Here is a 121,896-nt window from a genome sequence, read left to right as displayed (position 1 = left end):
GGAGCTCTATCCCCAAGAAGGTCACAGTATGGCTAAGACCCACACAAGGCAATAGAAAATGCCACTGTGATATGACAGGAGCGAGGAGAACGAGAAAGCCTCGTGCACAGTGCTTTCCAGGCAACGGGAAGATGGATGGGGGGGAGGGGGGGCAGGGAAGGCTTGGCAAAACAGCGCCGATATGGTGATTAAGCACTAGTCATGGTTACGTTTTCACGGAATGAATGATTGGAAGATTCTGCTTACTGCTCTAGGAGAAGTCTCTGGGGGCAGGATGGGATGAGCTGAAGGCCACTCACTTTGCAGTTCAGAATAGACCATTGGAAGACTCTTTCATTAAATTCCTCCTGGGCTCCTGGGCCTGAGATTCTAGGGCATTTCATTCCCTTTAGGATAAGAGAAATCAGGCTTTAGACAGAGATCAGCAGACCAGGAGACCAGCATGTCCGCTGGAGGGTCTTTGGTTCTAATGGTCCCTGAGTGAGTGAATTCCTGTGTAACCCAAGGAAAGCTCCTTAACCACAGGCAGCTATGCCGGCTTCCTGTTTGGAAAAGAAGTGATAAGCAATGAGACTTCCTCTCCTATGGCCAAAGGACTTGAAAATTGGGCTGCTGTGCTGGGCCTCTGCTTGGTGTGAGGGAAACAGTAATGCTTTGTTGAGCGTGCTTAAAATGGCAGTGTGAAGAATGACTTTGGAATGACTGAGATTTATGGGAGATAAAAATTACAAAATGTCCTAGCTTGATTTACGTTGAGGGAAAAGGCAAAAAGCCGCCTAGAAGGCAATACTTTCAAAAGATGAAAATTAAGTCATATAGTAAAAACATAACAAATTTAGATGTGCACACACACAGAGATAAGATGTAGACACAAGTTAATACAGGAGAAATTAATGTCTTCCATCTGACAAAGAGAACTTCTTTCAAAATTCTACCAAGCTATTGGATACCCAACAAGTAAGAAACAGAAATCTGCATCAATTCTAGATATGGTCAAGATTTCTTTCTAATCAGAGCTAAAAGTCATCTCAGGTGGACGGGGGTCTGAGAAGTGCCTTACCATTAAGGTCGCCCTTATTCCTCAGAGTTAGAGTTAAAAGAAAAAAAAAATCTAGGTCTCTTGAGTAAGAGCATAGTCCAGGAGCGGAGGCTGTGTCAGGCAGAGAACATTCCGCTGCAGTGAGCTGGTATGTTACTCCACTTCTTCCTTTCCTTGACTTCCTGTCCCTCTCACATCCAGAAGAGCCTAATTTGAGACACTGGGAGATCAGAGCTTGTGCAAAAGCCTTATTCTTCATTCCTGAAAGAAGGGAGAGAAATTTCATTACTTTGAGAAAAACAAAATGTATTCAAAGTGTGTGCCCGCTGCTTGAAAACACAGCATGTCTGCTCGTGGGCAAAACGGTAATTGACATTGTTTTAACCCTGCTCCAGGACAAGTACTCCCCTAAGCGTTTTGCATGCATCGTCTCTCTCTCTCTCTCTGCGCAGCTCATGATTTAAGGCTGATGCAGCGATTATTCTCATTTTACAGATGAAAAAAACTGAGGTATAGAAAAGTTAAGTGACTGATCTAGTCACAAGGGATGCTTGATGCCCAACACACACACACACACACACACACACACACACCCGCCCTCTAAGACCATAAATGACAAAAGAAGAATTTGATCCCATGTCCTGGTGACGCTAGAGCCTGTGCCATTAACCATTAGCGAGGTGGGTTTTCAGATGGGGATGATTTTGTCCCCCAGAGGGCGGAAGAGAGGGGGATATTTGGCAATGCCTGGAGACATTTTTGGTTGTCACATCTAAGTGGGTGCCTTTCTCTCACAAGCTCTGCAGGAAAACAGGAGCAGAAGAACCTAGAAAAGAAAAAAAAAAAGGCTGCAAAAAAAGAAAAGAAAAGGCTGAGAATAGAGTGGGGAACACCAGGCAATTCTCCACACTGGTGAACATCAATTGCAGGGGAAGAATCAACTAGAATTGCTCAGACAAAAGAACAGAGAGTACAGAACACATAAGGGAGAGCATCCCCATTAGGCTCAGGAACAGAGTACTTCGGGACATTTCACTGAAGGACAGATGGCCAATACTACCCCAGGCTCCGATTCAGATAACCTCTTTACAAGCATTTCCTATTAAGCCCCATTAAGCACCTTATGCCTCAGCAAATACTGCAGAAGACAGCGCTGTGTCAAGGGTTTCTGCAGGCAGCTCTTAGAGTTTAAATCCTGGCTCCTTCCCTTTCCACTTGTGAGAATTGGGGCAAATTACTAAACCTCCCTAAGTCTCAGTAACCCCACCTAATGAAATGGGGATGGTGAATTAAAAACAGTACCAATCTCACAGCGTTGTGTGGAGATCACAGAAGCTACTGTATGCAGCCAGATCTTGCTCCTGTAAGTTCTCAATAAATGTTGGCAGACACTGATAAAAAACCAAAGGGACAAAGGTCACCAATTCTTTTTTTTTTTTTTTTTTTTTGAGAGAGAGAGAGCAGCGGGGCTCACCCAAAGCAGGGCTCAAGCTTACCCAATGTGGGGCTTGAACTCACAAACCGTGAGATTATGACCTGAGCCAAAGTCAGATGCTTAGCGACTGAGCCACCCAGGTGCCGCTATCTGCCATCCTTCTCCCATTCCTCCCTCAAGGACAGAATCTGTCTATTCTAATAACACTTTTTTCCTCTTTAAGACCCTTCTTTCTCTACACTCTCATAGCACTTTGTCTGGATTCTTTCATTTAATATAACAAACACATCTAGTACTCACTATGTACCTATTGACTGTGTTAAGTGCTTTAAATTTTAACTCATTCCTCACAACAATCCTTGGGGGATGTATTAATATCACCCCCATTTTACAGATGGGAGAAGAGTCAGGGAATTAAGGGAGTTAAGTAACTTGTACAAGAGAGTTAAGCACTAAATGGCAGAGCTGGGTTTGAACCCCAGCTTTACATTCTGAACCATTATTCCTCTGTCATGCCCCTTAAAATGATGGATCTTGGATTTTGGGTTTTTTTTTTAATGTTTATTTATTTTTGAGAGAGAAAGAGACAGAGTATGAGCTGGGGAGGAGCAGAGAGAGAGGGACACAATCCAAAGCAGGCTCCAGGCTCTAAACTACCTGCACAGAGCCCAATGTGGGGCTTGAACCCACGAACCGTGAGATCATGACCTGAACTGAAGTCAGATGCTTAACCAACTGAGCCACCAAGGCGCCCCAGGATTTTGGTTTCTTATAATTTTTACTCAATGTTCCCCCTGAATACATGTAAAGTTCTTTGGGAGGAGGGCCTGTATGATCCACTGAATATATGCTTACTGACTGATTAAAATCACATTGCTAATTAAAAAATTTTTTAATGTTTATTTATTTTTGAAAGAGAAAGAGACAGAGTGCAAGTAGGGGAGGGGCAGAGAGAAACGGAGACACAGAATCCCAAGCAGGCTCCAGGCTCTGAGCTGATAGCACAGAGCCCAACTCGGGGCCCAAACCCACAAACCGTGAGATCATGACCTGAGCCCAAGCCAGACGCTTAACCACTTAGCTTAACCACTTAACCGACTGAGCCACCCAGGCTAATTGCTAATTGATGCAAAGTCATCCAACACAGAAGGCTCTACCTGGGACCTAAGTAGGAAAGGAAATGCACTATTCCAAAAGCTAAGATGGCCGTGGGGCAGGGAGAATGCAGAAACCACACTCAGATGAATGGCCGCAGGAGGACGGGTGAAATGGACAGGAGGTAGTGTTATCTTTAAGCCCAAACAGGCCCCACCCAAAGAGATAGTACTAACTAAAGCTTCTAAATTTTAAAACTGAAACCAAGATGAATAAGCCAAATCATGAGGGAACTCCACTCTGCTCTGTTGTTTTGTCTGCATCACGGTGAAGTTTAGTTATGAACCAAACTGCCGATGTGTGGAAACTAAACTACATGTGCGTCAAATAGGAGAGAGACGTGTCCTTCCAGATGCTGGAGAAAAGGAGAGGTGGACAGCAAAGGACCATGGGTCTAAGGAACATGGAAAGAGAATGCTACCCCTTGCCTTGTCTTTGCCTCCGCATCCCCCCACCCGCCCCCCGCTTTGCCAGCTCACAGACTGGCTGGTCAGGTGTGGGATGGTCCCACCTCTGCTTCCAAGCAGCTGCGTGACTTTAGGAAGGTCCCTCCATCTCTAAAATCTCAGTTTTCATGTCTCCAAGACCAGTGCTCTAACCTCTGAGCTATGGGGGCCTGTTTTTACAGTGTCTACAAAATCATGGGGCTAAAAACATGGAAAGAGGCTAAGTGTCCATCAACGGATGAATGGATCAAGAAGATGTGGTTTATATACACAATGGAATACTACATGGCAATGAGAAAGAATGAAATCTGGCCTGTGTAGCAACATGGATGGAACTCGAGGGTGTTATGCTGAGCGAAATAAGTCAGGCAGAGAAGGACAGCTACCATATGTTCGCACGTATAGGAGGATTAGGAGGAACTTAACGGAGGACCGTGGGGGAGAAGAAGGGGAAAAATAGTGGAGGAGAGGGAGGGAGGCAAACCATGTGAGACTCTTGAATACTGAGAACAAACTGAGGGCAGATGGGGTGGGGGGGAGGGGAAGGGGGTGATGGGCATGGAGGAGGGCACTTGTGGGGATGAGCACTGGGTGTTATATGGAAACCAGCTTGACAATAAACTATTTTTAAAAAATTAAAAAATTTTAAAAAATTAAAAAAATGTTTTTGAAAAAAATCATGGGGCTAGACTACAGCATCATTTTTGTATTTGTTGTTAGTCCCTATTTCTTCTTCTTTTTTAAGTTGAGGTAGGGGTCCCTGGGAGGCTCAGTCGGTTAAGCTTCAGTCCGACCTCGGCTCAGGTCACAGTCTCACCAGTTTGTGGGTTCGAGCCCCCCTTCCCCAACTCGCGTGCTCGTGTTCTTTCTAAATAAATAAATAATTAATTTAAATAAATTGAGGGTAAAATTCACACGATATAGAATGAACCAACTTTAAAGTGTATGATCCAGTGATACTAAGAACATTCACTACGTTGTGCAATCACCACGTCTGTGTAGTTCCAAAACATTTTCGTCACCCCATAAGAAAACCCTGTTCCCATTGAGCAGTCACTGCCCTTACCTCCTCCTCCCAGCTCTTGGCAATTGCCAATTTGCTTTCAGTTTCTATGGATTTACTGGTTTTACGTATTTCATTTGAAAGGAATCATACATCTGGCCTTTTGGGTCTGGCTTCTTTTACTCAGCATAGTGCTTTTTTTATTTCATCCATATTACAGTAGGTATCAATCCTTCATTCCTTTGTATGGATGAATAATATCCCATTATAGACTACAGTATGATTTTGAGCTCCAACAGTTTGATCCCCTTTCCTTTTCAAACATCTGTTCATAAACACATTATGAGCACCAATTGAAGAGAAGGCAGGTACTAAGGGTAAATAACTTGGGGCACCTGGATGGATTCAGGTAAGCCTCTGACTCTTGGTTTCGGCTCACGTCATGATCTCATGGTTCATGGGTTCAAACCTCACACTGGGCTCTGTGTTGAGCATGGAGCTTGCTTCGGATTCTCTCTCCCTCTCTCTCCGCCCCTCCCCTGCTCACTCTATCTCTCTCTCAAAATAAATAAATATTTTTTTTTTAATAAGGGGAAATAGTTGAGAGATTTGTAACCCTTGGCTTCTTTTTTTAATTGGAGTATGACATTTAAAAGTGCCCATTAAAGTACCCAAGTGTACAGTTTCATGAATGCTTACAAAGTAAATACAACTATTAACTTTAAGCTGGTTCAACAGATAATATATACTCACACCCCATTCCTGTCTTCTCATTACCCTCCCCCAATTCTCTTTTCCTCAAGGTACCACCATTCTGACTTCAAACACTAAGCGTTTGCTTTTCCTGTTTTTGAACTTCAGGTAAAGGGAACCACAGCTTGTCAATTTTTTTTACATCTGGCTTTTTTCACTCAGTATTATGTTTGCGAGACTCTTGCACTGTGTCGTATGTCACTGAAGTACCTTCATTCTCATTGTTGTACAGTGTTAATAATATCCCAGTCTACTTATCCATTCTATGCTTGGTGGACACTCGTGTAGTTTTATCTCTGTGCCATTATAATAGTGTTGGTATGAACATTCTAGCTTATGTGTTTCGATAAACTGATGTTCACACATCTTCTGGGCATATGCCTCGGACTGAAATTATTTGAGTCATATATTCAGCTTTACTAAATACTGACACAGAATTTTCCAAAATGATCAGACCTGTTTTGATTCTCATCTTTTGCTTCTAAGATAATCTTTTCCAAAGCATGGGGCTGCTACCCGCTGCTATAGTAGTGTTGCATAAAAGGGATTTATGTGAGGAGCAAAATAAATAACATCAAGTTCTCAAGTGAGAAAATTATTTCCTGTTTAATGCTCTTTAAGTCCTTCTGATTACATAAAGAAAATCCCATGTGATGCCAGGATGTTGCTAGCCACCTCTCTGTATCTGTTACAAAAAGTTTCAGACTCTCAGCAGGCAACTGTATCTACTTGATATTTAATAACATATTGTTTTAATGTATTTATTTTAATTACTTTCTACTTACAGCAAGAGGTAAAGTTTTCTCATTTTAGTTATTTAACATTTTCTTTCAAATAAATTCATTTAAGGGGTGCCTGGGTGGCTCAGCTGGTTAAATGTCTGACTCTTGATCTCAGCTCAGGTCCTGATCCACTGTCATGAGTTCAAGCCCTGTGTTGGGCTCTGAGCTTTGCGTGAAGCCTACTTAAAATAAAAATAATAATACATTCACTTAAGTTTTTCAAAAGTGAGTCAACTTAAAAATAGTAAAGGATAGGCAGATGATATGCAGTTTCAAGGAACTAAATTGGTGGTGGAATGACTCCTATGTGGAAAATACCCACTTAGAGCCTGCATTTACCAGAAGGCCTCGATGTGATTTTTATGGGCATTTGATGAGCTTGCCTCAAAGTAGGAGGCTGGGGTGCCTGGGTGGCTCAGTAGGTTAAGTGTCCGACTTCGGCTCAGGTCATGATCTCACAGTTCATGGGTTCGAGCTCCGCATCAGGCTCTGTGGGGACAGCTAGCTCAGAGCCTGGAGCCTGTTTCTGATTCTGTGTCTCCCTCTCTCTCTGTCTGACCCTCCCCTGCTCACACAGTCTCTCTCTCTCTCTCAGAAGTAAACAAAACATTAAAAAATTAAAAAACAAAAAAACAAAGTACCAGGCTCACCACTGAGCACTTGGCTTTACTAATCGACAGAAGACAAATTTTAAATTTGTTCCAATTCTAATTTGGGAAAGAGAGGCCAAAATGGAAGTCCATACACCATCACAAAGGTCTGCAGAACACCAAAAACTTGATGTGTCTGACCTGCTTGGCTTATTAATGGACAAAAATTGCACTGAAATTATTTCACTTCATGCAGAAGTCAGAAGGCTCTATCTTATGCCTAACCAGGAAGAAGGACCTTTTGCAGAACCGATAGAAACAGTCATCCACACAGGTTAATAATAAAAATCAGTAGCAAACATGAAACTAAATATCTAGTTCCCCACCTGGATTAGTCCTTTTTAGGTTGGGGCCACAATTAGAGACAAAGTGTTGCTTTCTCCAGCATTCAGCTACTCAGAAGCCCCAACAGGAATCTTCTCAGAACTAGTGCAAAGGCACCCAACAGGCAAGTTGAGGAAGGAAAGGCAGGAAGGACCTTTCCACCCCAGCTCCGGCCCAGGCCCCGCCCCTCCGCCTAGGCCCCGCCCCTCCGAGGCCCCGCCCACTGCCCCGCCTCCTCCGCTTCCCAGTCGGCTCCGCGAGTCCCGCGCGCGCTGGAGATGGCGGCCACGGTGGGAAGGTTTCTCCGGGCTTCGGTGAGTGGCTGCAGACAGGGGACAGGCGCGGAGACACTGCAGTGGCACCGAGAACGTACTTCTCGGGCAGGATCCTGCTCCCTGGTCTGGGGGCTTTTCGGCCTTCTTGGAGGGCACCAGCGGGTAACGGACCCCGAGGCCTCTTCTGTGGGGAAAACGCCTGCGCAGAATCGCCCTCCCCGTAGCCTCCTCCTAGCGGTCCCCTTTTCTAATCCTTCTCGCTCAGGAGTCGCGGCTCCCCCAGCCGCTTTCCACCTGAGCACCTGGTCCTGGAGGCAGGCGACCTGGGCTCTGTTCCCTGTTCTGTAGCCTACTCTGTGACCTTGGACTGACTTTCCGAACCTCAGTTTACTACCCTTACCGTAAGATAGAGAGTGATGCCTACGTCAGGGAGTTGCTGGGAGCATCCACTAAATGCTGGATGGAAACGAGAGTGGTAAAGTACCAACTGCCAAAGTGCAAAAGGCGCTTCCTTCCTCCCAGCTCAGGTCTGTCCCCAGGTTTTCCAGGCAAAGCATTTTGGTACCCACCCTCCCCTTTCTGCTGGCGGGGGTTCAATGCAGGCTCTTTCTTCCTGAGTCATGCTAGACACTGTAGTTGAGCACGCAGTTCCCTTGAGCCCTGTACAATCTTTCCGTGGGCTGAACTTTGCTTGTTTGCTTATCTTCGAGGCCTTGTGTTTTCTGGGAAAACCTTGACATGGTAGAACTTGCTTAGCAGATTGTGCTGGTAAAGAGTGTAAATACTCAGGGCATGGCCAAGTCCCCTTGGTTTTTGAACGCTCTATATTCTTAAGAGCATAGAGTCTTTACGGTCTTATAATTCCCCTCTGCCTTGCAGTTAAAAATTTAATTGCCTCGCAATTAAAAATAAAAGTTATGTATATTTAAGATATACAGCATGATGATATATATAATGAAATGATTACTGCAGTCAAACTAACATATCCCTTCACATAATTCTCTTTTTGGTGTGTGATAAGTGCACCTGAAATCTCTCTCAGCAAATTCCCAGCATTCAATATACTCTTAAGTATAGTCATCATACCCTTATGTTGGATCTCTAGACTTATTCATGCTACATAACTGCTACTTTGTACCCTTTTACCAACATCTCCCCATTCTCCTCTTGCAGTCTTGAAAGGAGAAGGGAATGTTAAGAACATGGAGATTCCGGGGTGCCAGGGTGGTTCAGTCAGTTAAGCTACGACTCTTGGTTTCAGCTAAGGTCGTGATCTCACAGTTCGTGAGTTCCAGCCCTGCACTGGGCTCTGCACTAACGGTGTGGAGCCTGCTTGGGATTCCCTCTCTCTCTCTCTCTCTCTCTCTCTCTCTCTCTCTCTCTCCCTGCTCCTCCCCTGCTCATTCTCACTCTGTCTCAAAAAAAAAACAAAAACAAAAACACACACACACACACACGACATTGAGATTCAATCTATGCTCTTAGAGTTTGGGGTTTGGTATTTGGTTCACAGGAACAGGGATAGCTGAGCCCACCAATGGCCTGATGCCCTTTCAGCAGGGCCAGCCTTCAGCTACCATTCTGGGACTACTTCCTAATATAAAGTGTTTCTCTTTCCAGGTTGCCCGACATGTGAGTGCTATTCCTTGGGGCATTTCTGCCTCTGAAGCCCTTCCACCTGCTGCTTCCCGAAGAACATGCTTGACAAATGTATTGTGGTCTGGTTCTGCCCAAGCAAAATTCGCTTTTAGCACCAGTAAGTGTTAATGCCGTGGTTTGACCCAGGAATGAAAACAGGAATCCGCATCTCAGACAGGGGCTCTGAAACCCTGGCTATGCATTAGGCTCACTTGGGGAGTTTTTGAAAACCCACCACTGCCCCAGTCCCACTATAGACAAGTTAAGTCAATCTCTGAGGTGTGAGAGTAGGACATCATTTTTTTTTAATGGAAATATAGTTGATAATAACATTATTAGTTTCAGGTGTACAATATAGTGATTCAAGATTTATATACATTAGGTGGTAATCACCATGATAAATCTAGCTACTGTCTGTCATCAAAATTGTTACAGATTATTAACTGTATTCACTGTGCTGTGTTGTGCATTGCCACCCCACCCCCATCTGTCTGTCTGTAACTGGAAATTCCTACCTTTTAATCCCCTTATCAGTATATTTTAAAAGCTCACCCAAGTGATTCTAATGTCCAGTCGAGATTGAGAATTACTGAGGCACACAGCCCATGTGTCACATTACATTTTTGGTCATCAGAGGTTTTAATCCTCTGTTGAGGAACATGGGGGTCGGGGGGACTCAGATACGTCTGGGTGTTGCTGTGCGTAAGGGGATGAGAGGTAACTGGAAGTGGCCAACGCCTGTTGGAATCTAAATCGAGGCTTTTGGAGTCAGACCTGTGTGTGGGCCCAGTTGGCCACGTTAGAGCATGGACTCCTCCAGGACCTGAGTGAAACATGGCTACTTCTTGAGATTTACACTCCCATTTTCTAGAATGTGGGCTTTGCTAAGATGAGCCTCAGATAATGAGTGGTGTTTGAAGATACCTCCTTGAAATTTGTCCTGCCTTTTAAAAAGCATGTGTAACATGTAATAGTTTGAGAGATGTACTTCAGCAAAGCCTTTGCTAATTTTACTACCCTGGAGCGTTAGAAAAAAATACTAGTAATTTGATGCCCCGCATATAAAACTTTCCTTGTCCCCTGTCCCAAGCGCACTCCAGCCCAGGTATTTTGACACTTTGCCCCAAGTTGCCAGAGGAAGCAAGTCCTTTCTAGTTCTGACCCATCTCTTGCACACTTTCCTTCTCTCCTGTCCTCTCAGGCGCAGCCCTCCTGTCCATCTCTCACTGAGATAACTGAAACCCCCTCCTACCCCCAGTCTCCCTTCCCCCAGCTCCCCCTCCTCTTTCCTTCCCTGCCAGACCAACCCTCCCAATAGCTGACTCATCTTCCATCTCCTGCTGGTAAACCTCCAGTGAGGACTCTCTTCTTTTTTAAGAACAAACTCTACCTAGCCTGATATCTCGGGGCCGTCATAGCCTGGCCTTTAGCCGTTCTTGCTTTGTCTCTCACACTTCCTTCCCCACATACCTGCTCTCTCTGTTTTTTTGTTTTTTTTTTTTTTTAGTTTTGTTTACTGTTCTTTATTTTTGAGAGAGAGAGAGAGCCTGAGAGAGCAAGAGCGCAAACGGGGGAGGGACAGAGAGGGAGACAGAATCCCAAGCAGGCTCCAGGCTCTGAGCTGTCAGCACAGAGCCCGATGCGGGGCTCCAGCTCACAAACCATGAGATCACGATCTGAGCTGAAGTTGGACGCTTCACCGACTAAGCCACCCAGGCGCCCCTGCTCTCTCTGTTCTAATCAAACTGTGCCACGGCTGTTCCCACACTTGCTCTGTTCCCTCCATGCCATTTGCCTTGTCCCACGTGGCTTTGGCAAAATCCAAACCATATTTAGAATCCATGTCTAGGCTCTTGTCTTCCTCAATTCTATCTTAATGCCATCCCTACTGGCTTCTGGTATCATCTTTCTAATCTTTTTAGTTCCCATGGTACTTTGAATTGGTGTACAATGTGTACGCAAGGTTGGGGGGGAGTTACCTAAGATGTACAGTTGAACTGAACCTTTTGATTTATACTCCTAATTAATTACCATGAGAGATTTGAATACAAAGAGGTGCGTCATTTAGCAGATGATGAACTGTACGTGCGTGTGGCTTCCTTCAGGTTCCACACACCATGCTCCTGCCGTCACCCAACACGCGCCCTATTTTAAGGGCACCGCCGTTGTCAATGGAGAGTTCAAAGACCTAAGCCTTGATGACTTTAAGGGGAAATATTTGGTGCTTTTCTTCTACCCTTTGGACTTGTAAGTGTAATTTCTGTGATGCCTTAATGTCGTTCTGAGAGCAGGCAAAGATCCCAGCTTCACCCTGACATTTCCTATCTCTTCTGGTCAAGGGAGGGGTTCTTCGGGTCGTTTATCATTGGCGACTGTGCAGAGTACAGCTTGCAGCTGCAGCTAATCTGATACCCATGGCATTCTTGTTAGTGGGGAAGGGTTTTGATGGCGCTGTTTTGTGTACTCGGAGCAGTGGTTTCTGTAAGCCATGCTGTCTAGAAGGAAGCTGTCCCTGGCCTGGAGGAAAATGAGGAAAAGAAAGATAATAATGAAATGAGTTTTCCCATAAAGTTCTTTATTTAATTTTTTTCTTTGTTCTTAGAATATGCCTCTTTTCCCCTACCCACCCTCATTCTTTGATATTCTTTTTTTTTTTTAATGTTTATTTGAGAGAGGGAGGGAGAGAGAGAGAGTACACGCGCATGCAGGCGGATGAGGGGCAGACAGGCAGCAGAGGATCCGAGGCAGGCTCTGTGCTGACAGCACAGAGCCCAGTGAGGGGCTCAGACTCACAAACCATGATATGACCTGAGCCAGAGTCAGCTGCTTACCTGACTGAGCCACCCAGGCATCCCTTTTGATCATGATTCTTAGCTAGAAAGGGGAGTCCATCGAAGGTGGTTAGCCATTGTTGCCTTTTTCACCTTTAAGCAGGTTGAACTAGTCTTTAGACTACCTATCGTTTAATTTTTAAATCCTCGTTTTTAAATTCTCTGATGGGAATTTCTGCCCTTTTCTCCTAGCACCTTTGTGTGTCCTACAGAAATTGTTGCTTTTAGTGACAAAGCCAAGGAGTTTCACGATGTGAACTGTGAAGTTGTTGCGGTTTCGGTGGATTCGCACTTCACCCATCTCGCCTGGATAAACACACCGAGGAAGGTATAACCTCCGTTACCCTACCTTTGCTGTCAGGATCCTGAAAACTGAAAAGATCCCATGAAAGACTAGCCTAGAAGTTGTTAGAGCACGATTAGTTTGAAATGGGCGTTTATAGGTCCTAAGCTACTGGCAGATTTTGTTAAACTCTGTCCACACCTCCCTCCACGTTGCCTGGATTTACTGCCCACTACACGTGTGTTTTCTAGGGGACAGACAGTAACGGAGCAGCCTCAGCAGGGCAGGGGTGGGGCTGGCCGGGCTTGGCTGCCTCCTCTCTCACCCTTACCTTGTACATCCCATGTACCCCGCCTGGCTTGTGGGACAGTGGTTGGTAATTTCACCCTTTTGCATGATCATTGTTCCTGCCTAAAAACTTGCTTGGGAGAATAAAAATTTCTAGCTATGTTCATGGACTATCAATACCAAATTATTCAAAAAGTCTTTGTATTACTCTTCCATTTTTATGCTACAGAAATTAATCTTCAAGTAAGAGAATGCTTCAAGGGTTAGAAAAAGAAAGGTTTACAGTGTTAGCTGGGTTTCAGTCATGCCTCTGTCCCTTTCTAGTTGTGACCTGAAACAAGTTACTTAACCTTTGTGTGCCTCAAGTTTCCTCACCTGTAAGAAGACGATGATCGTGGTACCTACTCCAGGATGGTTGTGGGGAGGAAGTGAGTTAACAGGAAGAGCTTAGAGCAGCACTCGGCCCGCTGTCGGTGCTCAGTGGCTGCTCCCTCCTGTCATTCTTTTTTTTTTTTTTTTTTATAGTTTATTTATTTTTGAGACAGAGACAGAGCATGAGTGGTGTAGGGGCAGAGAGAGAGGGAGACACAGAATCCGAAACAGGCTCCAGGCTCTGAGCTAGCTGTCAGCACAGAGCCTGATGTGGGGCTCGAACCCACAAACCGTGAGATCATGACCTGAGCTGAAGTCGGACATTTAACCAACTGAGCCACCCAGGTGCCCCTGCCTGCTGCCATTCTTGTTGGGCTCAGACATCACGTTACCTGGCGGGGAACAGTGAGACCATGTCACAACCAGTCGTGTTTGCATTTTTATTAGAATGGTGGTTTGGGCCACATGAACATCGCACTCTTGTCAGATTTGACTAAACAGATTTCCCGAGACTACGCCGTGCTGCTGGAAGGCCCTGGTGTTGCTCTGAGGTAAGATGCTGTTCCTTATGAACTTAAACTTGTTTTTCATGTTTAGCATCATCTCACTTCTTGAGGAATTTGTAGAGACCTCGGTAAAGCATTGGGAAGACCAGAAAGCCTCCACTCACCTTAGCCTCCTGTGAGTGCCGATGAGTGCCTGCTGCGAGGGTTGGCAGAGGCCTTCAGAATGGTCACACTGCCGCACTTGCTCTAACCACCTGGGAGCCGCTTTCTTGGGGGGAGGGCGGCCCACTCCTGGCATGTTTGGGGAAGGGGAGACCAGCAGCTCATAGTAGTCAGGAAGCTGGCATTGGGATGAGATCTTGTTCAAGCCCCTGAGTCAGACTAGAGTTTGAATTTTGCTTTTTAACTCAGCTACTTGTTTAACAGCTGTAGGAGTTGGGGCAAGTTAATGTCACCTTTCTGAGTCCCAGTTTTCCTATCGCTGAACTGAAAATGTACCTACCGGGTTGGTTGGGGGGACTAAATAAGGGGAGGCAGCCCGAGTTTGCAGCACAGGGTCTGGTAGCTTTGAAGACCCCTGTCCCAGAATGTCATTTCTGTCCTCATTCATTCAGTGATTAGAGCTTGATTCCTTTGAGTGTTGAAGCTTTCTGTCTCTAACAGTCTTATGTGTGGACACAGCCTTCCCTTCCGAGCGGGGGATAAGCACTTAGGCCTTAGAATGGCATCTTGATGGCCACTGAGTGAAGGGGGGGTTGGGCAGAACTTTACCTCCAGGAAGCAGATGAGGACCTCACTGGATGCACCTTGCAGTGTTGCTGGGGCCGGTTTGTCCTGCTCACCTGCTCTGTCTTGTCACCTCACTCTTCTCTGGCCCACTTTCCTTTTGGGTTATACCTGGAATTTCAGTTCTCCACCTTGGAGCTTGGGCCTTTTTTATACTCCAGGCAGAATCTCTCTTGCTTTATTAAACTAAAGCCTGGCTTTGGCAAAGTTGGCAAGGGAGGGGAAAGAGAGCGCTGGCACTTTCCTCCCGGGGCCCCTTCGCTGTAGGGTCGTGCTAGCGTTGCCCTTCCTTCCCTGCCGGTTCCGCCATTAGGATTGACAAGGGAGAGTAACCGAGTCTGGTTTGTGAGATGAGGCTTTCTTTCTGGAGTCTGTGGGCCCTTCTCGGGCATTCACCAGGACCCCATAAAGCCTCACAGCCTAGACGCCCAAGAGCTGGGCCACGGAGGAAGAAGCACCCTTTTACCTTTCTTTTTTCTCTTACTTGCTTTTTCCCTGCACGCTTAACACTTGGAGTGCCACTCCCTTTTAAGATGGACTGTTAAAACCTGTGGTTTAAACATACCTGCATATGTCATAGTAACATCGAGACTCGTACAGAAGATGAGCATGGACCTTGGTTTTCCCTTTTAGATTTCTGCCGCCTAGACTTAAGACTGGTAAATTCTTTCTGCAAAGATTTCCCCTGGGGTTTTCCACCATTTACCCAAGAATTCACTCATTTCATAAGTATTTACTGAACATAGATAAAATACTTCTCTCTCTTTTCCTTTTTTTTTTTTTTTAATATTTTTATTTCAAGGAGAGAGAGAGACAGCGTGAGCAGGGGAGGGTCAGAGAGAGAGGAAGACACAGACTCTGAAACAGGCTCCAGGCTCTGAGCTGGCAGTCAGCACAGAGCCAGACGCGGGGCTCGAACTCACGAGCCGCGAGATCATGGCCTAAGCGAAAGTTGGACGCTAAACCGACTAAGCCACCCAGGCGCCCCTCTCTCTTTTCCCTTTTGCCTGTGGTTTCTTGCCAAGGTTTGACACAGCAGCTCAAAGAACACCCCGTATCACTAATAAGTGAAAGAAGTCTTTGCTCTCTGGGGCTTTTAATTAACTAATTAATTAATTTTTAATTTCTTTAATGTTTACTTATTTTGAGAGAGAGAGAGAGACAGAGCATGAACAGAGAGAGAGGGAGACACAGAATCTGAAGCAGGCTTCAGGCTCTGAGCTGTCAGCACAGAGCCTAATGCGGAACTTGAATTCACAAACCGTGAGATCATGACCTGAGCCGAAGTCAGACGCTTAACTGACTGAGCCACCCAGGCGCCCCTCTCTGGGACTTTCAGATTCTCTGTGACAGTCCAGTCACATTTGTAATTGTGACCACCTGCTTTCCATGCTGTCCTGGTCCAGTCGTACCTTTGTTAAAGCATCTCATCAATAAGAGATGATCCGCTTTCTATATAACAATGAAAACGCCACGGTTAAGCATATGATTGAATTTAATAAATGCTTTATTGATGAGAATTAAAGACAAAAATGGGTAGAAGTTAACTTTCTAGTTCTCTCTAGCACATTCTGCTGAAATACTAATGAGAATAAATTCTGATGCAGAGGTCTCTTCATAATTGACCCCAATGGAATCATCAGGCATTTGAGTGTCAATGATCTCCCCGTGGGCCGAAGCGTGGAAGAGACCCTCCGCTTGGTGAAGGCGTTCCAATTTGTGGAAACCCATGGAGAAGTCTGCCCAGCAAACTGGACCCCGGATTCTCCTACAATCAAGCCACATCCAACTGCTTCCAGAAAATACTTCGAGAAGGTAAACCAGTAGATCATCCACCCCGTGTACCTGCAGCTCCTCCCATCAGAAAAGAATCACAGTTGGAACTCATCTATTAGCATTTCAAAGATGATTATTTATAGAAGAGAAAAAACCAATTATGTTTGTATTCATAAATAATACTCAGTGTTTTCCTTTTGTAACATTGGCTAAGGCTTTTACATGTACTCACACAGAGCGTCCTTTATTGGTAACCTGTTGGTAGCTAGCTAGTTTATAGAATTTGCTAGTTCACCTATTCCTTGGATTGTGTCTTCAATGGGAAGAGTAAATCCTCTTCTCTCTCAGCCTTACTTGAACCTCTGTGTGCAGTGGAGAAGTCTAACAAGCTCCGAAAGTTTCTGATCAAGGGTCCTGAAATTTTCTTCTTGGATTTCTTTGTACTAAACTGAATTCTCTTTTCAAGTAACAAAGATCATAGTTTGAAGGTGTTAACATCAACAGACTGCTTTAATTCTTGCAGTGGATGTATGTGTACTTGAAACAAATCTCAATGTTTTTTAAAAAAAAACACGGTGACAAACGACTTAAGTGATCATGCATGTTTCTCATCTCTGAGATTAAAAGTTACTTTATTTGTTAGCTGACATAGTGTCCACAAATATTCTAGACATTGATTGTCCGTAACTATAAAGGGTGTTTGTTGAATCCAGGAATTGCATTTGAAATCATTATAATCCTTTTCTGAAGTGCTCAATGTAAAGTACATAATAAACATATTTAAAAATATTTGCATGTTTAACACCATTAATTATTGGTTCAGTTTATGTTGTAAGGCTCTAGGTTTTCTTCTGATTAGATCAGCAAACATTTATGGAGCATTTAGCTCAGGGCCCCCAAATATGAATAAGATGCTGGCTCTGTATGCAAGGAACCTGAGTTAGGGCAAGAGAGATTTGGAAGCTTCTATTCATATTTCAGTAAATCCTGGGTGCTTGTTTTGGAGGCACAAGAATGAACCAAAAAAGACAACCCCCTTCCTTCATGCAGCTATGTTCCAGAGAGGGAAACCCAATAAGTATAATAAAAATACATAGAATGTTTGAAAGATAAATAAAGTGGGTCAGGGGGCTAGAGCAGAAAATTGAGATTATTGTAGATAGGGTCGTCAGGAAGGCCTTAAGGCCTTAAAGTCAACATCCAGGTCTGTTTTCTCATCTGTAAAATGAGGGCAATAATTATCCTATTGGGGTTTTGATGAGGATCAAGTGAGATAAAACATGTAGAAAATTAAGTTAGGGGGATAAGAGGTGATGGACAAAGAGTTTGGCAAGTGCAAAAGGCCTGAGGCAAGAGCAGGCGTGGAATGGGTGAAGAATCTAAGGGGCCATGAGACTGCAGTGGTGAAGGAGGAGAATAGTCATGGGGAGCCCGGAGTGCGTTGTGGACAAACTAAGGACTTTGGATTCTCTTCTAGGGATTTAGAAGGTCTCTTCTAAGGTTCTGACTGACCAGAATCCCAGCAAGTTGTTCTAGGAGGATCACTCTGGCTCCTTTGTTAAGACTAGACTGTAAGGGTCCAGGGAAGAGACGCTGAGAGCCAGCAGAATACGGGTGTGCTGAATGCTACGGCACAGTACGCAGCGGGTGCGTTCCTGGGGCACAAGGGGGCACTGACAAGGGGGACCTTACCCCACCATGGGCGTGGGGACGGACTTCCTGGAAAACGAGATGAACCCTTGATGTTATTGAAAAGTGAGCCAGGTGAGCTGAGCAAAAGGGGCCCAAATTCACATCTGCCTGTAGAAAACCTTAAGCTTTCATGTCCCTGGAGGGGAACGCAAGACAAGGCAAGGGACAGAGGAGGCCAGCTGGCTGTTAAAGGTCCAAACTGAGCTTTTCCTATGGATTCTGTGTCATGTTAGGGTTCTTACATGTTTCGTCCCATTTGGTCCACAACAAAACGTTAAAATGGGTACAATTATTGTCCTCATTTTACAGATGAGTAAAGAGACCCATTTATATTGACTTCACCAATGCCATCCAAAGTTAGCAGTTCTCGGGGCGCCTGGGTGGCTTAGTCGGTTAAGCGTCCGACTTTCGCTTAGGTCATGATCTCGCGGTTCGTGGGTTCGTGCCCCACGTCGGGCTCTGTGCTGACTGCCAGCTCAGAGCCTGGAGCCTGCTTCAGATTCTGTGTCTCCCTCTCTCTCTGACCCTCCCCTGCTCATGCTGTCTCTCTCTCTCTCTCCTAGAAATAAATAAAACATTTAAAAAAAAATATTACAAAGTTAGCAGTTCTCCACCCTAGACCCCTGAAGACCTCTGAACTCCCTCAACATTCAGGAACACACATTCAACAAACACAGGTAACCCTCACACACCCCAGTGCGGGGCCAGCACCCCAGGGGAGGCAGCAGCAGGAGGAAGGCAGGTGCATTTCTTCTCTGCAGCCAGACCCTACTTGATCTGGTATTCAGAGGAAGGAACTGAATCTGCCCCGGTGCTGGAGAAAAAGTTGGGAGATTGCACTGCAGGCGGTGTGCCTTTCACCGGCAGGAGCAGGGCCCCACACTTAGAAGGGCCCTGGGCCTGGTTTGATGCTCGGGACGTTGACTTTTTGAAACTCTCACTCTTTTTCAAATGGGGGGTGCCACACTCAAATTTCACCGTGAAAAGTAAGTAGCCAACCCTGACTATCCCCAGTGCCCTGTACGCTGAACTTTAAGGGCAATTAAAGATTTTCCACAGTAATGTCCAAAAGTTTGGCGCACCTGTCATCCGAGTAAGATTCAGGTTCTTCTCAGTAGGTACTGTGAGGCGGGGAGGGGGCGGTCCATAGGTGACCCCTCCAACCTGGAAGCGGTCCAGCTACCCTAAAGGGAGGGTAAGCTTGGGAAGACTTGGTCTGTGGGAGGATGGGCAGGTGCGGGGGATAGGAAGCGCACGGGGACCCGGGGCGGCGTGGAGGCGTGGGATCTGGGACGCTGGCGCGTGGTGACAGCGGGCAGCGGGAACACCCGGCGCCCCGGGCTCTGGCCCTGGCGCGCGGCGACGCGGAGCAGCGGGCGAGCCTGGAACCGGGCGGCGGGAACCGGGGACGCGCGCGCGCCCGGGGCGGGGCACGCCGCCTGGCTCCTCCTCCGCGCCTGGCCGGGTGGCGGCGGTCTCCCTCCACCACGCAGGTCCCAGGGAGAGGAGCAGAGGAGCAGGAAACGCCGGGGCCGGGCGGCTCGCCGGGAGCAGCAGCGCGGCCCCGCATGGAGCCCAACGTGCGCTTCTGGATGACCCAACGCCAAGTACGGCCCGGGCCCGGCGCGGCTGGGGGCGGGGAGGTCCTGGGCCGAGTGAAGTCGCTGGCTGGAGTCGCCGCCGGCTGGCCCGATGACCTTGGGCAGGCCACGTGGTCGCACCAGCCGCCTTCCCACCGCAGACCCCGGGAGGGGACGAAAGGGAAACCGAAGCCTGCGGGAGGCCGACAGCCGGGGCTGTCACCGCGTGCCACCGCGACCCCAGGCCTGGCTAGCGAGGGTCGCCACAAGGTCACTTTACCCATCGTCCTGAGGAGTCAGGCCCCGCCTTGCAGGAGTCTGCCCTCTGCTTCCTAAGCTGTTGTTGAGCATCAGCTTGGAGAGAAACAGGTGCTCCCAGGACCCCCCCCACCCCACCCCTTCCTAACCTTCTAGGCTCAGCCACTCCGATGACACAAGGTCTGTGGGCAGCCGTGGACAGGGAGTAGCGTGGGCCCCGCCTCCCGGCGGTGACTGGGTGGCGCTGTCCAATAGAAACACGATGGAAGCCATATAGGTCATTAAAAATTTTCTAGCAGCCACATTCCAAAGGGTAACAAGAAGCAACAGAAATTAATTTTAACAGTATAGTGTATTTAGCCCAACAAATACAAAATATTAACATTTCAACACGTAATCAACGTAAAAATTATTGAGATATTTATAACCTTTTTTTACATCTTTGAAATCTGGTGTATATTTTAACACATAGACCATCTCAGTTTGGCCTGGCCGTATTTCAGAGCCACATGGGGCTAACTGGACAGTACAATTTTAGGGTGTTCTCTTTCAGCCTTACCGGAAGGAGGGCCTAGCCTGGTTTTCTTAAGTGGGGAAGTTGAAAAGGGACAGGGAACTCAAGCTTTCCTGGCAGAGCCAGGACTGGAAGGCAAAACCATTGCAAAGTTGGTGGGGTTGGGGGGGTGGGAGCCAATCATGCTTCCTCTGCCCACATGTGAACGGAGCTGCCTTTATTGAGGCCTAGCTGGGGTGACGCGTTCTTTATGACTCCAGTTTAGAGTCTTAGAACAATGATAAGAGAGTAAAGAAAAAGCTGAGAACTTTCTAGATAATTGGTTGGAGGTCATTTGTGTGATGTGAACATAGATAGGCCCATTTGACCCCAGAGTCTGAGCTTTTAACCCTCGAGAGTAATTTGATATTGGAGTAGTTAAGAGCACATGCTGCTGGATTTGGGCCTGGCCGGGTTTTCCTGAGTCCGTGATGAGCTTTACCTCACCCGGAAAATGGGGGCATTACAGGAATTGCAGTTAGAGTCTCTGTTAGGGTCACAAAACTTATGTTCACCAAAAAAAACAAAAAACAAAAAACCGAACTTATGTTCACCGTTACGATTACCATATATCTTTTTTTTTTCCTGCCACCATGAACCTCTCCGGTGCTCCTCTCCCTCTCCAGTCTTTTATTCAGAGATTTGTTCAGTGGACTGAATTATTGGATCCTACAAATTTGGTCATTTCAATTGTGAGTATTTCCTTGTTTTCTGAGATAATGCCCTTCACATCTTATTCTGAAACGGGAAGACTGTGTGTCCCTTTTGAAAGCAGTGGAAACAGAATCTTTGCATATTATCATGTGTTTCTTCCTTCAGAACGAGCTTGTTAGATTGGAAGGTGGGTAAGCAAATGACAGGTCATTCCAAGCTCTGGGCCAGCTGCTGGCGGTTCAAAAGGGATCAAAACAATCATCCCTGGTCATGGAGGACAGACTGGCAGAGGTGGTCACAGACCTTGACCTAGGGTTCTAAGGGAGGGGGAAGGCCAGAGGAAGGGGGCAGACAGGGAAGGTCAGATAGAAGGGACTGTAAGCAAAGCCCAGGGGAGGGAGCAGCTAGTCGGGTCAGTGCTGCAGCTTAAACAGGCAGTTCCTGAAGGGCCTTGTGTGTTATTCAGATGAGAGGAGTTTGCATTTAGCCTACAGGGTCAGGTGGTGAGGCTGTGTTTCAGAAGGTCTCTTTGGTAGCCTTGTGGCAAGGGATCATGGGGACCAGACTGTAGGTGAGGTGAGCTGTTCAGGGAATGGCTCAGCTGTCCCAGTAGAAGACCAGCATCTGAACCATGTGTGGCTTTGGGCTGAAGAGGAGGAGGTCCACAGGACACTCCCATCCTTGCACTCAAGATGTTCCATGCAGCCTTGTTTATTTATTTTTATGTTTATTATTTTCATTTTGTTAATGTTTTATTTATTTTTGAGGGAGAGAGGGAGACGGAGTGTGAGCGGGGGAGGGGCAGCGGGAGAGGGAGACAGACTCCAAAGCAGGCTCCAGACTCTGAGCTGTCAGCACAGAGCCGGACACGAGGTTCGTGAGATCGTGACCTGCGCTGAAGTCGAACACTTAACCAGCCAATCAACCCAGGCGCCCCACAGCCTATTTGTAATAGAGAAAAACAACCTGAATGCTCATCAGTAGGGAAACAGAGAAATATAATGTGGCCTATTCATACGGTGGAATACTAATAGACGTTGAAAGTGATGATCTAGTTATCGACGTATAATATTATACGTGGAAACGCAAAGAATATGATGTTAAAGGGAAAACATCTACGATGTTAAGTGGAGAAAGCAAGATGCATACAGGACAACATTTATGCAGATTACAATATAAAGAACCAATACAGCATCTTTGTTTATGGATACATGTATTCATATTCGTAGAAGTATAAAAAAGTGGACTGGAAGTTAGTACCTTGAACTCATAATAGTGGTTCTCTCTGATAGAACAGGGAGACATGAGATTGCGGGCAATGGCTTTTTGGGGGAAAAGAAAAAACAAGAAAAATTGGAAACAAATATAACCGAAAGTTTACAGTTGTTAACTCTGGGGGAGGGGATTGGGAGTGTGACTCTCGAAGGCAAGCAGATGATGGTGGCATTCACAGAGACAGCTGACATCAGAACGGGGAGGGAGGTGGCAGTACTGGTGGCTTGAGCTGCTGAAGCTGTCTGGGAGGCTGGAAGCTCTGGATCTGAGTGACACACGGGACTGTCCTCACGGATACTCTAAGGGAGTAGAGAACCTTGTCAGTGTGTCGCACTGAAATCAGATGTGAAGGAGCCTGTCTATCGATTGTTAGATAAATCTCGACAATGCTGAGAGCATGGCTTGATTATTTCTCCTTCTGATTATAGGAAAAAATAGAAAAATCAAGGCAACTATTGTTAACAAATGAAGATGCGTCCCTACGTGACTTGGAGGACCGAAGGGTATGTCTCCTGTGCCTGGTTCAAGGTTGGATGTGGTTGCCTTCAAGAGATTCTGCTTTGCGTGGTCTGAAATCAGGTGGCGTCTTGTCATAGTAAACACTGCCCAGGGGATCCGCTTTTTTAAAACTGGATTGGGTTTTTTTTTTTTCTTAATGTAGTTAGGATTCATTCTTGTAAACCAGATTGCTAGCAGAAGGAACTAGTATTAGGAGAAAAAAACATAGGGCTCCTCCTGTGCCCAGATATTAGTGGGGATTCTCTGTGGCTGATCCCTGGAGTCCCATAGCAAACTCCAGGATTCAGGCAGGCGTCTGAAGACAGAATCTATTTCCCAGTAGAGGCAGTGGTCCAGGTCAGGATTACACTCCTGCCCAACGACCTTGCAGCAGATGGAGCTTTCCAGAGCCCACAGACATCAGTCCCGTGAGAAAAGCTCACATATTTAGTTAGGGGTGTGTGTGTGTGTGTGTGTGTTTTAATGGACGTGATACGGCCTCTGGGCTCACAGCCTGACTCAGATGCAGGTGCCTTGGCTAATGGCATGGCGTGTCACCTTGCCTGCTTTTCTCTGGGCCAGGGGCAGGCTAGATTCAGGGACTTACCTGAAGGATAAGGTGTTGGCCTTGAGTCCTCTCCAAGCTAAGAGATTCAGGACTTTTTAATGTTCTGGCTGTTTTCTTTCTGTGAATCATCTCATTACTTATTGTTAGTTCATTTGTTTGATTCATTAGACTCATTTATTTTGGCTTTTATTTATTTTTTTTGATGTTTATTTATTTTTGAGGGAGAGAAAGACAGAGTGTGAGAGGGGGAGGAATAGATAGACAGAGATGGAGACACAGAATCTGAAGCAGGCTCCAGGCTCTGAGCTGTCAGCACAGAGCCCGACGTGGGGCTCGAACTCAGGAACCACGAGATCATGACCTGAGCGGAAGTCGGATACTTACCCCACTGACCCACCCAGGCGCCCCTGATTCATCTATTTTGATTTATTCTGTCCATGTGGCATTGAACAGTTCTGGCCTCCACTCCCTAAAAGGCAGAGTAAAGGCGGCCTCAGAAATGAGACTGGAGAGATTTTTTTTTTCTTTTTCCCTGCCAATTCACCTTTAAAAGCTATTGCTTGTTTTTTCTTTTCTCTTTTTAGGTACAAGAAGCTTGGAAGAGAAGTCTTGTAAGTTTCAGCCCCTTGCTAATTTCTAGCCTGCTGCAATAACAAAACCAAGCATCAGACTGACCCTTGTGTTTGCTCTTGTGAAGTCAACAGTGCATCCTGACACCAGCAAACTGATCCCGGTTCCTTTTCGACCTGCAGGTGAGTGGATTCTAATTTTCACAAGTGGGTTGAGAAACCATGATTTGTAACAGTTAAAAAAAAAAACTCTGCCTTATTTTTTTCTTTCCTAGAAGCATTTCCGACACTGAGTCTGGAAACCACAGCTTAAAAAGGATGTTTGAAGGGTCTAGGGGTTGATAGTGGAGAAGAGCAGGTTCGGGGCCCAGAGCTGCGTCCAGTGCTGTGGAAAGATCGGGAAGGTTGGGGGTGAGGGCACAGGCCTGGGTCTGAAACCTGCTTTGCTCTGTCATCTGCTATGAAACGAAGCCCATCATTTTACTGATGATGGTTCTAGAACTGGTAACTCATAAGTGTTTTGGATTCCATGTAGTATCTATCCTCTCTCTCATATCTTGACTATGATGAGGGGAATAAAACCCATGATCATACAGGGCCCTTTTAACCATAAATTCTGTTATAAACAATTCAGACTATAGTTAAATAAGTTATTAAAATGAATGAGGTAAATCCTACATGCTGTTGTGGAAGAGTGGGTCTCCAGGAACTAGCGTTAACGGGAAAAAAGACAAAATACAAAACAGTATATAGTCATCCTGTTAGTATGAATAAGTGCCGTGAGCGTGAGAGAGCACGAGCGAATGTGGGAGTTTGCATCTCGCGAGGGAAGTGCATTCTTGTCTCTCCTTTTAATGCTTCGCTTCTGACACCAGATGTACAGGCTTTTCCTACAGCCTTCAATTCTGTGACACCAGCCAGGGAGCCTGCAGTTTTTTTTTTTTTTTTTTAATGTTTATTTATTTTTGAGAGAGAGAACGAGCAGGGGAAGGGCAGAGAGAGAGAGAGAGAGGAGAATCCCAAGCAGTAGCCCCTTCTTACGACTTGTCTTCTCCTGAGTTTTTTATAATTCTAACAGGTTGTCTGTACTGTCAGAGCTATCAGCACAGAGCCTGACACGGGGCTCAAACTCACCAACTGTGAGATCATGACTTGAGCCAAAATCAAGAATCAGACGCTCAATGTACTGAGCCACCCAGGTGCCTGCAGTTTTAAGTCAGTTCCGACACTGTGGACCTGGAGACCACGACAGACCCCACAGGTTAAGGGCCCAGACCCACGAGACCACCCGCACCTCAGAGGCCAACTGAAAGGCCAGGTTCTCACCTGTGCTTCTGACCAACCTGCGGTAAACTGGAGGTTCCCACGCGCAGTTCCCGGGGTTTGAAATTACTAGAATGGCTCACAGAGCTCAGGAAGACCGTTTCCTTACTAGATTAGCTGTTTATTACGAAAGGCTACAGCTCGGGAACAGATGGAAGACATGCTCCAGGCAAGGTGGGCTGGGGAGGAGAGAGCTTCCGCACCCTCCCCAGGCCTCTCTGTGCCAGCACCCGCTGGGCCCTGTGGCTAGCCCCGCCTCCAGCCCCTTGCCCCTCCCCGGAGGTGGAGGTAAGTCCAACCTCACTGCACGCCCGCTGGTTCCCCTGGCAACCAGCCCCTTCTTGGGGGCCTTTCCAAAGTCACCATATTAACATAAACTCAGGTGAGTGGGACAGGGGCTCGTTGGGAGTAAAAAAAAAAAAAAAGACACTCATTTCTCCTTCACTGCTGTTCTCTTTGAGGAAACCCAAGGGTATTACCGTCTCTGTGCTAAGAACAGGGACGAAGAGTAAATCCAGATGTCTTATTATAAATGACCGTATCACAGGGGCGCCTGGGTGGCTCAGTCAGTTAAGCATCCGACTTCGGCTCAGGTCATGAGCTCATGGTTAGTGGGTTTGAGGCCCCCCCCCATTCTGGCTCTGTGCTGACAGCTCAGAGCCTGGAGCCTGCTTTGGATTCTGTGTCACTCCTCTGTCTCTGCCCCTCCCCAGCTCATGCTCTATCTCTCAGTAATAAATGAATGTTAAAAAAAATATTTTTTTAAATAAATAAATGACCGAATCACAGATGTGCTAAGTTGGTGCGGAAGGTCGCACAGGTGCGGATTCACAGCGCTTGCCCTGAGTGAGAGGGCCTGGGAAGGCGGAAGGGCACCTCGTTAGATCCTTGGGTGCTGTGCTGATTGACGTACTTGCCATATGCACATAGTTATTAGGAAAAATGAAAGCATGGGCAAAGGCTGTCCTTTGGTGTCTGTGCCTTCAGAGCGCGGGAGCGGAGGTTCTCGGTGGGCGCGCCCCTTCCTGGCCTCCTGTCTCCGCCTGCCGCCAAGGCTGCTGCAGTCACTGACCCTCTTCTCTTCCTTCGCCAGCTCTCCTGCCTTTCACAGCACCCATGGTGAGTCAGCTGAGACCCCGGGTTTGGGAAGATGTCCACTCATCTCCTAACCTCCCCGGTTCATGTTCGCCAGCCCTGGAGCCCTGTCCCGCCACTGCCTGGTGGTTGTGGATCGCCTGACCCTTGTCTGCTATTCTTGTATTTTCACCCTGCACACACACTCCCCCCCCACGTATCCAGTCGGGCATCTGGGCCCCTTGAAGGTTCCCGTGTCACAAGGTCGTCCTTTCTTTGGATGCCTACTGTGCTCAGAGCACTGCAAGGTGGATGACATGCTCCCTGCTGCAAGCGCACATGAGTGTCCATGACCTTCTCTCCCTTACTCCCCCCCCAATACAGGCCCTCTCCTGGGACCTGGCATTGCCCCTCCCCACCCCCCAGCGAGGCTGTCCCACCTTGACTCTCACAAGGTGCTTTCACAAAGTGACAGCATTCCGCCGTCACTTCTCCCACACCTGTCCTGTGTCTGCACCCGCTGGCAAGTGCATACTTCTCAGCTGCTCTGCTGCAATGCCCGTCGTGGAGGCAAGGACCCCTGTGCGATTCCCGGGTGTCCTCAGTGTCCCGTAGGCGTCCCCCACTGCCCGGTAGCCTCCTGCATCTGCACCCTCCCCCCTTGTCCCAGCTCCTGGGGGGCTCATTTCTGCATCCCCTGCCCCGGGAAGTTCTTTGCCTCGGCGGCTCTACAAAACACTTAATACTTTGCTTTATTTTCTTAAAAGCTCTTTTTGTCGATGCTGTCAGTGAAAAGTCTGAAGTCCCTGATTTTACCCCAGGTAACAACTGTTTCAATTTCATGATGACTGAATTCTTTTGTGCTCGAAACCAAGGTGTGATCGGCTTGCCTCCGTCTCTCTGCAGGTTTCCTTCTATACCTACATTACGGGGTTCAACATCATCAATGGAAACGCAAGTTATGTGAGTATTCCGAGGCCCAGGGGATATGCAGTTCTGTGTTACTTCTTTTGGAGTTTTGTTTGTTTGTTTTAATTATCCTTCCAGGGTAAAACTGTGGTATTTGCTAAGTATGTACTTTTGTTTTTTCCTTAGAATCGTCGCCCACATGAGAGTCTATTACTAGGGACAGGAGTAATTGCTTCTTCATCCTTTTTTGGAGTGGGTATTTTAAAAATCTGTCACATCTTATTTATTCCTCAGGACGAAACAACATATTCTGAATGACAAATTTATGTTTCAACTCAAACTATTTTTTTTAATTTTCATTTTTTAATTCAAAAAAATTTTTTTTAGAGAGAGAGAGAGAGCGTGTGCCAGCAGGGTAGGGGCAGAGAGAGAGGGAGAGAGAATCCCAAGCAGGCTCCGTGCTCAACATGGAGCCCGGCATGGGGCTCGATCCTGTGGCCCTGGGATCATGACCTGAGCCGAAATCGAGTCGGACACCCAACCGACTGAGCCACCCGGGCACCTCCTCAATTCAAACAACTTAGAAAGTATGACTAAGACATAAGAAAGGAAATGGTCACCTGTAATCCTGCCCCCCCACCCCCCAAATAAGCATACGGGTATCTCAAGTTTCTAGGCATAAACTCAGTACTCTTACCTTTTAAAAAAATTTATTTAGGCTAGATAAACATGTTGTACACATCGTATATTGCTTTGGATGTCAGGGTACTGTGATGGTTAAAAATGCAGATGCTAGGGGCGCCTGGGTGGCTTAGTCGGTTGAGCGTCCAACTTTCGCTTGGGTCATGATCTCGCAGTTCGTGGGTTCGAGCCCCGCGTCGGGCTCTGTGCTGACTGCCAGCTCAGAGCCTGGAGCCTGTTTCAGTCTGTGACTCCCTCTCTCTCTGACCCTCCCCTGCTCACGCTGTCTCTCTCTCTATCCTAGAAATAAATAAAAATATTTAAAAAAAAAAAAATGCAGATGCTAGAGTCAGATAAGCCTGGGTTGGTATCCTGGCTCCAATTCTTAGTAGCTCAGTGATACTGTACAAGTTATGTAACCTCCCTAAGCCTCCGTGTGTTCCGCTGATGATCAGAAGAACACCTCAGCGTCGCATGAATCAAAAAAACACACGGGGAGCATTTGCAATGGCCTGACCTGGGCCAGGAACTAGGCTGTTGAGTATGTTCCGGGGATTTTTTGGCCCCAGGCAATAATGATTTTTCTCTCTTGTTTTCCTAGTTACTCCCTCGTTTGCTCCAGATGCGACTGAATAACACGTTATTGAAAAAAGCCCTTCCCGTCATCATTCTGAGTAAGCAGGAAGCGTGCAGTCTTTGTGGTCTTTGAGCCTTCCTTCGTCTTTGAGGACAGCCAGCTCCCTTGGCCACATTGTGACTGATGACAGCTTCTGTTTGTAGCTTTCCGGGCCCCCCCCCCAGCCCGGGCCAAATTAGGTCCTTGGTTTGAGGCGACACTTGCTCTGTAGGTATCCTCTCCATTGTCAAAAGATGAACACAAATTACATTTTCAAGGGTGTGCAAGCCCTGTGAGTGTATTATTTCACTCAATCCTGACAAAAAAAGGATGGGTAGCTGTATCGTTAGTCCATTTATAGAAGAGGAGGCTGAGGCCTCTTCTTCTTTTTTTTTTTTTTTAATTTTTTAAAATGTTTTATTTACTTCTGAGAGAGAGAAAGACAGAGACAGAGACAGTGTGTGCAGGGGAGGGTCGGAGAGAATCAGAAGCAGGCTCCAGGCTCTGAGCTGGCTGTCAGCACAGCCCAATGTGGAGAGACAGAGACAGAGACAGTGTGAGCAGGGGAGGGTCAGAGAGAATCGGAAGCAGGCTCCAGGCTCTGAGCTAGCTGTCAGCACAGAGCCTGACGCGGGGCTCGAACCCATGAACCATGAGATCATGACCTGAGCCGAAGTCAGACGCTTAACCGACTGAGCCACCCAGGCGCCCCTGGGTCCTCTTCTTACAGAAGGAGAGGAACATTAAGTAACTGTCCTGGGGTCACACAGGGAGTAGGTGGCAGTATAGGGGACCCCAGCCTGGTGGGCAGACTCCAGTGGGAGCAACGGAGACATTAAGCGTTTTAAGTGCCAGCCTGCAGATTCCCTAGTTCACACTCCATATTTGACTCTGGAAATCCTACTAACGGTTTGAAGAGTTGATGGAATGATGTCAGCGGTAAAATTTGGGGAAATGTCATAGAAACCTGATCAGACCAGCTAAAGCAAAGAAGGGGGGTGTATTTCAAGGAGCCCGGGGTTTCTCCTGGAATCCTCCTGGGGAGCTGGGCCGGACTTTCAGGGGTGCTGAAACCCGGTGCCGGCTCATGGGCAGGACCCACGACTGGGAAGCCAGCATTTCTGTCCCAGCTCCACCGCCCCAGGACAGAGCTGGGCTGGCCAGGTGACCGCCTGAGGGCAGGGGAGCATAGCCATCAGAGAAGGAGGCTCGACACCAGAAAAGGTGTTCTTCACTGGACCAAACTCACCCTCTGCTATGCATTGTCCTCTCTACGTCCACAGCCTACATCAGTGCCATGAATGTTGTTGCAGCCCGAAGTCTTGAGCCCATTCGAGGGATTGAAGTCATGGACAAGGAAGGCAATGTCATGGGCTATTCCAGAAAAGCCGGCGCAAAGGTAAGGGACACAATGGAGCCTTAGCTGGTTTGCCTCTTGGGTGGATGATTGAGTTTGCTATTTGAGAAACAGAAACTGGTACCCAAGCCCTATCTCCCTTTCACCTTTCCCAATCATGTTTTCCCTCTTGCAGACAGCGGTTCTCCATCGTGCACTGTGAGGTTTACAATAATGTTTCCATTTTGCATCACTGATGTGCAATTAGTCTGGATTCTCCAGAGAAACAGAACCAGTAGTGTGTGTGTGTGTGTGTGTGTGTGTGTGTGTGTGTGTGTGTGTGTGTATGTATGTATTTTAAGTAACAGGCTGATTCCATTGTAGGGCTCATAGGTTGGTCAAGTGTAGACCAGATCGACAGGCTGGAAACCAGGGAGCCGGTGCTGTGGTCTTGAGGCAGAATTTCTTCTTTGGGGGGCACCTGGGTGGCTCAGTTGGTTAAGCCTCCGACTTCAGCCTAAATTTAAGCAGTTATACAGCTATCCCCGTAGTCTAGAGCATTCTCATCGTAAAAATCTCCCTTGTGCCCATTGAGTCAGTCTCTTCTCCCACCCTGGGCCCCAGAGAAACACTGATCTGCTTTATGTCTTCATGGTTTTGTCTTTAAGAAATCTCACGGGGGGCGCCTGGGTGGCTTAGTCGGTTAAGCGTCCGACTTTCGCTTAGGTCATGATCTCGCGGTTCGTGGGTTCGGGCCCCGCGTCGGGCTCTGTGCTGACTGCCAGCTCAGAGCCTGGAGCCTGCTTCAGTCTGTGACTCCCTCTCTCTCTGACCCTCCCCTGCTCACGCTGTCTCTCTCTCTCTCTCTCTCCTAGAAAAAAAATAAAAAAAAAAAAAAAAAAAAAAGAAGAAGAAATCTCGCGGATATTTGGGTTGTGTCCAGTTTGGGGCTGTCATGCATAAGGCTGCTCTCAACTTTTGCTCCAGTCCTTATGTAGAGGGACACCTGTCTGCATCTGCCTTCAGGGGCTCCCTTTACCTGCAGGGCGTTAGGGCTGCCGCGAATGGTTTGCTCAGAAGAATGAGAGCAGGTGTCTTTTATTTTTAAGAGCCAGAGTGAGCAAACCTGGGGGAGAGGGACAGACAGGAAGAGGGAGAGGGAGAATCCCAAGCAGGCTCCACGCTCAGTCCAGAGCCCAACGTGGGGCTCGATCCCACGACCCTGGGATCATGACCCCAGCTGAAATAGAGTCAGTATGCCCAACCGATTGAGCATTCCCTCTCCCCCCCCACCATGCCCTGAGAGCAAGTGTTTAATCCATGAGCTGCTCCTTGGCTCCTCATGCCCTCCAGGTGCCGTGTGAGGCTCCGCACAGCCATGCCCTTGGCCTTAGCCTCCCTTCCCCCAGGAGCCAGGAGCTCTCAGCCTCCCAGGGGAGGCAGCCTCAGGCCCAGCTGTCAGGGTGTCTAGTCTGTCTGTCCAGGAGGAGCTTCATTTTTGCATGAAGGCCAACTTATGGTAAAAGATTGAAGGTCTGCTTTAAAAAAAAAGAAAAAGAAAAAAAGAAAAAAAATTTACTGGGGCGCCTGGGTGGCTCAGTCGGTTGAGGTTTGATTTTGGCTCAGGTCATGATCCCAGAATCGTGGGATCGAGCCTGCATGAGGCTCTGAGCTGAGCATGAAGCCTGCTTACGATTCTCTTTCTTTCTCTCTCTCTCTCTCTCCCCCTCTCTCCCTCTCTCCCTCTGCCCCTGTCCTTCCCCCTTGTGCATGTGTGCACACTCTTTCTCTCTAAAAAAAAAAAAAGAATAGTGTCTGCAACTGTGCGTAAGCATAAGCATTCTTTCAACATTTCCTTGTCACCAGAAGGTTTATTTTCTTTGGCTAAAATTTCAGAAACTACGCAACCAGCAATATCTGATCGTAACCGGGCACCTTTGACCAGGTTTCAGGGGCCAACCCGTGTTGTTTCCCCTTGCCTGGGCTTGGAAGGCACTCAGCTGCCAAGTGCAACACGTCTCCCAGTGCCCTCAGTATGGGTGTCTGGTTCACAGTGTCCTCCCCTGGCACACAAGCAGAGAGGGGCTGACCTCGCCCCCGCTGACGTCGAAACACACCACACTCAGCAGCTGCTTTTCTCTTCCCGAAGTTGAGCAGTTTTATTTTCTTTTCCTGAAAGTTTATTTTAAGCGCCACCCGTCCTCGGCCTCTCTGTCCCTGCGGGGGAATCGGATGAGATGGGCATCTGTTTGGGAAGCAGAGAGCAGGGCTGCTGGGCACGGGCGGGGACCCCAGAAGGCTGGCTGTAGGCATGTCCTGGGAAGCCAGAAGTGGAAGAGACGGGGTTGGGAGGGGACAGTGGCGTGCGTGCCAGTTCATCTTGTGCAGAGCAATGCTGTCCGCGGAGCCGTGCCTCACCCGGGGCTGGGGTTCTGACGTTAACGTGCAAGTGTCATCCATAGTCGGAATTTCCCTGGAAAGTCTCTTATGTTGCCCTGGAGTCCACATGACTTGGTGCATGTGTAACCCATGCAGTAAATAACATGTTTAAATGTTCGACAAATAGAGTGGTGTAGATCATAGAAAAGATGACAAAATGTTATCAACAGTACCTACATGTCTGTGCACACCTAAGTACACAAGCAGAAGGTGGGTGTGTGCAGGTGGATCCGAGCCTGGCACGTGTGCGTGGGATGCCAGGCCAGTGCCCTCTGAGCTGGACTTCTGGAAGGTTCCTCCACTCGAGGGGGGAGGGATGTCTGGGCTGCTGCTTGGATCAGGAGGCCTGTGGGTTGTGCTGGATTGCGAGGAAATCGTGCAGTGGTCCTCGGGGGCAAATCCAGCATTTCCGCCAAGGGGCCTGCCCTTTGGTTCTAGGTGACGGTTTTTCTGTAAGCTGCCTTTGCTCGTACTTTGGGTGGAGTCAGCGGGAGGTAAATCCCGTCTCCAGTAGCTCCTGCGCCCACCCTGGCAGCCCTCCCGCTGCGCGCTAGTGGGGCTGCCTCCACCTGAGAAAGGAGAGCTGCCGAAGAATCCCTGGAAATGGTCCCGTGCCCTGTGCTAAGCTGCTTCCTTTCTGTTTCCGCTAGGCCGTTAAAGATACAGCGACGTCCAGAATAATGCTGTTTGGGACCTCCGCCTTTATCCCTGAAGTCTTCTCCCACTTTTTTGTAAGGTAAGAGGCACACTCCCCTCCCCGGGAAGGGACAGATATTCAACACTGAAAATCCTTACAGAACTCGTCAAACACCGAGCCTGGTGGGAGGGATGGGAAGAAGTTTCTTTGGTCACCCTCCTGCTACGCTCTGTTCATCACAGTTAGGACAGTAGGCTTGATTTGGGGCACGCATGGAAATCCAGCATTGCCCGTTCCTTAAGCCTGGAATCTCGCCCAGGCCCCGTCCTCAGCTACCTGTGTGCATCCTGAGGAGGGATAGAAACACAGCAAACCCCAGCAGAGGCAGGGAGTGTCTTCTGCTCAGTTCACAAACCCCTGGGGGAGGACTCAGTTGGCCCATGTGGGGTCACCTGAACCGATCCTGTGTCCAGCGCGGTGAGAGAGAAAGCCTTTGTTAGGACAGCATAGGGAGTGTGTTTTCTAATTTTTTTTTAACTTTTTAATTTATTTCTGAGAGAGAGAGAGACAGCGTGAGCAGGGGAGGGTCAGAGAGAGAGGGAGACAGAATCTGAAGCAGGCTCCAGGCTCTGAGCTGTCAGCACAGAGCCCGATGTGGGGCTCGAACCCACGAACTGTGAGATCATGACCTGAGCCAAAGTTGGACGCTTAACCGATTGAGCTACCCAGCCGCCCCAAGGAGTGTATTTTCTAGAAGTAGCAGCATGCTGCTCAGAGCCAAGTGTTACCTCCCATGGGCCACCGGCCGGATGGCTATGGAGATTTCTGCTGGCCCAGGCTCTTTGCAAACCAGTCTGGCTGGGTCAGAGCTGGGCTTCCTGTGAAAGCTGGGGCCCTCCGGTCTGTCCCTTGAAGCCCGCTAGTGACACAAGCGACCTGGGGGCGTTCATTTCCCAGTGGGCCCTCACAGCCATGATAGTATCCGACCTGGCGTGACCTCGGTGGCTCTTCTGACTCAGCCCTTTTATTCTGCAAGGGAAAGAACCCAGGCTTAGACAGGGAAGGTGACTTGCCCAAGGCCATGCCGTCTATCAGTGGCAGGACCGCAGCTGGACCCAGGCCCCTGGATCTCTGACTCCCAGGCTGGGTCAGAATGTCACATGCCTGCCAGCAGAGCCCAGCATCTAAGATCTGGTCTCTCACTCTGGAGGCTTGGGATTTCGGATGATAACTTAACTGGTCGGTGGCTGTGTCCTTGTTTGTGCAAAAGGGGGCGATGGTAATACAAACTTCTAAGGGGTGTTGGGGATCAGATGGCCAAGTGCCTGGGAAGTGCTTAACCCCAGGCCTGACATACAGGGAGTACTCCATCCGTGCAGCTGCTGGTATCGCTTGTTTGCTGGCGAGTGGGAACCACGGTGTGGGCCTGGCCAGCTGCACGCAAGACCATTAGAGCGGGGGGGGGGGGGCCAGCCTCTAAATAAATGCCCAGTAACCTTGTCTCTTACAGGACCCAGTTTTTCCGGCAATATCCGTGGTCATTATGGACCTTCAAGCTGTCTTGTACTGTGTTAGCAATGGGATTGATGGTGCCAGTTTCTTTTAGTCTGTACCCACAGATTGAACGGGTGAGTGCTCCCTGCTCAAGTTTCTCTCAAAATGAAAAAACAAACCTTTTTCGTCTCCTTGTTGTAAGAGAAAGATGAATAATTCTAAGAAACCTTCAGAAGTTTACAAACGTATAAAAATAATGTTATTCAATCCCACACCCCAGATCACTTGTACAATTTTAGATTCTGGTTTTCTTAGCGATAAATCAGAAGCGTTTTTCTGGGACATTTAAAAAACCTTTGAGATTTGTCAGGTACCTCATAATATTCCACAGTGATGCCTCAGCCGATGGAACTTTCTGCGATGATGGAAACGTGTAACGTGTGCCGATCCAGTGTCTGCTTGCCACATCTAGTGGTGGAGCACTTGTTGTGTGGCTAATGTGACTGAGAGACTGAATTCTTTTTTTTTTTTTTTTTATGTTTGTATTCATTTCTGAGAGAGAGAGAGAGACAGCGTGAGCCGAGGAGGGGCAGAGAGAGAGGGAGACACAGAATCCGACGCAAGCTCCAGGCTCTGAGCTGTCAACACAGAGCCCGACGCGGGGCTCGAACCCACGGACCGTGAGATCATGACCTGAGCCAAAGTCGGACACTTAACTGACTGAGCCACCCAGGCACCCCTGAATCCTTCTTTTTTAATGTTTACTTATTTTTGAGAGAGAGAGAGACACAGTGTGAGCGGGGAAGGGGCAGAGAGAGAGGGAGATGCAGAATCCAAAGCAGGCTCCAGGCTCTGAGCTGTCAGTGCAGAGCCTGACACGGGGCTTGAACTCACAAGCTGTGAGATCATGACCTGAGCCACATTCGGACCCTTAATCGAGGGAGACACCCAGGCGCCCCTGAATTTTTAATTTAATGTATTTTAAGCACTCACATGCAGACAGTGGCTTCTTCTGTAAACTAGGATGTATTACAATTAATGATGAGTTCGACTACCTGGATTCAAATTCCCAGCTCCTCCATGACCTTGGTCAGTTTGTTTAAATTCTGTGAGATTCAGTTTCCATATCCATTAAAGAGAATTGAAGGTAGTAGTATCTCTACAAAGGGCTGTTGCTGCCACCAAGGACATTGTTGATGTCACAGCTATTGGCAATTCCTGGCGTTTCTTAGCCAAAAATTTCAAATGTTTGTTTCTGTCACTGAAGTTGAAAATTGGTGATGTCTCCAAAGGCATCTAAATTTATGGAATGAGCTTGTTCAAAACCCAGATTTAGGTTCAGAGAATCATTAGTTGAGGCAACTTTGCCATCACATAACATAGAAACTTTAGATCCTCTTAGTTGCTATACTCACTCCCAGGGTGGCCAGGGACGGGGTGGGGCGGGCAGCTTCTCATGAAAATCAAATGTTAGAAAGTATTTTTAATCCTCACAGGCCCACCCAAAACATGTGGTTTATTATAATGAGATTGTAATAAAAGTGAACCTTTTGCAAATAATTACTTCTGATTGCACTGGTACTCGGAGGGAAGGAGACGGCTTCTCTGCAGGTTGGGTCATTCACAGAAGTCCTTACATCTTGAGGGGGTTCCCACTCTCTGCTGCCATGCCGTGCCTTCCTCCTGGGTTCTTGTCATTCCACAAACAGTGATGAGGCCCTCTCCTGCCAGACTGGCTGGGTGCTGGGGTCAGCAGCGAGTAGATGGGGTCCTGCCCTCCAGTAGCTATGAAAAAGCAATGACATGTGGCCACTTGGGCCATTGATTGGGGAAATAGAAGAGGGAGCCGCAGAGCCCAGGAGTCCTGACTGGCCGAGGGTGGGGGTGTCGTGCTTTAAGAGGTACAAGGGAAGGAGTTTCTTTAGAGCTCCCTTCGCTGCCACGGGGGAATCAGAATCTGGAATCAGCAAATTGTTAGGTAAGCAGGTCTCTTTCCAGTCTGTCGTGTACACATCATTGTGGGTTGTGGAATTGAGTTTTCCAATGTTTGGAGTAACTTGGTTCTTCACTCTGTGATGATACCATTTTAGCCTCAGCTAGTGGCTGCTTTCGATGTCCTCAAGGGTACGAGGGTGTCCTTCTTACGGGAAGGCTGGGTCCGGGACAGCCTGTCAGAGGTCAGGACCGGAGGCGATCCTCTCCCCCTTGGCTGCCGCCTTTCTTGCTGGCCTTCTTGAGCCAGGCGGCCACTAGACTTAAAGTTCCAGGGCAGAATGGATGTGCTCGGGTCCGCGGGCCAGTGAGGGGGAGACTCCCACATGCAGCTGACTGTAGACACAGTGGGACCGCGGTGGAAGGCTGTCACATATAGGGCAATGGCCAGTGTTGGTACGGCCAGGGGCTGGGGGCACGGCTTGTACACAGGCCCGGGGTGAGCTCTGGTGTGGTCCACCTTGGGCACTCTGGTCCCACTTGGCTAGAGTGTGAGGGAAGGGACCACAGGGTGTTCCGCACCCCGTAAGTGTGGCTTCTGTTTATCCAGCACCTCCTGTGTCCTGGGGACTATGCCAGGTAGCTAGTCTCTTGTCTTTAAGACAGATTTTCAAGGCAGTTTGTGTTCCCACTTTACAGACAGGAGCCTGGGGCTCTGGGGAAACAGGAAATCCCCCTGTAGGTTATTTGGCTCTGGAGAGGCGGGGCCGGGGGCGGGGGGATCTCACCAGCCCCTCATGGTGATAGAACTTTATACGGAGGCCATGAGGGAGATGTTTCAAGGCAGGAGTGGCTTAGTCAGGCTGCATTATAGAGATATCACTCTTTGGATGCCACAGTGTAGATGGGGGTGCATCCTGGAGGCTGGGAAGACAGCTAGGGGGCTGTGGAAGCATTCTGGCCAGAGGTGACGGGGGCTCGGAGTAGGTCAAGGGTAGTAGATTAGAGAGAAATACTTGAATTGGACAGGTTAGAACTTGTGAGCATTCAGATTGAGTGCAAAAGTAAAGAGAAAGGGATCCAAGGGGACACCCAGATTTCTGGCTTAGGTGTGACTCCAATAGACAGGACAGAGGGAAGAAAGGGCTCTGTGTCAACCAGGATTGCATCTGGGCACCTGGGTGGCTCAGTCGGTTGACTGATTCTTGGTTTCAGCTCAGGTCATGATCGCTCAGGTTCATGAGATAGAACTCGGGTGCTCTGTGCTGGCAGCGCGGAGCCTGCTTGGGATTCTCTCTCTCCCTCTCCCTCTCTCCTCCTTCCCTGCTCATGCTGTCTCAAAATAAGTAAATAAGCTTAAAAATTAAAAAAAATTAGAATTACATTCGGTTGTAAATGAGATCCAAAATAACAGCCTGAACAAGGTAGAAGTTTATTTCTCATTCACGTAAAATGTGTCATGACCCTAGGAAGGCGCCCACACGAGTTGTGTTTTTCCAGTGTCTTTTCCAATAAAGGCTCAGCTTTATTCAGTCTTTATTCACGCAAAGTGAATCATGATTATAAAAGCAAGTTCAGGGTTCCAAACCTGGTGACATTTCCCCATGTGATTAAACTCGGCTTCTTACACAGCACATGGAGCAGAACATAGTACAAGCCACTTAACAAACAAGGTAACAGAAAGGTGCAGAAGTTAACGAACCAAACGCGAAGTCAGCCTGTGGGCGCGCAGTTGAGATAAGGCCGCGGCCCAGTCGGGGTCACCCCTTGGCACTTACTGCTCATTATGTTCAAGCCATGAAGGATCTCAGTTGTGGTCCGAGATCAATCCGGCAGTGCCTTCGGCGGCAGCTACTTTTTAGGTGGTCATAGAGGGGTCACATCGGAAGAGTCTGATGGTTTGCTGCAAAAATCCACCCTTTGTAAAGGGCCCCTGCAGAGCTCCGCTGGTTTGGCTTGTTATCAGTGTGGGGTATCAGCGGATGCTGGTCCCGGCGACAATCTCGTACCTGCAGTACCTGCAGTACCTCCGGCTACTTGTGTCATTGCTTGACACAAGTCCCTGCTTGACGTGAGAGGCTCCATTTTGCCCTCTACCGTGAGGCGGCCAGGCCAGTAGGGAAGCTGTGTGTCATCAAGTCCTCAGGGATCTAATTCCTTCCAGCTCAGCCCGCCACCATTCCAAGGGTTTGGCCCCATCGTCAAGGTACCAGATGGTACCTTTCTCATTCCACTTGGCCACGTGCCACTTTCACTTCCATCACGTTGGCCAGAAGTTAGTCACGTGGCCAAGCCTTATTGTAAGGGCAGCTGGGAAATGAGGTCTTTATTCTGGACATGTTTAAGATTCTGCTTCTGTGGAAGAGAACAGATGGGGCAGGTGGCACGAAGGGTAATGGGTCACATATGGAAACAACTGTTACCTACTAGGAAGTAAATACGACCAAAAGGCTATGGCGAGATTAGGGAAAGAAGAGAATTGCCGGCTGATCCAGGAAGGCTGCATGGAAGAGGTATGCTTTGGACATGGATGGCTTTGAACAGGCAGAGATGGGGGAGGAAAGAGGGCGTTCCAGGCGGGGGTATAGGAGAGCTAGGAGTCCCGTGTAGCTGGCCACATGTCGCTGAGTGTGAGTGGCAAGATCTTGGTGCCAGATAGCAGGGCCTGTGTGGCCAGGCCGAGGAAGCAGGCTCCACTCTTAAGGCATCAGTGGGTCATGCAAGGCTTGAAGGGGCGGGGCCCTCAGAGGCCAGAGTAGAGGCAGGAAATGTCCATCTCCCCTCCTGAGCCTCTCCCCACCAACCCTCAAGCAAGCCTTGGCATTTGCTAGACCATGAAAATACCTTGTTGGTCCAAGATGGGCCCGGAGGTGGCTGAATGGTGGTCCCCAGCTGTGGGTGCCCTGCCTTCTATTTTTTTCTTTATAATTTTTTTTAGCATTTATTCAGTTTTGACAGACAGAGAATGAGTGGGGAAGGGGCAGAGAGAGGGAGACACAGAATCTGAAACAGGCTCTGAGCCATCAGCACAGAGCCCGATTTGGGACTTGAACCCACAAACTGTGAGATCACGACCTGAGCTGAAGTCGGATGCTTAACCGACTGAGCCCCCCCAGGCGCCCCAGGCGCCCTGCCTTCTTGCCTGGCCCCTGCCCAGGACCAACACATCTTCTCAGACACATCGCAGGCTGCAGCAACCTTCAGGTCTGGAAACCCCATGACCTTGACAGGGAAGCTTGTGCCCTGCAAAACCTCTTTTCCACTAAGCTGGTACTTCTGCCACCTTGTCAGACTAGAACCGTGGCTGCGTATTGGGGTTGGGGGGTGTTCATTTTGTTAGGTGTGATGACAGCAGAGTAGTTACGTAACACTGAATATCCTTTGGAATTTCATACAGAAGTATCTGTAGGTAAATTGACAGGTCTGAGAATTGCCTTCCCGTACTCCAGAAAATACCCCCAAATTGGGATCAGAGATGCTGCCTGAAAGAAGATTGGCAGATTGTTACTAATGCTGAGTGACGAGTAGATGAGGGTTCATTATATTCTTTCTGCATGTGTTTATATTTGAAATTCCCCATAACGGTATTCAAGAAGTTCTGGGTTTTGTTTTTGGTTTTGGTTTTGGTTTTTTTTTTGCTATCGATCAGACATCACTGAAAAAGTTGGACTGGGAAACAGATGCGTTCTGCAATTTTTTTTTTTTTTTAACTTGGCTCTTGGGGCGCCTGGGTGGCTCAGTCGGTTGAGCGCCCAACTTCGGCTCAGGTCATGATCTCACAGTTCGTGAGTTTGAGCCCCGTGTCATGCTCTGTGCTGACAGCTCAGAGCCTGGAGCCTGCTTCCGATTCTGTGTCTCCCTCTCTCTCTGCCCCTCCCCCACTTGTGCTCTGTCTCTCTCAAAATAAGTAAATAAATAGATAACAAACAAACACATTAAAACTTGGCTTTTAAGGTAAGAAAAGTTTCTAATATTAAATATTAAGAATTTAACTTTGTTTTTCAGATACAGTGCAGTAATCTTGAAAAGGAAATTCAGTCTGCAACAGAAGAAACAGAGCTCTTCTTTAACAGAGGGGTATAGGGATGAGTTTTCGGTGAATTTCTTCTGTTCCTGCTTGGACACCTTCGTCTCTGCTTGAGGTGTGAGTTCCGAGAACTCTGCCAGAGGTCTGGAGCCGAGGGGTCTGTGTCCCTGGGATGGCCTACAATTAATTACACAGGCCAACACCCCTTCCAGGCTGGTGCCCAGGGTTTCCAGCCTGGATGAAAGAAGAGAAACCAAGAGGCTGTCTTGTGTGTCCACCCCCATGGGGTTGCTGAGGGGATGGGTGATAAGGATTCGATTTTCTAGGTGTTTGTTCAGCAGCCTCTGAAGGGATAGTGTGAAATTACTAATAAACTTATTGAAAGTTGAGTATTTGAGAAAATAAAGGAAACGAAAATAAAGGAAAATGGACCCTCATGCCCAGGGCCCAGGCATTAAGTTGACGGCCTACCTCAAGGTAGACGGGAGCCTCTGGGGGCACTGAAGGCCGCCCCAGAGCAATCCTCCTCCCCTGCTCAGCTTACTCCCATTTTGGACGGCTGGAAATCTCTGCTCCTGGGCCGTCCACCTCCCCTCTCCTCACTGGCGAATGACCCTGCCTCCTCCCTCACAGTGAAAACGAGGCTGTGGACAGACAATGACTCTGCGGACCTCTCTCCACCCACGCCCAGCCTTCCCGCCTCCTCCCAAGGTCAGCCGTGGGCCTGGGCGGCCCCTCCAGTCTGATTTCCTCAGGGCCTTCCTGCCCCATAGCCTCCCTGCCTCGGCTCCAGCCTCCTCCCTCCTTCCCAGAAGTGGGGGGTGGGGGGAGACTCCTGGAGTCACCAGCCTCATTAGAATAGCTAAGGTCAGTTCTGAGCCACATTTTTTCAAGGACGGTCTCTCCTCACTCTGCTAGAAGAGCTCTTCACCCCACCTGAACGCTGACTGCCACTCTGCGGGGCGCTCAGACTCAGCGCGGGGCTTGCTCCCCTGAGCAGTAGGCCCCCATCCTGCTGGCCCCTGTACCCCACCACTCAGAGACCCACTTGAGACCATCTTTTCCTCCCCATCTCAGGAAATGGCACTGCCATTGACACAGTAGCATCACCCAAGGTCACTGGCATCACCCACTCTCCTCCCTGCCCTCAACCCCATTCAACAGCTGAGCCCAAAGGGGACAGGTGCCACCACCTGCCCAGTCCAACAGCATCCCCTGCTGGCATTATTCTATCTCCGCTGGCTCCTCTGATCCCGGCCTCAGCCTGCTCTGATAAACACCTGTGTGAAAGCCTTCACTGGCTTCCGGGTGCATCAGGTTCAAGTCCAAATTCCTTACCAGGCAGGCAAGAGCCTTTACCTTATTCGTCTCCTGACACTCCTTTTCCTCACTTTGGACCATACCCTGTTCCTCATATGGGCTGCAGTCTTTCCTTGCTGGACCTTCATATCAGCTGTTCCCTGCTCCAGATTAACTCTTGCTTATGCATCAGGCCTCACTTGGACATCAATCACTCCCTCCAGGGAGCCCTCCAGGATACACAGTTCTGAATTAGGTGCCCCTTCTATGTGCTTCCATAGCACTCATACTGTATCTAGCGCTGGCCATGCCACAGTGGAATAGCCTCTTTGCTGACTCTGAGCCCCCGTAGACTTCAGGCCTTGAGAGCAAGAAGTATGCGCCGTGCACGAAGGGAAGCCTCAGGGTACAACACAATGCACTGGCAGAGTAGGCACTGAAACCCCTGCATGCTGGAGGTGAATGTTTCCATCACACCCTGCCCCAAATCACTGAAGATCTCTGGCTTTCAGTGTTCCCTGGGCCAGAATGATGGTTATCTTCAAATTTGGTTAAAAGGGGTTCACAACACCCGAAAAGAACAAAAGTCAGTTTAAGAAGCCTGCCAGATACCTCGCACACGAAGCAAGATTAAAGAACAAAACAAAGGGCCCAGATGACACCTGTTAGTTAGCCACTAACAGAGGACACAGTAGAAATGCAAGGCATCTTTTCAAAGGGGAAGACACAAGTATCAGCTCTAGAAGTGGGGGATGGGGAAGGGCAAGGGCGGAGAGAGCGGGGGGCGGGGGGGGGCAACCCAGGAGCTGAGCCCCATAACTTTGAGATAGGTCCTGTAATAACTCCCCAGCACATCTGCATTGATCATTTGTTTGGAGTGGGGAGCATTAAAGAAAGAGGGCACAATTCTCCATCTGCCTAAAACTTTGCTGGGTATCAAAATATTTTCCTTTATTTCTGCATCATAAATCCATAACTTTAACAAATTTGACCATTAGCTGATATAGTAATATCAAAAAAAAATGGAGATAAAGACCTTCATGTTCGTTTCCATAAAGTGCAGCTTTAATTTTCAATTGTTTGCCTAAGTAAACAGCATCTCATTCCAGATCCCTCCTGCCCCCACCCAAGGAGGAAGGGGAAAAGGCTATTTTTTATTTTTACTCAACAGATGTCTAACACAAAGAATAAATGATCTAATAAAGGGAAGATTTTTTTGCAAATGTTTTTCTGGGTAAGGTTTCTAAGGACAACAGTAGTGAGTGTAAAATAACTTTTCGTAATTAATACGAATACATATGATAAAATAACAAATACATAATTTAGACCTCCGTGCTTATTTTGCAACTTTTAGGTCTCTAATTACAGAAAAGGTACATAAGCTGAACAAGAATACCTTCCAGTGTGGCCAAATTACTTCCACTGAAGTTGAAGACACTCTCTGGTCTTAGCCTTTGTAATTATATAAAGTTGCTGTTTCATTCATATCCAAAATGGGTTTATTCTGCTCTATCATATAAGGACTGGCATCTTTTTCAAAAGAACATTGCTAGCAACAGGGTTAATAGTGAGTACTGATGGCCTAAGTTTGCCAAGTGCTTGCTTTTGCGACAATATAAATACGGATTATTAAAGTTGTCTACGCAAGTATAAAATCTATGCAAAATCCTCATCACATAGGCAAAAATGTTCAAAGGCCAAGAAAAAGAATTATTTTCTTTTACAAGAAAGTGCAACTGCAGGATCTTTTTTGAATGATCTTCTAGACAGTTTTGCAGAAATCTTAGTAGTTTGGCTCAGAAAGTAGAGTTCCTCATGAGGAATAAAAGTTCTTCCTAGAAGAATACAAAGCAAAATTTCAGGCAGCTTTCTGGAAGTAAACCATTCGTTTGTGGCTACGCAATGGGACAAGTAGAACTGATAATGAAGGCTTTCGGGTTTGCTGTGATTTGCACTAGAACTTGGCAGAGCTTTTGTTCTCTTACTCCGGGACCCCATGTCGTAGCTAATGCCATAGACGGTAGTTACAGCACTTGGTCCGACCCTGACAGCAGGCATGAATCTGACCAAGAGGACATCGGAGGTGTTTTCATATGCGTTTTAGGGCTTTTTCAGGTCAAATCTCAACATTTTCACATAAATCATTAAAAATAGAACATTTTCTTTGCTATTTTCGGTATTTTACATAGTTAGTGGATAATCATGGTGAGAGAGCTTTCTAGCATTCACCAGGGATACGGTGTCACACAGTCAGATTTTTAACATTTGCTCGGCTGCTGCTAGATGGTAAAGGAAGTTTTCCGTTGCTGGTGGAAATCGTCTTTGCTTTAGTGCCTCAAAATTGAGAACTAGCTTTTCTCCATCACCAGAAACTTCTGAGAATGGTTCCAGGTGGGTGAAGATTTCTCTTGTTTTTAGAGAAATGTCCTGTAATGGAACAAGAAAATATGTCCTAAGTCGACATTAAAAAAAATATGAATTTTTGTTGTAGCTGGAGAGAATTCTTTCCGCTAATTTTTATCAAACTATAAATTAGGAAAAATGAAACATACTTAAAACAACCTAGAAAAACCAACATCGTGTTTTTGCCATTTTAGCCATGTTTAAGTGTACAATTCAGCGGCATCAAGTACATTCAGTGCTTTATGACTCCTACCCACTCCCAGAACTTCTTCATCATCCCAAACTGAAAGCTTGTACCCATTAAACAATAACTCCCCATCCCCATCTCCAACACCTGGTAACCACCAGTCTACCTTTTGCTTCTATGAATTTGCCTCCACTCTAGGTACCTCCTATAAGTGAAATCACACAATACTTGTCCTTTTGTGTCTGGCTTATTTCGCTTAGCATAATGTTTTCAAGGTTCATCCATGCCATAGCACATGTTAGAACGTCATTGTCTTTTAAAGCTCAGTAATATTCCACCATCTGTACCTACCACGTTTCATTTATCCATTCATCTACTAATGGACGTTTGGGTCATTTTTACCTTTTGGCTGTTATTTATAGAGCTGCTGTGAACCTGAGTGCACAATTGTTTATCTGAGTCCCTATTTTCAATTCTTTCTGAAATATACCCAGTAGAACTGCTGGATCTACGGTAATCCTATGTCGAATTTTTAAGGAACTCTGCTCTTGTTTTTAGAACGAATCTCCCCCCAAAGTCCTCTTTACCTGGAATAAGTAACCCAGCACCTGCCACATGGGCTTTATTCCTCTTTCCTGATAGTCCTTTGCGTGGCTGATAACTCACCAGAGCTCATATTAAAAGTCATGTCTTTTTCCTGGTTTGCTGACATCATTAATTCAAATATTTTCACATCTGTATAAGATGCCAGGCACATTCATCATACGTTATATCCAGTCACCTGTGTATCACTTTCAGTTCATGAAAAACACAGTAACACAAAACTCAGATTTACATAGTTAACCAACATTGTAAAGAGTCAACAAATGTTGAGGGAGGGATGGATGGGCAGTGATGATCCACAGGGTAGGAAGGAGAGTCTCAGCTCTTGGGACAAGCCCCGCCCACTCTTCCTGGCCTGAGCTGCTGGGCCACAAGCACTGAGCAAAAAGAACAGCGCTCCTGGTGGGTCCCTGTCAAACCTGTGGCTCCTTTTAACCTTTAGCTCACGCTTCCCCTCAGAGAGCTGTCTAACCTTTTCTCTAATATCTGTACCTTGACCTTTTGTTTCCATCACAGCTTTCATTTCTCAGGGCTCACAACAATCTGGCATTTCTTTGTTGTTTTTTTTTAAGTTTATTTATTTACTTTGAGAGAGAGAGAAAGAGAGCATGACCTGGGGAGGGGAAGAAGGAGAGGGGAGAGAGAATCCTAAGAAGGCCATGCGCCATCAGCAGAGTCCGACGCGGGGCTCGAACTCACAAACCATGAGACCGTGACCTGAACTGAAATCAAGGGTCAGACACTTAACTGACTGAGCCACCCAGGTGCCCTTATTTTCTATTCATCTACTCCAATATAGGCCAGGAAGGCAGGGGACTCTGCTCCCCACTGCAGCTCCACTGCCCCCTGCCTCACATTTAGTCAGTGCTCAATAAATATTTTCCAGGTAAATGAATGAATAAATGGAGAAAAGAACCAGGTCTAACCAGGCGAGTAGGGCCTGCTTACCTGAGGCTCCCCCCCCACGAGGTGGCACAGGTAGAGACAGTGGGAGACAATCCCTCCAGGCCTCTGGTCCCCATGGGATGACACAAAGGTCTAGATGAGCCAGGGCCTGGGAGAGGCCAGGGCAGAAGTGCATCCCGGAGAAGAGGAAGGAGCTGGGAACAGGCACCACGAAAACAGGCAGCAGAGGAGAAAGGAGCAGCAGGCTGTGCAGAGGAGGGGCTTTGTCACCGCACGGAGAGGCTTGAATAAACTCTTTGGCCATCCCAGCGGGGCACGGGGAGAGCGGAGGTCCACACAAACGCTCTGGTCAGCTGGCCAGGCAGACCCTACAGGGGCGCTGGCCCTGCAGGGTGCGACCACGGAGGCTGCTGACTCTGGCGGGGATCTGATTAATGCCTGCTTACTCATGTTCTGGACACAGAAGCGAGATGAAGACGCTCTCTCTAGGTTCCCTGCTCAGCAGCAACGGGCTCTTTAAAATCTGTTCCTACATGAAAATTCTGCTGGGAGCACAGAATGCATTGTTCAGAAGAGCATTCCAGACCACATGGGGGTCACATTCAGCCCCCTGCACATATCTGTCCCGGACCTGACAACTACTCGGCTGTGGTGGGCCCCCACCGGCTCCTCTCACCAGGGCCATCCTGCAGACCCTCGCGAGAGCGGCTGCCCACCGGCTTCTCCCGGCCCCCTGCGCTCTGGGCAGCTCTGCCACTCGCTGCCCGGCAGGACTCTCAGTAAGTTGGAGACTGAGGAGTTACCTGTATAACTTGGCTGTCTGATTTCTCCGGGTCTTCTGCAGACTGAACAATTAGCTGACCGATTTCTTTGTGCAGTTTGCCCATCGTCATGGCCTCTGGTGAGATCAAGAAGATGTGACGTGAATATTTAGAAGTTTATATAACAAAAACCATGCCACCTACTTGAAAATGTAAACCATCATACACAGGAAATTTTCAAAACAACCGACAACCCCCCCACATTTCCACCTTAGTACTGAACACAGACATGATGACGTGCTAGGAGGTACAGAAAAATCACGATTTGTATGTTCAAAATAAAAACATGCCAATGCCAAACCATGTTTCTCCTTCATACCTACCTGAAAAGAATTTTTGTTTTTCTTCCTAGACAAAACCTAATGACAACTACTGACCACAAGTAAGTTGTGATTTTAAGCCCAAGCATGACTTTCCTATGGAGGTGTGTACAGTTAAGAATTCAAGTATAAGTCAGACGCCTGTGTGGCTTAGTTGGTTAAGAGTCTGACTTTGGCTTAGGTCATGATTTCATGTTCATGAGTTTGAGGCCTGAGTCTGGTTCTGTGCTGACAGCTCAGAACCTGGAGCCTGCTTCAGATTCTGTGTCTCCCTCTCTCTCTGCCCCTTCCCTGCTCTCTCTCTCTCAAAAATAAATAAACATTAAAAAAAATTCAAGCAGAACTTTCTGGTGGGGATCTTGTGGAAGCAGAGCTTCCTGTCAGTTCTGCAGAAGCTGGCTGAACATTCAAGTGTGTGAAGACCCTCAGAATGAGCAAAGGAAGCAACCTAAGTCACGTGAATTACATACATTGCTACTTTCCTCCAGCAAGAAGGCGAACAAATATTTCTGTTTGTCACATTGAGGGACAAACTCCATTTGAATGGTGCTGATTGAGATGGAGCTCCTCTGATAGAAGGCAGCAGGAGATGGCCACCCTTTCTGGTGCTAATGCTTCAGCAATGTAAGTGGCCCTGGCCACAGCTAGCATCCTGTCACTCTGGCTTTACAAAAGGCAATACTCAGCTCCATTCCCTTTTTGACACATCGTTCAAAAAGATTTTCCATACAGGATCATGTTCAGTCCTTGTGCAATGATAAATTTCTAGTGGAACCTTTTATCATTTGCTGTCCTGTAAGAGGTGGAGCCTTCTTCCTCTCTCTTAAGTGTGGACTGGACTTAATGGCTTCCTTCTAACAAACAGAATTTGGAGGAACTGGTATACGACTTCTGAGACCGGGTCATAAAAGGCACTGTGGTCTGTCTCTTGGATCACTTACTCTTGGGGAAGCCAGCTGTCATGTCATGAGAATACTCAAGCTGCCCTACAGAGAAGCCCACATGGTGAGGCCTCCTGCTAAAAGTTAACTTAGAAGTTGAGCCTTTGGATGACTGCAGCCTTGGTAATATATTCTAAATGTTTAGTTATTTTTGAGAGGGAGAGTGAGCGTGAGCAGGAGAGGGGCAGAGAGAGAGGGAGATACAGAATCCAAAGCAGGGTCCAGGCTCTGAGCTGTCAGCACAGAGACCAACGTGAGGCTTGAACCTACTAACCGTGAGATCATGACCTGAGCTGGAGTTGGACACTTAACTGACTGAGCCACCCAGGTGCCCCAATATTTGCTGTTTTAAGCTACCAGGTTTAGAAGTGATTTGTTATGCAGCAATAGATAACTAAGACAGCTTGTTTAAGCAGAAAAGTTGAGAAACAAGATAGAGACACTATCATATTAGGGCACCTGGTGGCTCAGTCGGTTAAGTGTTCACTCTTGGTCTCAGTTCAGGTCATATCTCAAAGGTTCATATGATGGAGCCCCGTGTCGGGCTCTGTGCTGGCTGCATGGAGATCGCTTGGGATTCTCTTTCTCCTTCTCTCTGCCCCACCCCTGCTCACACTTGCTCTCTCTCATAATAAATAAATAAACATTAAAAAAAAAAAAAGATACTGTACAGCATAAGCACCCAGAATGTACTACTAACATGGCTGCACCGGTAAGAATAAATGCCGTGTCCCAGACACAAAAAATCCCTCCGGTTTCAGCACAGCAGACTAAGCAGGCCCTTGAATACCAGGGTTAGAGCATCAGCCTGAAAATACACCTGCTTCAGGTGGGCGGGAGGATGGGCAAACCAGGTCAAGGGGGTTATGAGTACACTTCTCTTGATCAGCAGCAAGTAACATGTGAAGTGCTGAACACTGTACCGACCACCTGAAACATAACCCTGTTATATTAACTACACTGGGATTGAAACTTTTTCAACAAATTAATTTTAAAAAGCATAACTGCTTGGCTTACGTTTCGTATCAACGACAGAAGAGAGAACTAACCTTTCGCAAGTGGGGCAATGGTAATCTCACGATCTGCCAGATTCACAAACACGTCATAGAGGTCTGATCTGTTGCTCACCTCCAAGTCCACAAAGCCGGCAATGTAACCTGTGTGACAGAGAGGGCTGACAATACTGCAATGGGAACAAGTCCTATTGTGAACAGATAAAAAAAGAATGGACTCTAAAAGCTCACCAGTTGCTTTCCTTCATTGCTTTATTCAGGGGACATCAGCTGTACCCTCTGCCAATACTAAAGACTCATTATTGTCAGTTGCCTGAAGAAACGCTTACAATTCAAACTGTCCCAAAAACTAGATTTTAGTGTCAAGGAAGAAGGCATTTACTTTTCAGTTCCTGCTATCCAGGTCAAGAATGACAGCCGACGGGCGCCTGGGGGACTCAGTCGGTGGAGCATCCGACTTCTTCGGCTCAGGTCATGATCTCACGGGTTCATGAGTTCAAGCCCCGCATCAGGCCCTGTGCTGACAGCTAGCTCATAGCCTGGAGCCTGCTTCTGATTCTGTGTCTCCCTCTCTCTCTGACCCTCCCCTGCTCATGCTGTCTCTCTCTCAGAAATAAATAAAACATTAAAAACATAAAAAGAATGACAGCCGAGGCAGAGGTAGCAAGGATTCCCTGGACCAGTGTTCCCCCTTTAGGTCTCTGTCTCCAAGAAACCAGAACCCAATAGCCGGCTTTCTCAGGGACAGCGCGCTGGGAATGGCACCGTCTTTTGCCAGTTTCAGATCCAATACATTAAATGCCAAAGAATCAGGGCAACTCAGGAATTAACAGAGCTTTGGAACTGATGTTAAGAAAACAGCTACCAGACTTTTCACATTTCACAGAGCAATGCAATTAAAAACAAAAACAAAAACAAAAACAAAAACAAAAAAAATTGAGGATCAATTTACCATTGCTAAAGTTTTGCTTTACAAGGGACAATATTTTAAAACAACAGTGACAAAAACAAAAATTCACCCACAGAGCACCCAGACAGACTTATTCACAGGAGAAAATGTGATATATGACAGAAATGATACCGATTACTGGAGAAAAGAGGACCCCATACACGAAGTAGTCTTGGGCCAAGTGGTTTTTCAAATGGAAAAAAGATTCCAAACTTGTTACAAAAAAAGGTAGTTCTGAGTACATGAAAGACTTAAATAGGGAAGAAAAAAAAACTTTGAGATACAGAATCTGAAGCAGGCTCCAGGCTCCAAGATGTCAGCATACAGCCCAACACGGGGCTGCTCAAACTCAGGAACTACAAGATCATGACCTGAGCTGAAGTCAGATGCTCCACCGACTGAGCCACCTAGGCACCCCGGGATAAAGATTTTTCTTAAACAGAATACAAAAAACTAAAATCATAAAAGAATAGTCCAACAAATTCCAACATATTAAAACTAGGATTTCTAGAGTTAGGGGTGGGTGGGAGAAAAGGGTGAAGTAGATTAAGAGGTTTAAACTTTTTTTAAAAATGTTTTTAATTTATTTTTATTTAAAAAAATTTTTTTTATGTTTTATTTATTTCTGAGAGAGACAGCATGAGCAGGGGAGGGTCAGATAGAGAGGGAGACACAGAATCTGAAACAGGCTCCAGGCTCTGAGCTGGCAGTCAGCACAGAGCCCGACGTGGGGCTCGAACCCACGAACCGTGAGATCATGACCCGAGCCTAAGTTGGTCGCTTAACCGACTGAGCCACCCAGGTGCCCCTATGAGGTATAAACTGAGTTGTGAAATAAATAAGTCATAAAGACAAAAAGCATGGCATAGTTAATAATGTAATAACTTTACAGGGTGACAGGTGGTGAGTAAATTTATTATGGTGAATGTTTCATAATGTATAATTACTGAATCGCTACACTGTACACTTGAAACTAATATAATATTGTATATTATACAATACACGTCAATTAAAAAAAACAAAACAAAACAAAACAGGAGGGGCGCCTGGGTGGCTCAGTCGGTTAAGTGTCTGACTCTTGATTTCAGCTCAGGTCATGATTTCACAATTTATGAGTTCAAGCCCTGCATCAGGCTCCGTGCTGACAGAGCTGAGTCTGTTTGAGATTCTTTCTGTCTCTCCCTCTCACTGGCCCTCCCCCATTTGCACTCTCTCCCAAAGTAAACAAACTTAAAAAAAAAAAACCACACAGGAAAAAAAAAGCATGACGGATACAAGGTAAAATAAGATCATAAAATGTTCACAAATGTTGAAGCTGGGTCACAAACACACCAAGCATATTATATGTTTCTTTCTACTTCTGTGTAAGTTTGAGAATGTTAATTAAAAAATCTAAAAAAAGATAAGATTTCTAGTCATTATAAGATACCATGAGGAGAAGAAAAAAATATTCACAAACTCAGAGATGTTTTGAAGTGTGTATAACCAACAATAGGTTCATGTCCTGAATATAAAAAGTATTTCTACGAATCAATGAGAAAAACAACCCAGTGGAAAAATATGTAGAAGATAGTTACTCTGCAGAAGAGGAAACACAACGGCAAGAACAGAAATATGTTTAGCCCATCAGGAATCAAGAAAATGCAAATTAAAAGCATATGCAATTATCACTGTACAGCCACCATGTTGACCAACATTTTAAAAGTTGTACAGTAACCAAGTGCTGCTGAGGACGTGAAGCAATGGGAACTCTGAACACTGCAGAGGGTAAACTGTTACAATCTCTGGGGAAAAGAGCATTTTCCAGCCGCCTGAGGATCTGCATGCCTTGTAACACGGAAATTCAGCTTCCTGACATATAACCTAGAGAAAGTCTTCCATGTGTGCATCAAGAGGCCTGTAATAAGAATGCTTACGTCAGCACTGATTTAAAAGTGAATAACGAGAAAGTCCACATGAATAAACTATGGTATCTCACTTACTGGAATCCTAGACAGCAGTGACAATGAATGAGACTGCAACTATCCACGTGAAAATAGACAAATCCTACAAAAATACTGTCAAGCAAAAACAAAACATAACAAAAAACAAAACAGAAGAATTCATGCATCATGAATCCATATATATAAATATATGGTTAGTTTAGTAAAACTAAACCATGTATTATTCAGAGATATGTTTGTGTGTACATGGCCAGAGCGAATGAGGAATGAGATGGGGAGGCATACAAGGTGCTTCAAAGTAAACTTTGTATAAAGATTTTTTTTTTTTTAATTTTTTTTTAGATTATATTTTATTTTACATGTAAGAAAATTTGCCTAACTGAAGAGCAGCAACAAAAGCCCTTAGCATCTATCATCACCATCACTTTATGAACAAATCTTTTAAGACCATAAAAGTATAAAGGGCCTAATAAGGGGCGCCTGGGTGGCTCAGTTGGTTAAGTGTCCGACTTCAGCTCGGGTCACGACTGTGAATTCAAGCCCTGCATCGGGCTCTTTGCTCTCAGCACAGAGGCTGCTTCAGGCCCTCTGTCTACCCCCGACCCCCATCTCTCTCTCAAAAAGAAATAAACATTAAAAAAAAATAATAATAAAGGGCATAACAACCTTAAATTTAAAGAAACAAGAACAAAAGACTATGTCTTTACACCATGATTCCTAAAGACATAGTACTGGATTATTAAATTCTTAGAATCTTATTGAACATTCTTTTACAAGTATAACATCATTTAAAAATAATTTCATTTTTCCCTTTGAGAAAAAATATGGAAAGTCTCAAAATAAAGTCTAAAATGGAATCACTGACAGGGAAACTTTTTAAATGAGAACTTTACAAATCAAAAAGAAATTGTAAGGCGCCTGGGTGGCTCAGCAGGTTGAACAACCGACTCTTAATTTCAGCTCAGGTCATGATCTCACGGTTCATGTGCTTGAGCCCTGTGTCGGTCTCTGCACTGACAGCGTGGAGACTGCCTGGGATCCTCTCTCCCCCCTTCGCTCTCTGCCCCTCCCCTGCTCGCACTCTCTTTCTCTCTCTCAAATGAACTTTAAAACAATAAAGTAAAGGGGCGCCTGGGTGGCTTGGCCTGGGTGGCTTGGTCGGTTAAGCGTCCGACTTTTGCTTAGGTCATGATCTCGTGGTTCGTGGGTTCGAGCTCCGTGTCGGGCTCTGTGCTGACTGCCAGCTCAGAGCCTGGAGCCTGTTTCAGTCTGTGACTCCCTCTCTCTCTGACCCTACCCTGTGCATGCTGTCTCTCTCTCTCTCTCTCCTAGAAATAAAATAAAATAAAAATAAAATAATAAAGGAAAATAAATAAATTGTAATTGGTGATGCTTGTACAACAAAGTGAATGTCCTTAATGTCACTGAACTGTACGTTTAAAGATGATTAAGAGTAAATTTTATATTAAGTGTATTTTATCACAATTTTTTAAAAATTAAAAATGAAATTTTTAAGGAAAGAAAAATGGTTGCGTTTCCCAAAGAAATAATAAATCATCAGCATTCCCTTAAGGAATGCCAAGAGACTCCTCCCCCAAACCAGCCAGCGCCCTGGGGCGAGCCTCTCGGCCCGGCTCGGCTACCTGGGCACGTCTGCAGGCCCTCCAGCTCGTCGGCACTGAGGTGCACGTAGGGATGCAGTATGGTCCAGTCCTGTCGATGCCACACCAGGGCAGGCAGCGTCCTGGGAAATGACGGCAAGAGCTCAGGTGGCTGCTGGCCCGCACCTGCGCCCCCCGCCCTCCTCCCCGAGGACAAAGCCACGCGCAGAGGCAGAGGGGTGGGTGGACGCTACACGTGCCCGGGCCTCCAGGCTTCAAGTTAAAGTACTGCAGTGTTTTCAGCTCGGCTTTTTGGGGTCAGATTAGCTACAAAAAGCTCAAGTGAAGTTTCAAAAGATCTCTTCCCAGCGCTTCATCCGCAGACTGCCATGGAGGGAGTCTGAGGGTAAAATCCATAGGGGGCCCTGCAAGCAACACATATTTTGAAGTCTCTCATTTCTACATTTAACATTCCAATCAAACTTGCAAACCACTTAGTGTTTGCTTTTATACAAAATGAGTTTCCTAAAAAAAAAAAAAACTAGTGAAACAGCAGCCGCAGAAAGAGGTGATGAATTTAAGTGTGGTTTGGGGAGCCCGCTGCTGCCTGCTATGTGTTTCAGAAGCGGTGGATATCCCAGTTTCAGAAGCATAAACGGAAAGGAAAAGGGTGATTGGGTGGCTGTCGCAATGACAGCTGTCCTCATTTCCCGAGCGCTCACGATGAGTAAGGCACACACCAAAGACTTCACACAGCAGCTCCAATCCTGACAAGCTTACGAAGTGGGTGTTATTATCCTCATTTTACAGGTAAAGAAATGGAGGCTTAGAAAGTTTAAGTATCCTGGATGTGGTCACAGACCTAGTAAAGGCCCTCCCCGGACTTTACCTCAGGTTCTTCTGACTACCAAACCTTCTTTTTCCCATTTTCTAACCAGTTAGCCTCCTGGAGCCTCAATTTTCTCATCCGTAAGAGAGGGGCAATGATACTTCCTTGCAAACTTTGTGTTACAAGCAAATTTAGTAACTGAGGTGACTTATACAACAGCTGGCATAGAGCAAGCACAAAAGCTAGGTCCTCTTGTTTTTTTTTTTTAAACAATCTAAAAAAGTTAGATTTGGTAAAGAAACAAACTTTCAAAAAACCTTTATTATAAAAATAAGAGAATCTGTGGTAAAAGTGAAAAAACAAGAAATAACTTAATTAAAACAGGGGTCAGGAAACCATGGCCATGGAGTGGCCGTCTGTCTTCACACATAAAGTTTTATTGGAACACAGCCATGCTCATTCATTTGTATGTGCACTGACTCTGGCGGTTGGGTGGTTGGGACAGAGACCTTATGGCCTATAAGCCTAAAATCTTTACATCTGGCAAGCTGCAACTCCCTGCTCTAAAATATTTATATTTCTAAATTTAAAGAAGAATCTGCCCAAATTCAGTGACCTTGAACAATTAAAGCTCACCTGAAACATTAGACCAAGATAGCATTTCACCCATAGCCTACCACATTCTATTTATAGCAAATGTGTAACAGAACAGAGCAGGAACACAGGCTGCCCCACAGCTGTCAATGAAGCCTCTACTTTTTAATGACCAGAGACAATACCTGGTGAACTCCTGGACTGCTTCTACCTTGGGGTGATAGACGACAATTCTTTTCTTTAGCATCAGTGCTGTGTGTAAGATAACAGTTTCCATTCCAAATTGAGATACGATGTCTTAAACACAAGAAATGATCATGTTACTGCATTAAATAACATGTAAGGGAATAACATTTTTACTGGAAGGAGTGAAAATAAATAAATAAATAAATAAATAAATAAATAAATAAATAATTTTCAATAAATGCAGAGGTTATTTTCTGTATTCAGGATTGTTTTCAATACAGAGAATAAAAAAGTACCTTGTGGGGCACCTGGGTGGCTCAGTCGGTTAAGCATCCGACTTCGGCTCAGGTCACGATCTCACGGTTTGTGGGTTCAAGCCCCGCATTGGGCTCTGTGCTGACAGCTAGCTGAGAGCCTGGAGCCTGCTTCGAATGCTGTATCTCCCTCTCTCTCTCTCTGACACTCCCCTGCTCATGCTGCCTCTCTTTCTCTCAGAAATAAATAAAATATTAAAAAAAAAAAACCACCTTGTGCAGCACATAAGCACATAAATCCAGACACCTGCTCCCTAGGAGAGGCGCTGTGATAGCCTAAACCTGCCCCCAAGGGCCTCTGTGCTGGATGCCTAGATGAAGCCGGAGCCCAAAGAAAGTGGAATAAGTGATATGAAGGGAACCAGCATCTTTTTGTGTCATGATACACCTTTAGGTTTAAAAAAAAAAAGTTCACTCTGGGGCACCTGGGTGGCTCAGTGGGTTAAGCAACTGACTCTTGATTTCAGCTCAGTTTATGACCTCACAGTCTGTGGGTTCAAGCCCCACATAGGGCTCTGTGCTGACAGTACGGAGCCTGCTTGGGATTTTCTCTCTCCGCCCCAACCCCGCTCACTCTCAAATAAACAAACATTTTTAAAAAATAACAAATAAATAAATTAAGTTCACGGACACCACCCCTCCCAACACGTACGTCTTTATGTAAGTCCTTTTGAGACTACTGTTGAAACCTAACATTTCAACAGGGATGCTTAGAAACCGTATAGAACAGCAAGTTCACAAGCTAAGATAGGCGCTGTGGGAAGACCAGAGTAAAGGCCAGCATGTCCCTCAGAGTTCCTCTCTCCTCCCTTTTAAGGACCCTGAACTGCCCCGCACTGCCGTTCTGGATTTTCCAGCTGGGAGAGGAAGGTGGCGGGTTAGAAGAGGAACTCGGGGTCAGGGGCCTGAGCGCTCCGCACAGAAGCAGCAGTAACTGCTAAAATGTAAGGAAAGAAAAAACTATGGACGACAGTGGAGGCTGAAGCTGTGAAATTCAGCTTACCCACAAAAGAACATTTCTGTGTTGTTAATAGTCAGAATCATGTGGAAAGGACCACCACAAAAATGTGCTTTCCTACAACAGAATTCTAATCAAATAAGGCAATGTAGAAGTTGAACTATCTTTCTGTATAGCAAATAAATATTACACAGATAAACATATACAGAAAGATAGGATATTAGACTCTAATGAGGATTGTCCTTGGCTTGGAGATCTTACTGTTGTTGGGATGGAACCATCTGGGATGGGTTTTGTTTTGTGGTGTGTGTGTGTGTGTGTTTACCTTTGATAGAGCCTGCAAGATAAGCCTTTCGGGCCTCAAAATCCTTGCTAAGGAAAGAGCCATTTTCTTCATTCTGGCATATCCCCTTTGTGAGAACTGCAATATAACTCTCCATCATTTTAACTGGGCTCCCGTGTTTCAGGTACATTCTATAAGAAAAGACAAAAAAAACAACCATGCTATGATTTAGCATGAACCACACAGAGCAATGAATCCAAGGCTGGGTATGGGTACTTCCTAAAAAATCTAAGTCAACCTGCTAATATGCTTCTGAATGCCTGAATCTTTTCATAACATGACTACTTCTATAATTTAATTCAATAATGTACTGAAAAAAAACCACCATTCCAGAGATCTTCAACAATTCCTTGAAGTTGGCTTTCTCCCTCCATCTCTATAGCCCACTCAGGCAGGAGAATGAGCCAAGGATTTTCTGAGGACTCATTATTCTTTTTTTTTTCCCTTAAGTTTTATTTTTTTATTTTTTTAAGTTTACTTATTTTGAGAGAGAGTGCGCGCACACATGCATAAGTGGGGGAGGGGCAGAGAGGAGACACAGAATCCCAAGCAGCCTCCACACCATCAGCGCACAGCCTGATGCTAGGCTTGAACTCACAAACCCATGAGATCATGACATGAGCTGAGATCAAGAGTCAGACACTCAGCTGACTGTACCACCCAGGTGTCCCTGAGGATCCATTATTCTTAAAAAAATACTGCATTCTTATCTCTATGTCTTACATTCACAAATGGTGTTTCTGGCTATAACAACTCTAGCTTACTGCTGGGATTTCCTTTAACAAGAAAGGAATTTTACACATTGTTCACAGAGAAAGCAGTAATTATAGAACCTATATTTATTATCAGAGTTCCCAGAGATAGCCATATTTAGATAATTAAGAAATCAAACTCCTTTACTTTTCTGGTGATAAGTATACACTAGATACATTCATCATCAAGTTCCAGAAAATGCTGACAGGAAACTGCCTACATTTATAGCTCACATGTAAAATCAGTCTCTTCCCCTGAAATCTCTTCCTGTGAGTAACTAAATCTAAATTTTGCTTGAGAAGCAGGACTGAGCCTTTTAGTAGCTAAATGGATTAAAAAACTAGAAAGAAAATAAAATCATTGTTTAAAATAGATCATTTGAGGGATACCTGGGTGGTTCAGTCAGTTAAGCGTCTGACTCTTAGTTTCAGCTCAGGTCATGATCTCACTGTTCATGAGTCCAAGCCCCTAGTTGGGCTCTGTGCTGACAGCATGGAACCTGCTTGGGATTCTCTCTCTCCCTCATCCTCCCCCCACCCCACTCGTGTTCTCTCTCTCTCAAAAATAAATAAATGTTAATATTTTAAAAAATTAAAAAAATAGATCACTTGAAACTGTATTTATTGTAGGTGAAGTGAAAAAAAGCAAGTGTTGTAATTACTAACCAGTTTTGTGAATCATGAGTGTTTTTAAATTAGCTCAATGCACAAATTGAGGGGAAAAGGTAGAGAACAATGAATATGGTAATCTATCCTACGTATCGAATAATCAAGCCCGTGAACTCAAACACATGCTTATATATGGAGAAAAAGTCTCTGGTATGATATAAAGAAAAGAGCCCAGGAGTGCCCTGGGAGTCAGGAAGCGGGTTTAGAGGCTGGGAATAGGGAAAGGAAGGGACCTAGTTTTCACTGTATCCCCCTCTGTATTGTTTGTATTTTTTTTACCGTGTGCTTACATTACCACCACCAAACAAATGACATACCATTAAAACTAAAATAGAGAGGCACCTGAGTGGCTCAGTCAGTTAAGGGTCTGACTCTTGATTTCCGCTCAGGTCACGTTCTCACTATTCGTGAATTCGAGCCCTGTGTTGGGCCACATTGTCAGTATGGAGCCTGCTTGGGATTCCATCTCTTCCTCTCTCTCTCTGCCCCTCCCTTGCTTGCACACACACACATACTCTCTCAAAATAAATAAATAAACTTAAAAAAAAAAACCCTGTAAAATAGAAACAATATATAGTAATGAAAAAGAGAAACACAGGAAGGGAAGTAGGAGATCACTTCTCCCATAACAACTCTGGCCATGAAATACTGAATAGAAGGAAGAACCCCCAGAATCATTCCAAAGGAAAACCACAAAGTGCGACACAGGGGAATTTATTCAGATGGGACAGCCATCTGTCACACCTGGCCCGGATAACTGGTTTCAAGTGAAATCCTGATTGTCCATCACGGCCAACAGCTGGAGGGGACAAACGATGAAAGGGGCGTGGCCAATGACCTGCATCCCATACAGGGAACAGACTCCTTCGCGTGGGCTCCCGCTGTCACGGTGAGCAGCGTGCTGTAGGAGGCGTGCGTGCTTGCCTGTCCTCTCCCCAGAAACGGAAGGAGAACCCCCGTGGTAATCAGCATCATCGAAAAGTGTCGGTCTATGTATTTGTGCACACAGACAAGTGTCAGCGGGGAGGGGAGTGTGCGTACGTGCGCATGCATGTGCATGCGTGCGTGCAGGAGCATGTGGGTATGTACACATGAAAGGGCAGCGCAGGAAGATGTAGGGGACAGGGGAGGTGGCTGCCAATAGCTCTGAGTCCTCATTTCTCTTAAGATGGGACCGGAGAAGAGTCCAGAACACCACAATGCCACGGTGCTGAGGAACCCTCTGAGCTTCCTCCCGGGCAGGAAGTGGCATGTAAAACAATCTGAGAAATATCTGCCAGTGAACTCACTGGTTAACCTAACCCTGACTCAGTCAAATGCAATGGGAGTCCGATGTTTGTTCGAAAGCGGCTTTGCAGTGTTTTTAGCTCATGGCTTCTAGATGGTGTCTCTTCTCACAATAACAATCTCCCTTTGTGTCAGTGCCATACTAGCAGACAACTGTTTATATTCCACAAGGAACCATATACCTGGAACTTATCCTAAGAGAGCAAGAAGGCTTTCTCATCATAGCTGGCTGCAGAACAGTAAAACTGCATTTTCTCAAAATGCAACCTAAAATTACCTAAAACCTTTAGGTAATTAGAAAGTAATCTTCTGCTATATATAGATATAGACATATAGATATGGATATGGATGTAGATATAGTTATGGATATAGCCATAGATCGATAGCATGTGTGTGTATATATAAACATGGCAAAAAAGCAACCATTCCTCAGGCTTATAGTGAGGAACACAGAAACAACTCCCTTTGCCAAAACGACTTATTGGGCATGAGCCTGAGGGCTGACGTTGTAATATATAACCTCTAGAATTACAATTCTATCTAGTAACAACAATATTAAAGAAAAAAAATCTAAAACCCCATCAGAGCCCTGATTAAGGAAAACACCAATTTCCCCAACATACAAGAAAGCTTTGATTAATTAACTCCACTACATATACTTACCAAGGCAAGAAAGCAGACTGGTATATTTTACATAAATTTTTTCAACAGCTGGGATGGAACTAAAGTTTACCTGAATCACGATTAACCAATTAATCAGATTCTCAGCTTCTTAACATTCCAGCTAAGAAATATTTTCCTGTGCTTTAGCATAATTCAAAATGCTCATTAACTTTCCCCAAAATGACTCCCCACACAGACCTGGACACGTATGAAGCAGCTTACCAGTCACCAGCACTTAACTTAGCCGTCCTGCTAAGGAAAGTTCTAGATTGGAAGCGAGCAGAAGTGGCACGCCAGATGTAGCAACTAACTGAAATATGCAGGAGCTACAGTGGTTGTGTCGATTGCTTTTTCTCCTCCCTTCTACCATTTTCCCAAATAAGAGGAGTGTCATAAAAGCAGAAGAGAAAAGTTCCTCTTATAAAAGTTGCCAGAGGGCCAGTAAAGATGAAGTTGGGGAAGCAGAGGGCTGAAATTTGTTTCCTCAGTGTAGAAATCCGCTATGTAACTACTGAATAAGACCTTCATTTTGGTACGACAACATTTAATACAGGTTTCATACAGACCTACACAGTATCCTAGTGAAGGCGGCGTATTTCTCTGGGTTAAAATCTTTGGCAGTCAGAACAATAGAAAAATGAGTCACCTGTCCAAAAGAAACAAAAAGGATACTTTTTAAAGACACTTTCACAGACTTAATTTTTATTACTACATTCTAGTAAACCTCTTATATAAGACGTAAGGGCATTAAAAAGAAAAGATCAAAATGTAACCAAGTTCTCCCTTCCTTCTTTATACTTTTATGTTTATATACACACATATATACTTCATGTCTTAGATAAGAATTTAATATTTTTTAGAGTTAACATTTTTTCAAAAACACAAATATATTTCAAATATCAGAAATGTGAGTTTTCATTTAAAGTCCTCTTAACCTCATCAAAGCAGAATGAGAAATGCTATATCAGACCTACCAATTTATCAACTCTTAATTAATGAAAGAGAAGGATAGAAAACAACAAAAATACACACAGTAAAAATCACACAGTTCCTGAAGTAGTCAATGCTGTATAGAATACCATATAATCTCTGTAGAAAGCACACTGTGACAATAAACTTTATTTATTGATACACCTCTATTACTATAAATATAAATTTCTGCTCATCTTATGCCTATTATTCCCATTAATCATATAAAATTCAGGACTTTATAAAAAGCAAAGCATTTAAGAAATACATTTTCAGAAATCGTATCTTTAAGAACTACCTCTAAATCTTGTCATTTTTCAAATCTGAAAAGCAGATTTGAAATCAATGTTGCTGTTATTGGCATTTTATGGAACAAAACACAGATAAGCCTATTTGAGGATAGGTCAAGACTTTTCAGCAAAAACTTAAGTGAACAGAAACCAAAGATTATAACACATTGAAAACTATCTTTTTGCAAAGTTACATTTTCTAATTATGAATCTGTTTCGTTTTAAACCTCTAACAGTTTTATACTGTTGCCTTCTTGTTATTTTCAAAGGAGTTCCTTAAATTTAAATTGATATCTTGGAAATGTTTCATGGTTATCGGCTATAAAAGTAGCCCTAGATGGTAAAAGAAGTCCCCACACAGGAACATGCCAGGAGCTTAGTCACTTTACAATATTTCTTTTCTTTGAAAAAAAAACCCTGCTGGTTGCTTGGGATTAGGAAAGCTCACAATGACCACATATTAGTTTTCAACATGTCACATGTATACTGTTTATAAATGACACACACAAAAAAGCCTACTGAATACATGTTTCCTTAATTCTACTTTCTATTCTTAACATATCCTTACCATCCACAAACAAATGAAAAAAGTTTTCTTAATTATATCAAAGATGATTTTATCTTTTTAAATTTTTTTAATGTTTATTTTTGAGAGAGAGCTCACACGAGTGAGCGGGGGAGGGTTGGAGAGATGGGGAGACATAGAATCCGAAGCAGCCTCTAAGCTCTGAGCTGTCAGCACAGAGGCGGATATGGGGCTCGAACCCACGAGCTGTGAGATCATGACCTGAGCCGAAGTCAGATACTCAACTGACTAAGCCACCCAGGCACCCCAAGGGTAATTTTATCTTTTAAAATAGTTTTTGGGGCGCATGGGTGGCTCAGTTGGTTGAGCTTCTGGCTCTTGACTTTGGCTCAGGTCATGTTCTCCTGGTTCCTGGGTTCTAGCCTCACGTACGGCTCTGCACTACCAGTGCAGATTCTCTCTCTCCTTCTCTCTCTACCCCTCCCATGCTCTGTCTCTCTCTCTCAAAATAAATAAACTTAAAAAAAAAAAAAAAAAAAAACCTCAGGGCACCTGGGTGGCTTAGTTGGTTAAGTGTCTGACTCTTGGGGAGCCTGGGTGGCTTAGTCGGGTAAGCATCCGACTTTCGCTTAGGTCATGATCTCGCGGTTTGTGGGTTCGAGCCCCACATCAGGCTCTGTGCTGACTGCCAGCTCAGAGCCTGGAGCGTTTTTCAGAGTCTGTGACTCCCTCTCTCTCTGACGCTACCCTGCTTACGCTGTCTCTCTCTCTCCTAGAAATAAATAAAACATTAAAAAAAAAATTACAAAAAAAAAAAGTGTCTGACTCTTGATCTCACCTCAGGTCATGATCTTATGATCTGTGAGTTTGAGCCCCACATTAGGCTCTACGATGACAGCATGGAGCCTGCTTGAGATTCTCTCTGCCTCTCCCTTGCTCAATATCCCTCAAAATAAATTTTAAAAAGGAAAACTTAAAATGGCTTTTAATTATGGACAAATGCTTCTTTCCACTTTTTTTTAATGTTGTATTTATTTCTGAGAGAGAGAGAGAGCGAGAGAGCAGGGGGGGTCAGAGAGAGAGGGAGATACAGAATCCGAAACAGGCTCCAGGCTCTGAGCTAGCTGTCGGCACAGAGCCTGACGCAGAGCTTGAACCCACGAACTGCGAGATCATGACCTGAGCCGAAGTCAGATGCTTAACCGACTGAGCCACCCCGGTGCCCCTTCTCTCCACTTTTAATCAGTCATGACTTTGAGCGTCTACATTTCTACTCCAAGTATAACCCGGAAAGGGCCTCAGTACACCAGCCACAGGGTCGGTCAATATAATACACACCAACTCATATTTATAGAATGAGTAAGAATGAAATGTGAAAGGGGACATTCCCAGTGAAAATCATACTTGGTATTTTTCAAAAGTGTATTGTGAACAATAATGTCTAAAGCTAAGAGTTATTGGAATGTTACATCACTTTAAATATTTTTGGTTGTTTGACCTTCATGCAGTCATACCTTTATCAAAACTGAAGAATCTGGAACTTCAACTGTTGTGATATAAAACCATGTTCTTCTGTACTGACCAAAGACGAAGGGATGGAGAAGTTTGGTTTCATCTGTAAGGCAGCATTTTCTCAGCAGTAAATTCCTTAAAGTAGCTGTCGTGGAAGGGTAACACCACACCCACAGAACTTCTCCATTCGTGTCCTTTTCTACGGTGGAAAGATGGTCACTGTGAGAATGTCAAACAGCAGCAAGGAAGTGAATTGATTGGTTACTCAGAAGCACTTAGCGGAATCAGTTTTCACATCCCATTTTACAAAGCATCCCAGAGCACGTGTGATCCCAAACCCCATCTACCTCTACTCGTCAAATTATGTAGCTCTCCTGAGCTTGAGTGTTAGGCCACCTGAGTAAAAAGTTGTTACAACAAATCATGAATGAAAATTTAAGGGGAGCCTGGGTGGCTCCATCAGTTAAGCTCAGGTCATGGTCTCACGGTTCATGAGTTTGAGCCCTGCGCCAGGCTCTGTGCTGACAGCTCAGAGCCTGGAGCCTGCTTGGGATTCTGTGTCTCCCTCTCTCTGTCTCTCTCTCTCCCTCTCTCAAAAATAAGCATTTAAAAAATTAAAAGAAAAGAAAATTTAGCCTTAAAGTTGGTAGTCTTTCCTATCTCCTTCCATACAAATTCTCATAAACTCAGCATTACATTTTTTTGTTTAATTTTTTTTTAAGTTTATTTCTTTTGAGAGAGCAAAGAGAAGAGAGAGCAAGAGCAGGGGAGGGACAGAGAGAGAGGGAGAGAGGAATCCTAAGCAGGCTCCAAGTTGTCAGAGGATACCCCGATGTGGGACTCAATCTCACGACAACCATGCGATCATGACCTGAGCTGGTCGCTTAACCAACTGAGCCACCTAGATACCCCTTCAGCATTACATTTTTATTAGTTAGAAGGATCTTTAATAAATCTATAGGAAGGGTTTGTTAAAAACAAAACTGGAGATAAAGAAAATGGTGAAATCTCTTTGAAATCATGTTACATACTGATTGTATAAATTCTGTATTTAATATTGTAATAGTAAGAATAATAAAAATAATAATGGTTATCCAGTCACATATGTAGTTTCCTCATCAAAGTAAACCTCAATAACCCAGCCTAAACTTTAGAAAAACGGTTACTGCACATACAGCAGTATGGATGCAGGTTTTTATTATGGAAAATATCAAGTTTATAAAAAAGAGAATAAAAAAATGAATTCCCCCATCGCCATCATTCAGCTCCAGTAATTATCAACACCTGGTCCCTCCTTGTTTCTAAGGTCACACCTCTATTATTTTGAAGCAAATCCCTTTTAAATCTGTGTCCATATGAAAAATACAAAATCTAAATTGAGTATATGATTATAAGTCATCTTCGTCTTTGCTGTTACCAGATAAAGTCAGAATTTAACATAACCTTATTCAGAAGTACCTTCAAGCAGAACTAAGGTGCCTGAAGTACTTCGCTTTTGTTTTGAAGCAGTTCTAAAATCACATCAGAAATAAATACAGGAAGCCAGTCCCAGATAAATGCACTCCTTTGAGACATTGAAAAATAATCAGCACAGTCAGCCAGTTTTGCTAAAAGCACGCAACGTTCTTCCACACTAGAGGAACAATGTTTAGGTGTTTATAAAAAATCTCAATAGAACATGATTTCAAAGGACAACGGCACGCAGGGAACGCACAGGCGTTCATTCAAGCAACCCACTGCCGCCAATGGGATGAATGGTTCCCTGAAACACCCAACCCTGAAACACTGCGCACGGCTCAGGCACACCCAAAGATCCTAACGTACTTCCTCAACGGCTAATTCCTCAAAACTAACCGGGATCCCGCCATATATTACGGTTAGGTACACACTCCGGCTACAGGCATGAGCTCTATCACATGACACAGGATTCCTCCGCGGACAGGAGTTGGGGCTCTGCGGCTAGACCGCACGGGTCCGAAGCCCGGCTTCCTAGCATGCGTCCGGGCGCAAATGACACCTGGGCCTCCGTCTGCTTCTCGGAAATGTGGTCATCAAACATTACCCACACCCGCTGGAGCCGTGGTAGAAGTTTAACGGGAGATAATCCATGCATAAGTGCTCTGCACTCGGGGCTGGCACAGTTGCTCGGTCACACAATCGGGGCCAGCCGGGCGCCGGGCACGCAGTCACGCGTGGCTCCCGCGCGCTCCGAGGCGGGCCCGGTCGTCTCCCCGCCGCGCGGCCCCCCACCCGCTCTCGGCCCAGCCCCGGCCCCGCCTGCGCGGCGGCCCATCGCAGCCGCCAGAGCTCCGTCACCCTCGACGTCCGGGCTCCTGTGCATCATGGGGCGTCCGGGAGGAGCCCCGGAGTCCCTCCGCCCGCGCTGCCCGTCCCGGGCGGGTCCCACGCGAGGCTGCAGGCGGACCGGCCCCGGGCGGTTGGCCCGGTTCCCGCGACCCGCAGCCCCCCGCCCCAGCCCCACAGAGAGGGGGCCGCGACCTCCTCACCGCAGGGGACCGCGTGAGCAGAGACCACCCTGAGCCCAGGCGGAGGCGCAACTGGGACGCTGGCCTGCGGGGCAGGGCGCCTTCGTCCTCACCGATCAGCCCGACTCCGAGCATCAGCTGAGTGTCCGCCGCCTGGGCAGCAGCCATTTTCCGCCGCCGCCGCCGCCGCCGCCGCAGCGCGCGGCTCCCAACAACCCGCTCGCAGGTCCCGCCCCTCCTCCGGGACACGCCCACCCAGGCTCCACCCTGAAACAAGGCCCCGCCTCTCCCTCGGGCCCCTCTCGGATGCGGCTCGCCCTGACTTCCGGGCCCCCCCCCCACTCGCCCTCAGCCTTCAGCTCTTCACGCTCAGAAAACTCCTAAGCCTTGGCATCCTTCCTCAATTCCTCTAAATCCAGATCTTCATAAGCCCTCTCTGCAACCCACTCCAATCTTCCCTCTTCTCCTCAGTCATTTCTCATTCCACCTCTGCCCTCCAGGCCCGCTAAAAAGAGGAGTCCTGAGTATGAAGGGTCTTCATTCATTCATCCATCTATCCATCCATCCACCCATCCGTTTATCCATCTATCCATCCCAAAACCAAAAACAAACAAAACAAAACAAAAAAACCCGGAAGATCTGAAAAGGCTTTGGAAATACAGAGTTGAACAAGACAGAGCGTTCTAGTGGAGACAGACAATTGCTGAGTAAAATAATACAAAAACAGCCTAGAGTGATAAGCCCATTGCAATAACATAGTGGAGTGTGTTAGAAAGTGGAGGGGGTGTGTCAAGGAAGGTTTCTATGAGGAAGGGATATTTAAACAGAGATCTGAATGTTGAGAAGGAGCCAAGCAGTTTGTGGCTCCAGGATCCGTCCTTGCGGATCTTTTGTGCCTCCAGCCCCAAATCTCACAAAATGAATTAGGGACGATCTTTGGAATCTACAGGAATATACTTCCACCCCCATCTCATTTGACATATGTCTTAAACTAATGTAACATATTATATATACCAATTCTTATATATATACCAATTGAAGGAAAACGTGTGGTTAGCCCCCAGTTTAAGAAATGAAGTATTACATGGGGTGCCTGGGTGGCTCAGTCGGTTAAGCCTCTGACTCCTGATTTTAGCTCTGGTCATGATCCCAGTTTTGTGGGATTGAGCCCTGCATGGGTCTTCTTGCTGAGTGTGGAGCCTACTTGAGATTCTTTCTCACCCTCTCCCTAGCTTGTGTGCTCTCTACCAAAAAAAAAAAAAAAAAAAGTATTACAAATAAAGTTGAAACACTTCCCTTCTCTTCTCTAACCTCCTCCCCCCCCCTGTCCCACAGAGGTTCTAAATTTGGCTGTTGTTATTTTCCCATTATGTCTTTAAGGTCTGGTTTATTTGTATGTTTCACTCAACAAAATACTGTGCTCTTTCATTTTAAAACTTTACACCAGTGCAACAATAGCTAACATTTACTGACTAGCAGACACTGTTCTAAGTATTTTACTTGATTTTCTTCCTTAAATCCTCAGAAAATCCTTGTGTATAAGTCCTATTATGATCCGCACTTTATAGGTGAAAAAACTGAAAAGTGGCACAATTTGCCTAGGATCACATACATAGATTGCAAGTGGTGGTGCCAGGACAGGGACCCAAGCAAGACGACTCCCGCCACACAAGAGATGAATGTGCTGCTAAGCCTTCCATTCTGTGGCATATTATTTGTATTCATTTGTAAGTTGGTTTTTTCTCAACTTTGTTTTTTTTAAAGATTTATCCAAGTTAATACTTATAATACTGGTGGGGCGCCTGGGTGGCTTAGTCGGTTAAGCGTCCGACTTTCGCTTAGGTCGTGATCTCGTGGTTCATGGGTTCGGGCCCCTCGTCGGGCTCTGTGCTGTCTGCCAGCTCGGAGCCTGGAGCCTGTTTCAGTCTGTGACTCCCTCTCTCTCTTACCCTACTCTGCTCACGCTCTCTCTCTCTCTCTCCTAGAAATAAATAAAACATAAAAAAATACTTATAATACTGGTTCAATAATTTTAACTGAGTAATACTTTGAGTACAAAAATATTAGTTCCATCAGCTATGAAAGACAATAAATTTGTTTCCTGTTTTTTACTTTATAATCACAGTGCTGCTATATTTTGAACATGTCTCCCTGTTCTACTTTCTCTTTACCTTGGGAAATTCTATGTCTTCAAGGTTCAGATACTATTTCTGCCCTCAACCAAAGCAAAACTAAGTTCTCTCTTTTCTAAGGTCTAATAGCATTTGGCCATAGAACTAGGATTGGAGTATATATGGCTCTTCCTAAAAATTTTTAAAAATGTTTATTTATTTTTGAAGGAATGTTCAGAGCATGAGCAGGGGAGGGGCAGAGAGAGAGGGAGACGCAGAATCTGAAGCAGGCTCAAGGCTGACTTGGGGCTCAAAAACATGAACCATGAGATAATGACCTTAGCCAAAGTTGCACACTTAACCAATCTGCACCTTGAATGCCTGCTTTTGGTGAAGGTCACTATCATCCAATCAACTAGGATAACTAATTATATAAAATCCTAACATATTTCAGCTACTATTATGGCCTGGAATAACTCCATAATTATACGGTATAGCGCTAACCCCACTACCTCAGAATGTGATTTTCTGTGGAGATAGGACCTTGAAAGAGGTAATTTAGTTAAAATGAGGTTGTAAGGGTGTGTCCTAATCCAATCTTCCTTATAAGAGGAAATTTGGACTAAGAGATACCTGAGATGTAGCTGCCCAGAGAAAAAGCATCTGCAAAGCCAAGGAGGGAAGCCTCAGAAGAAATCAAACCTGCCAATACCTTGATCTTGGGCTTTTTATATCCTGAACTGTGAGAAAATAAATTTCTGTTGTTTAAGCCCCCCAGTCTGTGGTATTTTGTTGTGGCAGCCATTAGAAACTAATATAGCTACTCTTCAGCCATTTGTGTTTTTTAAGTTTGTTTATTTGAGAGAGAGATTGAGAGAGAGCAAGAGAGCACAAGTTGGGTAGGGTCAGAGAGAGGGAGAGTCCCAAACACTGGGAGTGCGGAGCCTGGTATGGGGCTCAATGCAGGGCGAACTCACAAACCTTGAAATCATGACCTGAGCTAAAGTTGGGACGCTTGACAGAGCCGCCCAGGTGCCCTACTCTTCAGCCATTTGTATTGGATGTATTTGAGGAACCCTACCGGAGATTATATTTCTGTGGGTTTCCCCCCCTCTTCTCTGATAAAAGAGAAGTTTGGAAAGATTGCTTTTGCATCACTAAGGGTGACCCCCCTTCTCTCTGCAGTAAAGGTGTGGGCCCCTCAAGTTCACTGGCAGTCTTCCTTGGGTGGGCAAGGGTTTGCTCCTTTATCTGGGGTTAGGGCATACTGTCATGTCCTTTTGTGGTCGAAGAGTTCCAGATGCGCCAGACACCTGGGGGAATTCCCATGGCTCAGAGGAGAGCAGCGAGGGGTCTGTGTTCGTGAAGTGATGGACCACGGAACAAGCCCTAACCTGCTGCTCCTGAGGCAGCTGGTTCCCCTGAGGGACTGGAGCCAGAGTGAGAGTTCATCAGTGAATCAGGGAGAGCATTCCTCCTCTCCTCAACAGCAGCACTAGAATCTGCACTGAGGATCATCCCTGATCCTGTATGGTAGCCAAATGCTTCAGGCTCAGCCTTCAGGAGTGATCTTTGAGGCCATAAGAGCCACAGCCAGAAGCAGAGTGCCCAGAAGTACTTCACAGTCTCCCTGGATTTGTTTGCTGGCCCAAGAGGAAGTCCCTAAGGTCTGGGACAATTGGAAAGAAACCCCGAAGAAATACCGAACTTGCTGGTAGTAAGGCAGTTTTTAAATAAGAAAGATAAAAGCAATATGAGCATAATTTCCTATGGAGTTTGTGACAGTTTATACTGACTTTACTGGGAAATACCTTGTTTTGTTCAATATGGGTTTTAAAGAAGATGTGTTAATGAGTTGAAGCCTTTCTGGAAAGGCAGTTGGGCAGTATCTAACAAAATGCAGAAGTGCATACCCTGTGATTTACTTTCGAATATACACATGTACCCAAATATGCATGTGTAAGGATGTTCACCTGGTGCTGCTGGTAATCACAAAAATGTGAAAGTGACCTAAATATTTACTAATGAAGAAACTAAAAAAAATGATGGAACATTCCACTATCATAGAGTTCTATGAAGCTAGTAAGGTGAAGTAGATAAATCTGTACAAACTCAGTATAATCGCATCTATGTGTGATCCTACATACATAGGATTGCGAGGCTGACACCCAGATGCCAACAGTCGTTCCTTCAGATGAAGAGTGTGGGGTAGGATGTGAAGGAAGGTATGGATTATATAACAAAAATGCAAATATAAATATTTGGAAATGTAGATATAAATATATATATTTACAAGTATGTATAAATGTATATATTTAATACATAAAGACATTAAATGCACTAATACAAGGTCCGTAACTGTAAAGATGTCATAGGACAATATAGAAAAATATTCAAGCGCTAATAACAGTGGTTTTCTCCAGCTGGGTAAGACTTCAGCTATTTTTCCTCCTCCTTTTACTTTTATAATTGAAAAAATACTGTATTTGTTCCTTGCTGTAGTTCAAATTTAAAAATCTCTGAAATTGGGATGTGTCCTACAATTATAATTGAAAATTTTTTTTTTCAAATGCATGGTACATAAAATGATGTGCTTAATCACTGATGGTACTTCTAGATTTGATGAAAGATAGTACACAGAAAAAAATGAGAAAATATGTTAAGTCCGTAGGCCCCAGATCTCCTGTCCTTCCCACTTCACCAAGGTCATTTGCTGAATCTCACAGGGACACATTTAGCTCAAAATCCATAATATAATATTCTGTGGTATTTGGGCATGGGGAATCATTTTCCATTATTACACTGGCCGGGGTATAGGATCAGGAAAATTCGATTTCCCTTGCAAAGAGTGCAAACATTTGTAAAGCACACTGTGAAAGGGGCCAGGGGCTGGGGAGATGGAGGCCCATATAACCACAGCAGAACTCTTGCCTGTGACCAACTTACACTCAGGTGGGAAAACAGAAAAGGGGAGAGGAAGGCCTGACCAGATCTATTGCTTCTGGGATTTCAGACTTAGAGATACAACCTTGAGGAAAGAGAAAAAGAATCTCAGAGGTGGAAGAGTCAGATGGCTGTGGATGTAGGGGAGAAGGATAATGAAGGCTGTGGCCAGGCTCAGGGCAGGTGGTGAAGTTATGTGTAGGAAGGTGGAGGAAGAACGCACATCTCCCTCCCTTCCATTTCACTGCTGAGTGCTGTCACACCTGCCAGACAGGTTCACAGAGTTCAGAGGAAAGGAGTAGAGAGGCAGAGAAGGGGAGGCATTTCTAAGCTTTAGCGATAAGATGCTGCCTGTCATAAATGGAAGGAGCGTGGATGTGGAAACACACAACCCTGAGTTCAGATGTCAGCTCTGCTGTCTTGGCCGTGAAGTCTCTCATGGTGCTACCTTCTGTGTGCTTGTTTCCTCAGTGACCAAATGGAGCTACTCATACTTTCTTCTGTGCCTCTCCCAGTGAAAGTATGAATCAAGAAAAATCTTTATGTTAATGTTATAGATAAAGGGGCCCCAGAGATCACTCTCAGATCCCATGGTTTCTTAGGGGGCCCCTGCAGGATCCAGCACACAGCTGTGCTCATGGCCAGGATTCATCAGCAAAGGGAAAAGGCACATGGGGGTGACTTCCAAAGGAAAGCAGGCCCAAGCTTCTAAAAGTCCTCTTCTAGTGGAGCCGCACAGGACACGTTTCATTCCTCCAGAAACAAGTTGTAACAACACAAGTACAGTATTATTGAAGAGGGAAGCTCATTAGAGGCAGGCAGGTTTTTATTAAGGGGACAGTCATGTGGCACCTTCTGCTGAGCATGTACCCAAATTCCAGTCTCTCAGAAGAAGGCAGGTACTCGGCATGGGCCCCACTGTTTGTGCAAGGAGTCTAGACAGTCATTCTTATCAATTCCAGGAATGGTGGGAGCACTCCCAATATCCAAGTTCACAGATACCCGCCAAGGGCCTACGTTATCAGTAGGCTTTTCGAAGGATAGCTGGCTGAGGCCTGCTACATCTTATCTGCACAGCCTGCTTGCCCTGGGAAAAGACTAAGATGTTATTGGCACCAATATGGATTAGGAAAATGCTCCAACCCCCTGGGCATGCAGATTAAGGGACCCCAGCATCTTCTATAGATGTTCCAATTCCCAGATCCCTGTGAGCCAAATGTGGCTCTTTTTTTCATCGTTTTCCCTTAATTGTATGTAATAAGAAATCAGGCCTGTGTCAGCCAAGGGAACATTGGGATGTCACCTCTCATCAGGGATTCCATGCTTGCTTGGGGCCCAAGAAGTCACCTCTGAAAGGGGCTTTAGTCAAATGCCTTGACACTCTATGCTGCTGGTTAACTGGCTTCCAGATTATGTGAGCCTCCAGAACATTCCCAAGGGAAAGTCATCCTTCTTGGTTTCTCCATAGTTTCAGGGTGCTGATATTGGAACCTGAGTAGATCCCGGGCCCCAAGAAGCCCAGCTTTCAAGCTGTGTTATATTAAAGGAAACAGATCAGCAAGAAAATGTAATTGAGATAAATTCTGATCTGTATTTTCATTTTTCTTAAAAGTTTTTAACGTTTTTACTTATTATTGAGAGAGAGACAGAGCATGAGCATGGGAGGGGCAGAGAGAGGGAGATAAATTCTGATCTGTATTTGCATTTTTCTTAAAAATTTTTAACGTTTTTATTTATTATAGAGAGACAGAGACAGAGCATGAGCATGGAAGGGCAGAGAGAGGGAGAGACACAGAATCTGAAGGAGGCTCCAGGCTGTGTGAGCTGTCATCACAGAGCCCAACACGGGGCTCAAACTGAGAAACTGCGGGACCATGACCTGAGCCAAAGTCAGACGCTTAACCAACTGAGCCACCCAGGTTCCCCAGAATTTGCACTTTTCAAAGAATGTTAAAGATGATAGAATTCATTACCTACAGTGATTTCCTCTCATATTTTATAAATAGACTTTTTATTTTTCTTTTATCATATTTACTTTTAAAAACTGTTCTGGTGCCAAAGTCTGGGATAAATACTTTATTTCAGAATAGTTTTAGATTTACAGAAAAGTTACAAAGATAGTACCCAGAGTTACCTACCATATACCCCTCAACCAGTTATTTCTTTAATATCTTACATCAATATGATACATTTGTCACAACTAACGAACCAATGCTGATACATTAGTAACTAAAGTCCCTATTTTTTTCCTTAGCTTTTTACTTAATGCCTTGGGTTCTGTTCTAGGATCCTATTTAGGATAACACTAGATTTAGTCAAATGTTTACTTAGATTGCTTTTGGCTGTGACAATTTCTCAAGACTTCCTATAATTTTGATGACCCTGACAGTTTTGAAGAATGCTGGCCAGGACTACTGTGGACCATCCTTCAATTTGTTTTTCTCTGATGTTTGCTCAGGATTAGACTGGGTGCATTGTGGGGAGGAAGACCATAGAAGTGCTGCTGTCATCACATCATACCAAGGGTACATCAATGGAACGACTGGGTGGCTCAGTTGGTTGAGTGTTTGACTTTGTCTCAGGTCATGATCTCACAGTTCATGAGTTCGAGCCCTGCATGGGGCTCTGTACTGACAGCTCAGAGCTTGCAGCCTGCTTCAGATTCTCTCTCTCTCTCTCTCTACCCCTCCCCTGCTCATGCTGTCTCTACCTGTCTCTCAAAAATAAATGTTAAAAAAAATTTTTTTAAGGGTACAGGGGTGCCTAGGTGGCTCAGTTGGTTAAGCGTCCGACTTTGGCTCAGGTCATGATCTCACGGTGCGTGGGTTTGAGCCCCTTGTTGGGCTCTGTGCTGACAGCTAGCTCAGAGCCTGGAGCCTGTTTCAAATTCTGTACCTCTCTCTCTCTCTGACCCTCCCCTGCTCATGCTCTCTCTCAGAAATAAATTTTAAAAACATTAAAATTTTTTTAAAAAATAAAAATAAAGGGTACATTGAGGTGTTAACCTTGATCACCTGGATGAGGCTGTGTTTGTCAGGTATCTCTCCTGTAAAGTTACTCTCCTTCTTCCTTTCTATGCCGTCTGCTTTGGACTGAAGGCACCGCTCATGCTGAAGGAGTGGGGAGTTATGCTCCACCTCCTCCAAGGCAAAGCATCTACATAAATTATTTGAATTCTTCTTCCTGGTAAATGTGTCTATGCTCTCCCATTTATTTACTTATTCAATCGTGTGTTCCTTTGGTGTGGACCCGCTCTGTGCTTTTGTGAACCATCGCTCCCGTTCATTGGCATGGGTTCTGAAGTCTCCTCTTACAAATAGCTCTTCCTGTTGCCATGTCCTCTCTCCTCTTTCCTTTTCTTCTCCATTAGCCTTTCCCCCTGCCCCTCTATCTACGTTTCTCTCATCTCAACCCTTTCCTACTTGAATCTCCTACCCGACTTCTCCAGCTGCCCTCCCAACTGAGTACCTTACGTATTTAAGAAGGTATGAGTGGAAAAAAGGAGGAGGAATACAACAGGGAAATGCCCAGTAGTCAGTAGATGGCGTTAGCAGTCGAGAGGGCAGAAAGAGGCTGTGAATATTTCACGCATTGATTATGTGGTCTCTCTTACATGCTTATATGTGAAAAAGATTTTTGGAGAGCTTGTGTCAGGGAGTGTGTGAAGGGCGCTAGAGGTAGTCTCTCTTCCAAACCTCGCACACCTCATCACGCCTATTCCACAGGTGAGAACATGGAGGATCACAGAGATTACCTGCTGAATATCATAGTGCGAATAAATGGCAAAGCTGGGGTTTGAAGCCATCTGGCTCCAAATCTGCATGCTTATTGGATGAACTGAGGTATATTTATAATTCTAAATTCCCTAGGAAATGAAACTTAACCCCTACTTCTAAAAACATCAGTGTGAACAGTACTGAGGCAGGAAAGTGAAAGGGCTGCCAGAAATTCTCAGGCTTTTCCTCTGGTCCCTTCCTGTCCTGACCCTCCCCAGCACATACACAAGGAGTGTACACACACAACCATTTTGTCCACAAGTAGAACATTTAGTGGAAAGAGGAGCAAGACAGAGAAAATTTACAGATTACACCAGTCATAAATTGCTGGATATCTTCCAAAGTGTAGGACTTAAAAATAAGCCAAGAAAGGAGGCAAATTGGTGGAGAAGTAGGGAGCTCCATACATTTCACTCGCCCCCATCTCTCAAATGGAGAAGGCCTGAAGCCATAGGGACCCTTACAGAATCCAGGAGTTTGGGAGGAAAAGGAGACAGTCCGCTGAGTAAACCTTACAGCAGCTACCTCAAGAAACAAGCCAAAGTATACATGGTGGAGAGTCCCAAATACCACTACAAGTAGGGAAATAAAATAACCAAAGTCTCAATAAGAGAGACCAAGAGACACCATTCAAAGAACACTTCTTCAATGGATAGGCCCTGGACAGTCAAAGAGCCTTCTTTAATACAGCAGTACTTTCAGGTTCAGAGTGCATAATAAGCTTTTAAAACTAACAAGAGACAGAGAGCTAAACAAAATGATGAAACGGAAGAACTCTCCTCTAAAGAAATTCCAGGAAGAAATGACAGCTAAAGAACTGCTCAAAACAGATATAAGCAACATAACTAAACAAGAATTTAGAACAATAGTCATAAAATTAATTGCTGGGCTTGAAAAAGGCATGGAAGACATCAGAGAAACTATTGCTACAAAGATATGGAGCTTAAAAATGGTTGTGATGAATTAAAAAATGCTATAGATGAGGGGCGCCTGGGTGGCTTAGTCGGTTAGGTGTCCGACTTTCGCTTGGGTCATGATCTCGCGGTTCGTGGGTTTGAGCCCCGTGTCGGGCTCTGTGCTGACTGCCAGCTCAGAGCCTGGAGCCTCTTTCAGAGTCTGTGATTCCCTCTCTCTCTGACCCTCCCCTGCTCACGCTGTCTCTCTCCCTCTCTCTCCTAGAAATAAATAAAAACATTAACAAAAATGCTATAGATGAGATGCATAATAAAATGGAGGCATCCAATGCATGGATTGAAGAGGCAGAAAGGAGAATAGGTGAATTAGAAGACACAATTATAGAAAAAGAGGAAGCCAAGAAAAAGAGAGATAAACTGATCCAGGAACATGAAAGGAGAGTTCGAGAGCTGAGTGATACAATCAAACGGAACAATATCCATATCATAGGAATTCCAGAAGAGAAAGAGAGAGGGAAAGGCGCTGAAGGAGTCCTTGAACAAATTATAGCAGAGAACTTACCCAATCTGGGGAAGGAAGCAGACATTGAAATCCAAGAGGTACAGAGAACTCCCCTCAGATGTAACATGAATCGATCTTCTGCGCAACATATCATAGTGAAACTGACAAAATATAAGGACAAAGAGATTTCTGAAAGCAGCTAGGGAGTGGCTAAAATGAACAAATCAGAAGACTCTAGGTGCTGGCAAGGATGTGGAGAAATGGGCACCCTCCTACACTGTTGGTGGGAATGTAAACAGGTGCAGCCCCTCTGGAAAACAGTGTGGAGGTTCCTCAAAAAATTAACAATAGAACTCCCCTATGACCCAGCATCAGCACTGCTAGGAATGTACCCAAGGGATACACGTACCCCAATGTTCACAGCAGCACTCTCAACAATAACCAAAACATGGAAAGAGCCTATGTGTCCATCAACTGACGAACGGATCAAGAAGATGCGGTTTATCTATACAATGGAATACTACACGGCAATGAGAAAGAATGAAATCTGGCCATGTGTAACAACGTGGATGCAACTTGAGGGTGTTATGCTGAGCGAAATAAGTCAGGCAGAGAAGGACAGATACCATATGTTTGCACGTATAGGTGGATTAGGAGGAACTTAATGGAGGACCATGGGGGAGAAGAAGGGGAAAAATAGTTGGGGAGAGGGAGGGAGGCAAACCATGAGACTCTTGAATGCTGAGAACAAACTGAGGGCTGATGGGAGTGGAGGAGAGGGGAAGGGAGTGATGGGCATGGAGGAGGGCACTTGTGGGGATGAGCACTGGGTGTTACATGGAAACCAACTTGACAATAAACTATTTAAGAAAAAAATAGAAATAAAAATAAAAATAAAAACATCAGTGTGGAATACTATAACATGTTCAGAGTCTCAGGTTCCTTCTAAAGGGCTTTTTGCTTGAATGGTCTGTATTTGTATAGTTAAACCTTACACAGTCTAGGGACGACTGGGTGGCTCAGTCAGTTAAGCATCCGACTTTGGCTCAGGTCACGATCTCAGCGTCTGTGAGTTTGAGTCCCACATTGGGCTCTGTGCTGACACCTCAGAGCCTGAGGCCTGCTTCAGATTCTGTGACTCTCTCTCTTTGTCCCTCTCCTGCTCACACTGTCTCTCTCTCTCTCTCAAAAATAAAGATTAAAAAAAATTTAAACCTTACACAGTCTTGCCCTTTTCTTCCACTGAGCTGACTTTTGTTTTCATTTCATGAAAAACAAAGTCACTTTAGAATTTTAGACTCCATTCATGTTTTTTCTATGAGTTAGTATGGAGAAAACTATTAAGGTCTCTGTATTAGTTTTCTATTGCTGTGTAACAAGTTGCCACAAACTTTCTCACTTCACACAACCCTCGTTTATCAGGTTGCAGTTCTACAGACCGGAGGTCCAAGCATTGATGACTGGGTCTCTGCTCGGGCTCTGGTCAGGCTGAAGTCCCAGGGAGGGCATGGCTGCATTCCTCTCTGGAGGCTCTGCAGAGGAATTTCCCTCCGAGCTCATCCAAGTTGTTGATGAAATCCAGTTCCTTTCAGTCGTGGTACGAGGCCTCTGTGCACTAGCTTATTTTTGGCCCAGGGCTGCCTAAGCTAGTAGAGCTCGCCTACAGTTTTTTGCTACACAGCTCCTTCCATTTTTCCTCTCTCATGCCTTGAATCTCTTACTTCCTCTGCCTGTGACCTCTAGACCTGGATTCATAGGGCTCATGTGATTGGTTAGGCCCACCCAGATAATCTCTTCTGAAAGTCAACTGTGACACATAATATAACCTAATCACAGAAGTAACACCCCATCATATTTACAGTCTCGGGGCGTGTACATCAAGGACTGGAAATCTGTGGGCATCTTACCATTCTGCCTACCACAGTCTCCATTCCCTTATTTATTCACACGCCCCATATTTATCGAGTGGCTGCCCTTTGCCAGGCACAGTTCCAGGCGTTGGAGCTACAACGGTTAACACGACAAACTTGGTCCCTTAAAGATTACCACCTAGCGTGGTGAGGCAGATGCTAACCGAGGAAACAATGAAAACTATCCATTAGTGATGAATACTCTGCTGAGGATTAAAATAGGGTAGACCTCAGCTTCAGACTGAGTGGTCATGAGGGGCTCTCTGAGGAGGTGCCACTTTAGCTACTTCCTGAGAAGACAGAGCAACGAAAAGGTTCATGTAAAGATTGTCTAATATCCACAAGCCCAAGATGAAAGCCCACACCCTGTGGTTCCAGGGTTCCTTCTAATCATATTTAACACATTTAACACAGAAGCCTATTTTCAAACCACACCTTAAACCACTCTGCACAGCGTCTTACTCATTCTGCTCTTGACCATGGTTGCTTGGTGTAGCTTTGAGCATAATCTCCTAAATTCCCAGGTCCCAGGCAGGAGCTGGGCCGTGTGGCATGCCAGCAATGGAGAGTATATACACTAGTTCCCACTAACATGCTTCTCTTCTTCCCCTCAGACTTTTCCTGGAACCGGGCAGAATATTAATGGTGAGGACTCCTGAGTATAAGATGCATTTCTCCCAGTAAATAACAAATACTGCCAGGACGGGTTTCTGCTAAAAACCTGCTCAACTGAATCTCCATTCCAATTAATGCTTTAAAGTTACACAACCCAAAGGTTCAGTGAGAACTGGCTGGCCCAGGCAAGCACGTCCCACATCTGCTCTTGGTACACCACTGTTGAAAAGATTTCCAACCCCCCTTGGACACTTTCATGCTTAAGAATGCAAAGGTGTGAGGTTTTGGACCTTGTTTATCATCATGCATTTGGAATCATTGAAGTGCTCTGAAATAAACACTGAGCACTTTCTGGGTGTTGACCATGTGCCAGGCACTGTCCACACACAAAGATGAACTGTCTCAGTCACTACCTTCAAGGGACTTCCAGTGTCACGGAGGAGACCAACATGCAGATGGGCAATGCTAATATAGGAGGCTTGCTTTAATCTATTAAGCGATTTTTTCAACAAGTATTTATTGAGTGCTTACTCTGTGCTGGTCACTGTTAGAGGTGCTAGACTTAATATAGCAGTTAAATGAAACAGACATGAATCCCTGTCCTCACCAATCTTATTATATTCTAGAGGGGTAGATCATGAAATATACAAGTAAGATGTTGATAGCTAAATAAATGCTGTAGAGGAAAATAAAAAAAAAAAGGGTGCTCAGAAGTATGGGAGGAAGGGAGTGCCTTGGTGGCTCAGTTCGTTAAGCGTCCAATTTTGGCTCAGGTCTTGATCTTGTGGTTCATGGGTTTGAGCCCCACCTCCAGCTTTCTGCTGTCAGCACAGTGACTGCTTGGAACCCTCTGCCCTCCTCTCTCTCTCTCAAAAAAAAAAAAATAAACATTAAAAAAAAAGTATGGGAGAAAGGGAGGTTATTATAACTTTAAAGAGGTATGGGAAGGGGCACCTGGGTAGCTCAGTCGGTTATGTGTTTGACTTCGGCTCAGGTCATGACATGATCTCACGGTTTGTGAGTTGGAGTCCCATGTCAGGCTCTGTGCTGACAGCTCAGAGCCTGGAGCCTGCTTCAGATTCTGTGTCTTCCTCTCTCTCTCCCTCTCCCCCTGCTGACACACACACTCTCTCTTTCTCTCAAAAATATTTAAACATTTTTTAAAAATTTAGAAAAAGAGGTGAGGGAAGACAGCACTGAAAAGGTGACACTGGCATGGCACAGAAGGGACAGGAAAGGGGAAGGAGTTGTGTAGGGTCTTGCAGGCCAATTGTAAGGACGTTCACTCTGCACGCACTGGGTAGCCATAGGAGCATCTTCCTCAGGGGACTGGCATGAGCACCTCCTTTTTTTGCTCCTTGCTTGCTATGGTGGAGAGTAAAGAGAAGGGGGCCAAGGGGAAACGGAAAGACAAGTGAACACGTTATTACATACTCCAGGTGAGAACTGACGGTGACTTGGACCAGAGTGATAGCTGTGGAGGTGGCAGAAATGAGATTTGCTGATGGACTGATTGCATGTGGAGCTGTGGCATGTGAGTATGTGGGAAATGGAGTCAAGGTTGTCTCCAATATTTTTGGTTTGAGCAACTGGAAGAAAAGGGGTTGCTATTACTTACATGGGGAAGACGATGGGAGGAGCTGGTTGGAGGCCAGAGAGACCAAGAGTTTGGTTTGGGGCAGGTTGGGTGTATGTTGTATGTCAAACACTTAATGGATGTGTCACATAGGAATCTGGGTGTGAGACTGACTTCCGGGAGAGAGACAGAGCACTGGTAATATAATTTTGTAACTTCTAAGCAGAGTTGATGTCTAAAGCCATGAGTTAGAACCAATAGAAACCACTAACATTTATGACAGTGTTGGAGAGAGTGGCAGGGAGCTAGGACTAAGAGTCAAGAAATGAGGAGTTGTGACCTGGGATCTGTTGACACCTATAGAGGACTGCAACATAGAGAAACCACATGCAGTCTAGTCTGATAGCATGAGGTTCAACATTAAAAATTCACGGGAGGGGAGAGAGAATATTCTAGAAGCAGCTAGGGGAAGAACTCGTCAGTCATTAATCCACCTCCAGGCACCAGTGGTTTGAGGGAGAAATACAGTTACCACTTGACAGAGCTGCAGGGGCAGCAGAGTGCTCAGAGATGGCCTGGCTCACCAAGTTAATGGTGGCTTGATGAAAGTGTATAAATAAAGGGGAAGTTAAGTTGGCTCCCACTGGCTGGAAAGACTTTGCAGAGGAAGCTTTTGAGCTGAGGCGTAAAGTATTGGTAGGACTTAGGTAACAATGAGTGGGACAGGAAGAAGGGAAGGAATATATAGGTGTAGGAAAGCATGATATATTTGAATATATATACTGACCTCAGAAAGTCACAAATGAACTTTGGTACAGCTAGAGGTTCAAAACCAGTGCAATTAGGAGCTTTGGGAGAAGAGCATTATTGTTTCTTCTTTAGTATTTGCATGCTGGGGCTTAAGTAGATTGAGAGCCTCATGTAGATAGGTAGATGCTCTATAAATGAAAGAAAACGTACATTGAACTTTTAGACTTGTTACTTCCTCAAAGATATAGTAGAAACTGTTTTATATAAATCTTTATATGGGGATTTAGTCATTCATCTCTCGAGCATTTTCTGAGAGTATCTCATCTGCTCAACACTCTGCCAGGCATTGGGGATGTAGTGGTGAACAGCACAAAAGCTTCCTTCCACTCTCTGAGCTTACAGTCTGCAAGTATTGAAGTATGATCAGGCTCAGACAGGATGTTATTGGAGCTCACTGCCTTGGCATCTAAACCAATCTGGGGGCCAGGGAAGAATCCTGGAGGAAGTGACAGTGCGGAGAAATAGGTTGTTGTTAGAACAGGAATGGGTGGCAGTGGAGAATATTCCAAGTGAAGTGACGGCACTCATTGGGTTGGAGGTTATGAGAAAGGGCTATTTAAAGTACTGAAAGACATGGAGTGTGGTGAAAGATGGGCCTCGAAAGATGATGGGGGTCTGGCCTGGAGTGGGGTCTGCATCCTCAAGGTGACTCTGGCAAAGTCCAAGAAGTCAGGGACCGTGGCTGTCCTGTTCGCTGTCTTGCACCTACTATCAGGTGCTTACTTCCTGTACCTGGCACACGGTAGGTATGAGATAATGGTTTGTTGAAGGAATGTGTCACTATGAACCATAGTCTAACTCTTTGAGAAAATTATTAGTTTATGTGTATAAATACCTTCATTACAGTATTCTTGTAAACTAAATGACAAATGTGAAAGCATTTTGTAAACTGTAAAACAAGATACTTGATTTAAAATCTATATTATGTCGCAAATGTGCATAATGTAGTACCTCTTTTGAGCTCCTAATAACTGTTTTTCTTTTTTTTTTTTTTTGAGAATTTTATTTACTCAAAACCCCAAAACATTGTACTAGAGAAATTATCCAGTCATATGTAGTACGAAAGTAGTTTGATTAGGGACAAAATCTTCATCGGCCTGATCACTTCCTTTTACCACTTCCTAAGGTGGCTTCTAGCATATTCGTATTGCTTGTTTTCTATGAAGTGAGCATTAATCAATAGAAAGTAATAATGCTTTTCTCCTGGTTCAGAACAGATCCTACCTTGTTCCTTGTGTACTCATCTATTGTCACCACGGAATCATCAACTCCTTGGAAACAGGTATCTTGCATCTTTTATGCCCAGCATCCAACACTGTAGCTATTATCTGGTACTTAATACCTACTGGCTACATTTAATACATTCGTTCTGGAAGTTGAGACTATTCACAAATACAGTACTAGAGTCTACATAATTGCACTTAATGTACTTAAATGACCATTGGCTGTTATATTACCAAATGCTTCATATATTTAAACTTGAAAGAGAAAAGAATGAAGTTGCAGAGTATTGAATTTCATTCTTCTCCAAATTTTCTAGAATTTGCCTTGTTTTAGGTCTACCACATGATGAGCAATAATCAAGGAGATCATTTTACCACCTTCTTCGATATACAATGCAAAGGTAATAATGTGGGAAAGCTTTTTCTGATATTTAGGCCAGGTTTTCTTTTATTACATTCTGTCACGTCTCTCTATGGCCTACTAAACAGTTTTCTATCTACAGCATTTAAAAGCTACACTTACTCTTACGTTAAGCTCTTTAATTTTGATATAATTATATACACAAATGAGTCTCTTGATCCTGCCCCATAAAACAGTTCCTATAGCTTCTTAGTATTTATTGCTCAACTCTGTCTGGCTCTTATTTGGGGTGCGGGGGGAAGGGAGGGTAAGTTTAGACATTGAGAGTGGCCCAAGCATTTTGGAAAAAGAACTCTCTGAAGCTAATTTTTAAGTACCCTTTTTTAGAATTTGTGATTTTTTTTTTTTGGTCTATGTTTGCATTTCCTAAGTTTTCTTTCTTTACATTTAGTTACATAGAAAAAACTCTTTCTTTGCTCAGGAAGAAGGAATGAAGGGAAAAGGCTTTTTGTGTGTAGGTACTGTGGGTTCATTGTTTCCCGGAGGTAGTACTCTGTCATTCATTCACATGTCCCATCTACTAGTACAAAATGTGTAGTAAATTTGTAACAATATATTCCACTGCTGCTTTCTGATATTTTTCTTCCTTTCTGAACTCATCGTATGGATTCTCAAATCCATACCAAGGGCTTGAGTAATTAGATTCAGTTTAAATGGCTTTCAAGCTCTAGGTAGAATAGTTACAGATCAAACATTAAAATGGTTGGTCAAGAGGCACCTGGGTGGTTAGGAGAGCACCGGACAATTGCTCATGGGGTTAAGTTCAAGCTCCGAACTGGGTGTGGAGATTATTTAAAAAAAATTTTTTTTTAAATTGTTGGCCACCAATAAAAGGCTGTGGCAAAGTGCCTGATAAATTGATTTCTTTTTCCACGAACACTCATTTTTCTTATGTTTGTGAGGTGTGCTCAATGTAAAGCTACGACGCTCCTAAGTATTTTAAAACAGTATGCAGAATCTGTTCTGCAAAGCTTCTGCCTCTTGCCACGTTACCCTCTCCAGCCTGTCAGCGTGTCCCCAGCTTTCAGGTCTCAGCTCAAAACTCACCTTCTCTGAGGGTTCCCATTCCCTAATCTTGGTGTCACCAGTTTTTTGGGTTTTTTTTTTTTTTTTTTTTACTTTACCAAATATGAAATAAGCTTGCTAATTTATTTATTGCGTCCCTCCTCTCCCTGCTAGTCCGTCAAGGGTCGGACCACTGCTATTTCTCAGAGGTGAGCGGTGCTGGGCTAGTGATACCTGCTCGATGCGTTTTCGATAAACGGATAAAAACGGCGTTTTCACTCAACGGAGACAGGCTATTCCCTAGGCGGGACGGGAAGGGACTGTAACTTTGCGTGACTCCGCACAAAACATGTTCAACATGAACCTGTGCAGACGCCGCCTTTCTCGTCAGGCAGAAACTCCGGCCCCAACTTCACCTTTCCCACCCCTATTCTCGCTCGAGGAGTGAAGGGTCTGGGAACTTTCTCCCTAACCTTTCCCGGCGGAGGCCGGAAGGGGAACCGGCGCGCACGTACTGCACCCACCGCCGCCACGTCAGCCGGCGCGCGCGACGGTAGCGCGCCTGCGCGCAGAGGACCGCCCCTTACATCCGGGGCCTGGGCGGCGGCGCCGCCGCCGTGCGGGGGGGTCACGTGGCTCCTTCCTTTCCGTCTCTGGCCGGCTGGGCGCGGGCGACTGCTGGCGAGGCGCGTGGAGCCTCGCGCTGGTTCCTCTCCGTCTCCTCTCCCGGCCCGGGCCACTGAGGAGTTCGCTGACGCCGGGTGAGCTGAGCCTGCCGCCAAGATGCCGGCCTATTTCCAGAGGCCGGAAAATGCCCTCAAACGCGCCAACGGTGAGTAGGGAATCGGAGCGCGCCGGCCTGTGTCGGCCCGAGGCCTCGCAGGTCGAGGGGCCCGGGCCTCCTCCTCGCTGCTCCGCCGCCCGGCTGCGGCCAGAGAGGTTGTCGATGCGACCTGCCTGCCGCCGTTCCAGCCTGTGGTTGAGCATGGTTTCCCTTCTCGCTTTTACCGACCGGGGTTGGGGGGGTGGGTGGGAGGTGCGGAGCCGGGAACCGTCGCTCTGAGGGGCTCTCCTTTCCCCGTACCGCTTCCTGCTGCGTCTCGGGGGCCGCGGCTCCGGAGACAGGTCTGCCGGGGCCTGACCCCCCCACCCCCACCTTGTCCGCCACCGCCCGGCTCCCCAGGTGGCCGGGCCCTCTGCTGATCAGGCCCCGCGCCCCCAGCCGCCATCTGGGAGTGCCGGGGAGGAAGAAACATGGCTCCCTCCCGGGGACAATGCACGCGAGAACCTCGACTCCACCTCTTGCGGGCGCCGGGAGCCGGCCAGTCCCACCTCCCGCCCTCTCGCAGACACCTCCGCCCCCCGAATCCAGCGCCGGGCTTTGCAGGGTCAGGGTCCACTTACTTAGCCTTTTCCCCAGTCACCATAGCTCTGCTTCGGTGACTCTGACCCATTTAACCTGTTACCTGTTTTTTTAAACTGGCATCGATTATTCCTAGCCCCAGAGCCTATTCCAAATCACATGAGGTTGGAACATTGTTAATCCTGTAAAAGACAGACTTCAAGTTCTTTTTTAAAGATAACAATTAAGGCCTAGAGAGAATGTTCACCCAAGGTCACTCCGGGAGTTAGTTGTGGAGCCAGGAGACTAGACCCAAGGTCTCTAGACTTCCAGATCAGTTGGGGTTTTGTTTTTTTTTTTCCGCGACAGCGCTGCTGCTTGCGATTTTTATTTCCATGTGTACGTAAGCTTCCGGCCCTTTTGGGAAAAGTTGTGCGTGTCCCGGTCTATTCAAGAGGCATTTATTACGTTGGCACCATGGGAGTGCATATGTATTATGCATGGGCATGGCCCTAGTCTTTAAAAAGCTTTCTAGTTTAGAGTTTTTTAAGATTAACACTTTCTAAGCGTGTAGGTAGTTCATAGCTCTTATTTTCACCCTTCCTGTACCCCAAACAAATTTTGAGTCTTATCCCATTTTGTAAGTGGCTCTACGGTGTCTATTACAGTTTTACGTTGGTGAAGCTTATTTTGTTAGCTTGTTTGGAAATTCCTCTTGTGAAAAGGTCAATTTCAGTCTCCACATAAAATTAATATTAGTGATAATCTGTCAGGGCTAAGGGTGTTTTTGACACATGGTTGTTTTCAAAGTAACAATTGGGATGGTAAGAGTGTGAAATAGGATAATGCCACATTCTTTGGACTAGAGTAGAGTAATTGTTCTAAAAATCAGTTAAAAGTACAACTTAGATCTGAGGACTGCTCATTTTAACCAGTGATCTGATGGTTAGGACAGGGAAGAATTAAGGACATTATCGGTGGAAATGTAACTTTATCACTAGAAAATGAACTGTAGCAAAGTTAGAATTTTTTTTAATGTTTAGAAACTTAGAAGTCTATCTTAGGGTATACAAGATGACTTGGATTCAATTACTACTGTAGTTACTATTGTAGATCTGTCTTACAGGTGTTTACCAACAGGCATTTTTCCTTCTAAAAGGCTGAAGCACTGTAATCTGGGTGGCCTAAATATTACACATTTGATGTGCTTTTCTTTCATCACTCCTCCCTTCTGAATCTTCATATGTTTACTATTTCAATAGTTCTTTTAATTAGAAGGGTTATCTGCTGTGTAATAAATCTTAAACCTTTTTTTTTTACGTTTTCTGAGTTGAAATAGCTTTGACTCATGAAGGGCAAGTTAGGGAAAGCGTCTGAAATTAAAGTAGGCAAGATGAGAAAGGTTTGGGGGGGGAGGGGAGCTTTCATTTTGTGTAGGTTTTTTTAAAAGGCTTTATTGACTCCTTGTTGCAGCCCTTATAAATTGTAAGATGGGTGTTTCTATGGTAGAGAGAGGCCTTAGCTTTCAAGTAGTTAGTTCTGTACTTTTGATCTAGTGAATGAAAGATCCAGAGTGTCAAAGTGAGCTGAACGTGGATGGCACATGGCACTGCTTACAAAACTTTAAATAAGATTGTAAAAGTCCTTTCATTCCATGGAGATAATCTCATTTTATGTAGATGTTTTTATCTATGACATTTGGAGCCTTAAACACGTTTAGACCAAATCCACTACATTACCTTAATGTGAATAAGCTTAAGCAGAATAATTCTTCAAGTCACTCTGAGTCTGTAATTCAGAACAATACTTTTGGAAACTATTACAGTCATCATTCAGGAAGATGAGAACTCAGCCTAGCAGTTACAGACAAATTTATATACCAGAATCATTTGGAAAAAGACCCTTTCCCAGATTATGTTGTCAGTAGTGCAGAATTAATTGCTCCTGACCTTGTAACAACCTTTTAGTTTAGGTTCTACCAGTAACTTATAAAGTTGTTATTAAACCCACAAATTGTGTAACATTATGGTTTATCTACTTGGTCTGTTACACAAATAAACTAGTAATGAAAGACGGACCTTAACTTTTTCTTTTATAAAGAGATAACAGTTTGTTACTGTGTCTGAAAGGTAAGCTCAGACTGTCCATCCTCTAACAGTTCATAATTCTAGATTTTTATTTTTATTTCAAGAATATCAGTTTGGAAATGAACTTTTTTTTTTTTTTAACATTGCAATAGAGCTTTTAATGTGTGGTATTTCTTTCTAGCCTCAAAAAGGGAATTCATAGAACTAAATTCTCCCTGTATGTAAATGAGGATAAAGACAGGAACTCACCTTTATGGATTATCATATCTGTTCCCATTCTCGATTTTTCCTTAAAAATGTCCTTGCTTGGTATCCATGTGTGCTTTTTCTCCATGGTGATGGTGGGGGTGTCCTATAAAAATTATTTTTCAGTGAAATTCTTTGTTTGAACCTGTCGTTTCTGAGTTTGAAAGTGGAATTTGTAATAAAAAATTTTGATTGGCTGTTTAGAAAGTGAAAAAATTACTTTTAGTTTTATCCCTAAACAAGATTTTTTTTATTTAGAGTGACATTAAGAAACCACTCTCCCCTATTTAAAAATAAGAGATTGGGTAGGTGGATTATTTTTAGATAGTTTATTATTTTGTCATCACCATGCTGGGGACAGTGCTCAACTTTAACTCTCTTTGTGCCTGTTCTATGTTACAAACATTTTGACAGGGTTTGTATACAATATAAGATTTAAATCCTCAATGTAAGAATGAGAATTCGATATAATAGGTTTTTTGGTGTTGTTGCTGTGCTGTTTAATGTGAATGATAAATTTAACTAAATATTTACTTCCAGATTTTTGGCTGATAGAGACTTTTTGTTAAATAGTTATTAAAAACACCTAAGGTACTGTTGGATTTTAGAAGATAACCTTGCATGTATGCTCCAGTAGAAAGACAGGTACCTCTTCCCCTCAGAACTGGCAGGCTTAAGAAAAAAACAAACAAATCCCAGGAAAGGCTTAGTATTCTAACAAAGTATCTACCTTTGTTACATCTTTGTTTCTTCTTGTAGGGTGTTTGGGTTTGTTTTTTGTCTTTTGTGGTTTTTTTTTTTTTTTTTTGGTAGTAACATTGACTCAAATGAAAATGACTTTTCCCCATAATGGCACTGTTAATGTTCACATTGATTTGAATTATCAAAGAGGGGTTTGTTTTCACTAGTATATGAAGAATAGGGTTTGATATAATATGGGATGACACAGGGTATCCCATAAAGATATAAATTTCAGGATATTTTGTGATAGGTCTTGTTGCAAACTTTTTAATATACCAGAGAGTTGGAATATTTATTGTTTTCCTTAAGGAAGGAATGTTCAGATGCAACATTCCTGAAAGATGTGATAGTTGGGAGAAAAATAATTACTAAATCTGTAGATCTCATAAAACTCCCAAGTAAGCAACATTTGTGCTTGTTTGCCTAGCACAGAGTTACATGATATGCTGTACGGTGTTTGGTTAACTCTTAAAAATAATTCTTTGTCAAAGACTTTTTTCTTAGGAAAACAAACAGTGATTTTTAACAATGGGAATGTAGTGTTTTAAGATCTTTTAAAATAGTGTTAATTAGTGTTTTGGTTCCACAAATTATTTTTCAAATGTTTAGTGGAAAGAGTTTTTGTTTGTGAAATTTGGCAATTACTGAATTTTAGGTTGAACATAACCAAATGACTTAGGTTAAATCTCCCTCGGTTTACTAACTTTTGTGCAAAAGGAAATAAAGTAAAAGATGAGGTAAGAAAGAAATTTTAATCTTTGTCAGAAGTAATGTTCTAGAGGAGTCGTTGCTTTTAGTGAATTTCCAAATGAGCAGTATATATAAGACCTTAGATTGGAACAGGATTTTGAAATATTGCCACATGCAGAATGCCCTCAGGTTTAGGGGGTAGTAAATTTAGAAATGTATAATTTTCTTTGGTATGCATTCTAAATTTTTTTTCTATTTTTAAAAATTTAATTTTAGAAGTTAGAGATTTACAGAATTATTGGCAAAGATAGTACAGAGAATTCCTGTGTACACCATAACCTATTGTTTTCTATCATTTTAGGACATTTATCACAACTAGTGGTCCAATACTGATTTCGTTATTATTAATGAAAGTCCATAATTTGCTCAGATTTCCCTAGCTTTACCTAATGTCTTTGTGAATTCCCAGATAACCACATTACATTTAGTCCTGTTTTTTCAGACACTACTCATGCCCCCCCCCCCCCCCCAGGTTATGACGGTTTCTTAAACTTTCCTTGTTGATAACCTTGACTGGTTTTGAGGAGTCCTGGTCAGGTATTTTGTAGAATGCCCCTCATTTGGGAGCATTATGAATTTTAAGATTTTTCTCATGTTGGGGCACCTGGGTGGCTCAATCTGTTGAGCATCTGACTTTGGCTCAGGTCATGATCTCACGGTTCATAGGTTCCAGCCCCGCATCAGGCTCTGCTGACAGCTCAGAATCTGGAGCCTCCTTCAGATTCTGTTTCTGCCTCTCTCTCTGCCTCTCCCCCGCTTGTGCTGTCTGTCTCAAAAGTAAATATTAAATAAAAATAAAAGACTTTTCTCATGTTTAGGTTCTCCATAAATAAATGGAGAGAGATTTAATAGATTGGAAGACTATAGTCAATTCTTCCAGATTTTGATACATAGATTCATTAAATCTGAATGAAAATTCCAGTGAGCTATTTTGTAGATATTTACAAACTAATTGTGAGTTTATATGGAAATGCCGAAGACTCAGTAGGCCAAACAATACTGAAGAACAAAGTAGGAGCACTCATACTACTTGAAGACTTTAAGTCCATGGTAATCAAGACAGGGAGGTATCAGCAAGACTAGATACGCTGCAGAAGAGAGTGATAAGAATAGAGAGCCCAGAAGGAGACCCACATAAATAGTCAATTGATCTTAAGGGAACAAAATCTAATTGACAATCTAATGATTCTTCTTCGTAGAGCAAAAATTTTATCCACCAGATCATTGTGACTAAAGTCATACCTGACTTTGCTGTATTTGCTGGGAGGAGTTTTTTTTCCTTTCATAACTTCAATTTCTGGAACTTTACAGTCACATAGAAGGGTTTGGTACAGTGTAGTTGAGAGAAATCCAGGTTCTTTTAAAAAAATTTTTTTTAAATGTTTTATTTATTTCTGAGAGAGAGAGAGAGAGAGAGACAGCGTGAGCAGGGGAGGGTCAGAGAGAGAGGGAGATACAGAATCTGAAACAGGCTTCCGGCTCTGAGCTGGCAGTCAGCACAGAGCCCAGTGCGGGGCTCAAACCCACGAACCGTGTGATCATGACCTGAGCTGAAGTCAGACGCTTAACCGACTGAGCCACCCAGGTGCCTCAAGTGAAATCCAGTTTCATCTGAAGACCATTTTTTGAGATAGTACCAGTTTTCATTGTATTGAGTTGGGTAATTTTGACATGGCTTTATACATCAAAAATGTGATCTAAAAAGAGATGGTAGTGAGTTTAGAGATTAAAATAGCCAACTTAAGCAAGATTTATGTTTTAGTATAGTATACATAACCAATTTTAATCTTCCTGAATTAACTTTTCCAGAATTTCTTGAGGTTGGAAAAAAGCAGCCTGCTTTGGATGTTCTTTATGATGTTATGAAAAGTAAGAAACACAGAACATGGCAGAAGATACATGAGCCAATTATGTTGAAATACTTGGAACTTTGTGTGGATCTTCGCAAGAGCCATTTGGCTAAAGAGGGATTATACCAGTATAAGAACATTTGTCAACAGGTATGAAAAGAGCTCAGTTTTACATTTTTCTAGTGCTGTAGTGATTTTCGGAGGGGTTTGCCTTTTAAAGGTAATATACTTTGTATCATAAAATTTGCTCTTAAAATATTTTATGGTTTGAGAAGTGTTTTAAGGTTTTCTCTCTCTTTTTTCTCGGTTAGGTGAACATCAAATCTCTAGAGGACGTTGTTAGGGCATATTTGAAATTGGCAGAGGAAAAAACTGAAGCTGCTAAAGAAGAATCTCAGCAGATGGTCCTCGACATAGAAGACCTGGATAATATCCAAACTCCTGAGAGGTATGTAGGTTAAATTGCTAATACATTTTTTTCAATGTTTTTCTTTACGTGTGTCTACATCATCCTTGTTTGAAGTGTAGGTGTTTATTAGAAAGAATGCTTACCTTTGGAATTTTAAGTGTCTAGTACGAAAAACATACTATTCAAAATTCATAAAAGCAGAAAGTTAACAGCTTGTGGATAGGCAGATACTAATTTAAATGGTTGTAATATGGGTTGGGGCTGTGAATACCTGAACACTTATATGACAGCTTTACAGTATGCCCAGAGAAGTAGGAAGAATTCACACTGTTTTATACTGATAACATTGTTGGTTTTGTTTTTTTAATCTTAGGGTAAAGTAGGAAATAGTGTCTAAAATTGTTTTCAACTTTTTAAATTTTTTTTAGTGTTCTTCTGAGTGCTGTAAGTGGTGAAGACACTCAGGATCGTACTGACAGACTACTTTTAACTCCATGGGTTAAATTCCTCTGGGAATCATATAGACAGTGTTTGGACCTTCTTCGAAATAATTCTAGAGTAGAGCGTCTCTACCATGATATTGCCCAACAAGGTAAAACAAGAGCTGATTTGAAAAGTTGACTGATTTGAAAAGGTTTTGCAAAGATTGACAATTAAAGTTAACCTGTTTTTCTCCATAGTGTTTAGTTTATATCCTCATTGAAAGGTGATCTCAGCCTTCATTTAGATACTAATTAAGTGACAAATTTGTTTTACTAGTTAGAGTAATTCTATATGAAATCTACTTCGTGGATGTCTGAAAGACAGAGTCATTTTGGAATTTCTGGTGGGAAAAAATGTAACTTTTTGATTGCTTTCTGATAAACTTGACTTTTGCTTTTGACCTTATTTCTGCATATACTTAATCATGCCATGGGCTTCTTTTTTTTAATTCTTATTTATTTTGAGAGAGAGTGTGAACAGAAGAGAGAGAGAGAATCCCAGGGAGGCTTTTTTCCACCAGTGCAAAGCCTGATGTGGGGCTCGAACTCATAAACCATGAGATCATGACCTGAGCTGAAATCAGAGTTGGCTACTCAGCCAAAAGTCACCCAGGCACCCTGTGCATGGGTTTCTAAGGTCTTTTTAAGCTCTGTACCTCTGTGATTCCTTGAAAAATACATACTTTTATTTTTCTTAAACACTATTACTGAATATAAAAATAAGTCATCTTGATGACTCTGGATCCTCTTAAAAAGTATCCAGTTGTCATAGTGCATATACAGTTGACACTTGAACAGGTTGGGGAGGGGGATTAGAGGTGCAGACTGACACACCCCCTTGACCTCATTCCTACACAGTTGATCTGCCTATGACTTGGCTATCCAAAAACTTTATAGCCTACTGTTGACCAGAATCTTACTGGTAGCATAAACGGTTGATTAACACATTTTGTGTGTTACATGTGTCGTATACTGTATTCTTAAAATAAAGGAAGTTAGAATAAAAAGAATGTTCAGATTATCAAAAAAAAATCCACATGTAAGTGGGCCCACACAGTTCAAACCTTTGTTCAAGGGACAGTTCAAGGACTGAACTTTAGTCCTGAAGAGCTGTATCAAGTCTGTTTTGTTAATCCTGTATCTTTTCCTTACTGTCATTTATCTTGGCTGTTAATGGAGCTTTCTAACTGTATACAAATGTGGTATATGTGACTTGAGAGTAGCTTGGCTTTTTCTTAGTTCGGCCTTAGTACAACTTTGCGTTGCCATTCTTCTCGATATGGGGATAATTGGCATTTGTTTATTCAAGCTGTAAGTGACTTTAAGGAATATTTTACAAAAAAAATACTGTACTACAGGGGCACTTGACTGGCTCATTGGCTAGAGTATGGGACTCTTGATCTCAGGGTTGTGAGTTGGAGACCCATGTTGGGTGTAGAGATTACATTTAATAAATGTTTATAAAAATATTTTACTGTGAGTATTAACACCTTCTGTTCCGTTTTGTTTACTTAGCATTTGTGGATTTTCATTTAACACAAGTAAACTTGGGGTTTTCGATAACTACTGATATAAACGTTAACTTGAAGTTAAACTGCATCCCTTCGTTTGGGCCTATTGAAATAGAAATGCTCTTTTTTTTTTAGGGCAAAGGAATTCTGAAATTGTTATATTGCAATTATGACAGTAGGAAATTATTTTAATGACAGAGCAAGTAGTTAAGGTATGCATCTATGTACACAGTTGAAATCAGGTTACCATAAGCACAAATTTGTTAGATAAGAAGGCTTTTTGTATTTCAGGCTAGAATTTTTTTGTTCTTTTAGGATTTTAAGTGGTAGGTATATGAAAGGTGAGTCCCTCCTCCATTTTAATTCAATAGTTTCCCATTTGTAAACTCTCCCAAAATCCCAGAAACAGATTTTAGTCCTAGGCTAGGACTGTGTCCAAAAGATGGTCAGGACACAAGTGGCTAATGAGTGATCATTTCTGAAGACTGATTATAAGTTTGGGTAAATCTTGTTAAAATAACTGATTTCAATATTTGAAATAAAACTTCTTCAAATACTTGTTGATGGTGGAAAGTACCTAATGTATTTTATAATTATGCCTATAGCTTTCAAATTCTGCCTCCAATACACCCGTAAGGCTGAATTCCGTAAGCTCTGTGACAATTTGAGAATGCACTTGTCACAGATTCAACGCCACCATAACCAAAGTACAGCAATCAACCTTAATAATCCAGAGAGCCAGTCCATGCATTTGGAGACCAGGCTCGTTCAGTTGGACAGTGCTATCAGCATGGAATTGTGGCAGGTATGTTATGAACTACTATCTGTTTTTTGTAGAAACAGTAGCTCGTATTATTTTTTTTCTTTAATGAGTATTATCCTCTTATTGGTTAATTTCAATAGATAATTGAAGAATTTAAGATCACTTGATGGATAACCAAGAACGCTGAACAAGCAATCTCAGAATATCTTGGTTCTAAGTTGCCTGCTGTGAAATGTGGGCCAAATCATATAATCTTTTGGGCCCAGTGTCTTTTCCATACAAAACAGTTCATCCTCAGTGCTGCTCCAAGTGTGGTTCAGTGTCTGGTGCCAGTCTGTGAATCCGATCTGTGAACTAATCGGGGTGGGGGGGATAGCGATTTCATGGTAATCACGTGTGTGTTTTACTGTTCAGAAAAACTGAGCTTCTCTTTCAGTTTATTTTTGTAATAATTTTACTGTATTTTATAAAAGTATTGGTGGCAACAGGTTGGAAGTTAAAAGAAAACAAAACTTGTCCTTTGCTGCAGAGAATTGGAGAAATGCACTGCATCCACTCCTAAGATTCCTTACTGTTGCTCTGGCTTCGTAAGCATGCTTGGGGAATATCCTACATTGGGGATCTCAGTGGTGCTGGGAGTCTGCCCACTACTTGGGCTTTTTACACTAAGAATTCTGCAGACATTTTCCTGTGATTTTGTAGTCACAGCCTGAGACTTTGATATATTTGACCAAAAAATGAAGTCTAATTGAAGTTACAGAGAACGACTAGTAGTTTTTGAGCCAAGTGAAAATGTGATTTCTTGCTTTCCAAAATATTTTCCTTTTCTGTAGGGACACCCTTAAAGTACTACCTGATGAAATAAAGAAAAAGAGGTTCTATAGAAGGTAGACATGCTCCCTACAGAACAAATGGATGAGTAGAAAGTAGTACTCCTGTGTTATCACTCAGAAATAACTTCTGTGTTTTATCTTAAGTCCTTCTAGATTTTTTCTATACATCCCAAGTGGTACGATAATCACTTTTAAAAAATAATTTTAAAGTCACATTTATTGATGTGTAATTTGCATCCAGGAAAACTTGCCCTGAAGTTTGACTAATGTAATAACCATCATAATCAAGATGTAAAACATTTTCTCAAAACTGCCTCATGCCCCTTTGCACCCAACCCCTCCCTGATCCTTAAAATCGATTGGTCTGTTTTCTATCAAAAGGATCAGATTTAATCATTAAAACGATCTATTATGGAAAAGTTTATTAGCATATAAAACCAAATTTTTGCAAGAATACTTTGAAACATCTTTAGGACAGTCATTGGGATTTAAAAATAACTTTTGCAAATGAAAGCACAGTTGGCAAAGTTGTCAAGATGGTCCTAGAATAGCTAATCTGGTTACCATGTGAGGCTTTAGGCTGGGGCTGGTTGGTTAGTCTTCTAAATAAAATTTGAATTCTCCAAAGTTCTCTTTGGGGCAGATACGTATTCTTAGAGATATTTGGCACTTTCTCTCAAAATTCACCCCTGCTACTACCATGAAAGAGCCTAAGAAACCAAAACCTGGTATTCTGTATATGTCAATTGGTACATTTTCAAATACACTTTACCTTCCTAAAAAGCTGCTTTTACGCACGAGTCCTGAAGTTCATCAGCATCTTGAACCTGGACTGAACAGAGTTGTGCATTGAGGCCTAAAGGGCAATGCGCTTTTTAAAAAAGTTTGTTATAGCTAATTTAAAGAAGTTTAAAGGTTTAATATGTGATCACGGCAGTTTTCTGAAATATGTCAGATGTTAAATTATAGGCGAATAAAAGGAACCACACAAAAGAATTTTACTTCCCATTTTTATTCTTTTTTTTTTTTAATTTTTTTTTTAAATGCTTTATTTATTTCTAGGAGAGAGAGAGAGACAGCGTGAGCAGGGGAGGGTCAGAGAGAGAGGGAGTCACAGACTCCGAAACAGGCTCCAGGCTCTGAGCTGGCAGCCAGCACAGAGCCTGATGCAGGGCTCGAACCCACGAACCGCGAGATCATGACCTAAGCGAAAGTCGGACGCTTAACCGACTAAGCCACCCAGGCGCCCCCCATTTTTATTCTTTAGTATTTTGTGTTTTAGGTTTCCTAAAGTGATTTGGATTAGATTTTTTTTTTTGGTTTAGAATGCAGTGACTGTAATTTATACTCCTTTTAGGAAGCATTCAAAGCTGTGGAAGATATTCATGGACTATTCACCTTGTCTAAAAAACCACCTAAACCTCAGTTGATGGCAAATTACTATAACAAAGTCTCAACTGTGTTTTGGAAATCTGGAAATGCTCTTTTTCATGCATCTACACTCCATCGTCTATACCATCTATCCAGAGAAATGAGAAAGAATCTTACACAGGAAGAGATGCAAAGGTAAGAATGTTATAAGTCAGATAATACTGTAATCATGAAACAAATACTTTGTACTAAATGGCATGGTTTTAAGTTAGTGTTTCTCAGCCTCTGCACTATTGACATTTGGGGCTGGATCATTTACTGTTGTGGGGACTGTGCAGTTAGCATGTTTTGGAGCGTCCCTTGTTTACATGATGCCAGTAGCAGTTCTTTCACTTCTATCAGAAATGTCTCCAGACATGGTTGTTCTTTGGTAGTATCAAAAATCTGATTGAGAAGATTGAATATTAGGAAAGAAAGAGTGTTACTGTATGAGCTTTCTATCCATAAATGGCATTTAGAATCTAGTCTTAGAACAAATAAGGGAATTAAAAAATAAATGCTACCGTCACATCTAATTATATAAGATTTTTAACTGAGTGTGTGTTTGAATATAAAAAAGGGGTCTATGATGTAGCAATCTAAAGACCACTTTTTTCTTTTAGCATTACATGTAACCTATTTTCGTTTAGTCTTTTTTTTAATGTGGTTTGGTTGGACTCCGGCAACTCACACACTACTCTTTTCTTGGTAGACCATGTTATTTTGGCTTCTATTAAAATTATGTTTACCAAATTGTGTGTTTTTTTTGTTTTTGTTTTTGTTTTACCTTTACAACAATACACGGAACCAACTAAATGAAATTTTGGAAACTCTTGAGGACAGTGTTCACTCACTGTCCTTTGTGTAATCCATGTCTGTTTGAGATTTAAAAAAAAACAAAAACTTGGTTTTCTTTAAGGTACCTATGTACCAACCCTTTAGAAAGTTCTGTAATAGTATCATAATAGTATTGGGCCATTTAACTTTATGTACATTATTTTGTTTAATCTTTACAACAGCCTCATGACTCAGAAAATTGAGTGTCTTGCCTTGGGTTTCAGTCTGGGAAATGGTGAGGCTGAAACTCTAGCCCATGACCCTTGAGCTCCAGCGCCCACTGTCCTTAATGTAACACGGTGCTCTGAATTCAACCTGACTTGCCTCTTGTGTTTTAAAGAAGCTAAGATTATGCTTCGCCAATGTGTCCTCCCAACATCCCCGTTGTGTTCACTTAAAGTCCTTGTAAGTTTTCCCCCTTTCTTAGGGTCATATTTTCCTTAGTTTTTAAAGTTGCCTTAATTGTTTTTCTAAGGGAGCTTGGGATATACAAATGTATCTATTCAACATTTTAACTCCTCAGTCTTTTTCTGTAGCTGGAAAATATTGACTATAGTAAGTGGGTATATTAAGTTCTGATTCTCCCAAGTATTCATTTTAGCATGGTCCATTCTCTTAATCTGTTTCAATGAATAATATGTATGAATACAGTTCACCAGGGGGGTGCACATAGTCTGTCACTGGCATCTCTTATGAAATGATTAAAGAGAAGTGTCTTTCTTTTTATCAGGTAACATTTATGAATTTAACAGATTTGTAATTTTGTTCTCCAGAATGTCTACTAGAGTCCTTTTGGCCACGCTTTCCATCCCTATTACCCCTGAACGTACTGATATTGCTCGACTTCTGGATATGGACGGCATTATAGTTGAAAAACAACGTCGCCTTGCAACACTGCTAGGTCTTCAAGCCCCACCAACAAGAATTGGCCTTATTAACGATATGGTTGGTATAAGTTCAAGCATTCTTACAGTTCAGAATAGGAAATTTATGGTCAGGTTTTATAATTCATGCCAGGTGGTTCTGATGGATGGACTGGTTTGAGAACTACTGTTGTAAGCATAGTGTTCCTTTAAGGTGATTCCTCTGTAGGGGGTGGGCTGAAGTTAAATTTGATGTCGTAGATGAGAGTTGGAATACCTTTGAGGAATAATGCGGACCACTTAGTAAGAGAAAAAGTAATGGTAGGCAAGGTTCATGGCTTATTTCAGAGGGCTGCAGGAAAACTAACCAAGCTGACAGATTGTAGAAAAGGGGTGATGAGTATAGGAACGAATGTGAAATTGATTAGGCCTGATGCCGGGCAGTGAAAATATTTCCAATTTTTCTTTCTCTTTTAGTGTTTATTTTGAGAGAGCACAGTCATGAGACCATGAGCCAAGCAGGCTCTGTGGAGCTCGATGCAAGGCTCGACCCCACAACCATGAGATCATAGACCTGAGACAAAACTCAAAAGAGTTGGACGCTTACCTGACTGAGTCACCCAGGCACCCTGTGAAGTACTTTTTTAAATGAGGGTTTCTAGGAGTGCCTGGCTGGCTCAGTCAGAAGAGCATGTGACTCTTGATCTTGGGTTGTAAGTTTGAGCCCCACGTTAGGTGTAGAGATTACTTAAAAAAATTTTTAAAAATAGTGTAGATTTTTAGGTTGCACCCAGTACCTACACCAGTCAATTTCAGAATATGGAGCCCAAGATTGGTGTATCTTTACATTGTTTATGTTGATGGACTCTTGCATTCAGTGGAAATTTAGCATGTGAGTATTACTATATATTTTTTTTTAATTTATTTTTTATTTATTTCTAGGAGAGAGAGACAGCGTGAGCAGGGGAGGGTCAGAGAGACAGGGAGATACAGACTGTGAAATAGGCTCCAGGCTCTGAGCTGGCAGTCAGCACAGAGCCCGACGCGGGCCTCGAACCCATGAACTGCGAGATCATGACCTAAGTGAAAGTCGGACGCTCAACCGACTAAGCCACCTAGGCGCCCCGAGTATTATTATATTTTTAATGTTTGTTTATTTTGAGAGAGAGAGAGAATGTGCTCCATGGGGGAGGGGCAGAGAGAGAATCCCAAGCAGAGCACGCTGTCACACAGAGCTCGGGGCAGGTCTTGATCTCACAAACCACAAAACCATGACCTGAGCTGAAACCAGGGGTGCCACTTAACTGACTGAGCCACCCAGGTGCCTTTTGGAGTGTGTATTATATGCCAGGCAAGTAAGATTTACAAGTTTAGGTTTTAGAGAGAGTGACTCACAATAGTCTGACTTAGTGGTTATTATAATACAATACCCCCAGTAAATTACTTTGGGGTAAGAGAAATAGGAGGGACAGCTGCTAGAGAAAAGGCCTTGCTTTTCTGGCAGAAGCCATCAAGTTAGGTAAGAACTAATCCGTTTTCTGTGTAGCAGCACTTTTCTCTTAGAACACTTTTCTTTTACAGTAGGAAGGCAAATTCCTTGTCAGTTTTTATTTTTATTTTTATTTGCTTATTTATTTTGAGAGAGAGTGAGTGAGAATGTGTGTGTGCATGTGGGGAGAGGGGTGGGGGGAGAGAGTCCCAGGCATTGTGGAGCCTGATGTGGGGCTCAATCTCATGAACCAGAGATAGATCATGACCTGAGCTAAGAGATGATTAACCGACTGAGCCACCCTGGTGCCCTTGTCGTCAGCTTTTAAAAAGAACTTAATCTGGTGTCGCCTGGGTGGCTTAGTCGGTTAAGCGTCCGACTTCCGCTTAGGTCATGATCTTGCGGTTCGTGGGTTCGAGCCCCGCATCAGGCTCTGTGCTGACTGCCAGCTCAGAGCCTGGAGCCTGTTTCAGTCTGTGACCCCCTCTCTCTCTCTGACCCTCCCATGCTCACGCTGTCTCTCTATTAGAAATAAATATAATATTTAAAAAAAAAAAAGAAAGAACTTAATCTGTAAAACAGCATTTCTCCTTATATGCCTCCATCTTTTATTTTCTTGACACCGGCCACAGGTCAGCTTTGTGTTTGGCAAGTTTTTGTGGGACTGACTGAGAATTAAATGAATAAAGTGATAGCATTATCTTTGGGAAGAGATCTTACTAGTAAATACATGTGAACAAAGTTTTTTTTTTTTTTTTTTTTTAACATACTGAAGAAGTGTTTAAAACCAGAAATAGAGTCCATATCTTTTGAGCTCTCATCTGCCACACACATCTTGACCTTAAAGGTCTGTTATACTGGTTCATTTATCAATGTTGGAGAACTGTTGGCCAGCAGCCAGGACATCCAGACTTGGGTCCTTATTGTGCCCATAGAACAGGTGTAGAAGTTTGTAAGAAGGGTGTGGTTGGTATCTGGTCAATAAATTAACTGAGTGCCAAGGGACATTTTTAAGTCTCAGTCAGTATACCCTACATCCAGGATTGAGACCCGAGTTTTGAGCTCCTATAAGCTTTATAAGTCTATAAGCACCTAGAGAATGATTCTCGTATGTCAGGAACACATTCAAATTAACCAAAGTTCATAAGCAACTGGTTCTTAGATCAGAAAGCCAATTATAAATTTTAGTGAGAAATAACTTTAATAGATTACGGCACCCTGTTGTAGCATATCTCCTCTTTGGGGGAAAGGGTTCTAAACGGGGAATCTAGAATAATTTGATAGGAATAAAATTAGATCTGGGAGAATTTTGAGTGCTTACATCACACCTTATTTCAATAAAGATATAAAGGCATTTGCAGGGGAGGTATTCAAGAAATGTGGAACAGCACCCATTTCGCATAGGAGGTGGGCTGGAGCGCTGGCGTGTGGGGGTAGGATCTGTGGCCAGGTCAGCGTGGGACACGTGTGCAGGTCTTGCTGTGTCCCTGCAGTTAGTCTGTCTGTGGACTAGCAGTTCCCAGCATGTAAAGGATAGGGCTCTGTGTGCATTGTGTGTACCAGTTTACAGTTTAGGTAAGATACGATTTAATAATTAAAAGCAATTTTGAGGTTTATAAAATTTGGCCACTTTCTGTCTCCCTTTTAAGAAAGGTTATTCAAGTGGCACCCTTAGCTGAGTTCTAGTCACATATAAAAGTGTAAATCATAAATGTAACTGGGTAAATTCTCGTAAGGTGGTTTCTAGTCCTCATGCCCCTCAAAATGTGACTCCCCACGTTAATTTGTCTGTGTACCTGTTAAGAGATTTGAGGTTCACATAGATGCAGTAATATGTTAAATTTTTTAGATTTATTCACATGTTGAATGTAGCTGTTTTTTCTTTGATCGTTTCTATGTGAACTTAGCCTTCTTGTCCTGAGTTTTTTCTAATAGATGCTATAAGAATAGTGTTGGCATAATTTTTGTGTGATACAGTTATTTGTGAACTGTGGGATTGTACTTCTTACTGGTAATAAATTAGGTTGGCTACAGTAATTGTATTTATAAATATTTTATTGGTTTAGAGATTTTATATTCTTATTAAGCTCTTGGGAGACTTTTCACTGTAGATAGCTATATAATTTGGGGGAAGAGACCCAAATGTAGTTTCCACTTAGATTCCTCTGGTAAATTTAAAGAGCATTGGGACTGGTCTTTCAGATTCTTTCCAGATTTCCAGTCCTGTATTTTTCTTCTTTGTACTCAGTTCAGTTGGAACTCCAGTTGGAAAATTTCCTTCAGCAATTAAATCTTTTGTTTATTGTAGGTCAGATTCAATGTATTACAGTATGTTGTTCCCGAAGTGAAAGACCTTTACAATTGGCTGGAAGTAGAATTTAACCCACTAAAACTCTGTGAGAGAGTCACAAAGGTAAGGCTTAGTGTTCTAGTTTGGGTTATATGACCTTTGCTAGCTGGCCTTTTTTCAGGTTGTGTTTATATTGAGAGAGAAGTACTGTCTTCTGTGTTTGAATTCAGTGCACATTTCATTGTCTTTTTTTCTTTATGTCAAGAGAAAGGAGATTTCTGATGTGCTAAATAAACCTTTGGAGGTAAATTAGCAGCATGACTAATCATTGTCAGTCACCTTCAGACAAGCATCAATAAAGTTTCGTATTACATTTGTATTTCCCTGCACTGTGTGATGTTTTTATATGTTAAAGATGGGAAAAAAAGTGTCACAAATGTTTTAGGCTCTGCTAGTATATAATCTGTTTTCAACGTAATGGCCTTTACAGGTTCTAAATTGGGTTCGGGAGCAACCTGAAAAGGAGCCAGAACTGCAGCAGTACGTGCCACAGCTGCAGAACAACACCATACTTCGTCTTCTGCAGCAGGTAAGCGCTTTCAGATGTTTTGTTTACAACTGGCATTTCTCCCCTTGATTGTTTCTGTCACAACACTAAAAAACTTAAGAATGGCCTAGGATTTGAACTCCTCACCAAATTCTGTTTTGCCAAAATTAGTCTTATGTATTTGACTATTTATTTATTTGAAAAACAGTATTTTATATATGATTTGTAATTGTTCTTTTTTCCTTTCTTATTGAACAGTCTTTGTACATGTCTCCTTATTAGCAGTGTAAATCTAATTCAATGGGTTTAAATTGTCTAGAGGGTACTGCGATTTATTCAGATTCTGCTGATGGAAGACTGTATTTCTAGGGGTTTTTTGCTATTGGAAGATGTTGCAGCAGCGAACATTTCCCTACATGTGTCTTTGTGTACTTCTGTGACTGTGTAGTATCAGAAGTGGAATTAGAGTTTACATGTGTAAAGCTTTAATAGTTTAAGAGATTCAGTTAATGAACCCTCCTACCTGTTGTGAATGGGGAAGCCTTTTCTCTTACTAGTGTTAACTAGGTGGTATTAGTCTTTTAACATATTTTAGTCTGACTTATCTAAGTGTGACCATTATGGTTTATAATATGACTTAATGTTCCTGTTTTGTCTTCCATTTGTTTCATTGGGAGGGGGCTTTTATTATATGTTCACTTCAGTACTAATGCACATTTCATTGACCTGCTTTCTCTTGTATATGTGAGCAGTGTTATTTCTTATGTGCTATACAAGTGGTTGAAGGCTAATTAGCAGTATAACTAAATAGTAATGCTGCCAGTCTCCTTCAGACAAATAATTTTATTAAAAGTGTCCAGATGAATTAGGTAAGTGGTAGTTCTCTATAAATATGTGGCCATTCAGGGTTTTTTGTTTGATGAAACTAGGATTTGAAAGGATTTTGCTTTTGAGGAACGGTTATAATGTGATGGTTCAGAGTATAGCATTTGGATTGATAGCTTTGAATTGGGATTCTAGCTCCAGCAGTGTAGTGTTACCAGTCATTCTGAGCTTCAATTTTTCTCTGAGAAATGGGCATAACTTCTACTCATAGTTGTGTAACAGAGCACATAAAAATGCTGAATAAATTATAGCTGTTACTACTAACCTTGTGTTCTTTATGCAGGTGGCACAAATTTATCAGAGCATTGAGTTTTCTCGTTTGACTTCTCTGGTTCCTTTTGTTGATGCTTTCCAACTGGAACGGGCTATCGTAGATGCTGCCAGGCACTGTGACCTGCAGGTATGTGCTGGAAGGGACGCTGAGGCGGAAGGCCTTGAAAGACTGAAAGAACACATATCCTTTGATTCACAACTTTTGATTCAATGGCATCATTTTAAAGTTGTACTAATCGGGTCTTCTAGCTTTTGTAGTTAACATTCTTAAATTCATTTGAAATTTTGTATCAAAAGTTAGTTACTTGTGCCCCTGGGTGGTTCAGTCAGTTGGGCATCTGACTTTGGCTCAGGCCTTGATCTCGTGGTTCACAAGTTTGAGCACTGTGTACGGCTCTGTGCTGACAGCTCAGAGCCTGGAGCCTGCTTTGGATTCTGTGTCCCTCTCTCTCTGCCCCTCCCCCACGCACGCTTTCTCTCAAAAATAAACATTTAAGAAAAAAAAGTTACCCATTTGTAGAATGGTTTCATATTTGTGTACGGACGTAACTATTGATGATATCGTTTAATTTTCAAAGGTTCGTATTGACCACACTTCTCGGACCCTTAGTTTTGGATCTGATTTGAATTACGCTACTCGAGAAGATGCTCCCATTGGTCCTCATTTGCAAAGCATGCCTTCCGAACAGATCAGAAACCAGCTGACGGCGATGTCTTCAGTACTTGCAAAGGCACTTGAAGTCATTAAGCCAGCTCATATTCTGGTATGCATCTTGGGGAGAAATGAACTACAGAATTTTTCAGGGGCCCTTACACTATGTCTTGCACAAAAAGGTTGGTTTGAGGTGATGTCCGAGAAAGAGTTTATTATGTATTTCCTATTCAGTTGTACTTGCTAGCTTTGGTATTTTACCTATCACCCATAAGATGAAAATTCCCCTCACCCCCTTTGTGGGGCACCATGATTGGGTTTTTCCTTCCTGCTTAGGTTCTGTTCTTGTAAGTTCTGTTAGCCTTTCTCTTTGCCTTGCATGCTTTAGAGTAGATTTGATGCAGACAACGATTTAACCTAGCAAATAAAGGTTCTTCAGCTGTGTCGCTGCTATTAAAGACTCTGTATAGGTCATAGTATTTGGTGCTGGAGCTGGTAGCTTGAGTAACATCGTCTCCTGTTCTTAAATGCAGACATACGTAAGGGTAATATGTCAGGAGTATTTAGTAACTTTTTGGATGCCTCATACCATGGTGTATCGTGATAATTTTTTAAAATCCATTTGTTTTTGAAGCAAGAGAAAGAAGAACAGCATCAGTTGGCTGTTACTGCATACCTTAAAAATTCACGAAAAGAGCATCAGCGTATCCTGGCTCGCCGTCAGACAATTGAGGAAAGGAAAGAGCGCCTTGAGAGTCTGAATATTCAACGTGAGAAAGAAGAATTGGAGCAGAGGGAAGCTGAGCTTCAGAAAGTAAGGAAAGCTGAAGAAGAGAGGCTGCGACAGGAGGCAAAGGAGAGAGAGAAGGAGCGCATCTTACAGGAACATGAGCAAATCAAAAAGAAAACTGTTCGTGAGCGTTTGGAGCAGATCAAGAAAACGGAACTGGGTGCTAAGGCATTCAAAGATATTGATATTGAAGTATGTAGCTTATTACATGCTACAAACTCTGATTTACATTTCCGAAGCATGGTCCTTTACCATTTATTGATTTACTCTAGGCAATCTGGTTATTTTCACTCATTTTGGTACAGCTGGTCCATTAACTATAGTCTGAAGTAAACATTTGTTTTAAATGGCTCTGTGCAGTTTTTAACCATTGTTAAAATGGAGTTGGGTACGTGCAGGTTGGAGAAATGAGAAATAGATGTTAAGATTATGTTGTTTTCCCTACATAGAAGTGGAAATGTGCTGTTGTGAAACATTTTTACATTGTCTAATTTTACCCACTGGTAACATTGACTCATTGTATAAAAAGTAACAGGTTTTGATTTTAGAAAACAGTGCTCCATACGCATTTCTTCTATATTCTTATTAGTGATTGTGTGTTTGTAATACTTTACAGGATCTGGAAGAATTGGATCCGGATTTCATCATGGCTAAACAGGTTGAGCAACTAGAGAAAGAAAAGAAGGAACTTCAGGAACGCCTGAAGAATCAAGAAAAGAAGGTGAATGAAGGGACCGGTTGGTAAACTTGTAACATGCCAGGTTAACAGAAATTTTTCTTTAAACTACATTTGTTTTCATGTCATTCAGATTGATTATTTTGAAAGAGCTAAACGCTTGGAGGAAATCCCTTTGATAAAGAGTGCGTATGAAGAACAGAGGATTAAAGACATGGATCTGTGGGAACAGCAGGAAGAAGAAAGAGTAAGGTTTTCACTGGACTGTAACGTTGGTAGCCTGGAAGCTCTAGTTAATCCTCTGCCAGTAGTGGAGCCCCGGTGTCAGAATTGTTTTGTGCTCTTTTGCCAGGAATGGTGCTTTAATGGCTGAATACAAACAGATTAGTGAGCGTATAGACATTTTTACAACAGAGGTTAAAAAATGAAACTTGCAGTGTGCAAAACACAGCTGAAAAGTTCACCTAATAAAGAGCTTTATGGGGTTATAATTCACACAGCACCTATTTCACCTGTTTAAACGGTACAATTGATGGCTTTTAGTACATTTACAGAATTGTGCAGCCATTTAACTTTACCCTAAAAGAAACTCCAATCCCGTTAGCAGCCCCTCCCCATGTCTTCCTACCACTTTGGCCTTAGGCAACCACCAGTTTCCTTTCTGTCTCTAGATTTGCTTACTGTTTGGGTACTTCGTATAAGTGGAATCATATAGTACACGGTCTTTTGAGACTAGACTGTTCCTTCTGTAGTTTTGTTAGTATAGATTATATTTATCTAATGATACCAAAGCAAGGTTTTCAAATGCTTGTAGTGGCCAAATTTGTGACCAAAAAACTAGTGGCCCTGTTCTAGTTTTAAAAGTAAATACAGGCAACAAATCTGTGGGGACTTCCATTGGGGAGAATGCAGCCTCTCGGTTCCATTGGAGTGTTGTCATTCTGGGCTTTGTTTGCCAGTGCCTTCCATTTTTTTTCAGAAGTTAGAGTTTTTGTGATAATGTGTAAAATTAGAGAAAAAAGAGTGCAGACCGGATACAATGTTTGAGATGGTTTGTTGTATTCTCTGCCCGGAAGCCTTGCATTCTCCCTTTGGTGTGCAGACAAAAAGTCTTAGGTCAGTAGTGCACCCTGCCTTCACCTCCACAGTTTTCTTTAAGGGAGAAAATATCTTTTATGATTAAATCATAGGGCTTATTACCATGAGGAATTTCCTTTTTGTTTTACTGTATACATTGTAGGTTTTTCTTTAAAGTTTTCAAGTTCTTACAGTTGCCTCTGGACTCTTTTATCCATCTCCTGTCCCTGATTTCTTCCTATGGACACATGGGCATGGATGATAGTAACCCTTCCGTTTTTATGGCGGGACAGAAGGGGCACAGGATCTGCTGGTCATCCTTTGAGAATATCTGTCAGGAATTGAGAGTAAATTACTAATCAGATAATGAATGTTTTGAAATTTAACCTTGTATTATGTATTTGCAGATTACCACCATGCAACTAGAACGTGAAAAGGCTCTTGAACATAAGAATCGAATGTCGCGGATGCTTGAAGACAGAGATTTATTTGTAATGCGACTCAAGGCTGCACGACAGTCTGTTTATGAGGTGAAGTTACTGGTTTCGGGGAAACATTCATTCATGAGCTTTTTTGTTTTACCTTAAAGTTCTCCTATAACGCAGTGGTACGTTCTGTCTTGAGCTAACATTTTATAATGATCATTCAAATTAATAAAAATGTTCTTGAAAATATTTTATAGGCTATTAAGCAGTCAACCGTCACTATAAACAAATTTTCTGAAGGTGAAAGTGGACTGCGTAATATTTGCTTCTGGATACAAGTTTCATGTACTGTTGGATTTAGAAAGGAAAAAGTAGATCAAAGTGTCCTGCTCTTAAATTCTAATTATTTTATTTGTTTTGTATAAAAACAAACTACTGGGTGAAGGAAAAGAGAACTGTCCCAACAAGTCACAAAAACCTGTCATCTGGAAATTTGTATACATAGGGCGGTTGCTTCCTGTGGTTTCAAGAACCTTGCAGTGCGTTGGTAACCTTTGAGTTTTGCTGGTTTGTAGCTCTTCAAAAGATGTGATTTTCTTGTTGTTGTTACCCACTCTATTAATAGGAGAAACTTAAACAGTTTGAGGAGAGATTAGCAGAAGAAAGGCATAACCGCTTGGAAGAGCGGAAAAGGCAGCGTAAAGAAGAACGCAGAATAACCTACCGTAGAGAAAAGGAAGAGGAAGAGCAGAGGCGGGCGGAAGAACAGATGCTCAAAGGTATCCACAGACCAAGGTTGGAGGTTGTGTGAGGCAAGGTTGATGGTCCGGTTTATAGTAATCTGTGTCTATTCCGGAATGAGGAGCCAGGATCATTGGCTTCGTACTTGCAGCTCACTTTTAGTTGTCTGAAGCTTGTTTTAGGTGAGGGTGTTAGGTTCTCTACCAGGTAATTTCCATATCTTTTGGTGTTTTTTGTTTGTTTGTTTAAATTAATACCATCTTTTAATTTTTATCACTCTATTTTATATAGTACTAACATGCATTGAGGAGCACATATCAGATGAAGTCTGTCAGATGATCCTTTCCTTGAAATCCCAAGATGCTCAGGAATTGGGGAGGGGTTCAAGTATCTTCCTGTCATTGCAAAAGTGTCAAGTGGCATTATACTTGTTTTCTTGAATATTTTCTGCCCCTTAGCTAATTGTAAACTACTTAAAAATTTTAAAAAGAGTTTGTCTTCTGCCTTACGCTCCCTGTTGAATACCAGCAAAGTAGACCTAGTGCTAGGGGGGAGATGCGGCACACTTTATAACTTAGCTCGTTATACAGAGCGTGAAGAGAGAGAGCGTGCTGAACGGGCCAAACGAGAGGAAGAGCTACGAGAATATCAGGAGCGGGTCAAGAAATTAGAAGAAGTAGAAAGGAAAAAACGCCAAAGAGAGCTGGAAATTGAAGAACGGGAACGACGTAGAGAGGAGGAGAGAAGACTTGGTGACGATCCACTTTCTAGAAAGGTGAGTGCAGAAGCTACTCTGTTTTTACGTGATGTGTTTATCACCTGGTTCTCTTGCATGGTCCATAGGCCTCAGTGCACATGTCAGTGTCTGAGCTTCATGTTTTATTTATTTTTTTATGTTTATTTATTTTGAGAGAGTGAGCAGGGAAGGAGCAGAGAGAGAGGGAGAGAGAACCCAGGTGGGCCCTGTGCTGTCAACTCGGTGTGTGGTTCGAACCCACGAACCGTGAGGTCATGACTTGAGTCAAATCCAAGAGTTGGATGCTCAACTGCCTGAGCACCCCAGGTGCCCCAGAATGTCCATTTTAACAATATTTCCATGTGATGCTGTCCTGAATATTTTTAATACGCGCTCATATCCAAAACCAACTTTTATTCCCCCTCTAGCTTGTGTCTCTAATCCCCGCTCCTGATTGGTGGCACCGTTACCCAGTTAATCTTAGAGTTTTGAATCTACCTCTCCCTCTCCTTTCTGTTCTACATTCCTGGCTTAATTCAGAATCTCCTTTTGTCTGTATTATTTACTGGTCTCCTTACTATTCTTTCTGATTATAATCTCTCCCCAGCTAGAGACCTTCCTCTACATTGTGGCCATTTTTTTCATGATGCGTATTTGATTGCTTTACCTGCTCTTAGGTTTCAAACCTTACTTTGATTGGTACTCATTACTTAGAGCCAAAGGTACAACCTGCCTTAGCAGTCAAGGCCTTTTTTTGTTTCCTGCTTTTTCCATCATCATCTTCTGTCACCATTTTCTTCTTAGTCACCTATACTCTAGCCATTCTGAGTTTGTTTTATGGCGTATCATGTTCCTGTGACATCTGTCTTCATTCTCTTTGTTTCTCCTTGGCTGTGCCAGTGCTCCCCCTTAAGTGAGATACAGCTTAGTTTCTAAGTTGAGACGTGAGTCACCGGAGGCTTTCTGGCCCTGCCTTTCTCCATCCCCTCGTCTGTGTCACACCTGTGTCAGTGTCCTTTCTTGGAAGACCTGCTGTTCTTTGATTTCGATTTAAAATGTGCATGGATAGATTACTGGTTTTGTTACTCCTGTTGCTAATTTTTATGTTTACTTCCTTGTTACTAGTGAATGTGGCCTATGTGAGTTCCAATTTTGTGTTCTAAAACATGATGTGGTGCGCATACTCTTTTTCTCTTGGGCACAAAGTTTGTGTATGTATGGAATCAAAAGTGGTGTGTTACTTATTTTAATTTGCTACATTCTGTTAATTTATGGGAGCCTCATCTTCTGAAGAAAGGGAGGTAACTTACTTGGCTATGATAATGGGTTTCTGAGTTGCTTTTTTTAAAATTTAGTTTTTGCAAATCTGTTCATTTTCAGTCTTTTGTTTCTGTTTTGTGCCTCCCCCTCCCTACCTTCCCTTTTGATTGGAGAGTCTTTAGTTTATTTACATTTAACACAGTAATTGTTATGTTTGATTTTTTTATTTGCTCCCGTGTCCCTGCCACCGCTTCCTTCAAGCCAAATTTAAGAACTTTTCTCAGTTCATTTTTGCTTTCTTTATTCTCTTAGTGATTACCACCAGTTTTTTTCCCCCTAAAATTATATGAACTTCCCAGTCTGTAAATTTTGGGAACTCTGTCTTCTCAGAACAAAAAATTCTGAACATACCTTTACTTTTATTTGTTTTATTGAAGTAAGTTGAATATTTTTACATCCAGCTCATTAAAACATGTTACGTATTTAGAACTGCCTAACAGGTTTCCAGTAGGATTGGTAAACATGAGTTAGTTTCAAATATGTTTACACTTTATCACCGTTTTTCCTTTGCATATACATTTTTTTTGTTTTGTGTATCTTTTCAGTTTTTTTTTTTTCAGGCTGTCTTTCTGTATGTCTCAAAAAAATTTTTTTTTCCCCCTCTCAGAGTTGAAAAACTTTGTAGTGGTTTGGTCAGTTCAAAATCCTCCCCCAGAAGTTTCGAGACTGCTCGGCATCCTGAGGACACAGTGGAAGGGAGGGGGTCTTGATAATAGTCTTGGGCTTATTACTTCTATAGATACTCTGTATTATTCCTTGGGGATTGCAGAATTTTCTGTCCTTGGAGTAAAAGGAAAAGATTTTCCCGAGACTTTGTGCAGTCACCTCAGTATATAGGCTTTCTTATTCCCTCATTTTGGCACTTGTGCCTTTTGTAGTCAGAGGATGCAGTTTATTTACCTTAGAGAAGATGACATTTTCTTAATACAGGGAAATTTTTTCTGCTGTTGTCTGTACTTGCCTTACACAGTCCTGTTTTTTCTTTTAGTGTTCCCCCCTCCTTTTTTTTTTTTTTAAATCTTTGCCCTTTTGAAACTGGTTCTCTGAGATTCCTGTTCAGTTTATATGTTTACTAGAAGGGCCTATTCTCTTTGATCTGTGAACTGAGTTAAATATTTTGGTAGGTTACTTTTTAGAATTCTTTCTCATAGCCATCCCTAAACATCTTTTTTTGAGGTTCTAGTTGTATGAAAACCTCTAATAACTTGAATTCTTTGCAGAGTCTACTTTGTAGGGTGAGCATGAAGGGTGGGAGAAACTTGGGTTTTCTGGGCACGGACATTCCCTGCATTGTAGTGACCGTAAGTTACGTGGACAGTTGAGCTCCTCTTTGTCCCGCGGTGTCCACTTGGGAAGGTCTGTTAGAATAACCTGCACCCTAAGAGTCCAGAGTCCGTTGCGATGGCAGATGACTTACCATCTGGCTCCTCCTTCCTTCACTGTTTCTTATGTTAGTTGCTATTGGGGAGGTTTTATTGCCAAAACACTTTTTAAAATTTGAATAAAGATTCTCTTATATACCTACTTGGAATTGTTAGCTCTGTTAGATTTTTATCTTACTCCTCCCACCCTTGCCATAGGTCTTGTTTTATATTTTCCAAAGTATTCTTAATTGCTGACTGTGGCCTTAGGTTATGTTTGTAGGAGCCATCAAGCTGTGTCAGAGCTGTACACGATAGAAATTGTGTGCGCTGCTCTCTACAAAGGTTGTACCACATTTACATTTCCACTGTAAGCATATTTATCTCCTGATACCCTTTTCCATAATTTTTAATGACAATGTAGTATTTGAAGAGGGAAATAACTTAATTGAAACATCCCTCATTTGACATTTCATTTGTTCCATTTTAGGAACTCCTCTGGTGTACGTTTGGGGCACTGAGCTTTTTTCACATAATCTCAGGGAATTTTAAGGATCAAAGGATATCTGTAGATACTCGAATAATTTCAGAGGTTAGGTGCCAGATTGCTTTCAAGGTGGTATTTTGTTGATTTATAAAGCTAGTCAATACACGAGAACACCAGTTGCACTGTACTGTTACTCTGACTTCGGGTTAAAAAGGAAACCATTTTAAAACTTGTTCATATTTAAGGATTTAAGATTAATATAAGTGCAAAAACATTTGGTAATACTAGTAGTTGTAATAAGTGTTGCCAATGTAGTGCCTCACATTAACTTTGGTGAATGTAGGACTCTCGTTGGGGAGATAGAGATTCAGAAGGCACATGGAGAAAAGGACCTGAAGTAGATTCCGAGTGGAGAAGAGGCCCACCAGAGAAGTAAGTAGAGTCAAGGAAAATAGTACCAATTAGACAGAGGTCCTGTTAATGCCTCATTAGTAGTTGTTAAATTGGGTTTATTTTGTAGAGGTGGGGAAAGGAGAACTGTGAAGAATTGTATGCATGTCTGTTACCGAAATGTGTTTCGTAGTTTACTTCAACAGTGCTATAATTACGGACTTCTAGATACTTAGAGAAATAAGTCTTTCAGGGTTACAATAACTTCAGGGTTTTGTTCCCTAATTGAATAATACTGAGATTACAGTAAGAATGAATAGTTCTAGAACATATTTTCCTTTTATTTGTTTATTTGCTCTTATTTTTAGACGGAGTGAGGCGGGGAGAGGGGCAGAGGGAGAGGAAGGGTGAAAATCTTAAATAGGTTCCATGCTCAGTGCAGAGCCTGGCATGGGCTTGATCTCAACAACCATGAGAGCATGAGCTGAGCCGAAATCAGGTCATTATTACCCACTAAGCCACCTAGGTGCTCCTTCCTTTAAATTTAAGTAGATCGAATCATCCTTCAAAAGTGACTTGTCATGGTAAGATTGCTGGTCATAGTGCTGTACAGAAATTAAGTTTTGAAACTTCATAGTAATAGATGCCAGGATACTTCTGGTAAAGGGCAGCTAGATACCTTTAATTGTCTACATATTTGTTTATCTGTTGATACAAGATTTTATATTTTGTGTTGTTTTTTATTAGGACCACGTGTTCTTTCAGGACTAGGAATAATGAATTTAGGCTGAAGTGGTTTTTAAAAGTGAATGAAATAATTTCCAAAAGGATCATGTGCTTTTAAGAAAATGGACTCTTACAGATGTTTGGCTTGTTGCTCTGTAGGGAGTGGAGACGTGGAGAGGGGCGGGATGAGGAGAGGCCTCATAGAAGAGAAGATGATCGATCAAGGCGCCTGGGGGATGAGGAAGAGAGAGAGTCTTCTCTCAGAGCAGATGATGATCGCATTCCCCGGCGCGGCATGGATGACGACAGAGGTCCCAGACGTGGCCTTGATGAAGACCGGTTCTCTCGCCGGGGGGTGGATGATGACCGACCTTCCTGGCGCAATGCAGATGATGACAGGCCTCCTAGACGAATTGGCGATGAAGACAGGGGAAGCTGGCGTCACGCGGATGATGATAGACCACCTAGACGGGGACTGGATGAGGACAGAGGAAGCTGGCGAACAGCTGATGAGGATAGAGGACCAAGACGTGGGATGGATGAGGACCGGGGCCCACGGCGAGGAGGTGCAGATGACGAGCGGTCTTCCTGGCGTAATGCTGACGATGATCGGGGTCCCAGGCGCGGCATGGATGATGACCGGGGTCCTAGGCGTGGGCTGGATGATGATCGAGGACCTTGGAGGAATGCTGATGATGACAGAATTTCCAGACGTGGTGCAGATGATGACCGGGGGCCTTGGAGAAACACAGATGATGATCGGATTCCCAGAAGGGGCGAGGACTCAAGGCCTGGTCCCTGGAGACCATTTGTCAAGCCAGGTAAAATTCCGGTATTCAGAAAACCAGCTTAGATGCTTTATAGAGTCTGCCTAATGGGTTTTCCGAATAGAAAGTGAAATCTTGTATAAGCTAATCACTGTTCTCTAGTATTTTCAAACAGGGACGTCTCCAGTGACAAATTGTATTTTAATATCTAAACAAAAATTTATTTTTTAGCTAAATAAAAGTGAAGTTTTAATGTATAGATGACAGTGGTTATGGTTTATTATTGTTGGTTTCTAGAGACTGGTGTTTTATCTTCCCTTAGATACCTGTGCAGTGGCTTTTATGTCAGGAGTGTGGCTTCGATATCCGACACCGCAGAATAAGTTACATAACCTTACCCCTTTTTCTGCCTTAGTGATACGTGCTTTTCCCCCCTTCTGCCTGGTGACTGCTTCTTTGAGGGCTCTTGTTCCCATGCTCATCCCTTAAGTATTGGTGTTCCTCCGTTCTGTCCTACACCAGCCTTCACATGTAAATAATGAAAAAGTATAATAAGTTTGCACTCTTGCCTGCCTTGGGGTTAGGCTTATGGGAAGAGCACACAGTTCCTTACTTTCTCAGTCTTGGCCCTGCTCATGTTTTCATACTTCTTTGTTCTTGAGCAAGTTATACATAATCTGTGACTTCTATTACCATCTTCTCCAAATGAGTTCTTTCCTTACCTTCAGACCTGTGTTTCTAGCCTGCACACTATATACGTTTCTACCTAGAAATGTCTCTGACTTGTCATCTTCAACGTGTTGAAACTGAATTCACACCCACAGGCTTCTCATCAGGGCCACCACCATCCATGCGATTTTATAACCTAGAGATCTGGGAGTTGTCCTTTGCCCTCTTTCATCCTTTATATTAAATCTTCATTTAGTTCAGTTCTATTTTTCTCATGTTCCTTAAATCTACCCACTTCTCTATTCCCCCTGCATGTCTGGGCCACTGTCCTGCTTTCCTTGAACTCTTGCTGCTCCTGGTCCCCGCAGGCTCTCCCTCTCCCCCACTCCCAATTCCCAAAGCAGTAACCAGAGGCAGCCGTTCTAAATGAACAGTTCGGCGAGCGGCTTCCTTTCCTTTGCCCTTGGTGGTTCTGTCTCTTGGTCTGTCTTCTGGTATCCGGTCTCTGTCTTCTGGTCTCCATTCCGTCCACTGTCTGGCTGTGTGACTTTTCTGTGCCATGTGTAGAATGGGGATGACAGTATAGTAGTTTCATTAATTCACGATAGACATTTATAAAGTCACAGTGAATACTGAACCCATTGCTCCAAAGGAATATACCAGATTAGGTTCCTATTAAGCCCTCTGGTCACAACATTTCTGTCAACCAGTGAATGCATAACCTTCTTTTGTGCATTTCTGTTTTAAAGTTACCTTATTTAATACACGTTAATTGATTCATTAACATTGAACTCCTGGCCAGCAGCACTGTATCTCCTCAATGAAGCTTATCTAAAATGGAGATTTTTCTGTAAAGCGCATCCATCACCTTCTTGTGCTTGAGACACTCGACAGCACTTCAGCATAGTGCTTGAGGGACATTTTAAACAGTGAAATCACCAGTAAAACACAGAAATGCAAAGAAGTTACTAAATTTAAGACCACTAAAAGGATACTTGTTCTAAAGTATGAACGCCTCAGCAAGAGGACAGACAGCAATTAATTGCCTTGTTCAACCTCCACTGTGAACGGGCTCTTCTGGCGACTCAGATATTTCACCATTCTGCATGTGTCTCCGAGTGACTGCAAAAGTGCTTGAGCATTGATTTTAGCAGTTTACAAATTTTAGCAAGTAGGTAAATTGACAAGTGTGGGATTTACTTAGCTCAAAGTTATGGATAGGATTAAATGAGTTGAAGGTTTTAGAATAGTGCTGTGGCACGTCATAATAGAAATGGTAGCAATAGTAATACTCAGTTTTGCAGGTGTAATAGATTTTCATTTAAATCTGTTCCCTTTGGCCTCTTTGTGTATATATATTGCATTCCTAGATCGGGGCATCCCAGGGCTAAGTGTGAGATACTGGATAGGGTCAAAGGATTAATCTTTCTTCGTTCCATGACTGCATGGGGTGGTAAATGGTGAAGGCCAAGAATATGAAAAAGTTTTTAGTTATAAAAGTTTTGAAAATGTTGCAGCATTTGAATGAAATTATAATTGGGGCTCCATCTCTCAAAGATCTACTTCCTGACCCTCACTCTTTAAGTTTTTTGTTAGAATGAGTTGTCTACTCATTTTAAAATTCAGAACAGATTTTTATATCCAAAATTGCAGCATATGAAACACTCAACCCAGGCTATATAAATTTCCCTTATCTTACATGTTTCTCCCTGTATGTTAGAAAAAAGATAGGTAGTAACAAATATGAGCTGGTGATTCTGTAAAATGAGATAAATAGCTTTAGTTTTAAAAAATAAGATTGGGGGGCGCCTGGGTGGCTTAGTCGGTTAAGTGTCCGACTTTCGCTTAGGTCATGATCTCGCGGTTCGTGGGTTCGAACCCCGCGTCGGGCTCTGTGCTGACTGCCAGCTCGGAGCCTGGAGCCTGTTTCAGTCTGTGACTCCCTCTCTCTCTGTCCCTCCCCTGCTCACACACTGTCTCTCTCTCTCTTTCCTAGAAATAAATAAAACATTAAAAAAAATTAAAAAAAAAAAAAAAAAGATTGGATTGTCTTTTTTTTTTTTTAATGTTTGAGAGTGAGAGCTAATTGGAGAGGGCCAGAGGGAGGAGGAAACAGAATCTGAAGCAAGCCAGTGTCAGCACAAAGCCTGATGTGGAGCTCAAACCCACAAACCATGAGATCATGACCTGAGCAGAAGTCAGATGCTTGACTGAGCCACGCAGGTGCCCTTGGAATGTCTTAAAGTAAAATATAAATGGTGATATTAATGTCAGCATCAAGATCTCTATTCATAGTTACCAACTTGTGTTTCTGGAATACTAAAAAACTTTTATTTCTTTAAAAAAAAAATCAACAGGTGGTTGGAGAGAGAAGGAAAAGGCCAGAGAAGAGAGTTGGGGTCCACCTCGAGAATCGCGACCATCGGAAGAACGTGAATGGGATAGAGAAAAAGAAAGAGAGCGAGATAACCAAGATCGTGATGAAAACGACAAGGACCCAGAGAAAGAAAGAGACCGAGAGCGAGAGCGAGACCGAGACCGAGACCGAGAGCGAGAAAGGGACAGAGAGCGAGAGGTGGATCGAGAGGACCGCTTCAGACGGCCTAGGTTGGATGCTCTGATTGGAACTCTTTGGGGGAATTGCAGTTAGGATTCTCTTAAATACTCTTCGTTGTTTTCCCAGATAGTGTTGAGAAATCATGTGCCCCATCCCTCTTCCAAACATCCCCTCTTAACAAAGTTGAGAAAGTGAGGCTGACGCTGTGTAGTTTTCTGCAGATTTTGTAACTCATTAGTAAGGAAGCCAGACCAGGTAGCTTTACCAGTCCATTGCCCATCCCCTGCGGTTTAGATAGTCCTCACGGTAACGGTTCTAGCTTGCTTCTTCTGGCCAAAATGGCTTTGTGATGATGAATCTAGACCAGCACTGTTTATAATACAGTTTTCTGCAAGGATGAAATCGTCCTGGGTCTGTAATATCCACTATCGTAGCTATTTGAATACTATTTGGCTATTTAATATTTGGAATATGGTTAGTGCTGTTGATGGAATGTCTTGATTTTGTTTCAGTTAATTTATATGTAAGTAGCTGCATACAGATAGTTGCTATTAGGTTGGAAAGCACAGATCCAGATGTTCTCATTTGACCTCTACACCTGAGGCATCAGGTTGAAATCAGGTTATAAATTTAAACTTCGTCCCTGTTGGGTTGTAAACTCTGAGCACCAGCCTGGATATGTTCTGTTCAAATGCACTATCATGTAGTTTAACAGCAGAACTTAACATTTTGAATGACTACAGGGATGAAGGTGGCTGGAGAAGAGGACCAGCAGAGGAATCTTCGAGCTGGAGAGATTCGGCTCGCCGAGATGATAGGGATCGAGATGACCGTCGTCGGGAGAGAGACGATCGCCGTGACCTAAGAGAAAGGCGAGATGACAGAGACCGAAGAGGACCTCCTCTCAGATCAGAACGTGAAGAAGGTAGTCATGGTCTGCATGTTGCTGAACTATCGGGAATCCAGAATTCCTGGGGACATTTTGGTTTTATTTAATTACCCCATACATTCCTGTAAACAGCAAAAATAAGATAGGGAATATTCAGTTTAAAATTCATAATTCTCATAAACTTAGTCGCTCTGTAAAGTTAGCTCGTTTCTAAATTCAAAGTATATCAGTAGGTTAATTAAACTGGATGGTAAGTGATATAGGTTGCTTTGAAAGCTTATTTTATATTGCCAGGAAATTGTTGTTGTTTCAAAGTATGATCTTGGTAGATAAGCACAAAGTGTAAAACATTGTTTCTCTAAAATTGTGACAGTTGAAACTTTAAGAAAAAGCAGAAAAGTATGCTTAATGGCTAATTTGTTGTGAAGATTTCAGTAAGAGGCAAAAATTTTTACTTTAAATGTTTATTTAGATTTTTGTTGCCTTGTCTTAAATTACTAAAATTTTATTGTTTTTTTTATGGAGATTCTATGTTGTTACCTTTAGTACAGGATTTCTGAGTAATTGGAAACATTCTTTTTGCTAAGGTTCTCTTTAGTCTGAGCCAATACAGTACAGTATTTATTCTCTTTTTCTGTTAAACTCTTTAGTAAGTTCTTGGAGACGTGCTGATGACAGGAAAGATGAGCGGGCAGAAGAGCGGGAAGCCCCTCGTCGTGTTCCTCCCCCAGCTCTTTCAAGAGACCGAGAAAGAGACCGAGAAAGGGAAAGAGAAGGTGAAAAAGAGAAGTCCTCATGGAGAGCTGAGAAAGATCGGGAATCTCTTCGTCGTACTAAAAATGAGACTGATGAAGATGGATGGACCACGGTACGACGTTAAATCTCAAGATGATGGATTCAAACTCATGTCTCACATAGGTTTGATCACATTCAAGGATTATTATACTTGTGCTTCAACCAGTCTAAATTGGATTCTTTAATGTTGTCTCACCATAACACAAAAAGCATGAACTTGTATTAATCCTCTATAATAGATTGATCATGCACCATACCCACAGGAGGTTGGACGACCAGGCCATTTTCTGGAATTTACGGTGTTGCATTATTTCATCAATCATTTGTTTACAAAAGAGAAAAACTAAAAAATAAATTTAAAATGTGAACCCTTCAGGTATGGAGTAACACCTGTATCTTGGTATAGAACTGATTTTTTTTTTTTTTTTAAATACTATATTCATTTGGAATGAGGTAAGGTTCTGTTATAGAAAATGTATTTGAAGACTCTTCAAAGCAGGGGCTGAAAGAATTTCCACATCATTAGTGGTTGAGACATACCTCTAGATACTTTGAGGTATTTACTATATTAACTGTATTTAGAAAGTTTTTAGGTTCACTGTAAGTGCAGTAAACATTACAAACATTGGATACAGTGGGATTTTCTGTAGGTTTTACTTGAGAGGTGAGTATAAAGCAATTTGCAGTCATGATTGTAATGACAAGAATACTGCTCAAGTGTGAATCCAAAACAGTTACAGCTTTTAAATTTTAAAGCATTTGGTAAACTGTTGCTGAGTTTTTTCTGTTGCCAATAGCAAACTGCTTTTCCATTAATGGAGAATTCATGCCTTTCAAGCATTTTAAATATGACAATATTTATAAATGTGTGGTTTGGAGGAATTGTTTAAATTCTTTTTCCTAATTTCCTTTCTCTTCAGGATAGATTCTTTGAACAAGTAATTTGTAGTAATGACTGTGTTGACTTCAATTTTGGAGTGTTGTAGCTATGTTGAAGATTAACTATTTGGTCTTATTGAAGCCAACACAGAACTTGCTGCTGTGTTTTTTCTTCAATGATAAATAAAATACTTACAGAATTTTGTTTTAGTGTTGATTTGTAGTCACACTCACAGTGTTTTATTTATTATGATGAGTTTGCATATCCAATTGAGTGTGATTCTGAGTTTTTTTGTTGCCATTAAGTGTCTCATTATGTAGGATCAAAGAAAATAATCCAGATATAACAGAGCACATATGGCTACAATGTTTCCTTCCTTAATTAAGGATTCCCTTTAGTTTTCTTGTAATGCTGCTCTCTCTGTGAGCTTATATATTTCAGGGTGGGTGAGTGGTTTACTATTTCGGGTATTTCCATCAAATTAGAAAACTCATAGTTAACAGAGAAGGTAGGTTGCAAATTGGTAGTGATAGTGGCTACTGACATGTAAGTGATTTCAGATACTGAGTGGCGGGGAGAATTCTGGCGGTACAGCTATAGGGCCAGAAGAGGGAGTGTTGATGCTGCTTTACTTAATCACATGCAGCCTTTTTGGTTTTATGTTACCAGCAATGGAGGGCACTGTTTTCAACATTTAATCTTGTTTTCTTTCTTTCTTTTTTTTTTTTTAAAGAATTTTCTAAATGTTTATTTTGAAAGAGAGCAGGGGAAGGACAGATAAAGAGGGAGAGAGAATCCCAAGCAGGCTCTAGACTGAGCCACTCAGGCACCTGAACATTTAATTTTCTTAACATTTAGTATTTCAGAAAGTGGAAATCTTAAAAGCTATTTGGGGAGAAGGCCTTTTTACCCAGTGAAAGAACTTGGGGCAGTAACCTGCTGAGTCTCCAGACACCGGAGCAGGACGGGACCTACGATGACACTTACTGGCCCCAGGGAATGATTTACTAGCGGATTAGTGATGGTTAGGTTTCCAGGCTAGTCTGCAAGCTGCCAGGACCCTTTTCCCAAATACACTGTGCCTCCCTGGTTGTTTATCCTGGGAGTTGGGAGTCCAGAAGTCAGCTGCTGCTTTGTGGTCCTGCTCTTAAGTTTCTACTCTGAAGGCTCCCCCACCCCAGTATTCACAGGTGTCAGAGGAAAGCCAAACGTGTAGAATGTCTTCCATGTCCCAGTGGCATCTGCTGTTTTTTAAAGTTTATTTTGAGAGAGAGAGAGAGCACATGGTGGGGGGGGGGGGTAGAGAAGGAGAGAGAGAATCACAAGCAGGCTCAGTGCAGAGCCTGAGCTGGGGCTGGCACCCACGAACCGTGAGGGATGATGACCTGAGCCAAGATCAAGAGCTGGATGCTTAACTGACTGCACCACCCAATCTGCATTTTTAAACCAGAATACCACTGCTATGGATACAGGTGACTCTGAGAGTGGAGACAGTGGCCCAGAAAAGACTCTACATCCACCTAGTTGTCTACTGGCTTCCAGGATGAAGTTGGCAGCTACGTATTGGGATGCTTTTATGTTTTACCTGTGTTTTGTTTTTAACTAAAGACATTTTTAGATTCATTTATAATTTTACGAGTCTAATGGACATATATTGGACACTGGAAGAAATGAAGGAATGTTCCTTATGCCTAAGCACAGACCAGAAGGTAAGGACCAACATCAAAACTTTCCTGCCCTTTCCCTTGAGGCACACATATTTGTAGTATAATTTTAAAGTACATAATTTTGGCTTACAAGCTGTGCCAAAAGTTGTAATTGAAGTTAATTCTGCAGCTTCCAAAAAGCAGTGCATAGGAAAACTAAAATCCAAAGAAATTAAAAGCCACTGGAGAGGTTTCTCCAGAAAAAGACAAGAAAGGTAAGCCAGTCCAGTGTGCCTGCCCAGCGGGTAAAGCTCTTGGAGATTCCACACATTGTGTCATTTTTAGCCAAACATATAGATCTATTCTTAGAAAAACAAGATCACTTTGTCACACCAATTATTTTATGTATTTTTTAAACTCTGGAAAAATTGGATTTCTTTTACCCTAAAAAAAAAAAAAAAAAAAAAAAAAATTAAGGTTAAGCGTCTGACTCTCGGTTTTGGTTCAGGTCATGATCTCACGGTTTGTGGGTTTATGCCCCAAGTCAGGCTCTGCACTGATAGGTGGGAGCCTGCTTGGGATTCTCTGTCCCTCTCCTGCTTATGCGTGCTCTGTCAAATACACGTAAGAAGAAATTTAAAATTTTAAGTAAAGTCTGTTGCCAATGTGGGGCTCAAACTCACAACTCCAAGGTCAAGAGTCACCTGCTCTACTGCTGCTGAGCCAGCCAGGTGCCCCATTTCCTAAATTAAATTTTACAAGCATTTAAAGGTTTAGACTGAGAGGTCTCTGAGTTTGCTCTTAAGTGCGTTAGAGCATGGTCAATATACTTTCCCTGAAAAATCTCTAGAAAATGTAACTGTAGTAATATTTCCTGTTCACGCTTTCACTCGCAGCATTTTAATGTTAGCTGGGAAACAGGAAAGTTTGAGGGAGGCTGATACAGTGCATTTAAATGGATGAACATGATGGCTGCCACCCTAGGGTCTTTTGGATACCTTTCCTGATACTCTTCCTCACGTCATGACTTGAGTAAACTCCATGTTGCCCATATTCAGATTGGGTAAAACAGCTATC

The 121,896-nt window shown here is 43.6% G+C and overlaps 4 protein-coding genes and 2 non-coding genes across 8 annotated transcripts; 5 read left to right on the top strand and 1 right to left on the bottom strand.

The window, feature by feature from the left end:
- The first annotated feature begins 7,828 nt into the window (after nucleotides 1-7,828).
- PRDX3 (peroxiredoxin 3) lies at nucleotides 7,829-17,131 on the top strand. Of its 2 annotated transcripts, none has more exons than XM_039237363.1 (6): nucleotides 7,829-7,901; nucleotides 9,483-9,618; nucleotides 11,606-11,747; nucleotides 12,524-12,659; nucleotides 13,722-13,825; nucleotides 16,174-17,131. In XM_039237363.1, the coding sequence occupies exons 1-6, from the start codon at nucleotides 7,866-7,868 to the stop codon at nucleotides 16,391-16,393; spliced, it is 774 nt and encodes a 257-aa protein (XP_039093294.1). In that variant the 5' UTR covers nucleotides 7,829-7,865; the 3' UTR covers nucleotides 16,394-17,131. The 2 variants fall into 2 exon arrangements, with proteins under 2 accessions (XP_039093294.1, XP_039093293.1); XM_039237362.1 differs by having other exon boundaries at nucleotides 7,836-8,024.
- A 2,202-nt stretch (nucleotides 17,132-19,333) lies between these two features.
- On the top strand, nucleotides 19,334-40,846 carry SFXN4 (sideroflexin 4). The gene is made up of 14 exons (XM_039237354.1): nucleotides 19,334-19,641; nucleotides 21,052-21,117; nucleotides 22,783-22,857; nucleotides 24,005-24,031; nucleotides 24,118-24,172; nucleotides 26,406-26,431; nucleotides 27,154-27,207; nucleotides 27,293-27,349; nucleotides 27,482-27,547; nucleotides 28,578-28,650; nucleotides 29,876-29,991; nucleotides 33,018-33,103; nucleotides 34,515-34,632; nucleotides 40,436-40,846. Exons 1-14 carry the CDS (start codon nucleotides 19,603-19,605, stop codon nucleotides 40,511-40,513), a joined length of 936 nt encoding a protein of 311 aa, XP_039093285.1. The 5' UTR covers nucleotides 19,334-19,602; the 3' UTR covers nucleotides 40,514-40,846.
- Nucleotides 40,847-42,799: 1,953 nt separating this feature from the next.
- Nucleotides 42,800-66,048, bottom strand: DENND10 (DENN domain containing 10). 2 transcript variants are annotated; one of them, XM_039237322.1, is made up of 9 exons: nucleotides 65,935-66,048; nucleotides 63,338-63,534; nucleotides 60,605-60,684; nucleotides 56,650-56,798; nucleotides 55,052-55,163; nucleotides 53,486-53,586; nucleotides 48,987-49,094; nucleotides 46,659-46,753; nucleotides 42,800-44,183 (listed from the first exon to the last, which is right to left on the bottom strand). In XM_039237322.1, exons 1-9 carry the CDS (start codon nucleotides 65,987-65,989, stop codon nucleotides 44,007-44,009), a joined length of 1,074 nt encoding a protein of 357 aa, XP_039093253.1. In that variant the 5' UTR covers nucleotides 65,990-66,048; the 3' UTR covers nucleotides 42,800-44,006. The 2 variants fall into 2 exon arrangements, with proteins under 2 accessions (XP_039093253.1, XP_039093254.1); XM_039237323.1 differs by lacking the exons at nucleotides 60,605-60,684; nucleotides 65,935-66,048 and having other exon boundaries at nucleotides 63,338-63,427.
- Nucleotides 66,049-84,284: 18,236 nt separating this feature from the next.
- On the top strand, nucleotides 84,285-119,375 carry EIF3A (eukaryotic translation initiation factor 3 subunit A). Its single transcript, XM_039237315.1, has 22 exons — nucleotides 84,285-84,459; nucleotides 90,603-90,793; nucleotides 90,955-91,091; nucleotides 91,481-91,644; nucleotides 93,651-93,850; nucleotides 95,999-96,207; nucleotides 97,662-97,833; nucleotides 101,549-101,653; nucleotides 102,021-102,119; nucleotides 103,246-103,362; nucleotides 103,814-103,999; nucleotides 104,522-104,869; nucleotides 105,294-105,398; nucleotides 105,487-105,600; nucleotides 106,838-106,960; nucleotides 107,481-107,634; nucleotides 108,187-108,371; nucleotides 111,844-111,932; nucleotides 112,776-113,437; nucleotides 116,410-116,659; nucleotides 117,353-117,534; nucleotides 118,149-119,375. Exons 1-22 carry the CDS (start codon nucleotides 84,411-84,413, stop codon nucleotides 118,376-118,378), a joined length of 4,071 nt encoding a protein of 1,356 aa, XP_039093246.1. The 5' UTR covers nucleotides 84,285-84,410; the 3' UTR covers nucleotides 118,379-119,375.
- Nucleotides 101,760-101,881, top strand: LOC120235187. The gene has a single exon (XR_005529334.1). It is a non-coding gene; the product is annotated as a small nucleolar RNA SNORA19 (small nucleolar RNA).
- LOC120235190 lies at nucleotides 102,787-102,916 on the top strand. The gene has a single exon (XR_005529337.1). It is a non-coding gene; the product is annotated as a small nucleolar RNA SNORA19 (small nucleolar RNA).
- Nucleotides 119,376-121,896: the final 2,521 nt, after the last annotated feature.

Source organism: Hyaena hyaena, unplaced genomic scaffold (assembly GCF_003009895.1).
Source record: "Hyaena hyaena isolate Hyena2069 unplaced genomic scaffold, ASM300989v1 scaffold_124, whole genome shotgun sequence".
NCBI classification, from domain to species: Eukaryota; Metazoa; Chordata; class Mammalia; order Carnivora; family Hyaenidae; genus Hyaena; species Hyaena hyaena.
Note: the sequence above shows the minus strand (reverse complement) of the source record. Positions and strands in the feature narration are given on the sequence as shown.

What these genes read in the sequence shown, in the direction of transcription:
- PRDX3 (XM_039237362.1), top strand. Translation starts at nt 7,866, where the DNA reads ATGGCGGCCACGGTGGGAAGGTTTCTCCGGGCTTCGGTGAGTGGCTGC. An exon ending in TTCTTCTACCCTTTGGACTT is followed by an intron (nt 11,748 to 12,523) that starts GTAAGTGTAATT and finishes CTTTTCTCCTAG; the next exon opens with CACCTTTGTGTGTCCTACAG. An exon ending in GGCCCTGGTGTTGCTCTGAG is followed by an intron (nt 13,826 to 16,173) that starts GTAAGATGCTGT and finishes ATTCTGATGCAG; the next exon opens with AGGTCTCTTCATAATTGACC.
- SFXN4 (XM_039237354.1), top strand. Translation starts at nt 19,603, where the DNA reads ATGGAGCCCAACGTGCGCTTCTGGATGACCCAACGCCAA. An exon ending in CTTCTTCATCCTTTTTTGGA is followed by an intron (nt 27,548 to 28,577) that starts GTGGGTATTTTA and finishes TTGTTTTCCTAG; the next exon opens with TTACTCCCTCGTTTGCTCCA. An exon ending in TTCTCCCACTTTTTTGTAAG is followed by an intron (nt 33,104 to 34,514) that starts GTAAGAGGCACA and finishes TGTCTCTTACAG; the next exon opens with GACCCAGTTTTTCCGGCAAT.
- DENND10 (XM_039237322.1), bottom strand. Translation starts at nt 65,989, where the DNA reads ATGGCTGCTGCCCAGGCGGCGGACACTCAGCTGATGCTCGGAGTCGGG. An exon ending in ATTCTTCAGTTTTGATAAAG is followed by an intron (nt 60,685 to 63,337) that starts GTATGACTGCAT and finishes TCTTTTGGACAG; the next exon opens with GTGACTCATTTTTCTATTGT. An exon ending in TCTTGCAGGCTCTATCAAAG is followed by an intron (nt 55,164 to 56,649) that starts GTAAACACACAC and finishes CTTGTGTTTAAG; the next exon opens with ACATCGTATCTCAATTTGGA.
- EIF3A (XM_039237315.1), top strand. Translation starts at nt 84,411, where the DNA reads ATGCCGGCCTATTTCCAGAGGCCGGAAAATGCCCTCAAACGCGCCAAC. An exon ending in TTGGCCTTATTAACGATATG is followed by an intron (nt 97,834 to 101,548) that starts GTTGGTATAAGT and finishes TGTTTATTGTAG; the next exon opens with GTCAGATTCAATGTATTACA. An exon ending in ACGATCCACTTTCTAGAAAG is followed by an intron (nt 108,372 to 111,843) that starts GTGAGTGCAGAA and finishes TGGTGAATGTAG; the next exon opens with GACTCTCGTTGGGGAGATAG.